This window comes from Anoplophora glabripennis, unplaced genomic scaffold, assembly GCF_000390285.2.
Source record: "Anoplophora glabripennis isolate ALB-LARVAE unplaced genomic scaffold, Agla_2.0 scaffold4, whole genome shotgun sequence".
Taxonomy (NCBI): domain Eukaryota; kingdom Metazoa; phylum Arthropoda; class Insecta; order Coleoptera; family Cerambycidae; genus Anoplophora; species Anoplophora glabripennis.
Window position 1 is genome coordinate 2,490,456 of NW_019416568.1, and position 144,179 is coordinate 2,634,634.

At 31.0% G+C, this 144,179-nt stretch overlaps 11 protein-coding genes across 12 annotated transcripts in view; 10 read left to right on the forward strand and 1 right to left on the reverse strand.

Annotated features, from left to right (window-relative positions):
* Positions 1 to 11,535: 11,535 nt before the first annotated feature.
* Positions 11,536 to 47,970, forward strand: LOC108917336. Its single transcript, XM_018723885.1, has 6 exons — positions 11,536 to 11,577; positions 24,282 to 24,495; positions 32,607 to 32,839; positions 45,193 to 45,365; positions 45,950 to 46,084; positions 46,207 to 47,970. The coding sequence occupies exons 1-6, from the start codon at positions 11,536 to 11,538 to the stop codon at positions 46,331 to 46,333; spliced, it is 924 nt and encodes a 307-aa protein (XP_018579401.1). The 3' UTR covers positions 46,334 to 47,970.
* Positions 47,971 to 53,548: 5,578 nt separating this feature from the next.
* On the forward strand, positions 53,549 to 57,675 carry LOC108917396 (venom acid phosphatase Acph-1-like). The gene is made up of 7 exons (XM_018723957.1): positions 53,549 to 53,728; positions 54,642 to 54,746; positions 55,094 to 55,333; positions 55,393 to 55,575; positions 55,629 to 55,752; positions 56,746 to 56,957; positions 57,209 to 57,675. Exons 1-7 carry the CDS (start codon positions 53,597 to 53,599, stop codon positions 57,344 to 57,346), a joined length of 1,134 nt encoding a protein of 377 aa, XP_018579473.1. The 5' UTR covers positions 53,549 to 53,596; the 3' UTR covers positions 57,347 to 57,675.
* Positions 57,676 to 59,771: 2,096 nt separating this feature from the next.
* Positions 59,772 to 68,573, forward strand: LOC108917337 (venom acid phosphatase Acph-1-like). The gene is made up of 8 exons (XM_023454967.1): positions 59,772 to 59,937; positions 61,069 to 61,176; positions 61,615 to 61,854; positions 62,307 to 62,489; positions 62,604 to 62,721; positions 64,061 to 64,266; positions 65,735 to 65,870; positions 68,271 to 68,573. The coding sequence occupies exons 1-8, from the start codon at positions 59,851 to 59,853 to the stop codon at positions 68,360 to 68,362; spliced, it is 1,170 nt and encodes a 389-aa protein (XP_023310735.1). The 5' UTR covers positions 59,772 to 59,850; the 3' UTR covers positions 68,363 to 68,573.
* Positions 68,574 to 72,571: 3,998 nt separating this feature from the next.
* On the forward strand, positions 72,572 to 79,102 carry LOC108917408 (venom acid phosphatase Acph-1-like). Its single transcript, XM_018723971.2, has 6 exons — positions 72,572 to 72,714; positions 72,807 to 72,911; positions 73,390 to 73,629; positions 75,221 to 75,527; positions 75,898 to 76,109; positions 78,868 to 79,102. The coding sequence occupies exons 1-6, from the start codon at positions 72,604 to 72,606 to the stop codon at positions 79,075 to 79,077; spliced, it is 1,185 nt and encodes a 394-aa protein (XP_018579487.1). The 5' UTR covers positions 72,572 to 72,603; the 3' UTR covers positions 79,078 to 79,102.
* A 2,606-nt stretch (positions 79,103 to 81,708) lies between these two features.
* LOC108917357 (venom acid phosphatase Acph-1) lies at positions 81,709 to 84,045 on the forward strand. Its single transcript, XM_018723908.1, has 4 exons — positions 81,709 to 81,878; positions 81,934 to 82,041; positions 82,471 to 82,710; positions 83,143 to 84,045. Exons 1-4 carry the CDS (start codon positions 81,735 to 81,737, stop codon positions 83,791 to 83,793), a joined length of 1,143 nt encoding a protein of 380 aa, XP_018579424.1. The 5' UTR covers positions 81,709 to 81,734; the 3' UTR covers positions 83,794 to 84,045.
* Positions 84,046 to 89,225: 5,180 nt separating this feature from the next.
* On the forward strand, positions 89,226 to 92,019 carry LOC108917466 (venom acid phosphatase Acph-1-like). 2 transcript variants are annotated; one of them, XM_018724083.1, is made up of 5 exons: positions 89,226 to 89,316; positions 89,374 to 89,444; positions 89,709 to 89,816; positions 90,355 to 90,594; positions 91,255 to 92,019. In XM_018724083.1, the coding sequence occupies exons 1-5, from the start codon at positions 89,247 to 89,249 to the stop codon at positions 91,903 to 91,905; spliced, it is 1,140 nt and encodes a 379-aa protein (XP_018579599.1). In that variant the 5' UTR covers positions 89,226 to 89,246; the 3' UTR covers positions 91,906 to 92,019. The 2 variants fall into 2 exon arrangements, with proteins under 2 accessions (XP_018579599.1, XP_018579598.1); XM_018724082.1 differs by having other exon boundaries at positions 89,230 to 89,444.
* A 594-nt stretch (positions 92,020 to 92,613) lies between these two features.
* LOC108917468 (lysophospholipase-like protein 1) lies at positions 92,614 to 93,842 on the forward strand. The gene is made up of 4 exons (XM_018724085.1): positions 92,614 to 92,845; positions 93,009 to 93,130; positions 93,190 to 93,334; positions 93,419 to 93,842. Exons 1-4 carry the CDS (start codon positions 92,767 to 92,769, stop codon positions 93,757 to 93,759), a joined length of 687 nt encoding a protein of 228 aa, XP_018579601.1. The 5' UTR covers positions 92,614 to 92,766; the 3' UTR covers positions 93,760 to 93,842.
* A 649-nt stretch (positions 93,843 to 94,491) lies between these two features.
* LOC108917467 (lysophospholipase-like protein 1) lies at positions 94,492 to 95,602 on the forward strand. Its single transcript, XM_018724084.1, has 4 exons — positions 94,492 to 94,641; positions 94,776 to 94,897; positions 94,957 to 95,101; positions 95,186 to 95,602. The coding sequence occupies exons 1-4, from the start codon at positions 94,563 to 94,565 to the stop codon at positions 95,524 to 95,526; spliced, it is 687 nt and encodes a 228-aa protein (XP_018579600.1). The 5' UTR covers positions 94,492 to 94,562; the 3' UTR covers positions 95,527 to 95,602.
* On the reverse strand, positions 95,597 to 96,459 carry LOC108917469 (proteasome maturation protein). The gene is made up of 3 exons (XM_018724086.1): positions 96,356 to 96,459; positions 96,093 to 96,251; positions 95,597 to 95,917 (listed from the first exon to the last, which is right to left on the reverse strand). The coding sequence occupies exons 1-3, from the start codon at positions 96,356 to 96,358 to the stop codon at positions 95,654 to 95,656; spliced, it is 426 nt and encodes a 141-aa protein (XP_018579602.1). The 5' UTR covers positions 96,359 to 96,459; the 3' UTR covers positions 95,597 to 95,653.
* A 3,899-nt stretch (positions 96,460 to 100,358) lies between these two features.
* On the forward strand, positions 100,359 to 105,909 carry LOC108917465 (transmembrane protein 165). The gene is made up of 6 exons (XM_018724081.1): positions 100,359 to 100,725; positions 100,780 to 100,984; positions 102,404 to 102,579; positions 102,651 to 102,824; positions 105,600 to 105,705; positions 105,759 to 105,909. Exons 1-6 carry the CDS (start codon positions 100,600 to 100,602, stop codon positions 105,830 to 105,832), a joined length of 861 nt encoding a protein of 286 aa, XP_018579597.1. The 5' UTR covers positions 100,359 to 100,599; the 3' UTR covers positions 105,833 to 105,909.
* An 18,256-nt stretch (positions 105,910 to 124,165) lies between these two features.
* The window catches only part of LOC108917496 (soluble guanylate cyclase 88E), an 83,873-nt gene continuing 63,859 nt past the window's right edge, over positions 124,166 to 144,179 (forward strand). Inside the window, exon 1 of the mRNA XM_018724127.2 lies at positions 124,166 to 124,394. The gene's annotated coding sequence lies outside the window, so the exon portion shown is untranslated. The remainder of the gene's footprint in view (positions 124,395 to 144,179) is intronic.

Here is a 144,179-nt window from a genome sequence, read left to right on the forward strand (position 1 = left end):
TGGTGGCATCAATTCTGAGAAAAACCCGTCAGGATGTACTTGGTGTTCATCCTGGGAAGCCTGGAAAATCCGGAAATGTCAAGAAATTTTATAAATCTCGAAAGGTTCATGGAATTAATGAAGTCAATACCTATTAGAACAAAAACAAATGAAGATAATGAATTGAAATATCCATAATGCATGAAAATAATATCACAATCTTATAATTATTTATAAATGCAGCTGTAATAAGCTAACTCAAATGATAACTTGCTAATAATGTTTCTTATTAGATAATTCATCCTTGAGATTTGTTATTACGCGGAATTTGTTATCATATTTGATGCGTGTTTGATTCAATTTACATTTGTTTAAATTGTTTTTTTTTTTCGAATATTTGTAAAGTTGATTCTATAAACAAGCATCTGATTCAACCATGTACTCCATGAAATAATTTTCATTTTATTCAAGGTAAAGCATTGTATGTTAAACTAAATGTCTTTCTTAATTACGTTTATTAATCTCAAGCAGATAAAATCTGATAAAACCACTAACGATTGTCAATAAATCAAGAACTTTTTAGTTAAAAACAAAACATATCCGTTTAAAAATTAATTTGCAAGATATTATAAACAATTATTTATGCCTAATATTCTAAATTTGAATTAATTGATTACCTACTTGACGAAACAATAGAATAATGGAACAAGTATTGTTATTTAAATATTATGTAAGATATGTTTTAATAAAAGTACGTTTTCAAAAATGTTTAATTTTTTCAAACAAAAAGTTATTCCAGCTTTTTCTTTTATACACTAAAAATATTTCACTCAAATTTCACTCAATTTTACTCAATAATGTATCAATTTGTGTCCACACCCGATTGAGTAAAATTTTCATTCTTATAATATGAATACATCTGAGTGAAACTATTGCATCAGAAATGAGTGAGTTTTACTCAAATCCGTGTTACTGCTAACTATTACCAATTGAGCGACTTTTAACTCTATTCTGAGTATAAAAAACCAATTTAGAGTTGACTTTATTCTAATATGATTTAAATTTAACTTTTATTGGGTCATTTTTTACTCAGCCTTAATTTTTAATTAACTAAATATTATGATTAAATGATTAATTAGGATATACACTGTTGAATTTAATTCACTTCGCGGGGCCTCCTCCTGTCCTGGCTGAGACCCGCCATATGAGACTCGTCACCGCTGACTAAGGCCTGTTCTCCTGACGATCACGCCGTTCTGTACCATCTAACGGGTCCCTATCAACTGTGGTCGAGATTACAGAAGCAATATGTAAGTGGTGCCATCTTCACGGCGCCATTCCAATTACTCGAAATTATTATTACATTTAAACTCACTCAGTAACGAGGGCATTTACTCTGATTTGGATACACGTGCACCAAATACGAGTTTATGTGAAGAATTTATTTAAGGAGTACCCATATTTGAGGGAAAGTACTCAGTTTTAGTTCAAATGTTATCACAAATGAGTAAAATGATCAAAATGCCCAATATTGAGTGAAAATATACTCAATAATTTCACTCAGTGGATTCACTCAATACCATAAGTTTCTCATAAAGATTGTAGCGTTTTTCATGTCATCGTACTTGCTACTGCCACTTAGTTTGACGTTGAAAATCATGTTTTGTTTGTAGCAGACGTTTCACTGAATATCTGCACAACTTTCTGTCAAAAGGAATTGTTGTTAGAGGCAGACATAACTTTTATGTAGACTGTGTTAGTCAATTAGTGAGCAACGTAAGACACATATTTTCTCTAGGTGAAGGTGGTTATTAGAGTTATTTCAGGGTTGTGTACTCGGTTTTATAGCCAATAAATTATTATCTGTCTTACGCAATTTCTAGCATGGACTTATGTTAATCCATTTTATCCGTGTTGCAAATAGTTTACTGCAATAACAGCTTCCTAAATCGGTTAAGCCAGGTTAGATAAATTTGCTTATGTGTAAAAATATCAAATAATTAGCTGTTTCGTCATTGTTAGTGGTTACTTGTATAAGTCGCAACAACCTTATTTTATGACTAATTGGGCGAAATAACAGTATTGAAATATTTTTCTGAAAGGCTTGCGCTGTGCTCTAACTAGATAGGTTTCAAATATTTGATAATAAGGGTTATACATTTAAGTCACGATATTATTAGAAAGTTGTTCACTTATTTGTATTATTTACAAATATATACTTCGTTGAAGGTTAAAAATAATGATTAAATCTGACAATATAATAACTGTTATTTATATGCTATTAACGGCCATACCCGTCTTAATCCAGGTCCGAATTGTAATAGAAAAATATGAATAAATGACTAATATATGTATTTCACAGGCAATATGAAATATTTGATGTTGCACATAATCCTTAATAGGACACAACGCTTTTTTGAGCTTAAGAAACACCGAATTAGTTTTCAAGTATATTGGGAGGCAACCAGCTAACCTATATCCTTATTTAAAAAACATATTCAGCTTCAAATTTTTTTATTAGTTTTTGATTTACTTTGATTGAAGAAAGGATGCCATAACTATTAACAAGTTAATAGGTATAAAATCGATTAGGGACAATAAATCTTCACTCGAAATTCAGAAAATAATATGCATTTTTTCATTCATTTAAATTTTGTCACCTAGGTTATCTAACGATGTACAACTTTGTGAAAAAAGATCAATTATTTTTAAATTAAGAGAGAAAAACTTCTGATTCTGGAATACAAACACACTATGTATATACAGTGGAATTCGTTTTTCCTAACCCTAATGAGCACGATATATCTGCTGGTGATGTCTGATTTCAACAAGATGGTGCACCTCCACATTTTCGCCTCGTTGTACGAAATTACCTTAATGAAGTTTATGAATGGCCAACACGCTCCCCTGACTTAACCCCACTATTTTTTTTTCTGTGGGGTTAACTAAAAAGCAAAGTGTATGTGAATAGACCAGGCACTATCGAATGATTGAAAAATCGTATCAGAGAAGATGTTCGAAACATAACACCAAATGTTATTCAAAATGTAATTGATAACTTTGAACACCGAATTGGGCATTGTGCAATGGTTAATGGGGGCCACTTTGAACATTTGAACAATAAAATAAGTGGTACTAAATTATTGTTTTCATTTAATTCCTCCAAAAGTAGGTATAACCTCGTCTTTAGAAGGACTATCTATTTATACTATAAAATAAAGAGCATCAAACATTGCTCAAAAAAATAGAAAATATTACAGAAAAGTGACAATTTCTATTTACTAATTGACCTGTTTCAGCGATTTTTTTAAATTTCAACTGAAAAAGATACGAATTTTGTTCCTTAATTTTGGGTCACACTGTATATTGAATATTAGATTAAATAATGATGACTAACTATATTTCAATAAGAAAACAGTTAGATATGACCATGACCTACTATATTTATATATGATAGTCAAATTAGCAGTATTATTCTCTTTCATCACTAGAGATAAATAAATAAAGCATCTATTATTAATGTATTAAAATTAATTTAAATTATGTTTATTTTGTCGTAGAATAAAATAGTGTTACTCGTAAGGGAGTAGCTTAAATATTGTTGCCAGTTATAAGAGAGTTGTCATCAAATATATACAAAATAGACGATCTCATTCAACAATATTTTAAACACGCCAAACTTTTCAGCTTGGTAATGTGTCAGTTGACAGAGGCCTTAGAAAACCCCATTAAGGAATAAATGAGCAGCGCTCTACTATCCGTACGGTCATAAGACAAGGAAAGTACCCCGGTATAAGTTAGTTACTTTCTAACTACTGAGATAAACAGTTACTAAACGTTTTTAATTTCCAGTCATTTTTAATATAGTGGTTTCTAAAAAACCTCATTAAGCCGCCTGGATAGAGTTATGTAAAACTATCAACGAGGAATCTAATAATTTGAATTTTCCAAAGATTTTATCTCATTTAAGTTCAATTCACTCTTAAGGTAGCCTTCCACAGCGCGCGATTCTACAAGTTTATGCGTTTGGAAGAGAAAACCCTGAAGTGAATAGCTGATAATAATAGAAGCCACTGTCATAATTGTGGAGCTTAATAAAATAAAAAAAACTCTAAGATCACGGAGATCTACAGTAGATTTATAATAGGTCGCAGTTAAAAAGGATGGTGTATTCATTCCATACATCTTCATTCTAAATCCCGTTTCCTCTTGTAGACTGCCAATTTATATTTGGCTTCCATATTAAATACAATTATTTGTCTATTGCAAATGATATACGTATAAGATAATCATAAATTCCGATATATTTTAGTATGTGGCCTAGTAACAGTTTAGTTGGTAGATCCAATCTTCTATTACCAATCTAAAAGCAGGAGTTTCTTTATCTACGCTAAAAATATCATTATAACGTACACTCGACACTCATTGCTCCTGCTGTCAACGTTTCTGTTCTTGTTTAGCTTACGCGCCGTAGAAAGCAGCCTTTAGTCTGGCCACGTGCATCTAACTCGATTCGATCAAAATAGACGATAAACGTGTTTCCTAATCAACGCAATTAAACACCTCATACAACAAATCGGATAGTGCGTCTCGCAGGACAATCTCGAACAAGGTACGCCGCGCGTTAAAGGCATTCCACTCGCTTTTATTAATTGGCTTTAATGTTTCCATAAGTGGATCACTAGTGGATGCAATATATCAAAAGTTACAGGCCTAACAGCGTGCACATGTCTCTAATAGATGAACCGGATTAGATTTTGAAACTGTGTCAGTCAGGTTACCAGCAAGGCATTATTAGCTATCAACAATGATTTGCAAAACAAAAAAAAATAGCTTTGAGATTTTCTTTGAGAATACAATTAGATATCCAGAAAATGCCTGAGATATAAATAAGTACAATCCAGTGCTCAATATTGAGGAAAGTATTATTATTACTTTGTGGATACGCCCCGTATTAAAACGAAAACATTTAATATTTAAATGGTCGAAATAATGAATTAAACAGATTTATAAATGCCGGCAAAAAGTTCTTTTGATCCTCTTTTCCCTCTTATATATTTCTGTAAACTATTGAAATAAATAAAACACCTAGACATTCTGTGCATTATACAGTGTGGCTCATTACAAACCAGGACTATCATTATCAATTTGCCACATAACATACTGATTGATGTAAAAAAATACTTTAGTTACTGAGTTGAACGTAGGCAAAGATTACAAGAAAAAAAGACACGAAATACTATTGGATATATTGAATATAAAATGTACGGCAAATATTAGAAGTCACACTTAGAAACACAGACATTTATGACTGGTATAAATAGTCGAAGGGTACTCCAGTTCATGCCATGTTTCATGCAGAGTATCAAATTTTCTTGATGCGCAACACATTAATATAAAAGTATCAAATGGTTGTTACAAGTATTCTGAGAAAATTCGTGTTAAGCGTTCTATTTATAACTAACTTTAAAGATATGTATTATACATGGAGGTATTTCCGCTTAGGAACTACCATGAAAGTAAAGACATTGTGAAAAATATACTTTTTTTAATACATTTATGAAGACGTCAATGATATCCTACGAGGAAGTCTTCAGTTTTCGTGATACAAAGCATTAAAGATGTTTTTTTATAATTAAATTGAATTTATATCTTTTCCAAGAAACAATATATGTTGAAATTTGATACAGGCTTGTTTTTAAGAATGTTAAATACGTTAGCAAATTTTAATCATATATTAGCTACGACTTTAGTGACAGTTTATGACAGCTTTTTTAGATTTGGTTTCATACGACGTACCTATGTCATATATTTTAATGTTGCAATGAAAATATAATTTTCAGATGAGAAAAGCGCAGTTTCTTTAAGAAAAGGAAGTTATGTTTGCAATCTTAGTTTCGAAAACATTTGGAGAACCAAAGCTAATATTCAAAGTTTTCTGTTATATTATAAATTTATTATAATTATAACAATGCTGTTTTTTACCACTGGTTATTTTTGCTTAAGATATGTAGCAATAAAGTTTGTGCCCTCTTTCTGTCCAAACACCTAAGGAGAATGTATGTAATATGGCAATTACCTAAAACTGCAAAAGAATGATAATATTTAAAATAGTACTTTTAATCGTCTAATCATACTGATAAAGAAATAAACAATTTAGGTTCAAGCAAAATCCTTACTTCATCAACTTTTAACTGAAATGATATTGCCATTACCATTTAAAAATTTGTTTCAATAGCATATACAAAATATCATTTAGCACACTTATTCTGAGAAATATATTCAGACAAATAATCAAAGTTTGTTTGCGCAAGGAAATATGTATTTGTTTTTATTAAGTCTCCTACTCGATATAAATCGTTACATTTAATTTAAATGGGTCTAGAGGTCACCATGCCGAGCATAGTAAATTTAATCGATAGGAAGTTATAAAGTAAATATCACGTAATGTAAATTGAAACAAATTAAATACTAATATAAATACAATGAAATGTGGAAATTAAACACGTTTAAATCAATTCATTTGTATTATTTAAGAGATTTATTTAATCGCCAAATTGTTCAAAATTTCCAACTATTTATTTGATATAACAAAAATCCGCATTTAGAAAAATCTGGAGCAATATTTAACAATAAGCAATAGTGTGGTTAAATTAATAAAGTTTTTGATTTTAAAAAATCGGAAATATCTGTACCAACTTCTCTCCACGTACCAACTAAATATACCAACAAGAATGTTGCCCATGATGTAGATCATTTGCTTTCAAATATTTTATGGAGACCTATCCACCTTAAGAACCAACTATTCAAGATTCTTTAAAAGCACCTTTAAAAGCGTCTTCTAATTAGATTATAAATCTGTCCTAAGCTACAACAGATTTTTCTCCACTTACAATTCCCTTTAAGGATTTTAATGCTGCACTTAGAGCAAAGATAACACCATTCCTTGGTTTCATTATGCATGGCGTGTTAATGAACTCAACTTTGTTGGTTTTTATGACATTCCGGCTTGTGTAATTACTATCTTTATTCAACGGTGACTGCTGACGGGCAAGTTGTAATGAAATTTTGCTAAATGAATATCTATTTGTCTAGACTGCGGCTGTTAATGTTGCAATTCGCGTGTTGTCCCGAACGCCTTTGGCCTTTAATAATTTCAATCTCTAGCCATCTTGGTGCTAGGAAAACGTATTAGACTGAAGTTATATGGTAATACCTACAGTGCAATAGTCTCGTGAGAATGTCTCACATAAAGCTTCATCAGGTGAGGAAGATGTAGTTTAATTTTGAATTTGATTGACGCTGATTAGAAAATGTTTGAAGGCGAAAAGTTAGGATACATATAACATGTACTTCTTCTCAAGGAGATAGCGCGAGATCTAAGCACATCAACCATTAGGTTTTAAATAATTGATTAATCTGTTGTAGGGTTGGAAGCACGTTAGGAAGAATAGCATACTTGAGAGATATGACCATCAAATTTGACATATATTTTGGGTCTTTAATTCCAGATTGCATTTAATAAGAATGGAAACTCATTATTTCTCTTGATAAAGACTATAGGATATTACCTTCATTGTCAATCATTTACCTAAAAATATATTTTGATTTTAAATTGGAATACATGCGAAGCTATTTTAATTAATTTTAATATACCTACTCATGTATATTAGAATATAACAGGAATGACTGAAGATAGACAAAGTTGATGATTCTATACAGAAAGTTTCGTATAACTCAAGATACTCAAAAATCAAGCCGCTAGATTACGGACAATCATCACGGAGTCGATGGAAATCACTCAAAATAAATCTGACTAACAGGACAGGGAAGTTTTGCGATCTCGAGAAAAATAAACAAGTTACTTAATGCTTCTGACCTGTCGCCTGAAAAAGTCTTGTATTATTCAATCTATAATCTTGAACTGACGACCTTTATTAATAGATTACCATAGTTTCTTAATTGACGTTTTATATAATGGTTGCAGTAAATATTTGCCTGTTTTAAAAGGAATCGAACAGGTTGATGTAAATAAAACTATTTTTGATGGCATTCTAACGCATTCTTCGTGTAAGTGCGTTGCCTTGTAGGAAGAGAACCGCACTAAGAATAGACGCCATTATTATAGTTATTTTTAAAAACGAAATTTAAATTCCTAAAATTTATACATCTAGGAGAATGGCAGGAACTAATCCCGAAGCTCAACCGTAGTCTTTGATGTGAAATTCATGGCTTTCGCTAAATAAATTAACATCATGTGTGTATAATTAAATCCTGGTGTCGTTTTCTTTGGGAGTCAGTAATGCCGAATTATGTCAGGTATTATGTGGATATTACCATAAATGAAATAGTAGAGTAAATTAATTAAGTTGTGGTCAATTAAAATAATTTTCATGGATTTTCACACTTGCATTTTGAGCACACTTACTGTAAAAATGTAGGCAAGATCCATATGAAGGGACGTAATAAGTAAACTGAAATAATACCAACGTATCACAAAGCATTTCTATATGATTTATGTTTAAATATCTACGATAGAGTTGTTTTAAGGAAGGCGATTATTTGCGCAATATTTTTTCCAGTATTTTAGAAAATCTAAACAAGTTCGAAACAATATTTCTTCACTGTATCGGTTATATAAGTTTCCTACATGGTATAAGACAACTGACAATACATTCAAAATTAGGAAAAAAAAACATACATTTTCTGAATTTTGTTCGCCTGTTGAACATACAGAAAATATCGTACGGTACCATAAACATAATCACACCCCGCTGATTGTATTTAGCAAACTATTAACACATGCATTAATCACAACTGTTGACTAGCTTTACAAATTTGCTGGACAAAACAGGAAAGGCACATTTTCTGATATTTACATATTCTCCGCGATCTTTCAATGCGAAAAATTAAAGGAACTTTCTCTAGTTTAGGATCTACATGTTCCATCATTGTCTTATTAAAAGTGCCACTTCTTGTTTATAAAACCAGCCAGCCAGCCAGTGAGAAAGCCCATTGGCTTGTTTTGTTTAATTGTTTAAATTAAAGTGAAAACTAAGTACATAACACCTTTTTATATTAATTAAAATTCATGATTTTCAATACAGATTATACACGATGAGGAAGAGAAAACTTGGTGTGTTATTAATCCATTTTTCGCTACTGTCTGAAATATAGAACACATATGATTTAAATTTGTCTCGGTTTTATTTGCTTTAAGAAAATCTACAGCTCTAGAAATCATTCCGTAAATATAGCACAGGCATGTTTTAAAAGGAAGCAAGGTTACACAATGGTCATCTATTTTACTATTTATTTGTTGAAACTAAAAGTATTATTAGTTATAGAGTCAAAACATGCCTAATAATAAATGTTATTGGGAACGTATATTTAACATTACTCGTAGTTACGAAATGGTGCATTATGTTAATTATAGGTTATAATAATGTTCCAAGCTGATGAAATCAATATAGGAACGTCTAGAGAGACGTTTTTATAAATAGTTCCTGGTTGCAACATTTATTAAAACAGGTTTTATTAAATTTTTCAAAATAGTTCGGTAAAGTATTGAACAATGATATTATTAACATGTCAGTTTTCAAGTCTATATTTTCAATAGTTCTTGAGGAATTGATCAAAAACGTTTTTGTTTAATTTAACGAAAAAAATCACTCTTGAAAGACTGACTGGTAAGCCTGCTGTTAATGTTCCAGTTTAGCACAAACCATTAATAAACTTGTCCAAATAATAATTTAATCCTTTACTAAATAAATTAATTGTGAGGATTTACTAGTGACCAATAAAGAAGCCGTTGGTTTTCATTCTTCATTATTCTTCGCGGATTAATTATTTCAGCGCATGATTTATTCCATCGACGGTGAAAGGAATGCTAAAAATAACGTTGCGTTTGACTTTGTTCTGTCTAACAATTCCGATTCGATTACATCATCCATATGACTAATTGGCTATCACTGCTATTAAATACGCTGCTACAAGACGGCGGGGCATTCTCGAAAGGACCAATTGAGGACTTTGGTGCAGTCACTGTGCCAGTCTGTGTTTTGGGCTAGTTGTTTAGCTGGCCGAAGGTACTTTTTCATCTAATTGATATAGTCCCCAGTACATCGCTCTTGCTTTCCATCCCAACTACCGGGTGTGTGAGTGATATAAGACCCCGTAGAACTTATAAGACACACTTCGAACAAACAACAACCATTAAGACCGGGAACACGTGGCACGCCTTGGGCTTTTCATAAACATAAACGAGTAAGGCATATTACTCACAAATTCACAATTCATTGAGCAAATGTATTCAAGCTAGCACACACATATAAAAATCAACCTTATTCGGGCGCTGGCCAGGCACCACTGTCACAAAGAACGCCGTCTCTTAGTTTCGGCATCCAGGGCTACATTTTGGTACTCATAAATTACATTATCTCAAGAGCAAATAAACACTTGGCTGGCGCATTTCGTGTGAACAGCTGAAGTTTGATTCAAAGCACGCTAGTTTTCATTACAAAAATTATATATTGATTCCTATTATGACAATACTTTTAAAATAGGCAAGTGTTACAATAAAACAATTAGCGCAGTTCTCCACACACGCGCGGTAACGCCACACCGGGTGATCACACGATTAATCTGATTGATTGAACCAAATAAACATACATATATTTATGTCCAAACAAAAGAAACTAAGCTAAGATTTTAATTAATTTATAGTTACTAAACAGTTTTTCCAGTATGGATTTCAGTTCTTGCACCAAACTCTGTAATTACAAAGTATCCGCCTGCAGTTGCATCGACCGCATATGATACGTTTCGGTCCTAGTGGCCCCATAATTCCGTTATTAATCGCCGATTGTAAACATAGCTTTTGAAAGTGGCAGTTTGGTATGAAATATTTAACGGCTAACCACTGGTTTGCTTACTTTGAATTGGTGTGCAGCTGTTTATTTGAAAACGATCTTCGTGATTGATGTCCCACGAAATGCAGGCAACATGTTCTGTTTTATTTCCACCACATTTGCGGAAATGTTCTTAGTAGATCAGTGAACATATGGTCCATGGATTGCAATTCAGAATTTACATTTATAATTTGATCTAGCGTTGAGAATTTATCCGCGAAGTAAATCAAACTTGTGCTTAAACTATAACAAAATTTTTAAGTACAAAGACTGAAATAACTTATGTTTAGCTGAGTATTGTCCTATTGTAGAAAAAGTATTAATGTTGTAAACATTTATTTGTATCTTAAATAAGTGAATAGCATATTGTTACTTGAAAGTGAAAAACATAATAGTTATTCATTGTATAAATGTTTTAAGTAGCATTTTATCGACGCAATATTCTTACGTGATAAAAGGCAATTAAAACATGAATGCAATACGATTTATCCATAATCACATCACAATCATATTTGTGGAGTCAGAATTATTGGAATTTAATAAAAAAATTACTTGATATTTCTTACTAGTAGGTACTCAATGAAACGTGGTAGGTTTTGTTATAGTTACTTATATTTAATAAACAGTTCTAACCGAATTTGGTAAAATGCAAGAAGGTAATTGTGTTTCTGTGGCTGTTTTTGAAGAAGTAAGTTCAAGAAACAATTTTCCATTTATTGTCAGCGATATCCAGGGAACATTAAGAATTTAACGGAGAGGGGGGGGGGGGGTGCGGAGAGTAATGATAATAAATGAAGAAGTCATGCTATCGTATTTTTTAAATTTGAAGAAAAAAATATGCAATTTCATATATGTGGTCGAAGTATTCGAAGTTGAAGGCTATTATAATGGTCTACAAATATATAGATATTGGAAAATATAACAAGCTTACTGTTTATTTGAAGAGGGAATCGAATCGAGAAGATACAAAGCTGTAGTATTGGAAAGAGCACATTCTGAAGAATTTTTGACTGCGGCTTCCAATAAAGAATATTTAATGATTAAGGACGTTCGGTAGAGATAAAACCCTTCAATGATTTTTTTTTGAAATTTTGACCAGAAGTTCTTATTGTTGTTACAATAAACCTATCAAAATTTCAAGAGGTTCATCTGTTTCGTTTTCGAGATATTGAATTTCAAAGTTCAGTCATTTTAACACGGTCGCTTATGGGAAAACTGATACAAACTCAGTTTTAAGAAAATTGGCCCAATGAATTTCGTCAACTTTTTTATATGTCACAGATAATGTTATTAATTTAATGTATATCAAGTTTCGCGATGATCATCTGATTCGTTTGTGAATAAAAAAATAAATAAGAGTTCGACAGAAACGCAACGGCATCATCGCAAGTTTCTCATTCTTCGTAGTTTGGAGGTTATACTGTTTGGCTTTGGGCATTTTTACGAATGAAATCTACGAATATAAATACAATTGTCACAGAGACACCTGTAACTTGTGCAAATTCTTCACAAACTTCGGCAGATGTTATGCGTTGCGAAAATGATGGCAACAATGCTACAAGGATTGTTATTAACGGAAAGGAAGTTAAATGTGATAAAACAAAAAAGGAAATGTCTCTTGCTATAAATGTAAATGTTAATGTTAATAAGTAAATAAATTAAATTTGATACTTTATTCCACTGGTGGATAAAGTATCACTTTAGACGGGTCCTATGTGTGGATAAAAGCAATGTAATAAAATTAAATTCTAGCTTGTATGGATCCTATACCCCTTCATCATTAACCGTTGTACCCTCATATCATGATTATTATATTGAACCAGCATTTAACAGTACTAGTCACACCGATATAAATGTAAATTATCAATTATAGACCCGACTTTAATTTACATAAATGTAAATAGATACATATGAGAATACATATTACTATACAAAGTCTTTATATGTTTAAGTATGACCTTTCTCTTGCACCTGAATTGAACATTTTTGTTTATTGCTGTTAATAACGGTAAGATATTACACAGGAAAATTATAGAATAAATTCATTATTTCCGAAACCGCGAAGTTTGATGTGCCCTTCAATTTTCGTCCTATTCTTTTTATGTATTTTACGTGTAAATTATTATTTGTGAAAAAATTTTCAGTTTTTAGGTTACCTACAGCATATACTTATATTTTTTAATGAGACGCATTATATATTTTTCGACGTTTAATGTTTGCGTAAAATTTCCTTTCAAATGATAACGATAATAATAGAGAAGATATAAAGTCAAAAATGTTTATAATTCGAACAGTTTTATTACAATTTACATATTTCTTTTGAAGCTTAATTTTCAAACACGTTTTTCCATCAGTAAACTCATACTGTACAAAAAATAATGTATGAAGCATTTGCGAATAAACATTTATTAAAATTGAATAAAGATATCTTTAAAATGGAAACATATGGTTTTTATATCGTGTTTTATTTTCTTCTGTAGATTGAGACACTACAAATTGCTTAACACTTTATACTGATTGCTTTCCAAAGCTGAATGTTATTATAAACACTTCCAACGTTACTTTTCCTTACAACTTTTACATTTACATTTCCTTGTCAACGATGGTGTTGATGAGAAGTAAAGGATGCGTGACTTTTCTCACATAATTGTGGTTCTCGAAAAGTCTATTAAGCTGCATCAACATTGTGCATTTATTTTAAGGTTAATACGTAATTTTTATAATGCTTCATAATAATATAATGCCCTTCTAAAAGATGTCTTAAAATATATTTTCTACTACAACCAAATACAGAAGTTAGGTTATAAATTTCAAAATTCAATTTTATTAAATTTTATTACAAGAGAAGTAATACATTTTTTGTTGTACTAAAATACTTTTAATACGTTATTATAATTGTGAAAGCTTTCTTGAATAAAATGGAGGACAACAGTAATATATAGGGTGTCCCAAAAAAACGCAGAATTTCATATGAAGACAAAAGATTTTATTGATTAAATAGTTGGCAAAGTTTTTTACACGTTTTTAAAGAGTAGACATTGTCAAATATCAATCATTCTACCCAAAATTGCGAGGACGCGCACAATGTCAGCTACACACTCTCTGTACTCGTAATGAATTTTCACAATATTTACTCGCTCATCAGTCATATAACGCTCCTTTTTGTCCAACTTTAAACATAAAATTAAGAATAAAAACCATTTTACTACTGTTGATGTTTCAATTTGTATTAAATAAAAACAAAACTAATGACCCAAGTAAATGATAAATCAGACGATTATTTTCTATGTAGACAATGAAAGTAAAAGGAAATAATTGCTACCAGTTATGGTAACTAGCGGCACCTTTCCTTTTCGGGTCACATCCAATAAAATTAATTACTTAATTCACTAAACAATTTCTTCTTTTTTCTAGTATAAGGTCTAGTCTCTGATAATATGTGTGCATATCCACACATGACTTATAACGCAATTGATTATGCAAATTGTGCAACGAGGCGTAGTTAAATTCATGTAATGGAGCTGGTCTCTGATTATAGGCAGAATTTCGAGAAAAAGAGATATGTACCTTGTCATATCATTAAATAACAGTACCTACCAAAAGGTGTTTCTTGGGTTCAGTGTAATTACCAGGCAAAAATTTCTGTAGGATCAGGACTATTATAAAAGGAGCATATACTGTTAGACCAGGGCAGATCTGTCGAAATATCGCACTTCTTGGATGTAAGAGGGGGCAAGCTAATTTTTGCTGAAATACCCTCAGTACAACTGACATAATAAAAGTGTAGATCTCTAGATCTGGGCAAGGTCCGGAACATTTTCAAAATTGCAAAAAATACCTATTTTTATAACATTTTTTGCAATTTTGAAAATGTTCCGGACCTCGCCCAGATCTAGGGATTACACTTTTATTAAGTGAGTTGTACTGAAGGTAATCCAGAAAAAATTTGCTTGACCCCTCTCACATCCACCTCAAAACAGAAAAACATTATTTTATTTTATTTTTAAACAATACTTATTTCTATAAATAAACTAATTTACAAACCAGTTTGATGAGAAACTAATTTATACACATATTATATTGAATTGAAATGAATAAAATTTAATAAAGAAGTTTAAATTTTGAAAACGTAATATTTCTTTAAAATTAATAATGGTGACAGATCATAGGAATGGTTTGATTCTTTAATACAGAATTTTTTGAAAATTAGGTTCTTACACATTCCTAGTTCTTAACAACCCTTATAAATATGCTACTAAGTAATGCATCCAAAATATAATTCTGCACAAGTTTGTTGAAAATTTTTGGTCCAAAATATTACCAATGTCACTGAATTATGAATATCACGATAAGAACAAGAACACTTTACATAGTTTGCACAGCTTGTCAGTCATACTTTTATATATTTATTTCCTCTTTTCTTTTTTTAATAAACGGTACATTGGCATCATTTTTATTAATTTATTTGATTTATTGCTGTATTATAAAGAAACCTTAGTCATGCTTACAACTATAAGGAAGTTAAATTTAAATTAATATATGGCAATGTACAGAAGTCAACTAACATTTTTCTATAAACACGTAATTCGTCCTACTTACCACGGCAATTCTACATATTCCATTAAATGCTACTAAAGTGCCTCATATGAACTTGGCTCTACAAATTAGTAATTATTTTAATTTTATGGCCAGCGCTATTTATAAAAATTTATGGGACGTTTATTTTTAAGTGAAAGTGACCCTAATAAGAGAAGCTTTGTTTTTCTCGACTATTCCTGTATAAATAAATAAAAATCCACTTAAAATAGCGACCGGTTAGTTATGCAGATGTTACTGCCATGGTACGATCGGTAGTCTAAACAACTTGCTGCAGGAGATAGTAATGGTAATGTTTATGTTCATTACAGACCCGTAGACTTCTGTAATCATTAAGTATATGTTACACCTGTTGTTCTACTTGCTACCGCATAAGTGTTTCAGGAATATTATTATGGGGTCTATCCACACGGAGAAAACTGCTGCTTTATTTTCAATAACAGCCCTATATATATTTGACAACTATTTCTTTAATCCAGCTATCTTTTAAGCTTTACTGGTACAAATGCACTCCCTTTGCATAATTTTTGCATAAATGCGAGTGAAAGCAAGTAGCAAGAAACGTATAATTTTCCTTCAACTATTTGATGCCATAGATTGCACACAGGTACCCATAACGAAACCGGATTTGGAAGAAGATGAATATGTTAAAAGAAAAACTGCAGTAGTGTCAGTGTACAAACAAGATACATCAAGGATTTTTACCAATTTCAGCTTTGTCTCTCGGTTGTAAATTAGTTCTCACCACTCAATATTCTAATTTTTTTATATATAGTTTGTGCTCTTTCACGTTTGATTGAACTATACTTACTACTTAAATTTATATTAATTACTTCAGTATAACTATATTTTCCCAAGATTGTGACTTGAAAATTGTCTCTTAGTTTTTAGTAGATACGCCACTGACTTCAAATGCATTTGAAGGAAAGGTATAGGACGAATAAATTAACGTTGCATTTTTTGCATTCTTCGGACTCGTCTGCAAGCGGTAATGGTTCACTGTTTGGATAATTGTTCGGGCGGTAGAGTTTGGAAATTCCTTCACCTCAAGAAAGGTGTCGATAGTCTCGGGAACGCAGAACACCCATCTAGTAAATGTTAATTATACAATATATTATTTGTATTGTGCAATTTCCTACGGATAGTAAACCGTGCTAGCATAAAAGGGCAGTTACATGCCTTGACGAAGTTGATAGAAAATCGAGACAGGTGTGTGATATATTAAGCTTCTAAGAAATTTTAGAAATTAATAATAAATGCTATATCTTACATAAATGTGAGCGACGACGAGTTCATAGGTCTTCAGTACTTTCATAAGGTATACATGTTATGTTGTATCTCTAAATTCTAAAATTATTGATGAGGCAGATAGGGGAAAGTCTATCAAAACGGCATAGTCAGATAAAACAGGACATTGTCTTTTTATTCGCAATAAGATGTACGATTGGTGAGCTGAAATCATGCCAATTTTAAGGACGGCCACTGATACAACCATTTTAGTCCCATTTTAAACATGGTGATCAGTGATGATAATATGCAAAAATAGGGTTTTAAAATATTATATTATGTAGGTATTTTCGTTTGTATTTATTCAGTTGGTTCTACTTTAACCATTAAGTAAATATATACAGGGTGATATCAGAACTTATCTAAAAAAAAAAAAAATTGAATGTACAGACAATGAGGACAATTACAAATACAATTTTGTAAAAAAATCAAAAAAGGCAGATGAGAGAAAATGATTAAAAAATACTTCTTCCTCTAATTTGAACTTAGACAACAATATTTAGAGAAAGACATTTTAAGAAGGACAGAAACGATACTACTGAAATCTAAATAAGATAAAATTGTTCTTTCCACACAAGTTATGTCTCATTTAACAGTAAGACCCTTGTTTTACTCATCTACTAAGTTTCTAGTTTCAGTTAAATGGAACTTAATTTGTCCTGACGTCGAGGAAAATTATTAATATTATTATTAGAAAAAGGGAGACGTGGAGTCACTTAAGACAATTTTTAGCCTTAAATATGTTCAATTTGCAGCTGCATATGTCGATGTTATTAGGAAAAATCTTCAGTGCACATAGTTTTTTTATGAAATCACAACCTTTGTCATGTTACCAGATGCTCTTGCTGATTTCGTACATATTCTTCTGCCGTCTGTAAAAGTAATTATTTTCTTTGATTTGGTTAATGGTAATATCCATGTAAATAATTCGTAACTTTTCAGGAGCCAAAGTTGATCAAAGGGTACTAAAAGTGACGCATTTCTTCCTTAAATTAGGATCTGAAATAATACTTTAATAAAGAAGTGAGCGTGGCATATTGGTTTTTTGATTTTGACTTACTCATAACTAAGTGATAATACTTTTTCTTATCTTTACAAAATGACCTCATAGTCATTGATCTGTTATGCATTTAAATGTAACTTTTACCAGTTGCTCGAATATAACACACCTATCAATATACATGTCTCCATCTAGAAGAAATCACAGTCGGTTCTAATATAAAGTGTTATTCATATCTACATTTTTTTCAATGCACTATAAGAAAATATTCATTTCATAATCCTCAACAGCTGATCGGTTGAAGTTATATTACATTTCTTGTGACTTATAATAACCTGCCACAGGGTACATTTTTTTATGGAACACTTGGTTAGACTATCCCACATATTCATGACTTTACATTGCAATCAAGTGCCACAATACTCTATTATTATTACTTTTAAAGGCTTGGTAAAGACTCATGTGCACTTTGGTCATGCTGAACTTCACATATTGAATTAAAATGTTACAGTACGTTGTTTCTAATTACTTAATGTTATCTTTGCCTTATATTAAAATTGCTAATACGGTTTATTGGCAATTTTTAGATATTGTTATTGTTTGTTGAGTGTAATTTCAGGTGTAAGATGAACCCTTAATAATATTTTTATCACACTCACAAATTTAAGTTAGGTCCGGTTTCATAAAGGTTTCCCTTAAATCATTAAATTTACGGTTTATTCTCTTCTCGGCAGCATCTGCGACCCATTTCCTACTAAAAAGGAAGTATTAAGGCAATAAAATAGCCCAAGCTCCCGCACCTTTTACTACAAGCTGACATTTCCTATAGTCGCATAGACGTAAAAAATAAAAATTCATTCTCTTATTAACTTTCATTTTTATTGTTATAAAAACTGTTACGGAAAGGAATACGATGGACAATAATGGAATTTTGTAGGAGTTCCTCAAATTCGTGACAGAAAGTTTTTTTACTGTTTAACTGTAATGGTAATTTATTTTTGCACTTCAAAGAGATTTAGATAAATGCAGATTGTGTGAAGGTGGTGTTTATTTTACTTTCTACTGCTATATACAAGCCCTGTAAAAGTGAATGAGATTTTCAGTGAAAACAGCCTTGATCCGAGGCCAGATTGTTTTTATTTAAAATGCAGAACGATAATAAGAAAAAAACGATCTCAGTGTTTATTTTTCTTTTCTTAAACTTCAGTAAATAATGTTTTTCAGGATTGTATATGGATATTCAGGTTTCGAGGCCACTTTCGTTACATTAGACATTTTGATAATGTTGAAATTGTATTAATTCTTTCCTTTATTGATTCAATCTAATATCAATTTTGACATCTGATAATTGACAACAGGTCTAATCTGCGAAACACGAAGAAAGTGGTAGAAAATTTACCTAATGAAAGCCTATCAGTATAATGCCCAGAAATTCTTAATAAAATGGTGTTCAAATACCAATTTCAGAATCAATCTAGATTATAAGAATAGTAGAAGGCCAGACTTGTGTCACTACTCGGCCACACAGTACCCCGACCATCACTGAAAAATTGGTCAGCAGAACCACCAGAGATATACCGATTCTGAATTTATTAGTTACGCCACAGGTGAGACAACAAAAAAAGTATGGATAAGAAATAATAAAGTGCTACATCTATGAATAGTTACTACTAGGTCGAAATCTGTATGTCTGGTGGTTCTGCTGACGAACGATCCTATCTGTTTAGTAGATATTGCTGGTATAAACCAATGCTGGTCGGGACATTAGACCGCAGAGTAGTTGTTTGTCACAATATCTTCGGTTAAAGACTGTTCTCCGCGTATACGATATTGTCATGAGATAATATCAGCCATTCATATGTTTAATTATTAAAAAGGAATGTTTACTTGATATTTATTATACAATCTAGTCAGATGTAGAACAACTAGGATTCTATTTCAGCATGATCAGTTAAGAACTTATCTGTAATACTGGACCTCACACAGTTTCTAGTAATTATACTAGACATGATTTTAATTATTACAATTAACAAAATTACGGAAAATTGTGCTCCGACATATCTATTTGATTCTATTTGAATATATGGGGCATTCTTCCGGGATTGTAAATGCCATTAATTGAAATTTACAGTCAGTTAAAATATGTTTTATGTTTTACACAATATAATTATCGCTATTGAAAAAAACGCAAATAAAATATATTGCTGGCACATTTAATCGCCAAGCCTTGATTTCCCAGAAAATACGGGACGTACTGCGCATTTAAATTTGTTTGTGTTTGTAATGGTTGTTACTAGTGTCCATACAATAAATAAATACATAAAAAGTATGCCATTTACATGCATTTATACTATACTGACATACATTTGTGAAAGAGTGTAGTATACGATTAATTATGCAAATGCGGTATAACTGATAAAAAAGGCTTTATAAGTGAATTGTATTTTTTCCGTTAGTATCAGTATTTAGGTTGATATAAGGTTGTCCATACTTATCTTTAACAGTTTTCCGGAAAAATCAGGTTCTTTTCTAAAGTCTGAACAGACATTAGATTTGCAGTCTTTCTTAATTAGGTGCAAGTCTTATTTAATTTTGAAATAACATTTTACAATTGAATTTAAAACTATATTCGAAATGATGACAAAACTTTGATGTTATCTATTTCATGTTGAGATAAATTTCATTTCGTTTCAGGTCATTAAAATATCCGTTGACACCAAACGAATTACAGTAATTAACAGTATTGTTATCCAAATGTATTTGCTAATGTCTAAAAATAGTTACACCATCTCTCAAAGATAAATAACGTTAATTTAGATATTTATTATTAGAACAGCGGACGTTGAAAAAAAATATATTTCTCAATATAATTAATGATGGGAAGTGCTTAATGTCGGAATTACATAAGCGTACGCAGGTTTTAAAACTTAATTACCCAGAAAAAACGCAGATTTTTTTATTTAAAATCGTATTGTGAATTGCCCGTTCAGTAGTGTCACAAAGAATTTTTAGTTCTGCTCATTTAGGTCACGCTATATTTAAATTTTGTCCTTGATTTTACTCCACTACTATTGTGTACGCGCCATGATTTTCCAAAGAGCTGTGGGTTAATAAATGAGTCTTTGTGATTATTTCTATATGGAATTAAGATGACGTGAACAAGGTTTGGAGTAATAATTTGCCACATTTCTAAACACTCTTTAAATGTATGTTAAGTGGTAAATGTCTACGAGAAAATCGTGGGCACAAACGCGTCTAAGACGGTATTATAGATATGTATAAAGAATCAGCGCTAAATTGGATTGCACGTTTTTGCCTGCGTTACAAAAAAAATAGACAGAACTTGAGAACAAAATCACATTTTTCGTATCAGAAATAAAGAAAACAAACTGCTACCTATTTTGTTACGCACCAAAATGTTCTTACTAACTTTTGTAGTCGTTTGATATTCTCTGGTTTTGAGAAATATGTTGTTCTTCAGTAACATCCTTAGGATTATTAAAGGTTTGAAAGTTCCATGTAAATTTTGCTTTAGAAATGTATCCTTACTTCTGTCACTCCCAAAACAATTTTAAAAAGAAATAAATTGCCTACTGAGAAGCTAAAATCAACGTCCTTAAAACTTTTGCTAACAGCTAACAGCTCTACACAGTTAAATGTGTCAAAAGCATTATATTGAAAACCATAAACAAATATTAGCCCATCGTGCAGCTCGTCACGACAATACCGGTTATATTAAATGTTTGTCTTAAGATCACCGGTCAATATTTAACCACAAGGAACAATTGTTCACCTTGTAGACACTACTGGTCAAGGTGCTACTCTGAGGATTATGCTAATACAGGTGATGCGCGTATTTCGCAAATCTGTGCGGAAAAATCCGGATGGGGCAGCCAGCTGCAATACACCGGTCAACGTTTCAGTTTTAATATCAATAATATCAGATACTTAACGACGCATTAAATTCAGTCATAAATTTTGTCCGAGGCTTGTAATGGGGTTTATTGTGTTTTTTAACACTTGGAGCGGGCTCTTGCAAATATATTATTTGATACCGAGCGGCAGAAAATAAAATAAGTCAGTATGAATAAATGTGACTTTACGAGGAATGGATTGTTTTATTAATATCTTCTGATGTTGTAAAGGTCTATTCAATCGTAAGTTCCCACGAGTTAAGAACTGCAAAACTAGTCTGTGTATGAAAATTTTAACATAAAAAAGTATATAGGTATAAATATTCGTAAATAAATGTATATTAATTCTTTAAGCATTTGAATTTTCGGGGACTGTTAGAGATTCTAGAGATTGGTGAGATATGCTTTAACAAACCAATGTAGATTTTCCTGTTCGTGTCAATCAGTATGTTAAATAATTTGTTGGACATAACTGACAAGACCAAAGAGCATTTCAGTTCAGCTAATATTTAAAATGAAGTTAAAATTATTGATGGAAAACACTGACATTGTGTGCCTATGAACGTTTATCGATATTGTATTGTCAATGCTTATTAATTTGTGTGGATACAGATTAATTAAAACCATACTAATAAACTATTAATATATTTCTTTCATGTAGATGCGATGCAGCGGTCACATAGCAGTGTATTTCTTAATAATTCACCCGCACCTGGTGCTTTTACAATCACGTTCGGGCGAGTAATGCCCGAATAACAAATTGAATAATTTCGTTAGCGTTCCATTGAATGAGATCAGAACCTCGATAAATATTCTATATGGTTTTACAGTTATCAACCTTTCTACGAAAGGAGCCGCCGTTTGAAACAATCAAACGATCACACACCTTCAGAATGATAATGTCTTTGTCATATTATCCCCAGAAATTATCGGGAGAGTATAAAGAGGATGATCATCATCCAAGGTTGTCAACTCTAGGGAAATTTCCCTGTTATGGAGAAATTTGCAAACGGTGTAAAATCTAGTAAACTTTGTTACCTTCTTAGAGTTTCAACGTTACTTTGAATAAATAAAATTCAGACAATGGCATGATGTCGCACTTAGTCATGAAAACAGATCTAGTGTAAAGTATTTGTTCTGCCACTTTGGTGCTGCTATTTACACTTTCAATTTCGTTGTAGACTACGAGACCTCGAAGGTATGTCAGAAAGCAGTAAGCTTGCACTGTAAACAACATGGTTAGTGAGAGAATGGAAACGAGATAAGCTTTACTAACATAAATAATGGATGCCGGGCAGAAAAAAGTGTATAAGATTAATATACTTTTTTACATGTATCTGATATTTTAATTTATTGTTATTCTTTTACTATTGACTCTGAACCTTGTATTGTGGCTATTTGATTTTGCTATTTACAATTACATATATAGAAAATAGGCGTAAAGACGAATTTTGAAGTTGTTTTGATATGACTTATAATTTTAGCATATAAAGCGTGGTAGTGATCTATAGGGTGTCTTAGGAATCAATAATCATACAGCAACCACAAAATCCTAAAAATATACGTTAAAACATTTTTTTAAATATTTCATGAACAAAAATGTACATATTCCAATATAACGATCTCTATGTTCTAGTTTTGTGTCTCGACAGTAAGATTCTATATAAAACTGAGTATAACAATAAACCTACTGCATAAATTTTACGGATCCATATTAAAAGTGCCCTCTTCCAAAGAAATAAATTTGTATGAACCACCAATATCCTATAAAATAGTTGACAAATGCATACTAATGTTTCCCACCACACCGACAGCACGTTTAGCTACTAACTTATGAAAATTTAGGAATGTCGACCGAGGTGTTATGGGGATTAAGTAGGTGGCTGTGGGGCTAAACAAATAATAGAAAAAACGGCTGGTTTATTTATTTTGGGATTTAAGTAGTTATGATGTAGGTAAATTATTCCTTTGGCGTCCGTAACAAAATTTAGTTTTAAGAATTCGTCCGGAAATAAAACGTTCTTCTATGAAGAAATATTAAATATCTTGTATGAGCCACCAAGATCCTGAAATAGTAGACAGATGCATGCTAATGCTTACCATTGCAGCATTAGCACATATTAACTGCTAATTTATGAAAATTTTGGATAGGTCGGCTGTGGTATTATAACGACTAAGTCGAAAGCAAAATGGGCTTAGGAAATCATTTAGTAGATATTTCATAAATTTTAGTTTTGGTGTGCGTATACACAAAACAACGAATTGTTCATCAATATACACAAATTAATAATTGTTTTATCTTGAGTGTGATCATTAAGAAACAGAATACTCTAAATTTTCTGGGATAAATTTATAATTTTCAATTTTTGAAAGAAGCGCCGAACCAAGTAATAGAAGCTATATAGAGGATTTTCATTTAATGATGTTATTTTCCATCACGAAAACGTACGCCCTATACCTATAGTTTTAATCTGGCCAATATTATATAGCTCTATAATTTCACAAAAGGTGTCTAAAATAACTTCATATTAGATATTCATTCTTTTCCAGTCATTCGTTAAACTATTAATTTCTAACTGTATGTATTTGCTTCAGGAAGATGAAGATGGGGATTATGACGACGATGACATGGAAGATCCATTTTTCGACGAATTAGGAGACATCCAAGCTGAAGAACCAACCGAAAGACCCACTGTTGCTCCAAAGCCAATGTCTAGTTTTACCGAGTACAAGTGGAAACATTTCGGCAGTCCCACTGGAGTGGCGGAGTCCCGAAGGAATCATCTCAATCCTGGTACAGATTCAGAATGTAAGTATTTATCTTCAAAAAATAACTAGCATATTGCAGACCTGTATGATTTTAGAGGTCCACATATAACTTTAACCTTCCAATTAGACTCTACGGTCTTAACAGTGGTTCATTTGCATAATCACTAGCTTTCAGTTATTTTACTTTACAGTAGATCTATCTCCTACCATCCTTATTGATCAGTGACTTCAATTAGGTCTGCGATCAACTCTTTTATAGCCCTTTTAAGAAATTCTCGCTTGGTCTTTGTCCAGGGGTTTTTATCGTCACTTTTAAACCTTTCAACAGTGTATGTCTTAATGTCACAATTAGCAATGGGGTAGGGCACTTCACGTTTTTTTAGGGGTGTAGATGAGCTTGGTCTGGCTAATACATCATTCTAGTTAGGGTCACATTGTTTTGACTTCCTTACCAGAGCATACAAACGCTTCATACCAGCCTGGATTTGTTCTTGTGTGACCTGATTGTTAACCTAACTAGCCTAACTGTTAAAGTAAAAAAACCATATCGTTGGTTTTTAAATCGGTTTTCAGTGGCTGTGCCTAGAAGACTGTGGCATGCATTCGTAGATTATTTCAATTTAACAATGACCAAGTCAAAGATGTTATAAAATTTACTTCTGGTGTATGTTTCTTTTTCATTTATTTTGCTTTACAGCATACACTTCACTTGTAGTTTGAGTATTTATGAAAACTATAATTTGTAAACATGTAAATACAAAAATTTGTAATGTAATTAATTGATACCAAATTTGACATTTTGTACTAGTAACAGTATCACTAAAAGGCTATTTTTTATGCAGAAGATGTTTGCGAAAGCGAAAACTGGAATATTGTAAAGCATAATTTTATAGCTGTAACTAAGTTTTGTTACCTACTATACTTTTATTGTCATTGAACAAAATTTGACTATTATACATTATTATTATTCAAATTTAGACAACGGTTTTTTTTGTAAGAAATACGGTAAAATTTGTAATACAAGCTGAAACGGTGACGAAGTTGGTAACAAATGAATAATACATGAATACATGAATATTAGGTACAATGATCAAATTATTTTAATTACTAGTTAGATACTATAGGATGTGGGATTACTGTGGAATACGATATCAAGGTAGATTAATAACTCATTTTGTACATTATACTGTCATAGAAAATAGTTTGAAGTTTATGTTTAGCATTAATTATAACAATTTATGATTGTGAGTCGCATCATTGCAATGCGATTGCATAATGACAGATTAAAGGCTTGGTTAAAATCCTTATGTGTTTACATAAAAGTTAAGTCCATTAGTTATAATTGTGTTTTTAAACAACTTTCCCTATGCTTAATATCAACAACTACTGATATGACTTGTACATCTGTGTAAGTTTAATTGTTGTAACTGTAAATATGTTCACAGCTTGAAAACTATAATTTTACATTGTGTAATTATACTAAACGTATGTTATGGAGACAAATAATTATCTGCATATAGCGGCGAAATAATTAACGTCATTCTTTGTGGAAAAATAAGAATGGCCTATGATGGAACGGAATCTCCTATGTCCCCTATATCCCTGAAAATTTTTGCCAGTTTTGGTGCCTTCTAGTGGGTAAACGACGTAACATCGGATGGACGTAAACTTAGTTAATCGTCTTACTTTGACCCCATCAAATGCTGTGACCTGCAGAATAGTTGTTTCCCATATCATCATTTCGCTTAAAGGGACACTAGTGATGCTAGTACATCTAGATTAGTAGATCTGTCAGCAGGTAAAATGCAATGATTTGCGTCAGTAGGTAGTGAGTGATTGACTGTAGGTTATAACTCACCCACACTCAAAACATAAATATATCCACTCTTGACCATTGCTATGTCATTATCGGTTTATTCTTTTTCATTGCCGTTAACCTTTTTAAAACAGTTCTTCTGATAAATTTCATATCACTTGGCAATTTAGACTTTTATATTGTGACGGCCTGTCCTGCCTTACCCACCGAGTGTTCTATTCAGTACCAAGGAGAGATTTGTTTATATTTCCAAACTGTCTTTTTTTCTCATACGTTATGACGTCATAACTCCATGACGAAAGCTAAAAAGGCCACGCGCTCTACCCCACGCCCCCTCCCTATGTGTCCTGAAGATGCTGGGGAAGCCCCAGAGACTCCTGAAAACAGCAGAGAGAGACAACAAAATTACTCTATCTCTATCGCACACTGTCTCTTTCGCACACAATCAGACAAATATGACAGAAATGTGCAAAAGCAAATTTATTTTGGATAACGAATCCTGTCAACGAACACTGTAAAAAATATTATTAGAAACTTTAGGTGGCCAGAAAACAGTCCCGATCAGTCCTTTAGACATATTTTTGTGGAGACACAACAAAATATATTATTAAAGACCCCAAAATTTACAAGTATTGAAAGAAAAAATACAGGACAAAATGTTTGATAATTAATTCTGAATTCGTTTTTAAAGCAAATATAAAATAATAAATTAAAATCGTTGTATATTATTTCTACAAGCAAGTATTTTAATTTTTTTTAATGATTTTGTTATTTTAAACATATATTTTACGCCAGCAAATTTTGATAATGTGAAAAGAAATAAAGGAAAATTCGTACATTTGTATTTAAAGTCTTTAATTATATTAAACCTATAAGTGGATGTTAAAATACAGAAAAAACCTACATTCCGCGACATACTAATAAATCCACCTTGTATATTAATTAAATTTATCATCATCATCATCAAATATTAAAAAAATTATATTACAAGCTGTTTAAAATATCATTAGGAATTTTGTTTATTTGGAAATACTTTTTCTGTAGTATTTCAATACCAAACAATGAAAATTAAATAACTTAACTGTGACACTGCTGCAGAATATTATATGAAACTACATAGGTATTCGTTGATTCTTTAAAACATTTTTATTAATACCGCCGTCATACATTTAAGTAAATATAGTAACGCAAAAACAGGTATTGATAAAAAAATCCGTAAGTACGCGTGACAACATTGCCAAACTGTTGTTTATATGTTGCTAGGGTACACGTAGGAATGCGGGCCGGTGCACTGAATCTCCCTAAAATTCTGCTGTTGGTGTAATCTATCCGTAATTCGGAAATTTAAAACTGCTGTCTTATTTCAGTAGCGGTCTGGAGCGAAGCTATATTGTCTGTAATATTGCTATAACGTCGGTATATTTAGCTGACTATATTTACTCAAATTATTAACCAGTCTGGAAGTCGACCACATGTTACGTTCATATTTCGATCGTATCAGGAGATTAGGCAGTTATGAGTAGGGAAATTGTTGTCTCTGTGGGGTCTACTCTATACGAACTTAATTCAGGATAACCGCCGACTGAGATTCGAAGATCACGGCCGACTTGATAGCCGGCAGATATCTAATTATTATGTCTTTCTTCCTTTCAGCTTCCTGCACCTGCTCTATAATTTAGTGTTCTGCTGCGTTACGCTGGACGGAAAATAAATAGTGTGACTGGTATTCCATTGTTTTAGCTAGCTTACTTTGTGGCGTCTGGGGTGTGTGGGGTACTGTTTACTAATTAGGTTTAGTTGACAGAGAAATGATGGGAGTAATGAGCGTGAAAAGAATTTAAAATGTGTGTTTTATTCTAGATCTTGAAGATCTAACGAAACAAATCTGTCAACTGAAAATATTTCTATTAGAACGTTAAACCTATACATGTACTTACATTATTTTTTATCGTTCTTGCAATAACAGCGTAGACTATTTGGTTTTCGCTAGGAATTTTGCATAAATACAGTAAAGAGTCTAGAGATCTGACAATTCGGAGAAGAACCTGAAGAACTCTTGTCTTTTTTCCATTTTTTCCACAGAAAAAAAATAGAAAGATGAAGAAATTGAAGGGATTTGAATTCAAATCACAAAATTTATATATTCGGGATCGGGATGCCTTGAAATATCGTATTAGAGGAACTCAAGAACAAATTAGCAAAAGGCAAATATCATATGTTTTTTAAAACTGTAAAAATAACCAAATATTAATTTTTTATAAGTGAACAACGAATATAAACCAAACATTTGTTCTATATAACTAAAAAACATTTACGGTGTTCAACCAAATTTCAACATAAAAACAGACATGCCCTGAGTCTTCTGAGCATACACATCTGATACTTCTGAATCTTCCGATTCTAAAGCAACATGCGTTTGGTCTTTATTAGCTATCTTTTTCTATGAAAGTCCTTTTAGCAATAGTAAACAAATTCAGTCAAGTTTTGAGTATAAATTATTTAAGTTTATAAACCACTAAAAATAGCAACAGATAACTTCACTGAAGTCAGAAGTATATTTAAACATTAACTTTATTTAGACTACCTATATAACACTGTATGAAAATAATTCTTCAATAAATTTGTTTATCTACTTGATCTAAAATAATAACTACTGAAGAAAACCAGAGCACTTCTAGTATATACTAAAATTGGAAACGTAATAATCACCCATGCCTATACAAACTGGTGTAAAAAATGCATGAAGATGTAGACTTGATGATTCTGAGACCTATTATTAAATATAATAGCAGTGTTGTAGTAGACACAGTGTTTATCCACATGTAATAACTATGATGATCGTAGACATATTTTTTATCTCCTATGAGGTAGGAAAATGTACAAAAATTATCTGTGTAATAATAATGATAGTAACAACTTAATATACGTGAGAGAGTTAGAAATTATATCACGTTAGGTTTTCATTTTGCCATACACATGTTTTTTAACTTTTGTACATCAAATTCGAGATCTTGATCATTTTTTTCTCTGAAATGGTTGAGTTTAGAATCCATGTCATATAAGGTATTTTTGTTTATTTTAATATATTCTATCGTCTGTTAAAATTAAGGCAGTCAAACTTCTAACCCCTGTATAAAAGAGGTGCATAAAGCTGATATTCTCGACATGAAAGCGATAAATTTACTTAAAGTTCAGCATTAACAGGCCACTATGCACGTTTACCTATTCCTTGGCGGATTTTAGTTTCAATAAACATTATTTTAATTATTTTAATCCAACCTGGTTTCTTCCCAGGTCAAATAAATATTTCACTTACCTGAACTGATCAACCTGACAAGATTATATTAAGATCTGTAATTATTTACAGAAACTAATGCAACTCATACAAAGAATAGATATTTTACCTTGCATGTGAAATAAATTTAGAAGATTGAAGTAGGCGGATTGTAACACTAAAAAGCATTTCAAATATTTCTTTTATGCTTCCTTCTTCCGGCACAATTTCGAGGATGTGATTTTAATAAAATCCACGTACTTATACCAAACACGTCCATTCTAGGACGACTAGTTGTACTCGTAGTATCAAAATTGTACATACTTTTCTAATATTATAATTGCAACATTTTAAAGTAAAGGAGATACTTGGACAAACACATTTGCTAGTTAGCTACATTAGGTTTCACACATTTGTGGAATATTTTAGTTGTTTTTTCTGCTTATTTGGATATTTTTTGTATTTTCCGTGCAAAGTAACAATTTTCCTAAAATTACTTATAAGGTTTGAAGCTATTAGACAGAGTCCGTCTTTAAGGTGACTCTATAGGAAATCATAGATATTCAAATCGGGTGGTCGAGGTGGTACCCAGAACAAACTTTTTTTTGAAGTTATTCTTTCATTTTATTTAATTTGTATGTTACAGCCATACATAACTTCGTTTATATAAGTATGAACGTATCCAAAATTATAAACGATATTGAATTTCACCTGTTGGGATATTCTATGAAAAAGACTCAAGAGACATTATCACATTCAAAAGACACAAGGTTTTTGTTTGAAAACGGTCTATCCCCACGTCAGTAAAATGATAACTTTTTTTCACAGTTGGATTTCTCAAACCCCTTCTAATTTGGAGGTCATTATTTGTTCAAATGTTACATGTAGCTGTTACAACAAAATTGCAAGTTTGAAATATATGTTTTCAATAGTTTTCGTGTAATGGATTAAATCCCCCTTTAATTTTTTAAACGTCGTAGAATGTTTTAGGAAAAAATGTTATTTTTATTTGTTTTGTTTATTTTAACACGAATAAGTCATATATTATTGTAACATCGTTATTGTTACGCCCTGTATGGCCAATGTATTTTTTTGATAGCAATAACAATATTTAACCCCTTTAACTAATAGGCCAACCCTCAAAGGCAACTTTCTTGGATGAAAATAAATCTATTTAGATCAAGTTATCAATAAATAGGAACTAACTAATACTGTCTTTCTGTTGGGTAGCGAAAAAAAACAGTATTGCACAAAATATAAATCACACCGAGACACATTACGTCAATTAAGTAAACAATCCCGATGCTCTACAGTCGTGCATTTAGGTATTTGCGAAGGATCTCCACCTCTTCAATCAAATATAGATTGGTCGGTTCATTATGCCACGCCGTTGCCTCAAGTGTCTATGCCTTCGTGACTTTACATCACAAAAACGTGAACAATGAAACAGGGAAGTAAGTAATGAATGGTCAATTTCGAGTCTGAAACCTGAAATAGCTGAAGTATGGTTCAAGTTTATTGCAGTACCGCATGGACATCTACAATCTCATTAGACTATGGGGTTCCATAAAATATGTCGCGTTGTAACTTCTCGAAGTACATAACTGTTACATTATTTCAGACAATAACAATAATGGTTATTAAGCTAAAAATAAATTAATGTCATGTGTGCAGCTGTAGACAATAAAAAGTTTCTAGACTGCAGTGCATAAGGCCTTTTATAAAAAATACGAGTTCCGTTCTTTGAACCCCTTTTAAATATTTGGGAAAATAATCGATTAGAAAGTAAATCGTTATTATTCTTTGGTTGTTTTATAAATTTTTGCCACAACTTCAAATTTTATTACCATCACAAAGATGTAGTAGAGTAGAGTATTCATGTGTCCAAAATTATTGAAAAACTAGTCCATATAAATAGTATGATACGTAGATCTGTTTGTTAAAACTGTATCATTTCGTGTTTTAGACGAACCACTGAACTGCTTCTTGGATTTATGACTCTTCCTCATGAAAGATGTCTTAATTTACAATCCCTTGATGGGAATTTGCCTGGTGATCTTATAATGACATTCAGGGCTCTCGAACTACTTATTTCATTCATACTTTTATTATACTCTTTCAAATCTAGATTTAATTTAATCAACATGTAAAACACGTACAGATTATCAAACTGCTTTTGATGATGAGGTGATCCACAATACCACCTCAATTGCATGGAGACAATCATGTGTAGCTAACCTCACCATAATGCGAAAGACAGTGAAATGGCCGACATGTTGGCCAAATAAGGTTCAAATAGTCAATTTATGGGTCTAGAATCAATAACTACCTCAATTTTATTTAACAAGATTCATTGGTAAATATATGTAAGAGCTATCAACAGTAGAATAGTTGAGTGAATTTGGTTTGCGATAGGCAAGAATGTTATGGGCTGACGCCAATAGAACCATCGGTATGCCACGCAGAAACAACATTAGGACTGTCATAGGAATTTTAACAAGTGATGGATATTTTGACAAGCATCTCCGTAGAGCTGGGCTAACACATTATAATAAATATTAGCTCTCAGTCTAATCCTACGAAGGTTACGCGGACACAAATATGGGGTTCCATACATATCATCTGTTTTATTTAATGGTGATACTATATAAATATCTTGAACAGCAACACTCCTGTCAGCTCAGGGTATCAGAGAGTTGTTATCAGCAGACATTCATATGTAGGAAAAGTCTGTTCTAAACTCTCACTTGCGGCATGCATAATAGGTCATATCAAACAAAGATATATTGGAATATAATTATATATTAAATAATTTCGTTGATATATTAAGACCTTTAGTAGTACAATAATGTTCTTTTTGAAGTTACGAAGTTGCACTTTTAATAAAAGTAAAGATTTTATGGAATTAAATATAATTCATTATTTTCACTATTTGAAGTAAGCCATCGAGAACCATTTTTCCAGATTATTTTAACTTTCAGAAAATATTACGTTGGGATAAAACTAATGTCCATGCAACTACGTTAAGTATTAAAATAATTACAGCACGTCTTCTTTTCAGATGGAGGCAAAGTCAAAGCAGTTCTGGAACATAATCAGCGGGTAAACCAGCAAGGCAGGTGTAGAAGTCCTTCGCCAAAAGTGATTCCTGTACAGAAGGAACATCCTGATCCAACGAAAACCTACACTCCTCACTGCACGGTATTGCATCGATGTGGTGAAGACACAGGATGTTGCAAGTACGACAATATATGCCAATACAAAAAGAGGGTTCTGGTGCAACTTTATTTCTATGTAAGTAATGTTAATCTGAAGATTTGGTAATGATGTTGTGGAATCATGTAAATTATTAGGATCAGTGTTTTTTCTGTCAGTGCTCAGTGATCATTAAGCTTTTCTTTATGTTTCATCAATCATTGAACGAAGTTCAACACAGATTTATTGAAAAGCTAAATTTTGTCCGACAAAATTCTGCAACTGAATTTGAAACATTTATGAAGTATATAATTATATCAAACCCGTTGCAGATCAGTAGTAGTCCCCCTTTTACATTCTTTATCCATAAATAAATGCGCGAAGAGATATATTTGCTGCACCAATTCGAGATTAAACAGTGCATACAAATTAAAATGTGCATTTGGTTCGTTAAATCTTGATTATTGTGGCTAAATTTAGAGTTTCGAGCAATTATTCAGGTCCATCTGGTGTTTAATTTTGTGGAATTTTGGTCAGTGCAAGAGTAAATCCTGCAACGAAAATAACAATGATTTCAGTACCTAATTACAGTTTCAGTATGCTTTAATATACCTACTATCTTTAAACATCTAAATATAGGCGTTAAAATATTTTGGAAGTCGGAATAAATTTCAGCGAGGATGGAATATGTCTAGTTCCTGTAAGCAACAGCAGTAACGAATAAAGGTTTACTGATTCTGATTTGGTTAAGACGTAATATTAAATCTCAACTTACCATTACCGGAAAAGAGTGCAGTCCACTTTATAAGGATATTTATACATCAAAAATCGATCGTATACAGAATGTTTCAGTTTATAACTATAGTAATATAGATTTAACATAGTAAGTAAACAAACTAAGATCAAATACAAATTTTTGTTAAATAGATCTACTAAGAATATGTTTGGAAATTACAACGTCTTCAAAAGAAAAGTTTGAGAGTTACAATATTGGAAGAAAGTTGTAAATTCCAAGTATACACATTCTGAGTGCACATTTAAGAAAAAATAATTATTTGTACTTTATTCCCTTTACTAACTGTTAATGACATGTACACCGCGATTCTGGTACGCTTTTATGGTCCTTCGAACCGGACTAAACTTAAAATTCATACAGAACCACAATTATATCATTTTGGCTCTTATTCGTTTGCAACAGGAATCAGTAGTAGTCATTAATTTTAATATAATTTTGCTAATGAATTTAAAAAAAAGAATACGTAAAAATGTCAATGCCCTTCGAGAACATAACCCAAGTTTAATAAAAGAATAATAAATTGAAGGATATTATTCCGGAATGAATAATATTTTAACAAATTTTATCGCAACAAAGTAAAACGATTTATTATTCCAAACGCCTAAAGGGAGCCGCTTGTTAAAGTGAACAAGGAAGCCAAATATAAACATTGCCTAAGCCTTCCACATTGTTTTCAAAACTGAGTAACAAATACCAAATATAACAACAAGGTTACACACAAACAAACGTTATTCTTAGAAAGCGACAATAGATTTTTAAGCAACAGTTTACGAGCCGTAAAGCTGCAGCGAAAGACTTTTTATTGCCCCTCATTTTTTACCAATTACAAGAGGAAGAGCACGCTTCCGATGTTTACAAATGTTTCGGAGCTGATCCATTTTACGACCATGACTCATTCCAATACCTTGGCTCGTCGATACAATGAAATATTTTCTGGTACGACCTGGGCGTTTCACGATTTATTCTTCCACATGCAAATCTGGGTCCAGCGCGTAGCTTATCCGTGAATGGACAGTGACGTCCTTCAGGCATAAAGGGTTTTCCAGTAAGTGTGTAAGTGAGGCACAATAATAACTGCAAATTATAATACCATAATGCTTATATTATTTTGAAATCGATGGCATACAGCATACAGGTATTCTAAAAATGATATCGTTTAAATCTATCCTCCTCGACTTCATTCTGAAAATCTAATTTTCGACAACTTGCTTACACATTCCACGTGGCATATTTTCAATTGTGCGTTGAGTATTCAGTTTAAGTTCAGGAATTGTTTGTTATACATAGCTTATTTCTGTAAACCAAAGATTTCATAAACCCATAAGAAAAAATCCAAAGAGGTGGCCATTTGACATTAGTATTTCTTGAAATTATCCATCCAAGAAACTGTTGTTGCAATAAATCGATTGTCTGGCGAGATGTGTGACAAGTCGCATCATCTCAACAACATGGTGTCAACATTTATCAATATAGATCGAAGATATTCTTTTAGTATATCCCTGTAACGCTCTCAATTATCTCAATTTTCTTGTTTCAACTGATATTTTTATCCGAATGCTTATTAGATTTTTATACCATCAGACCAAAGCTAAGGCTAAGGAAATGAAATGTAATTCTGTAACCTGAAACGGGATAACAATCCGCAAAATCATCGTCCTACATAGAATAAAAATTATCTTTGTTTTTTACTTGGAGCAGAAACTACAGTGCGTCATCGTATTACTAATAAAAGCGCGGCAAGAATGAACTGATTTAATAACGATCTCGTTCTAGAATGATTCTAATTAAAAATTCACACATGAATCAAGATAAGTAATTCTAAGTATTTAAAACGTTGTTAAACAATTCGAACAATCAAATTCATTAACTGATGATCTGTGACTCTGTGAATAGATTTGCATAACAATAAATTAATATACACCAATGTCATTGTAGGGTTTGTTTGTTAATCTAATTAATAATGTTTTTCAATTCATGTTTTTACATGTTTAATTATACTTATTATCTAGGCGCTAATATTTATTTATATTCTATATTTGCAAAGTCAACTAATATCAAAATTTATTTAAATTTTTATTTTAGCACAATTTAGTTATTAGGATCAGCAAACATGGATCTATTAAACGAATTTAACTTAATTAATTTGAAAAAATATTTGAGTTTCTCAAGTATCTCTGTAGTAGTTAATAAATATGATAGGTGGAACTAATGTTGAATACGGTTTCGGAGGTATCTGGAAAAAGCTTCCAATATCCATAATTTATTTGAATTATCTTTTGAACCAACAAAATTTGTTTTTTGCTTAGAATAAAGTTAAATATTTGTTTAAGTCTATTGTCCACTTGGAGATACAAATATCAAACTTTAAATACATAATATAACAGCTCCTTCTATAAAATTCTTTATGTTGCCAATAAATTAAAAACAATTATATTATTATAATTATAATCTATATAGATTCAAGTGCTTGCTGCCCACATTTGATTCTATTCGATTGCTGTAGCCTCACTATATTTAAATTATATAATATCATGTGGGTGTTGTTTACAAATTGACTGGGACAAATATTGACAAGAATTTATTTTAGATTGATTAAAAGCCTCATGAATCAAAAGCCACTAGATTTAACTTGCAGTTCTCATGCTAAATAATTCCCTTGACATATGATTTGGCAATTGGTGCGCATGCATAAAAGATATGTGAACAGTGGTTTTCAAAATGATTAATGATGGTTACATTAAAAAAATGGAAAGCGAAAATGAAAATGAAAATGGCTCACTGAACTCCACTTTCGGTTTTAGACTACAAAAACAATAGAACTATGATTGCTCATATCGATAAATCCAATAACGACTTGTTTTCCGTGATTACATTGTATTTAAAATCGTATTTTCTGTAGAAAACTCGTACTTTCTTAACTTCAAACAGTTTTAAGTAATACAACAATAGTTAAAATTAATTATGATGACGAAATACCTACAGTAAGACGTAAATGTACCAACTATATTCTGACAAGTTATACTTTTAAAATAGGTGACTAGATTCACATAATTATGTCAGAAATAAGTAAGGTACACTATGGACTGGTGACTTGGTGAGAACTCGTAGTGTTACACTCCATTAGTGTCCCCCTTGGTATTGTCTATGTGGGTACATTGCCAATTACATACTGGCTGTCGCTAAAACAGTCCTCATTAGGGGCGTGTCGATTGTCAGGATATTCGTTGCGGCAATCTAAAATCGAAGGGTCAGAGGTCGTGGAATTTATAACTGCATCTAAAATTGCATGGCGATATTAAGTGTCACACTGTTTATTTTATAACGCCAATAATGTTGCGTATTTATTAGTTAGCTGCAATTTGTGACTGACTAACGTGTGAAATAAAGTGAATGTGTGGAATGCATAAAATATTTTATAAAAAAATTATGTACAATATCATGTTTCAAACTGAATGTGAAAATATTGCCATCTCTTAAGCTGTCGTAAATAGAAACAGATTAGGTTAGAAAAATTTGTAAATTTTTATTTTATTGAGTCCCTAGTATTTAAAACGAATGTTTACCAAACCAGGAAACACATTTTCAAGACCTTTTGATAGAACTTAATTTTTTTAAATAGTCACTTATCAATATTTTGCCCTAATAGGGCTCTCATTTTCTTCTGATGTAGTTCCTTATACTTTCCCTCTTAGCTTGTTTGTCTCAAGAATACCTAATTTTTTGACATTTTTTTTTTGTTATTGCAATTTTTTTAATTTTTTTTTTAATGATGAACTGACTTTCGTCATTTATTAGGGTGCTCCTGACGTATATTTTATAAAGTTATAAAAAAATCTTTCTGCAGTCTTTCAGTATATGTATAGAAACATCCCTTCAGTCATCGGCAACAAATGCACAGATAAGATATATCGAACCTAATTTATCAAAGTACCATTTCCCCATGCTTATATTACCTTATTTTGTCATTCAATACCCAATTAAAGTTTCTTTATGTTTATTTACGTTCATACCATCTAACCCGGAATGATCACTACTGTATTTTTTATTGACTTAAGTTTGAAAAGGATTAATTATAGACAAACGAAAATCAAAGAATAATTAATTGCAGGTGTTAGATATTTCATCTGTGGATATTCCATTCAAGTGTGGATTAAGTTTATAATGTAACTGTATTTCCCCCATTAGTTTAGTTTAGTATTTTTTTAGCATCATTTTATTTATTTATATGTATAAGAACTGTGATGTTATCCATGATGGGGTGCACATACTGATTTTTTATAAACATTACATCAGAGCTTTAGCGCTATTCAGGGAATTTGAATAAATTTTAAAAGTTGTTAGTTTAACAATTTTAAATTGTCGAATTGAAAACTTTATTACTTATTCGTATATTTAACAATAAACAACAACAGAGAAACAACAACACATAAACAACAATTTGTTCATAATTTAGGCAACTAACAAAACACCAGTATGCTAAAAATACTGCATATTCTTACTACCTTTGGAACAAACAGCATAATCTTTGAACTATTAACATTTTACCTTTTACCTATTGCGAATTAAAAAATCTTGTGTAGTTTAACTTAATCGAACGAACAAGTTTGTAATTTCTTTAATATCTATCTGCTAGATCTTTAATATCCTCTAATTCCAAATTCAATAGTCCACTCACAAGCATCAGCAACTGATGATGATTAAGTTTCTTTTCTCTAAAATACTCCAAATTTCTGTGAGATATTTTGTGGCCTTCTCATGTTCGTTTCAACAATGCCTTGTCAAATTTTGATTATTGCAATTATTGTTGAGATAAATGCAAAATATGGGATTATAACAATTTGCGAAATATTTTTAAAAAGTAGTCAAAAAATTATATTGAAGTCAGCAGGAAAATAGATTGAGTCCCAGAAGGCCTTGCCTGGTTTCCTAGCCTCATCGCAATGGGTTAACAAAAGTCACGGTAGCCATTCATAGGCCAACGCTGTCTGACATTTGACAATTAGTGACAATAGTGTCATAATGTTATTCTATAATTTGCCTATGCATAGTGTTTATTTGTGCCATAGGTTTAGTTTATTCTTTACTTGGGTATTTTGCCACCTGTAAAGAAAAAAAACAAATGAATGAAATAAATTTTTGCACCAAAAGGCTCAGGCAAGGGTTATCTTTATAAAAATAGATTTACCTAAACAAAAATCACACACTGAAAATAATTGTTTAATTAATTGTAATTTATCTGGTAGGTTTCAAAATAAAAAACCATTTTTTTCAAAAACTTACATTTCTTTTCCTGAATTACAATTTGATTATGTCTTCAAAACCATTTTTTTATACCTGAAGCAAAATAAAATAGTGTTGCATACATCCCAAAGTCAATATTAGTATTAGTAGTTTGGAAGAAAAAAGTTAGTAATTAAATTTCTTTTTATGCCTCCGCATTTTTTCAATCAACCTCTTAACTTGTGATAATATTTGGGAACGTTAGCCGATTAACAAATCACAAACGTCGGCATGGTCAATTAGTCACAAGGGGCGTTATAATTGTTATAATTCATCTTGATCAGGAGTTAAAGCCATTAGATATGCCTCGTCAACCGCGGGATTAAATTCCTTTGTGTGGCGTCTTGTAGTGGCATTAAGCAGATTATTTTGGTAAGTTGAGACAAATTAGTCCACCGCTGTGAGTTACCATCATTTTTGGATTACTGTCTTGTCTACTAATTTTATGAAATGTCCTGGTTAACTGATCCATTAGGAAAGAATTTAACATTTCAGTTGGTTTTTATCTTGTATCTGATTTAATAACAAAAATCGTATTTTTGGGACTACATTTTGAACAATTCAGGATTTAAAAAGTACAATTTCGAGACGATAAATATATCTATACGAGCTTAAAATAAATATTTGTTTTTAGAGATAGAGAGGGGGGGAAGAGAGAGAGAGAAATTGATTAAAAATACAGTTTTGTTACTTTTTTTTAATTATTTCTTGGTTTTGGAAAATAAACCAAATAAACCATTATGTCGTGTATTAAGTTTTTTTTTAATCGAATCGAATATCCATCAAATTATACTCTGACTGAAGCCTTACCAAGTCGTTAATAAATTTAAGTTTATAATTAGTGAATACCGCGTAATTTGATAAGTACCTACCAACTTTCACCGTAACAGGTAACAAGGAAATACCGGTTAGGAAATACCACATAGGCACCAATTTGAAATAATGGGCTGAACATAGATCTATATTATTTTGTGACATTACAGTAATTTTTGTTCGACAAAATTGTTGCGTTCTTACATAACTTCCTTTAATTCGTATCCGATGGAGAAAAGCACAACCTAATAGAAATTACGATTAATATGTGCATTGGGTACTTTTGATAACATTACCTTGCAGCCTAGAAATAATAAATTTCATATCAATCGCAAGTGTTTTAAAATGTGAAACATTCCGAACAATTTCTATAAAAATATTTAGTTGGTATCGCTTGAATAAATTAAAAAGTTTTCAAAAATAATATATTTCTATTTTTAAATATTTCCGTTCATATTTTGTCGCTTTGTTTTCTTCACTTCATTCATATACAGGCTGTCCCAGTGTCAGTGAACAAAAATTTACCAGAGGGTAGACCAGACCAAAATTTTTATAAAATATTTTTCTGCGATGCATTTTCACTGAGTTACAGGGTGTTATTTAGAAAAATAAATAATAACAACTTTCCGCAATAACTCAAAAACCTTTTCACCCTTATTTCGATCTGACGCCAGGAGCTGACTAGGCCAACTTGTCATCAAGGTTATATCTTCATAACTTTTACATATCCTAGTTTTATGTAACTTGATTACGTTTTCCAGAATCTGCAATCGATTCTGAACAAAAAAGCTCAAAAATGAACCGTTTTTGAGTAAATTAGGTCTAAAATATCGATTGCATTAGTTCGTAGAAAAATGCATGTAAAGATTTTATTTCGTTATTTTCGATATTTTCTAGCAACCATCTGCAAAATTGTATCCTTTCTTCGGAATCACCAGGATGCAAAGTTTGTACTTTATGTAGGTGGTATGGGTGCAGTTCTTCTCGATTTAAAATTCTCCAGACGCTGCTTCGTGGAACACCTACTTGCGTTGATATTCTTCGGACACTGGTGGAAGGATCATCAACAACAGCAGCTATTACATTTTCTTCTAAAATGCTTGCATCTTCCAAATTACCTCTTATTCTGATATTTCCAATGTTAACACTCTCGGTCTCACGGACTCTTTGGAAAACTCATTGGAATACGTTTTGTGAAGGTTGCCTTCTGTTTGGAAACCTGCGTAGATACTCTTGTAAGCCCACCAACGAATTTTCATGACAGAAACCGTAAACAAATTATCATATCGGCATATTCGTTTTTGGAAAATTTGATAATACTTATTATCTTGTTGTTTTGTAAACTTAATTTCTTGTAACTTCGAGTACCGTAATTGATTTTGGTTTGTTGACGCCTGTAAACAACTTTGTTATTTATAATGGCAGGTACCTACCTACTAGAAAACAAGAAATACAATTTTTACATGCATTTTTCTACGAATTAATGCAGGCGATACTTTAGACCCAATTTACTCGAAAACGCTTCATTTTTGAGGTATGAAACAAGAACCCATTTTTTGTTCAGAATCGATTGCAAATTCACGAAACCTTAATCAAATTACATAAAACTAGGATATGCAAAAGTTATGAAGACATAACCTTGAGGACACGTTGGCCTAGGCCGCCCCTGGCGTCAGATCGAAATAAGCACCATGTAGTTTTAATGACCTTTAATAGATGTACACAAAAATTACTTAAATCCCTGAAAGGGTTTTTGAGTTATTGCGGAAAGCTGTTATTATTTTTTCTAAACAACACCCTGTAACTCAGTGAAAGTGCATCGCAGAAAAATATTTTATAAGAATTTTGATCTTATTTTGGGCTGGTCTACCCTCTGGAAAATTTTTGTACGCTGACACTGGGACACCCTGTATATGTAAGCTAACAAATACAAAAATCTTACCTCCGTATTAACAACTTGCCGCCAAATAATGAAACATGGCTACATTATTTATTTATTTGTGCTGATGGCTCACATTTCATATCATATACAGAGCCTTCAGAAATGATTACAAGCCACGTGACCGCTGATCTTAGGCAACCAACATTGCATGGCTGGTACTGTCAACTAAAAATCCCTGAATCTTAGCGTCGCTAATATTAATGATTCGTTTATAATGAACAGTGACAAACCGTTCCAACAATGCACGAGATAATGCGATCGCTAATTAGTTGAATAGAATCACTTGAAAATTGCTATCAATCACAAGCCCATGAAACAGAATGTTGTGTTTGTGAGCAACTTTCGAATTGTATAAAAAAAATAGAGAAAAATACATTTCCGAATTTCATACCAACATAACTACTGATTTGAGATGCTTACTCTCAACTTCGTGACATACTTGTATACACTGTGAAAGATATTTGTTCTTTTGGTGGTGAGAAAACTTGGTGAGTAATAGTTCCATCAAGCATATTTCTCAATTTACCAAGTCAATTTAAATATGTCATCTAGGCGTTACAGAATAACCCCTTAATTATTCTAATAAATATATTAACCATTGAATTATAATGTGTCATTGAGCCTAACGAGCACAATGACCGAAAAACAAAGGAAACACCAATCGTAGAAAACAAGAAATGCATACGTCAGAGTTTGTCTACAATAAATCAATGTGAAACAATCCTTCGAGGAAAACAGTTTTAGCGCGAGTGGAATTTCTTAGCGGATGGGACGATTGTATAAATCGCTCGGTGATTTACGAGATGAGTGCCGCAAAGGTGATTGAATGTGTTAAATATATATTTCCCTTTCCTCTGTTGATAAATCCTACTGTTTTTTTTTTAAAACCGCGGAATTTCATCGTTGTTGGTGGTCTTTTCGGTTGTGATATCAAGTCAACTCATTAATTGTGGTTCCGAACAATGGTAATTTTTAATTCATTCTTCCTGATTGCTCATTTTACATTCAAACTAATTTATCCCAATGTCCTATTACTCTTTACAAAGTAGAAAAAGTAGAAATGCAACAAGCTTTAGTCGAGTTTTCATTATGAAACTTGAACTGCAATGGTAGATGATGATTCTGAATAAAGTAAATTAAAATTGTACTTGTATGATACTCTACAGAGCAAAAAAATTGTAATTTTTCAATTACAATGTGATGCAACTTTCTTACCTATTAAATTAACTGGAAACGCCTAAAAAACCGTGAAAAGTTTGATATTCTATACGTCATATTGTACATAATGTTAGCTCTGACCTGTTTTTTGGGAAAGCTTGAAACTGCTCGTACTTCATCAAAACGAACGATCTACAACAACTACAAATATTTATTCTTAAGGGTTAAGTTTTTAAAGATTGCAAGAGAAACTCAGTTTTTGATCAATCATTACTCAAGAACCATTGAAGATTCATCCTTCTTTGGTGTGCAGTTCTCTCATAGTAGTTAGTCATATATGTTAATAACATACTTAACTTTGTTCTGTTCTTTGGATTTGTAACATGAATGCACACATTCCATGCAAAACTCTAGAGACATAATTATATCAAGTTTCAGATCTGTACCTTCAATAAGTTTTATGTAATTCTCCAAAAATTGATTTATGATCAATATCTGAAGAATCGCAAACTGGGTTTTTGTTTATTGTGAGAATTTATAGCAACGTTGCTATTAAAATTCCAGTTTTTAAAACGTACTAGAATATGGAGAAATACACATTTTGTTTTATTGACCCAGGTTTAATGTGTTATGGTTTTAAATTAACTCAATATGGAACTGTCTTAGTAAATGACTGATCGCTTTTACTTATGAAAATATTTGCATTCCAATAGTAGCCCAACGTGATCCTTTCCGTCGAAATCGCGATATATTCGAGCACCACTAAATTTTACGCTAAATTTTATTATCCATCGTTCAACGAGCAACTATAATTCAATTATTTGCACGTAAATATTTCTACGGGCACATAAATCAACACAAGCAGTGGTTCGGGATAGGTCATATGCAGTATTAATAGATTCCAGGAAACGCGTCCAGTTGACTAAACTAAGATCATTGCTCTAAAAATGAAACCACACCAGTTGGCTCATCACAAATGTCTTCATTTATGTCTGTTGGATTGTTTCTGTTGAAGAATAGGGCTGTGATTAATAATTTCTGCCCACCCGGTGGAACGATATTTTGAAATGGAATATTTCTGGATTAGAAAATCCAATTATGCGGTTTACTTTCTTTATTCCATATTGAAAAGTTTTACAATATTTTAAAACAAATTTGACTAACACAGAGCTGAACAATTTATAGTTGATCCAATAGTGGTATAATCTAATATATTCATTTTATTCATTTTTACAACATCGAATAAACCCAAAATTTTGGAACTTTTGTACGTGACTAAATGAGTGAACTCGTATAAACCGCCTTTATTTTTGCATTCAATAAGAACAAATTATCTTCTCGACAATTTTTACATTGTAAGCCTACTGAGATGCTACTGATGAAACTATAGATCATCTCCACGAAATCAGATATGCGCTTCAGTTTATTAACTCTTTTCAGTGTTAACAGGCGACAGTAATAATTGTTCAAGTAGTATGCGTAAAAACATTCATTAAAGAAACCGCGATCTTTGACAAGTCAATATATACAAGAATGATAGATCATACTGGCTAGAAGATAGCATCTCGTTTACACACACACACCGTGGACAGGTGTTTATATTCTGCCTTGGAGTATAATAAGATAAGAAAAAGGAACAGGACGATAATATTACAAGCGGTAATATATTATATGCAATCCTGCTGCACTGAAAGAAGATATGTATCGTATCTCTTCATTCGACGTTCAAGTAGAAGCGTTAAGTGCGCGGTTGCTAAAACATAAAAAAAACATTTTTACATCCTTTTTCACTGCATGATTATCTTAATGCACCTACTCGCAAATGTTCTTTATATGTTAATATAAATCATACGTAATTGTAGTTTCATGCATTAACTTATCTGAAATTCCTGACTTCATTGCAGCATTGTTCAAACAATCAAACCGAAGTTGCAATTCATTGAAAATTGATGCCGAATACACCAATGAGTTGATCCTACAAGTTGAAATTTGGTGGATTCAGATCCGAAGATCTGTTCTATCCAAGCTTGAAACAAATTTTGATTATTTGGCTTAATCGTCACATGATTTAAAAAATACAGGGTGTTAATGAACTTATGTCAAATATTTTTGCCACATGTCTGTTATGTCAAAATGAGGTAAATACACGGATCAGTGATGAGTAAAATGACTTACCTCAACATTGCAAGGAGCCACCTTTTGAGAACTGCTGATTTTCATAGAAGATGTTCGACGTACCCGCCATTTGCTTGAACACAAGCTCCAGCACGACGTATCCAATTCGCTCGCACGCGTTGCAACATCGCCACGTCCTCTCGAATCGTATTACAAGCTTCAGCTATACGATGTCGCAGTTGGTCGAGGCTTTTTCACCCCTTTAAATATTTGACAGAAGTTCATTAACAACCTGTACAGAGTTAAGTCTAAAATATTGTTATAGAATATATTATTTTTTAATTTCAGTCGACTACTTTGGACTCAACAAGGACGAAAGTAGAGAAACTCAGCTTCTACAATCATACTGAATGTGAGTGCAGAGAGAAGACCAACGAAACATCCACAGAACAGCCAGAAGATAATTCTTCAGTGCTATCGTTCAAGTCGGCTGATACGTACAGTTCTGCTGAAGTATTGCAGTAAGTATCGATCTTACATAGAATAAATAGCCAAGATTTTTTCTTCTTAAAATGATTGTTTAAATAAATGTTGCCATTTTTCTTTCCCGTTATTGTGTATTCCAGATAAAGAAATGTTCTGACTAATACTCGGTATATTTTTCCCCTCTATATTTTGAAAATCTTATTTCCAAAGATATATTTCTTTAATTAATACTATATTTGACTTATTTAATATTCAAATAGGTACATATTCTATTCAAGTTGACTTAAAATTCTACAACCTGTTTCCTGTAGATGTATAGGTGTACGAACTTTTCTTGAATTCAGTATATTTACCACAAGCGATAGTCAAAAAGGAAACCGCAAAATTCTTAATTAAAAATTTCAACGGCTATATAACCACCACTTGGCGGATACAGTGGTACTTTGATAAAATTCAGGAAAAAACTACTCCAACTAATTTAAGATACTGAAACGTCTTTTAAAATGCAATAGCCAGTAACGTAGGAATCATTTCGCTATGAGGGGGAGTTAAAGCTATTAATATTATCCTTGTTTTCCCAAAATAAAACCACTTGTATAGATATATATTATTTTTTTAGGTGTAAATGTCCAAAGCATTTTAAATTAACGCCCGTAGATCAGTATAATTCATGCCATTGCGACTGTGAAGAAGAAAATGTAGACTGCATCCAACTGAAGATGGGTAACGAGCATTTCAGCATGACTGATAGGATGTATGTAACTTTTGTACATTTTCCGTTATTTCTTTATTTTTTTTCCATTTTTTCTGTTTTTTCATTTGTATTTGACATTTATTTGTATTTTTCACCTTTTCTAAATGTTATATTTTTTACAGATGTATACTAAATAACGATTGCACCATCCCAGCATGTGAGTACGGAACCTATTCAAGAAAAGAAGGGAAGTGCCCAAGTATAAAACAAAAAATGATGGACTATAAAGGAATAAGAATAAATTATTAAATTATTGCGCTTAATTATAGGACTTTAGATAATTTATAGTGATATATTAGTGTTTTTCGAAACAGTACTCTAGTGAAAGACAAGAATATGTGCTCTGCTAATAAGTTTGTAATGTATTGTAAAATATTTTTTTATTTTAGAAAACGATTTTTTTACCCAGGACCTAGTCTTTAAGTCTAATTAGATGCTGTACGTAGTTTGCTTACACAATGAGATGTATTAACCCCTAATTCAAGACATAATTTTTGTTTTGTTTAGTTAATTTGGTAACATAGCGTAATATGATATGAATATCAAAAATGCAAAAGTTAACCAGTTTAAACTAGCAAATAATATAAATGTTAGCTGCTAGAAAATATATAGAAAAGTTATGCATCTAGGAAGTCTAGATCTCGCTCATAGGTTTAAAATATATACTTTTTTAAATAGTGCAGCTCTTTAAATTTCGATCCACGTTACATGTAGAGCTTAGCTCCGCTTTCGGTCTGGTAAAACATGAATAGAACAGAGCCAATACTGATAGTGTGAATGAGTTTCCACTTCAGCCAACATTGTACCAGAATCTACTCTAAAATATTTTATAAATATTTCTGCATCTAATTCGTTGTTTCTTGTCACTTTGACTTGTGATTTCTGTGTTTTTTCCATTGAAATATTCTTTTAATAAATAAGTGCGATATTCCACTAATGATTTTAGATTTAAGTCGCACAGCAGTGTAGATAAGGAAAGGTTTCACTGGACTGAGAACGGACCTTGAGCGATAGTGTGGATTGATCTTAATATATCATCATGACAAAACAAATATCTATATTCTGTAATTTTTTTTACTCTTGACTATTTCTATCCATTTCTAAGTTTTTATTATAAGAATAAATTTGTTGAAAAAAGTTAATTTTATAAAATCCCAGTAATAATACGTAGGTACCTACTATAAAGTAATTTTTTCCACAAAATAATGCAATTTTGACAGTTCTATCAATTCCAAATTTATTTTCTCATCTAATTTATTTAGTACAAACAAAAGATGTTAATTATTATAAAACTAGTGATTTATACAGGGCATATCAGAAAGGTTGAGATTCCGTTTGACCACAAGCTCCTTGGATCCAAATTTAGATGTACATGTAAAAGTTAACGCCTATTGAGATATATCCCACCGAATACGAAGCAACATTTTTTAATATTACTTTAATAATGCTTTAGCTAAAAACTTGACCTACGCCTTTCTTTATTTACTTGGGTAACTCCGATTTTTATAATACAAAATTACTAGATTTGTTTTATGTAGTATTAAATTGATTAAATGATTGCACCATCATTGGTCTTACATGAACTGTAATACAAGATACTGAGACATTTCATTTCCATATATAGAGAAACGTTCCTACGCCTAAAAATAAGAAAAACACACAATTAGGAGAGCTATGTTTATATAACTTAATTTCTTATTTTTATGCGGAGAATTTTTCGTCCAAATATAAAAATAAAATTGTAGAATATGTTTAGTACTTTTGAGAATGACAACTTTTACTCTTTTTTACTCCAAATGTGATTGACAAATGGTGACCAACAATGAAACCTCGTATTCTTTGGTGAATTTTAAGGAGAGTCTTTCCTATAAAGTTTTTATCTAGGACGTTTCGTTAAAAAGATATTCCTTCTTCTAACTGCTCAGCATGTCAAAGTTGCTATCGCAGCCCACTATGTAATTTTAAAAAGCATTATATTCGAATATCGAATGGTGTTCTCAGTAAATTTTTTAAATTTTACTCGAAAATCAGGCTTTTTTCGAAAAACATAAGAGAGTAGTAATTTGTAGAAAATCGAAAGATAAACACGAAAATACCATGGTTTTTACCGTAAAGCAGTGGCGTACTAATTTATTTAGAAAAATATGTCACTGATACCCTGTATCTTGCCACCGAACCATGTAAATTTTAGATTTTGGACAATGTTTACATAAGAACATGTGTCCAATTTCAAATTATTTCACTTGCTAGTTTTTAAATCATTTAAAAAAATTAAAAATATTTTTTGAAGTTTAACATCTTGTATCCTTTTAACGAAGATAACAAACTTCATAGAAGATAAAAAATTTATAGGAAAGACCCTTTAAAATTCACCAAAGAATATGAGTTATCATTTTTAGTCACCATTTGTGAATCACACTGTTATAGAACATATCAAGATTCCGCAAGAAAAAAAAATGGTAAAATTAAATTTGCATCACAAAATGTAAATTAGACGGCTAAAGTTGCACGTAGAAAAAAGTTGTGGGGCACTCAAAGGGGTGGAACCGTTAAAAAATAACACCCTGTATGTAATTTCCTTACATATACAAGAAATATGTTACAATTGTTACAATCAAATACATTGAATCGTTTATCAAACAGAAAGTTAGAAAACAGTTTTAACGTTATATGAAAAAATATTTTTCATAGTATTGCATTCACTTGTATCTCAGTAGGTGTTGAATTTTGGATATAGATGAGTTGGTGTGAGTAAACTTTTCATGATCCCAGAATCCTGTAAAATGGTGTCTCAATATTTCTGGGTACGCTTTATACAGGGCTGGAAAATCCACATGGTCCATCTGCCTTTAGATGAGAGCGACAAAGTAAAGTAAAGAAATCCGTGCGATAGATAAGGATGGCTACAATGAAGACGTTTCATAATCTGAATAGTCACCGGCCGTTTCGGGTTAGAAGTGGGACTGACTATTCAGATTATGAAACGTCTTCAATCCTTGTGTATCGCACGGATTTATACGACTTACTTTATCGCTCTCACGTAACGGCCGATGTACCATGGGGACTTTCCGAACCTGTATACATTTGTGAAATAAAATATTACTAATATTCTCTAAAATGTATGCAAGAAATTCAACTTATGATATGTTTTAACCAGTGTTTATATGTTAACTTTTACCGGTGTTTATTTCCTTACTTGTTCACAATAAATACTTGTAGCAATTGTATACCTGGCAACTGATATTATTTTTTAGCTTTAAATGTGTATATTTTTTATATTTCTCGAAATTTCATAGGAGTTAAAATTACATTAGAATCACTCTATAACGACATCGTTGTAACTCGTGACTCCTTAACAAAATAAAATTTAAAAAAGATTACTGTGTTTTCTTTTCCACACACATAGAAATTCGAACTGAGAGCAACATAAATATACACCACCACACCGAACAACAGTGCATATACCAGCACAAGTCACGCAGATTCCAAAGGTCGGTAAAATCCTGAGAGGTAAAAAGACCAAACCTAAGACGTGTATGAACGTCGACTCTTATACCTTGAAGTTCAGTAACCAGGACAGAAACTTGGCCAGTACGACGCGACGCTAAGCTTTCAAGCATTTTGCATTGTATAAAACCGTTTGCATATTTTAAACTTAAAGTTGTATTTGCACTTGGATGGCGACCTTGCAGCTTCATTCTCTGAATATTTGTTTATTCAGGGAATGAAGCTGCAGCACCTTGTGGTGAGAATGCGTTTTCCTAGGCAGCACTAGAAACTATCAACACCTCTGCACGTTCGACATTCAACAATAGTAATGTTATTGTTTTTCTTCATTGTCGATATATGTGTGCAAATGGTAAGGAACAGCACAGTTTAAAGTAAGCAACATATTTTAATGTAATCGGCAATTGATTGTTCTTTTTGTATCACTTTATGTAAATACACTAGCACAATAGTGGGTAATAATTATTTTAATCTGTAAATACCAATGTAAACACAACCACAATGGAAATACAGTTACAAATAACCTCGCACTTCGTGACTTTTTAAAACCTCACTCTTTACATTAACGAGGGGTGTTAAGTTTTCATTGGAACGCACTATCTATAATTTCAGATAATTTTTAATGAGTCATGTGTCATTGAAAATAACGTTTAACGGGCTATAAACACATTGTTTTATACTTTAATTGGTAATCAATTAACCATAACTAATTGAATCAGTTCTTAATTAAATAAATTTCAACAACAGATATAATATTTTATAATAGGAAGGGAAACATATATGTGTGCTATAAAGCTAATTTTAAAAATTAAGAAAATGTAAATATAAATTGTTTCACACTTCTTTATTCTGATTCATATTTGGTTGTTTACAAACAACAATACTGGCGTGTAGCCATTGGTACCACCTTTTTTGCACTGGTGTGTAAATATTATATAATATTTCATACTGAATGATGTCAATGACTTCATCCATAAACTCATTAAATTAAGATAACGGTACAGTATGGACCGGAAATGAAATATGTTATATAGCTGGATAGCGGTACCCACCATTTTATATTTTTGTACAGAGCAAAAAAAATATCCCTTGAAATATATACAGTTCTTATCACTACTAGATTACAATCCAGAGGGTGTTAAATGAAGGAAATCTGTAGCGATGCCACATTGATTACACAGACGCACAAAAAAAAGTCCAAACCCAAGAGAGCCACATACAATTACCGAAGGAATTCGATGCGCTGAAGCCGACCCTGTAGTCAAAATTGAAAGTGAAATTTTTGGGTGAAAACGCCCAAATATGGGTCAATACTGATATTTTCCACAGTTTTCTTCAAATATATCATTTTTGTAGTGTTTTGAAGCGCGATGCCATTAGTAAAATTTACTCATGACCTCGATATTTCTCAGAAAATTCACTACTTTGGTGGCTTATTTTAATTATGGGTAAAAATTTTCCAAAATTTTGTCCAAATATATGATTTTCATAGTATTTTAGTATTTTGAGGAACTGAACACTGTAAAACCCATGACCTTTATATTGCTCAGAATACGCAAATATGAAAGTAATAATCCACTTATATAAGATATATACTCACTTTATGTAATGATATTGGTGTCCCCCAAGGTTCTGTTCTGGGGCCTATATTATTGATTATATTTTATATTTATTATTTTTATATCAATGCATTACCAAAAATAATTCCTGGCGCATCTGTTTCACAATATACTGACGATACCTCGCTCCTCTTTTCAGATAGGTGTGAAATATCTCTTCAAAATAACAAAAACGCAGGTAACAAAAACCGATTTATGTAGATGGTTTAGTGAAAATTCTTTATTCTTTAATAGTGCTAAAACAAACTATGTAATGTTTCATACACCTCAAAGTCGGACATAATCCTCCCTAAATATAAAGTTTAATAATATAATATTGAGAAATGTAGTACTGTTTCGTTTTTAGGCATTATTTTAGATGAAACTTTGACTTTTGGGAGTCACTGTGATAAACTTACCAATATATTAAATTCAAAGTGTTATCAAACAAGAATTTTGAAGGACGTTTTAGAAATACCTCAGTTAAGTTCGTTTTATTTTGCACACTTCGATATTCGAATATAATGCTTTTTAAAACTGCATAGTGGGCTGCGATATCAACTTTGACATTCTGAGCAGTTAGAAGAAAAAATAAATAGGTAAAGCTTTTCATCAGATTCAAGCAACAATTTCGAACAAATTATATTTTCGTTATCGAAAAGGTGTCGGACCTGTGTTCGTGGAAATGGAGTGATTTTTAAGCATTTTCTCAAATAAAATCATTAAAATGATGACTAATGTTATTAATTTCTTTATTATAACCGAATACTGCTTGTAATGTCATTTAAGTAAAAATGTTGGTTTTTTAAGTATTATTCGAAAATCAGGCTTTTTTCGAAAAACATAAGAGAGTAATAATTTGTAGAAAATTGCAAGACGAATCCGAAAATATCATGGTTGTTACCGTCAAACAGTGGCGTACTATTTTATTTAGAAAAATATGCCACCAATACACTGTATTTGCGCCACTGGAGCATGTAAATTTTAGGAAAAACCCTCAGATTTTGGACTATGTTTACATAAATATATGTGACCAATTTGAAATTATTTCACTTATTACTTTTTAAATTATTTAAAAAAATTTAAAATATTTTTTGAAGTTTTTAATCTTTTTAACGAAGCATCCTAGGTAAATACTTTAAAGGGGAGACTCTCCTTAAAATTCACCAAAAAATACGAGCTTTCATATTTAGTCACCATTTGTGAATCACTTTGTATATAAATAGATACGCGAAATTCTTGGTTTAGGATCATTCTAATATTTAACAAAAAGATAAAACAAAAGAAGTTCTAAAAATATGACTAGTGGTCCATTAAAATAGAAATGCGCTTTTTTTTCGTACATCGAAATATACGTTTAAATTTCTGTGGTACCGTGTAATTCATGTCAGGGTTGCTATCTGCAACATATTGAAGATTGCCTCATCAGTTCTCTCAATTTCTACAGAATATTGAGATTTACGATTCATAAACGCATTTATTTTATGGACAGGGCGAGTTATTTTTTTGTGTGGAAAGAAGTTACGACAGGTAAATTTTTGATTTCATTAAAACAAATTACCATTAAATCTTCAATTTCATAAAATAAGAATGAATGGGAAATGACATATTTAAAACGATTTAAGTAAAAGGAAAGGTAAAAGGGATAAGGAGGGGGTAGAACGTTATTTGAATGACGCTGTGACACTGTAGGTGCATTTCATGTATTTCGTTTTATTTTATTTCATTGTTTCTTTTATTTTAATTTTTTAATTTTTTTATTTTTTATTTTATTTTGAAACACAAATTAGTGTCACACTTTAAATTGTACGATTTTTAAGTATGATGGCTGATGACGATGCTCATAATATTACTGTTTTTCACTTTTGCTACTCACTGTGTCTATTACGAAAAAAGTTCAAGAAATTCAGCGGTTATTGTTGGAAATAGTCTATGTAAATCTTTTAATCTGTATACGATTTTGACCTACGACATCCGCTATTTAGAACACACCTAGCAATAAGTTTAATACCAACGAAAAGTCAATCTACAACTTAAAATGTTAAGCCAAACAAATGTTCCACCGACAAGCTTGCAACTGTATGTTGATTCCGTTCTGATCTATCCACTTCACTTTTTTTATAGTTTAATTAAAAAAATATTATAGATCTTGTGCAGAAATAGAACAATAAATAAATACAAAGCAACAATCGTACAACGAACAGATGGGTAACAATCAATGTTTGCTTACCTTTCGTACTCAAGGCTAAGCAAGGAAAATTAATGAACCATTCCTTCATTTAAATGAAATTAAAAAACCGCAATATCAATCTTACTAAATTGTAGAAGTAGTTATCACCAGCCTCCTAACCGAGATATGGCTAACCGTTCCTGACAGATAAAACTGGTAGCGTTTAATTTGAATAATATGAAGTTTTGCTGCTTACTCGTTAATCCCATTTCGACCATGGTGGGTTTGTTTTGTGCCGTGCTTCTCCGGTTATTCGCGTTCTGTTCGAATAGTGGAACCAACGAGGAGACTCTTGTATTAGTGCATGTGGTAAGAGTTTTCATCTTAATAAAATAATTTAAAATAAACTAAAAAGGTATTATTGAAATGCAAATTAAAAAAAAATTGAACTCCGGAAAATTTTAGATCAAAACTTGTAAAATCGGTGCAATTTTTTGCAGCACTTGTTATAATAAGATCTCTTGTTAAAAAAAGAACAGAATATACAGAGTATCTGGAAGTTAGGACAAAAAAAATTAATTAATCATAAAAATTATTTTACAAATTCATCTGACTCAATATTATTAATAGTTACGTAACTATTAGTAACTACAATGTTATATTATAGTTGTTTTTTAATTAATATTTTGTGGTTAATGGTAACAGCAGAACATTTTTGTATTATAATTCGTATTAAGTTGTTTAATTTTTGAAAAACTGTTTTGAGGTTCAGAATGTTTATGTTTTTTTTCCTTTTTTTAGACAGATGTAATAATTTTTACAATAACAAGATTCAAAAAAGAACATACAAATATTCCAATATCTTGTTTCTTGTACGTAAATAGTTCTACCCTTTATATCTACTCCTGTCTCGCTATAAAAAATGACTTACCCTGTATAATAGTTTTGTTATAAAATATTTTTGATCTACAAATGGAGTGTTTTAATTATATACTATATTTATTATTAATTAAATACACAGGTTTCGATCGCATTTTGTTTAAATATTTCTAGAAGTTATATGTGCAGTATAAATTAACATATTTTTACCTTCGTATATCTGCCGTATGCGCCAATTAAAATAAATTGTATACATTATTCGTGATGTTTATATTTATAAAACAATTTTAACCCAATCATTAAATATTGTTTTGAAACTTGAACGTATTCAGATTAAAAGTAAAAAAATACCATGATATTTTGTGCTGTATTAAAATGTTTGAAGGATCATTTATATTTTCAGTTATTTCGACATGGCGAAAGGACCGTGGACCCATCAACGTTATATCCAACTGATCCTTACAAAGATGAAAAATATTATCCTTATGGAGTAGGACAATTGACTAACGTAAGTTATAGATAGATATATTGCGTGTTATTTCGAAAAGAGGGGAATACAAAATGATCACATTGTATTCTATTAACTGAAATATGTTCAGTGATTATTAAAAAATAAATATAAAACTATGATTTTTCCAAAAACAAAGTTAATTTTCTTTGCTTTAATAATATTTATATAACTCTTAGTGTATTGTCGAATGTAGTAAAAAGAGCAATATGATTAATAAAGCTACTGAAACATAATTGTACGATGGTCATAAAATTGTCTGCTTTTTGGAACCATTACATTTTTGTTTTAGCACTACAAATATATCTACATTTACAATTACATATATTAAAACATCATTTTTTTAGGCAGGAAAAATTACAGAATACAAAATCGGCAAAGCTCTACGGAAGCGTTACGACAACTTTCTCGGCAGAGTATACGAACCAGACCTACTAGATGCCCAAAGTACTGATGTCAACAGGACAAAAATGTCCTTGGAGCTTGTCCTGGCAGGTCTATTTCCACCTATTGGAGACCAAATTTTCGAAACAGGATTGTATTGGCAACCTATTCCGTATAATTTTATCCCAAAAGGTCAAGATAATGTAGGTATGTGCAGAACTTACACATATGGAAAAATGTACGTATGTCCTTCTGCTTTCAGATTCTCTTAGGTATTCTCTGTCCTAACTATGAGAAATACTATAACAGATTAATGAAATCAAAGAAGTGGCAACGAGAATTCTTCGAACGCAGAGAACTTTTCAATTATCTCTCTTTTCACAGTGGATGGAACATAAGCAATTATGGAGATATATTTTACTTGTATTTTGGTTTAAGATCCGAAGTAAGTGAAATTGAAATAATGGATTGCAAAAATCTATTAACATATCCTTTTAGAAAGAATGGGGGTTTGAGTTGCCGGAGTGGACCAAGCTTGTTTATCCACAGCCGTTGGAGGACATGGTGATAAAGGAATATTTTGTGGCTACCAGCACAACGAATTTGAGGAGACTTGCTACAGGTAAAGAACCATTACATAAGCATACATATTTGGTTTATAAATATAAGTATAGGCATAATAATAGCCTTCACATGTCTAGAAGATCTCCAAACAAATCTTGTGAAAGTATTGTTAATAGGAAAATATTCGTAGTATACGTAAGAAATAACCTTGATAATCAATGAATGCAGTGCGTTTTGGATTGGATGAGATAACACTGCCATTTCAGAGATAAAGAAAGGTAAAAACGAATATTAATTTCTTGGAGTGTGTTTTCGTTTAGATACTGTTTGAAATAATCTTCGATTTTTGATAGGATTATTTGAATAATTACACGAAAAAATAAAATTAGTTTTCGTTCATCCATACAAATGTCTTAATAACTCTCATCAACTAATAATTTTAATGCAGGCCTGAATATTCATTTGAGTATAGTGATGCATAAAATGTGTTTCACACTGAAATAAATCCTCTTCAAATAACATTACATTTTTTGCAGAAATGCTGTTTCTTAAATTTTTTTTATTTTACGATCTAAAATTTTCATAAATTAAAAATATAAATAACTAGCTGTTTTTGATATTTATATTTGGATATTCTGAAATTATAAATTAATTATAAATCAGACAATAGCTTAAGTAATGATAATTACAAAATTTAGAAGAAATACCTACATATCAAACTTTGTTTATACAGGGTGTTAATGAACTTATGTCAAATATTTTTGCCACATGTCCGTTATGTCAAAATGAGGTAAATACCTCAACCTCACCGCGATAAAATACATGTATTTCAGCAGTTCCAAAACAGTTTTAAACACATTTTTAATTAGCTTTCTTTTCTATGACTTTAAACTTCCGATACAAGTTTGTGACATCAGTTAACTCAGTTTTTGCTCCTTCTTCACCCCTTTAAATTTTTGACCTAAGTTCATTAACACCCTGTATGTTCATTTATGAAATTAAATTTGCAATTAATTTTAAAATGATAATTCTAATTGATTAATAATTACAGGTTATCACCTAAGAAAAATCTTAGACGATACAAAAGCAAAAATTGAAGGCACTCTAAAACCTCCCAGTAGAAAAATATTTTTGTACTCAGCACACGAGTCAAACGTCGCCAACTTTTTAACAACCTTGGACATATTTGAGCCGCAAATACCGCCTTATGGTTGTTACATATTGGTAGAAGTCCACCAAATAAATGGCATTTACGGAATAAAGGCAAGTACTTGAATATCATTAATATTGAGTATATTATTATAACTTCTCTTTTAATTTTCTTTGCAACATTTTAGAAGGATACTCAGGTTTTATCTTGCTTATTCTAGTATCAATATGAGCTCTATGAGTCCTAAGATTGCCTGTGTTTAACTTGTTTAGCGAACATAGCACATATAGCTCTATGTGACACTAAAAATGTTTATATTATTTTATCGTTCATTTAAAAGTAATAATTTATAATTGTTTTGTAGATATTTTACCAGGACTATATTGGAGATGGCCCGAAGTTGCTCAAGTTAGCAGCTTGTGAAGAATTCTGCCCTCTAAATAAATTTGAATCTTTAGTGGAAGAATATTTACCAGCAGACGATTTTTGTGGAAGGGAGTAGTTAATAAGTTTATTAAGTGAATCTTTCGGATACAAATATTACATCTTATTGTTTTTTCTTTTCTATATTATATAAGTAGTCTAAATTAATAATGGGTGGTTGATTCATTTTGGACAGATTTTATTATTGAAACATGAGGTACTTCTAAAACCATAATAATATATTATTTTGTCAGGTTTTATAACATTTTTTTAACAGTGCCTCAAGAACGGGAAATGATAATTCAGTAGAAAATGAAAACGCATTATTTGGCGAAATGCACCGAATTTTTTATTTACCTATTCAATTGTGCATTTTATTCCTATTAAAAGATAAAAAAATGAAAAGAAGAAATTAAGAATATTTTTTACAAATACTTGTAGTGTTAACTAATTCATTTCATTAATTAAAAGAATATGAATATATGAAAATTTATATTAAATTTTACATGTTATTTGCAATGATTTACACACGTAATACATTGTAAGAAAATGTACTCACATAATTTGTGAAAAAAATGAGTATTTGAGTTGTAAATATATTTCCAATTTTAAGTAATTTTGCTTCTTAGAATGTATTATTACTTTTTATACTGTAATATTACATTTTATGCATTATTCACAATCTCTTATCAGTTTGTATAATTTCTAATGTAAATATACATACATATACATTTTCATTGTGCCATTTGTTATTTGTCAAACAAATAATATGTTTTAAATTATTTAGTTTAGGTACATTAAACTGATTTACAGAAAAAGTACAAAATTATACTAATATGCTCAATATAATTTTATACATGTTAGGTAATTTTAGCTGCGGTTAAAAATAATCATTGTTATATTGTGTAATTATAAAAGATTTTTATAGGTATATCGCATATTAGACATTAGTCAAATTACTGAGGTTTTAACAAGTAATTCCTCCAACACTGTTTTTAAAAATTTTGTAACGTGAAATAAATAATAAACATTCGAAGAAAGAAAAAAACTTAATTTATGGAGCTATAATAAAATTTTTAAGCTTGAAAGGAGAGCTCGAGGACATTTTTATTATTCGTTCAAAGCTTTTTCAAATTAAAGTTATATCGAGTAATTCGTGAATGTAAATGGTACTGCTTTTCGATGTATTTATTTATTTAAATATGACGAACATATTAATTGGAATTAATTCGTTTGTTTAACGAGAACATGGTCAACAACACCACCGAACCAATTTATTCATATAAAACCGGTCATTGGTAGATCTGACCTCGTAGCTTTTCTTATAAGGGAAATTAACAATTACAGAGAACAAGCATAAATACAAATTAAAAAAATAGACGTCTTAATAAAGTAATTAGTATAACAACCTAAAATGCTTAATCTAAAGAAAAAAGAGACTAAACCTATGAAAATGGGACAATATTTACATATCACAAATATTATATATTTTATTTGCCGGTACAGATACATTGCGATGTAGTATTTTAGTACTTTAAAGACTATAATGAAATTTATTACGGTACTAGTACAATAAAGGAAAACATGTATTCCTATATTAAATGAAATTTAATTAGAACAAAATCATTTACTATGTATGTAGTCTCTAACTAAACTATTAACTTCAGAATGATGCAAATTTGGTGATTGATAACACATGCGTATAGCTTATTTTGATGTTGTGAAACCTCATTATGCCAAAAACGCCAGGGTCGGACTATGCTCAATGGTTAACAACCAAAAATTTTTGCATAGATGACGATCGCAATCTGCCTTTATCAAATATAAGTTCCGTGAAAAATTTGCCGACGATAATATCTTCTAGGTTCAACTCGGTAAAATTAACAGTTTAGGAAATATTTGTGTTTTTATGTCACAGTGCACATCGAGCGGCGCCTCCTCCATTTTTGTTTTTAATTTTTAATTGGACATAATTACTGTGTTAGAATCGTACATATTTTTTAAATAAGAGCCTAGAAAATCTTACTGTCAGCTAATGTAATTTCCACTAACAAACACACTTTACACAAAACACAAAATAGAAAAAAAACAAGAATAAGATAAAAACTAACTTAGCTTTCGTTATATATTTCTATATATCATGCAAAAAATCGCAATTGTGTACCTGGCAGTTCAATGTATATTTCCTCCTATATACAATATATCAGTTGTGAAGGTTGCTTTTTTTGTGTAATAATTTCAAAGTACATTATATGTTTCAAACACAACTAATGTTGAAATAAATTGCAATATTCAATGCTTTTCTACTGATGATTTTTGCGTATAAGATTTTTCTATGGACTTAAATTTAACTTTAAAATTCAAATAAAATATGTGAAATGTACGAAAATGTGTAAATTCTATCACAAATAAGGATTTTTAGTTAATGTAAACACTACCTAGGCGACACAACACATCACTCTGTATTCAATTTTGATAAGCCATTATTAGAATGAACGCATTTATCTGAATGAGCACTTATGACGAGATCATAATATGTGAAACCTAGATTTAGTGTGCCCAAGTACAAGTCCATGAAGCAGAATGAAGGTGCTAAAAGCACTAGTGTTTTCATGTTTTTTGGTAATAGTTCGCAGTCAAGCAGAGGAAACCCTGCTTTTAGTACATACTGTAAGTACTTTTTTATTTACTTGTATTTAATATTTCATTTAACTTATCTTATCACTACGATGTTATTTTGATTACTGAATGCAAAAATATAAGCGAATGATAATGACTATTTTCCAGATATAAATCGTTTACATTTTAAAACCATACCAACTGTAGAACCATATGAACATTTTTTTTTGTTCCTGGTACATATTTTTAATAATATGTACTCTTATTTACTGTGACTTTATTTTGTTTTGTATTAATTATAAGAAACTAAAAAAAGATCTAGCTGAAATTTTACAGTGATGATTTTACTCAAAAAAGTAAAATAATAATAATAATAATAAACAAATAAATAAATAAAATGGATAACTCAATTGTTGGATAATATACGAGTAATAATAGTAATAATGTAATATGCTCAGTATTAAGACAAGTTCGTTATGAAATAAAACATTGATTCTGAGTTTTAATACATCTATCCACACAGATTAGAGGTAGGTAATGTGTGTGTAATTAAACTATGATTACGTGCTTTATTATTGCTTATTTTACAAAATCGTATTCCCATTTTTTGACAAAATTATGTATACCTATCCAGAAATACTCTTTTTTGATATTACTGTACATCCAATTTATTTCTGCGTGACCAGTTGATAGTATATGATAATCATTTAAGATGATTTATTTTGTCTCAAAGTTATCTTCCGTTTGTCTCTTATAACTGATATTTGTGTACCAGTAGCATCTCTTAATATATACAGGGTCGGAAAGTCCACATGGTTCATTGATCCACTTCTTATGCCCAGGCTTAGGAGGATATGGGTTCGTTAAGAAATACTGACTCTTAATACATCTATTCATACTAATGTCTATTATCCTTATCATTCATTTGGTTTCTTGCAAATATGGTTACGTACTTACTATTGCCTATTCTACAAACTAATTCCTACGTCTATTCATATGACTAAGCTAACCTAATTGCGTTGCATTACAATAATAATCATAATTTATTTACCATAAAAGTATAATCACAATCTACAGTAATTGTTTAATGTGGGATATTATAATTTACCTGTACTGATTCACAAAGAAATGTATCCGAACGAAATCGTAAGCTAATTAGTCAATAAGATATTAATTTTTCAGATATTTCGCCATGGTGATCGAAATCCAGATACTTTGAATCTTTACCCAAACAGCCCTTACTACAATGAAAGCTATTATGCGCCGTATGGATATGGACAACTTACCAATGCAAGTATTTTCATTTGTTTACAACTTATTTGTTGATTGATTAAAAACTCTGCATTTAGCAGTATATTCCAAGTTGAAAAGATTGTACTAATAATGACATTATTTGACCGACAAAATCAAACAATAAAATAAAGGATAGCATTAATGATAGTATCTTCACTTAAAACACTTTTAATATGTTAAAAACAAAAAGAAGTTGACTATAATACCAAATTTATTCCCCATAAATCATCACCATAAAGAAAGATAATATGCTTAGAACGAGGTTTCCCTCAATCCATACCATAATTTGGATTTTTTAACGTTTCTGGGGGTAAGAGAGAATAAAGCTGCCAACTCCGATTTAATAGTTGTGACTGCAAAATAAAGACACCTGTACCAACAAATTCTTATACTAATCATTATTTTGGCTGATTTCATTAATGTTAATTTTTGCAGGCTGGAAAACTGAAAGCATACAGAATTGGTATGACGTTACGAGAACGATATAATGGATTCTTGGATGAAACCTACAATATTGATCTGATAGAACCCAGAAGCAGTGACTTTAATAGGACTAAGGCATCCCTTCAAGCCATGTTGGCTGGTTTATTTCCTCCTACCAAAGATTTGGTCTGGTTGGAGGGACTCAATTGGCAACCAATATCGTTCAACTACTTGGAAAGAAAGTATGATAAGGTAGAGTTGGTTGCAATGATGTCGAAGTGATTTTAATATAGGCTTGAATCTTTGTATTCAGTTGAATCCTTCTTAGAACATGGAATATACTACTTTCTCTGATTTCCTACTCAAAACCCTAATCAAAAGAATCAAAATATTTATTTATGTGACAGTTTCTTGAGATTATAAAATGTTTATAGTTTTTAACTAGTTGTATAAGAAAGTCAACAGCTCTGCGAACAACGTGCCTCGTCCAGGATTGAATTAAATCTTCAATGAGAAATAACCTACAATTGGTACATAAAAAAGTACAAGAACAAAAATAGTCGGTCATCATCAGTTGAATGTAAACCGCAGTTTACATTCAACTTTTGGCATCACAACTTTCAATTATCTGACAGATCGCAAAATAGTTTATAGTTTAAATACATTTTGTTTTAGTGTAGTAGTAATTAATAAATTATCCTTAGGAATTATTTTGTTATGGTTGCCCCAACTGGGACAAAACAGCCAACGAATATCTGCATTCTGAGAAAGGTCGTGCACTGACTGAAAAGTACCAGGATACTTTCAAGTATATCTCTGACAAAACTGGAGAAAATATTACCGATTTGTTACAAGTATATTATATGTATTTTGGATTTCTAATTCAAGTGAGTATATTTTCAGAACAAATCACAAATTACAATTTTAATATCAAAAATCGCACGTTTACCATTTTATACTGTTAATAAATAGCAGTTTTATTTAATACAATTTTTCATTAGGAGGAACTGAATTTTACTTTGCCAGATTGGACGGGAAAGGTATATCCCTACCCGATGAAAAACATTACTACAGGATACTACGATATTATGTTTACTGGGAAATTACAAAAAATGTCAGGTAATCTTTTAATGTATACACCTTTTTAACATACATAGAAAGAGGGAATCTATTTAATTTGAATACATATACAAGGTGTCCCGGTACTTGATACAAAAAAGTCGAGTACAAATAGGTGAGTTCAAAATAATATCAGTTCTTCATATAAATTTTTTCTAACGAGCCTTCGTTAACAAGTTACGGGCCATCAAAGGTGAAAATTAAAAAGTTATTTTTATTTACAGTCTTTGAACTATTAACTTCAGCATGATGCAAATTTGGTGATCGATAACACATGCGTAAAGCTTGTTTTCGATGTTGTTAGTGAAATTTCATTATGTCCAGAACGCCAGGGACGGACTATGCCCAATGGTTAACAATCCAGAATTTTTGCATAGATGGCGATCCCAATCTGCTTGTATCAAAAATAAGTTCCCTGAAGGATTTGCCAACGATAATACCCTCTTGGTTCAACTCGGTAAAACTAACAATTTAGGAAATATCGAGCGGCGCCTCCACCATTTTTTTGTCTAATTTTTATTGGAGATAATTACTATGTTAGAACCGTACATATTTTTAAAATAAGAGTCTAGAAAATTTTACTGTTTGCTAATGTAATTTTCATTAACAAAGTTTGACAAACGCTCTACACATAACACAAAATAGAAAAACGAAACAAGAATAAGTTAAAGGAAGTTAAAGTTAATAATTTAAAAGAAAGAAAACTCTCAAAATACATTTCCAATATGGGCACCTTCCACTCCCACACACTTCCTAAGTCTACGAATATTATTTGTTTGTACACAAAAAAGCATTTGCATAAAAAAGAAATATGTTAATTTTACCGAGTTGAACCAAGAGGGTATTATCATTGGCAAATTCTTCAGGGAACATGCTATATGCATGTGTTATCGATCATCAAATTAACATCACGCTGAAATTAATAGTTCAGAGACTGTAAATAAAAATAACTTTATAATTTTTACCTTTGAGGGCCCGTAACTTGTTAACGAAGGCTCGTATGGAAAAAATAAGAACTGATACAATTTTGACCTCATCTATTTGCATCCGACTTTTTTGTATCAAGTACCGGGACACCCTGTATATATAAAATTTAGGATAAATAATAGCTAAAAAAAAGTAACTGTCTAGAATAATTTTACACCTCCTTTACAGTTTACCATTTTCAAAAGTTAGTTAATTTATAACGGCATTGTGGGCTATATCATTTTTTTAAATAGTTTTATTGGCTGTGTGAAAATATATTGAATATTTAGAAAGAGTATTTACAGAAATAAATTGGAAGTTCAAATATTTTATACATTTTCAGAATTGTGCCTTATTTTTTTTCAAATTACAGAATACTTGTTGAAAAAGATACTCATCGACACGAGCAACAAAATCGAAGGAAAACTCCCGAAAAAGAAAATGTTTATTTATAGTGGGCATGAGAATAATATAGCCTCTATATTAAAAGTTGTAGAGTGGGGCACTGAGGAGATTCCGCCATATGGCAGCTACATTCTAATGGAATTACACAAAATTAACGGCACCTATGGGATTAAGGTAATGATATACAAAGTGCTACATGATTGTGCATACTGTAATTGTAGAGTGGGATAATCTAGGCGCATGCAAACTACAAAAATCCTAGCACAAAGTTTGTAAATATGTTGAGGAGCTTTTAATTTTCTCTAAAGCATAATTTTGTTGTAGCTTTGAACCACGAATTTCCATAAATTCATTTATTTTTACCAAACGGTCAATAGCCGCACGGTTTAAGGCGTCAGTACTTAAATCGATGTGTCGAACTGCCCGGGTTTCGAATCCCGCGGCCGGTAGACCGTAGATTAGCTATGCTTGTACGGAGGATTGGCACCCTCTGTGCAGATATGGTAGGGTGGAAGAATGTTGGCTTGGGTTAATGTGAGAGATTGACACCGGTGGGCATTTGACCACCCCCCTAATTAATGAGGTTTTCCAGGTTTCCATCATTCCTGCACTGAATGGTGGTTAGGGCCTACCAACATAAGTCGTTCCTGGGCGCAAATGCGGCCTGCGTAATAATAATATGCCGCCTCCTCTCCCGCACAAGTCTCCGACTTCTGGGCTAATTCTCGTAGTTAGAATGAGGAGTAGAGATATTATTATTATATTTATCATATTTAAGAGCCAAAATATAGGGAGATATATGGGTATAATCTTTGGACAGACCACTTCTCTTTTTTTGTGGGCATTCATTTTTACTTTTGGANGTCAGACCGGCAACATTATTATTATTATTATTATTTTATTATTATTATTAAACAAACTGCTGAAGGCAGAATTCCAAAATTTCAGTACCATATTCCTATTCCTTTCACCCAGAAGCATTTGAGATATTGAGATATAACTAGGACTATCCCTGATCAGGATTAAAGTTAGTGAAATTATTGACGAACGATATTCTGGCATGCCAGTTTAATACTAGGATTAATACTTTAAAATAAATAGACGTGTTACTAATATACGCGAGTATGTTTATAATTTATTTAAATGAGAAAATTATTGACGTGACCATGACGGAACACTTATTCTTGTATAAGTCATAGCATATGAAAGCAATAACTACCACTGTTGCGTATGTTAGACATCTTAAACATGCAGGACATAAAAGTTAAAAATTCAAGAAACCATCACACAAGTGTACTGAGCAAGTCTATCAAGATTTCGTATACCTACTTGCTTGTTCTGTCGCAGTACTATCAATTTGTCAAAAAGGGAAGAAAAGAAGATATCATATAGTTACACAAAAATATCTCAGTACTTGTGAAAAACAGATATTACTTTTATAATATTATTAACTATTTATATTTCAAAAATGTATCCGAAGTATGTGAAGCTTTAAATGAGTTTTTATATTGTTTACTATAAGCACGACTTTTTTATTTATTTATTTTATTAAGGCTTAAGTATGCTTTATTTTGTCAACTGCAATCAGAGGCCATAATTGTCTAATTTAAATGTGGTAAAATAGTGCGTTTTTATTTTTTAGTTGCTTTATCAAGATTATTCAACTGATGATCCTGTACTAATGAAATTGCCGTCATGCGAAGAATTTTGTCAATTCGAAAGATTTGTTTCTCTAACCAGTAAATTCATTCCGGAGGATGATAGTATTTGTGGAACTGGTAAGCATAATGGTTTTTGTAAAATGTAATAGGTAATATTTCCAGAATCTTAACAAGTACAGGTAAAAAAAATCCATTTGAGCAATGAGGGTAGGATTTTTAGTGGCAAAATAATAATAATGCTTTATTGCCAAACAGATTACCAATTTATAAATAATACAACTAAATAAACATAAACAAAGAAAAAAGAGAAAAAATGAAAAAAAATTTCAAGAAACGTAAGCAGACATATACCTGTAGAAGTGTGTTTGCATTACACTACTACATATTTAATCCAGAAAAGGGAATACGGAACATAGTATTCATTGCCTTATGACGTTCAATAAAGTATGTAATGGACAAAAAATATATCACAAGAGTTACACAATCGGTTAAAATTGTTAAATTGGCATATCCTGGCGACTTATATTAAAATGTTTAAATTTAAAAATTTGGCGTTGCAAGTCGTTAATAGAAGCAAGCAGATCGGCACAGTGAATGGTGTTCGTGAACGCCAAATCTATTTATTAAAATGGCGTAGTTTACACCCATTTCAGGATAAATCCCATCAACTTTGTAAGCCAAATAATTTAAAAACTTTTTTTGAATTCTTTCAATTTGCCACTCTTGAGTATTGTAATAAGAATACTATACCAGCGCACGATATTCAAGTCTAGAGCGAACATAAGCAAAATATAATGTTTTAATAGCTCCAATATCTGAAAATTGCTCAAGGGGCCCAAGTATGGAACCCTGAGGAACACCTGAGGTAGCAATATAATGAGTTGACTCAAACCCATTACAATAAACAAATTGCATTCTCTTATTCAAATAAGATTTAAAAAATTGAGTCATATCATAACTGAAGTCAAAGTTTGCCAATTTACGGAGAAGCGTCTTATGGCGAACCTTGTCAAGGGCCTTTGAGAAATCCGCATGAATCACATCCACTTGTCCCCTATTATCTAATATACCTGTAATGTACTGTGATATTACAGCCAAGTTTGTGGTAGTTGATCTACCCTTTACGAAACCATGCTGATATAGAAATTAAATTACAGACCGACGGATATATACGGTTATACCTATAAGACTATCTCAAAGACTTTGGAGAAGTTTGATATTATAGATATGGGCCTATATTCTTGACCTGTGATTTATCTCCGTCCTCAAAAACTGGACAAATTCTAGCTTCCTTTCAACGACTAGGGAAATGTTTTGTTCTTATAGCCAAATTAAACAATGTACAAAGCGGAGTTGCTAGAACAGCACAATCCTTTATTATGAAAGAGAGGATGTTATCAGAGTCAGAAATCATTTTATATTTCAATTTTTTCATTGCATTAAGAACTTCACTCTCAGTAATCTCTCTCAAAAAGATATCATTGTTATAACAGCAAGGCAAAACTAACTCAGAGACATCCTCTGGCTCGGACTGCAAAAAGACACTACAAAAAAATTCAGAATGCATTTACAACATCGGATTTTTATATATTTGATCGTTATATCAAACTTCCCCAGGAATCCTAGAAGTTCCCATTTTCCTTTGAACAAACGACCAAAAACATTAAGAATTTGTAGAAATTGCAGATTCAACATCTCTAATATAGTTAGAATATAAATCGAAGTGATTTTTAATTATCCTACGTAGCTCTTTAAATTCTTGATAAAACCAATTATTTTTTTCTTTTATATTTATCAAAAAACCTAGCCTTCGACTTAATGTTTTTAATAACACTGGAATCAAAGCATGGTGCATATCTTTGCTTAAAGTTTTTGCACATGAGCGTCGCAAATTGTATATAAAAATTTTCAACAGCTAAATGTACATTATTAAATTCTAACAAGAAATGTGAAATATAACGTAGGTACTTACTTAATATTTTCAAAATTACATTTCAATTTACTAAATCAAGTCTCCCATACATTTTGAATTATGTACTGTTATAAAAATCACTACCTCTATTTTAGTTTATTTCATAATTATAGAATACATTAGATAAAAACATTAAACAACTAGAAGTCTCTGACTATTTTGAATATATTTGTCATGAATTTTAAATGAGATATTTCATAAAAGCATTGCAAGCTTACAATAATTATGTGTATGAAATTGTTTTTAGCACAAAATATTTTATTAAGAATGCATATATGACTTTAATTGACGAGAATTAATAAAAACTCAACAGCTAAAAATTTCTGTGCGTTATTATAATTGTACTGTATTATTGTGACGAAAATCTTTTAATACTATCATTGAAAATTAAGTGATATTACAATGATAGGTCAAATATTTTATCGACCTGTCAATTTAGAAGTAGACTCAATTTATTTAATATAGTTACAATCTATTTTTTTAGTTATTAATTATAATTATCTCAGGAATGTAAATGACTTACAATTTTTGTATTTTTCTTACAGCATCAACTGGCGTCAGACCGGCAACACATTCTCATATTCTATTATTCCTCATATTTATTAAGATGTTTTATGTATTTTTATTTAAAAAATAATTTTTGTTTAAATGAGAGCAAATAAAAAATGATAACATTTATAGATAAATACTTATTTTTTTTCTAAATTGCATATTTTTGTACATATGTGTAAAAATAAAGTGTAAAATTAGTATAGATAAAGTGTAAAATTAGTATAGATATTCCTGTTTTTTACTGTTCAGGAACATAGGATATTGTCTTGCAATAAACGCTTCAATAACTGTTTGCAGATAACTGTTTTCCTTTAACTCTTGAATCTTACTAATACAGGTTTTATTTTACTTAAGGGCCCCATATTCTTTAAATAGTGTTTTCCGCAAAGACAAATAATTTCAAACATTTAATAACTGAATATTCTAAAGCTTATCAAATAATAGGAATGTTATGTCATGCCACCTGAGTATTTTCAAAGACGCCGCAGTAAAACGAATAAACAGGTGCAAAAAACGATCAAATCAATAAGGTTTTAGGTACTGAAATCTACGAAAATACTATCTTTTTTATATATAATTCCACATGTAAATATTCTTATAACATTTACTTGCTTAGTCCTACATATAAAATTGTTTACTTTTATTTATAAGTACGTGAAAATAATTCTTAAAATGTGGGGTTAGGATAACATCAAACGCATGTTTTACAAACGCTTTTTTTAGTTATTATTTTATTTGGGTAAATTTAAATGGTAACAATGAATAAACAAAACATCAAGGATTTTATTTTTGTGTTTACTTTTGTTCTACACGTTTTACTTTTAAAGATTTCAGTACCTAAACACGCCAGAAATTTCAGTATTTCTCGGCCAAGAATATGGCCACCTTATGCTTTATTTTAGCACGCATTTTTAATAAGCCAACTCTGTGTTTTCGCTTTCATTTTCAAGGGTAGCGACACCTGTGACAAAGTATACAAACTAATTATAGCTACAAATTCTTGTTTGAGATAGAAAATCACTACAATTCTGGTTTAAGTATAGAATAAACATGGAGTCCTGTATAAAATGTTGTCATCTTACTTGAGGACACAAATTNTATTATCAATGTGAGTTTATGTATCTCAGATCGTTTTCTATTTTATATTAGACTGCTACTTCCTGTATTAAGGTAGTTTTGTGATAATATTTATTACTTTTTGCAAGGTGTCGTAAACCTAGTTCTTAACCATTTAACTTCTACTTTTAACTGGGTCATAAATTACAATAAGGCTGGTCTTTTTTACCTTCCGTTTCATAAAAAAATATGGGTAAGAAAAATTCTTTGCCGAAATTCATCCTCAGTTTCCACAGCAGCATCGCAAACTCATTGTTTTAATTCAACCCAGAAGAAAAAATCTAGTTAATTTAAATATCGGTTAGGACACAGGTCCTGGCCGATCTATCCATTATTTATCACCTATTTAAGAGCTCTCTGATAGTCTAAAATAATACATATTCATTCGTATTTGCAATGAAAGTTTTTCTAATAGATTGGTTAATTGTCGGACATTGGCTTAAGTGGTAATTCAAATAAAATGGTTTTACTAAATAACATCCAATTACTCCGGTCTATAAAATAACTCGAATTTGTACTTAATAGATAAAAAAATTCCAAAATGAAATAGAATTGTGGGGTCACTATCAAGAATAAGGCAAAAAATCTATTTACAGCCAACCAAGATTAGAGCATATGAAACAATGTAAACCCATCAGTCATAAATACAAGTAAAATCTAGATAGTGACAAGAAAGAAAAGAAGAAGATCTGGAGAAAACATTCTGAGAAAAATATATAGGGATGTCAAAACAGCAAACAGTACGTACATAGAGAGGACACACATAAGAAATTATGAAAAATATAAACAAAAGTATCATACATTGTTCAAAGAGATCATTTAAAAACGATAGGGAAAGAAGGAAAGGGCGTCCAAGGAAAAAGTATCTCCAAGAGGCTACAAGGGACAGACGGAACAAGAATAAAACTGATCGGCAGAGAGTAACAAAGCCGAGAAGGCAATAATAGGAAAAATTGAAGCCAAGAGCCTTTGCGGTATGTGGCTCTTAGATATACATTGTTTCTAAAGAATGTTATCGGAAGACAGCAAATAACCTGAATTACGTTCGAAATAAATCCTTACCTGTCAAATTATTTATAATTCAAAGCCCATCGGTATGACATGCCAATAGTATGTGACAATGAAAGGATTATAGCGGTAAACAAAACTAAAGGACACATTCCTTTTTGAATGATAGTTCCTTTTTTATCTACCATATTTATCAGATTCCATACATTGTTGCTATAAATAAAAACAAATTATCTTAATTTTTTAATGAACATTAACAAAATCAGTAACATTTTTCAATAAAACAGTTAACCAACTTATGGTGTGTGAATATTTCCATAAAAGTTTATATCACAGTAATGATTTAAACTTTTGCTTAGCTTCCTTGTCTTTTTTTAGATTTCTATTGTGTTAATGTAATTTAAAGTCTTCACGAAGTTATGAATTGAAAAAATTTTTAAAGTTTTAACCAAGAAAAACGTGATATATAAAAGGATATCTTTTTAACAACGCATCATTGGAATTAGCACTAAATCAACCCTGACATTCAATGACTGCTCACGGAATTACTTCTTTTTAATTGACACGTAAAAATTAGGAAAAATTCCGTTGAGTTGAATGAATTACTTTAACCCCAGCTGAATGTTAGGACTTTTTAAAATGGCGTCCAAAATTCGCAAAAAAAAACAGTTTTCTTTCATTAATAAAAAAAATTAAACATTTTAGAAAGAAATGTTTTAGACAAAAGTTGTAGAACTTTTTATAACAAGCCTAGCCCGATATCAATTAATAAACAAATGTAGATATTTGTTATTCCAAAAAAAGAACGACTAAAATTCGCATTTTTTTTAAACGTCGGCAAGCTGTGTCAAATTCGCTTCTCACTACAGGGATCTCGGAAACGGTAAGAGATACGAAGTAGCTTAAATGGGGGCAAAGTTGCATAATCAGAGAACCAACATTAAGCTTAAAAAATCAGGGCTAACATGATTAGTTTTCGAAATATTTGGAAAAAACCGAGATTTTTTGTCCTCTGTCGAATGGCATAATCAATTTTTATATGTAACGTTTCGCCTCTCCAGGACCATCATCAACTTAATTTTTTTTAAAACTGAAATTTTAACATCCTGTATATCTTTAAAACGAAAAAAGATTTTTTTACGAAACTTTCAATGTAGTAGTTGGTAAGTAGAATAAGTACATTTTTGTAAAATTGGAAAATATTTGATAGTTTTTGCAAAAATTGAGATTTCGGAAAAAAGACATTTTTTTCAAGTTTCAATAAATCATACAGTAATGCACTTAGGTGGCCCATCTTGGGCTTAAAATTAAGAGTTGTACTTTTCTGTGCAAATTATGCGCGTATTACAAAATACATAATTGGAAATATGCGAAAAATCTCCTTAAACGTCAAATTATTTTAACTTTACAAGTACATAGCTACAAGGAGTGGAGTGATTTCAAGGAAAAATTTATAAATATTGTAGGTACTTTATCGTCGTAAACGAATGTGATATTATGACAATGTTTGCATGGATAGAACACTAAACACTAAAAAATGGAAGATCTTGTGTCTATTTCTCATGTTTGGTTCAATTTGATCCTGTCCGACTTCCAAAAAGATCCACTCCGACTTGCATTTAAGAAATGTTTTTAAGAACATGTATTTGAAACAAATATCTTAATTAGTTACTTTTTAAGAAAATTATGTCCAGACAAGGCGACAACTTATTTATAACAATGTTGTCTTTAAAGTAAAATTTAAAAAGAAATGTAACGCATTTCATACTTTTTACCATTAACTTGCAGTTAAAAACTAAAAAATGTCACTAGACAATCATTATTATACCACAAAAATGTAGTCCAGCATAAATTATGACATTTTCGAATTTAAATTTTAATGTCCTGTTGATATGGTTATGAGTTCCATGAAATGGTTTCAGAATTACTTGAAACTTCTAACCGTACGTACGAACAATTCAAAATATTGCTAAAAATGTATAACGGGGAATAGTTATCAGTAAAATATTCATTTGGTTAGCGGCTTCAAAATTATATAAGCATTCTAAGCATGTCCACGAGTTATTCAAATTGTTACTAAAAATGCGTAAACGCAGTTATCGGTAAAAGAACCATTAATTTGAAATATATAAATATGTGATAGCTTTTTATTCACGAATGTAGTGTAAATTTGATATAGTACACGTTAGCCATTGACTGAATATGATAGGCGGTATTATTTGGATCTACATTGTAACCCATGTAGTAGTCAGCTCAAGAAATTTACTGTTTAAGGAACAGTCGCCCCCTTCAACTTTGATTTTGACACACGTGGTGAGTATTCAATAAAAAACAGTAAAGTTTGCTTATGAAAAGTGGCGATATTTAAACATACATGATATTGGAGTCTAAATTACTGGTTTTAGGTATTCAGACATGGTAACAGAACTCCAGAAGTTACAGAACTATATCCAAAAGATCCTTACAGGAATTATACTTACTATCCTTTTGGAAGAGGTCAATTAACAAACGTAAGTGCAATTAGTTAACAGGATTTTAACAAGATGCGCTTTTATTTTGAAAAAAATCACCTACACATAAAGAGTGAGTCAGTTTTAACATCGAACCAAATAGTACCTATTTTTAAAAATAAATATTCTTCTTATATAAAATATAAAGTAACAATTTACCGTTGCATTTTAGTTTTTTTTAAAGGAATATGTACGTTTGGATTCCCTTCTTTTTTATGATTGCAATGATATACTCTGGCATTTACTTTTTTATAGTTTTGCACAATGTTATGATTTATTTACTAATTCTGCATGAAGTCAAGATTGCCATGGAACCATTGTGTATTTTCTCAACAAATTTTAATCTTGTTTTGAAAAAATATCTTATAATTATTATATGTACATCTGCTGCATATGACTAATTCATACGATACTTGCAATACTTTGTGATATTGTATTGAAACATCATTTAGGTAATATAACTGTATGGTCTCTTAAGGCAGGTAAGCGAAGGGAATATTCGGTCGGAAAAGAACTGCGAGATAGGTATGGGGACTTCTTGGGTCCCGATTACTACCCTGAAATTGTGGACGCTGTTAGTACAAACTACAACAGAACGAAGATGTCACTGCTGCTTGTGCTTGCGGGATTGTTTCCACCGAAAGGTGTGGAGGTTTGGAATAACTTCTTGAACTGGCAACCTGTTCCGTACAATTACTTGCCCCAGTATAAGGATAAGGTAGTTTAATTTAGAGTGGACGAACAATAATTAACAAACTGATTAATTAATTTTGTATAAACATATGTAATTGTATTCTTTACTGCATAGCCAAAGTGAGTTGATTACAAATCTTCAGCATATGCTTAAAGATATACATTCAATATAAAGGCGGGCCTAAAAGAAACGCAGGATTTAATATGAGAAAAATATATTTTATTAATTAAAAAGTTGGAAAAGTTTTTAAATGTCTTTAAAGGGTAGAGATTTTGCAATTATACAGGTTATATTTGAGATCAATGGCCAACTTTATGAGTAATTATAAAAAACCGGAAAAGTACCAAAAATTTAGGGCAACTTTTTTAGAGATAGAGAAAACTTATTTTAATAAAATTTCATGGCAAAATTGATATCCTTCACCTGGTGTAAACAAATTTTTGAAGTATCGTATGTAATTTGCTGAGCCCTCTACGAGGACAAAAAAAAATTGCCATGGAAGCATACAAAAAATTTCTTGTTTTTTTCTCTTTCATGCGATGTACTGCATGACGCCTTTATCTTTTATATTTATTACATTTTTTATAATTTTGGTATCAAAAATGTAGATAAAGGTCCTACGATTTTGGTATCAAGATTTCTAACCCAAACGTTTACTGAAAACCCATGCCCATGCAAAATAACCATTAGTCCATTTGAAGTAAATGTTTCTATTAGAAAGTCCAATGTTACAAAAATTAGGCACATCTGACCAGAAAATTCTTCTGCATATAAAAGAATCTTCCTACTTTCTTTCTTCTTGGTTTATTTTCCCCCCTCATGCACTTTTTTCACCTTATAACATTTGAAACTATTTTTTCGTAATATCATTTTTGCACTATCCTTCTCTAAGGTTTTTTATATTCCGCATGTGCTTGAATAGAATCGAAATTGCATTGATAGTACAATACAAACATATTACACTTCTCAATATGTGAAAATATTAGTATTATTCAAAATTATAGTTTTCCAAATCACAGTGAACTGTAACAATTTTCAAACCAACGGTTATGCATAAAATATATCACTAAACAATTTGTTAAATGATGATATTACTGGAATAACACATTGTTTTCATAGCGTGCTACATTTAGCATAAGCTGCTTTGTCTGTGCAGTAACAATGTTCAAAGCTTAGTTTTGTCTAAAGTAAAAAACCCATATTGTAATAATGTGAAAAGAAAATCTGTATTTTGATTAAAAGAAGTACATTATATTTATTAAATTTTTGTAGTTGACGTATCTACAACAATTTCTACGTTAACAAGAAAATGTTTACATATTTTATACCAAAATTGTAAAAAATGTAATAAATATAAAAGATAAAGACAACGTGTAGTATATCGCATGAAAGAGGAAAAAACAAGCAATTCTTTGTAGCCACAGCCTGCTTCGATGACAATTCTTTTTTGCCCGCGTAGAGGGCGCAGCAAATTACATATGACACTTTAAAAATCTATTTACACTAGGTGAAAGATATCAATTTTGTTATGAAATTGACGGACTAATCATGCATAATTCAAATCCTACGTTACTTTTAGCAGACGTAATTACTGTATATTATATATATTTTCCAGGTTTTGCTAGGTACACTTTGTAAGAACTACGAAATCAAATACAATGAAGTTGTAGCTTCGCCAAAGATGCAAGCCGAATATAACAAAAACAAAGACGTTTTCAACTACATTTCCAAAAATTCTGGTTTGAATGTTACCACATTCTTGGAAACATATAAATTATTCTTCGGTTTATCCACTGAAGAGGAGTGGGGCTTCAGATTGCCGCTCTGGACGAGAAAAGTTTGGCCAGAGAATATAACGAATTTTTCTGTTAAGGAATATTACGTGTCCACTGCAACTACAGATTTGAAGAAAATGGCTAGTGGTTAGTTTGATAATATAAATAACGTTTTTCCCTAGAACTTGTTCTACCTATATTTAGTAATTTTTAGCTCGGTAGATTCGCGCCATTATTCCATGGCTAGAAATTGGCCTCAATAATTTGCTCGGTAGATTGATAGCTGTATTAGTACGGTAATACAAAAATTGTGCTAAATTTCCTAATTTCACTTTCATTTGAGCATTTCTATTCACTCCAGAATGTCTTGAACATTTGTTTTCCAAAAAAAATGTCTTTAATCTGCTCAGAATTACAAAAACATTGTTAGAATTAAATATTTTATTCCAAAATCGGTCACTTACACAAAAAATCTAATTAACATTTCTTTTATTATGCCGAATTTACTTATTTTTAGGTTACCACGTAAAGAAGATTATAAACGACACAGAGAAGAAAATCAAGAATGAAAATGAGGTAAACGGCACAAAAATATACTTGTATTCTGCTCATGAAAATAATCTTGCGCAGCTACTAATACTGTTGGACATTCAAGTGGACCATGTGCCTACCTATGGATCCTATATCGTTTTCGAGATACACAGGATCAATAAAATATATGGAGTCAAGGTAAAATATATTATGAAATAATTAATCTGTACTTATATAGATTGGATTTATCCTGCGTCTGACGTTAAAGCTCGTATTTAACTGGATTTCTCGAGTATAGTATTTTTTTACTATCTACGTGTTTTCTCTATTTTTACGACAGTTTACGCAATATTAATTCGCTTTTTAATAAGCGGGATATTGATAATTATAATAAAGTGATTTGTCTGATATACAGAGTATTCAAAATAAATTACAAGGTGTTCCTTGTGGAAAATTGGAAACGCGATACGAGAGCTTCTTGAATAATTATTTTAACAGAAGATAAAGTAAAATTGAATTCACGTAGAACTATCCTCTTATACTTAATTATACTTTAAAGACTTGATAGATTACCTGTGATAATAGAGTTGAATTCAATTCAACTTCCAATCTTGCAGTTATCTTAAAAGATATTGCAAAAATAACAATGTTTTCATAACAAATTTTTCCACAAAGAATTCAATTTCTTTTTCAAACTAACAATTTTAATAAATTAATAAAACAAAACCACATCCGTAAGCATCTGTAGTTGCCAACTGCGTGCACTAAACAAACTCCATTAAAACATTGAACAAAATGAAATAAAACTTACCATTTCTAGAGAAAATGTTGAAATTGATTCCCGTTGGTGCGGATACAGGCATGGCACCGACGCACCCAATTTTGGCGAATATTTTCCCAAATTCCAGGTATGCCCCTAATTGTGTCAACAGCTTCAAGCATACGGTTTCGCAATTCTTCCAGCGTAGCAATAATTGGAACCAATTACTTCAAGTGACTCCAAAGATAAAAGTCCATTGGAGTTAGATCGGGTGTCCAAGGTGGACAAGGCACAGGACCAAAGCGTCCAGTCGTTTGGTGTGTCCACAATTCTTTTTACTTTGTCGTTGCTTCTCGTGTTGTGTGTGTGGGTGTCCTCTTTTGGATATAACATGTGTGTGCTCGCTTTTGCTGTGCCATCTTCTCCTATTTTTGGGGCCCGGTTTTTTCCAAAGTGTGCGTATGTTTTTTTTTTTTTTGTTGTTTTTCAGAGATATGGAGCCCCACGTGTATCTCGTTTTCTGCCAGCTCTACCGTGTCCGGTGTTGCGATTTTGTTTCCCTAATCGCGTGAGGATTTTCATCGGCCCATATGTGCATATTATGGAAATTCACTTCATCACGGGTAAATGTTGCCTCATCTGTTACACAAACATAAGTAGGAAAGTCTACTTGATTGGCACGTTGCCGTAAAAACGATCTGCAAAAACGCATTCGTTGATCACAATCCGGAGTTAAAATCTGTTGAACTGGTTGCAGATGATAGGAATGCAACACCTGGCGCCTTACGATGCGATGTACGGTACGAGATGAGGTTCTTACTTGCTGTGCGAGTCGTCGAGTACTAATTGTGGGGTCTTTGTCAAGATTTTCCAACACTGGGCATCTTCAACATTAAGGTTCACTTGCTGACCACGCCCTTCTCCTCGAGGAATAACACTTCCCGTATCTCGCAGCCGCTGAACACACTGTAGGATTGAATTTGCACATGGGGGCTGACGTTGTGGCCATCGTTCCCGGTACAACCTAGTCGCCGCGAGCGCATTTTCTCCGGCTGCACCATACACTAACACCATATCGACACGTTCGGAAATAGTAAATGTATTGTTTTCTCAGTTCATTGTAAAACTAGTTTGTGCTCAAACTAAAAAATTAAGCGAAGTAAGAAATGATAATCTTGTTTTTAATGTAATCGGCACGCTATTCTTATTTTTTAATTCTTTATAAAAATTACACTGTCACTATAGTGGAATTACAAAATAAAAAGTTTTGTCTGGAATCTTTCACTTTTTAACACTGATGGGTCGATGGATGATGCTTAATATTTAATAATTAAGTGAATTCAGTGCAAATACAAAATCAGTTGACTGCACAAATGTTTTGACAATGTAACCTAACCTTCTTTTAGTATTAATAGTATTAGATTATGCCGACTTAAATTATCAGACTGCATCTCGGGTCGCATAAAAACATTTCCAAAGTTTTTAATAAATAACACAGGGTCGGCCTTCATGTTCGTTGAGTAAATGAACTTTAATTTACAAAAAAAAAAAACGCGAAGATAGAACTTTTTCGTATAAGACTTTTCTATTACAAATATCATCAGTTTAATTTTTATTGGTTATACACGCCACCCTCTCTATAATACCAACAGCGTTTATGATAAAAATCATTAAAAATGACTTAAATTGGTTTAGATCATCTTGGAATTATTTGTTACTTAAATTTAAGTTGCCTTTTTCTACTCGGTGTAACCAAGGCCTTGACCACTAATGCTGTTTTGCCAACAGAGCGTTCTCTAATAGGGAAGTAGTCGCTATAAATGTTATAAAGCGACATACACTGTTTCAAGTTCGTTTTCTTATCATTTTCAACCTTATTCGTCTCGTAAAACAAGTAGAAGATACAGTAATGTAGTCTCAAAAAAGGACGGTTAAAAAACATTTTCAGGTACATCTGTTTTGCAATTTTTTTTAAGAAAACATTGGATATAAGCAATTGAACAGTCATGAAAACTTTGTTAGATTTTTTCCCGATGCAATTACACTGTTAACAAGATCAAAGTGCATATTCAGGTATTAATGTATCCAATGTATTTCCCAACAGCAATTGCGTGTTATTAATGAGGTATTAACATATGCAACTACGTAAAATTCATTATTGTAATTGCAACAACAATTAAATGCCTTTATTTTTAGATTTATTATCAGAATCATCTTTCCAAAAACATCAAGCTTTTGAAATTGCCCGCCTGCGAAGAATTATGCCCTTGGGACAAGTTTCAGTCGCTGGTTGCCGAGTACATTCCATCTGAGGAGTTATGTGATGGCCAGGGAAGTGAGCCACAAGAAACTAAAAATAGCATTTTTCCTTTGAATTTAATACCTAATATTTTTCCTAAAAAATGATTATTATAATAAAAAGAGTAGAAAATGTGAGGATTAAACTGAAAATTTTCCTCATTTTGTTGTTTAATATTATTTTTAAAACATTAGCCATATACAGGGTGTTCTACAAGCTCTATGACAAACTATGACAAATGGTAGATGGGTTAATGTCAAACAGTTTTTTCTTATATGAATTTAGGTCCGATTCGTTTTTGTTTAGAAGTTACAAGCATTTAAAAAAATATAATTTCATATTTCAATCAAAGTAGACTGATAAATAAAAATGATGGTTTCTAAAACAATAATTATTATTTGTGTTTAAAGTGTAAACATTAGTTAACCTTTAATAACCACATGGATGAGATTTGGATCATTTCTTATCTGGTTAGCTACATTCTAAATCCCTGTCTGTTCAGAAAATAGAACCTTTCTTCTATGGTCCCTGACTGACGATGTTGATAGTTTTTGAATTTTTAATTATTAACTACTAAAAGTAAAAAAGTTCAAGCCGTGCCATGTTGCTGCTAAAAAGTTCTAAAAACTGTTTAAAACGCAACAATTTTTTGGTAAAGTGATAAGACGTCAGTAATTTTAAAAAAGTTAATATCTTAACATACTATCCGTGTAATATTTCAGACTCCAGTTTTTTATCTGTTTACTGGTGTAGTAGTTAATCTATGATTAAAAATTTTCGGACGTCTCAAAATACACAGAAGCCTATTGCGCATCATATTCTTGTTTTTGCACTCACTGCCCTAGTGATTTGATAACATCAGGCTGAACAATCAATTGTATGCGCAAATTTGATATGTCATTAACAGAACGCGATGATTTAAGCCTAATCTGTAAGATTTTCTTCGATCGATTTTTTCATTTGATTAAGCTACATGATGGCTGTAATTTATAAAATTGCATTATCAAGATGTCAAGATAATGCCAATATATAAAAAATTTTGTATGATCTGTGAGTAGGTATTATGAAGTTATTTAAACTATACAAAACGTGTTTGAGCAGGACTTAACTTGACAAATTTTTAGTGTATCAGTAATTGCATTAAATCGTATGTTAAACAATCTAGATTATTATCAATATTTAATCAAATAAATTCTTATAAATACAAAAAATGTACCGGATGTCTATAAGTAATGTTACATTGCTTCTTTTAATAATAATCCTTTGACGCTTCTAGATTATTGTTTTGAAATAAACAACAAATAAATATGTTTATAGATAAGACTTCAGGAATCTGCAAACTGATTTAGTTATATATAAAACATTCCACAAATTCCATACCCAGGAAAAATTTACATCTACGCACTATAGATAACTAGATATAAATAAATATTTTGAACTCTATTTTATTTTTTTAAGTAGAGACATATTCTTATATATATTATTATTTACTTACGGTAAATTTTACTTTTCGTTCTGTTTCACTTGATATACAGTGTGTCCAAAATTATGGAACAAAATTCATATTATTATTCCAATTGAAATTTTTAAAAAAACTCTGAAACAGGTCAGTTAGTAAATTTGTCACTTTTTGCAATATTTTCTATTTTTTTAATCGCCACGGTAGCGCAGTCGGTCGAGAGTGCGGTGGCAAGCATTTCTCGGCTAGGCTTCCTACTCTGGTCCGGGTTCGATCCCCGGTGTCGGCACTGGCAATGTCGATGGATAATGGGTGTTTGTCCGCGTCTTTTCAAGTGTAGCCCCCTTCCGCACAAGCCTTTGGCTTTTGGATTTGGGGGTTGTCTCATTTCTGTGGTGTGTTTTATGTTTTTTATGTTTTAGCCATGTTTGACATACTTATAACAATACTGACAATTTATTTGAATAGGACGCTTTATATTTTATAGTATAAAAGATGAATTTAGCGATAAAAGGTTATACCTATTTTTTTGTCACAGTTGTCAAAAAATGTAGGAATTAAATGAAAACAATAATTTAGTAGTTTTTATTTTATTACAGCAAATGTTCAAGGTGGCCCCCATTAACCATTGCACAATGCCCAGTTCAGTGTTCAATATTATCAATTATATTTTGAATAACATTTGGTGTTATGTTTCGAACTCCTTCTCTAATAGATTTTTCAATCCTTCGATAGTGTCTGGTCTGTTCACATACTGCTTTTTAGATAACTCCACAAAAAAAATCCAGTGGAGCTTAAATCAGGGGAGCGTGGTGGCCATTAAAATGAATTATGATTTTTTTTAATGATGCGAAAAAGACAAGAGATATCTGTGATCTTATAGACCTGTGTGCATTCATTCAATTTATTATGTTTGGAATTTGTTTACTAATAAACTTATAGTAAGTAGATGATATTTTAAAAATTAAATATACTAAAGGAGAGGGAAATATTCATTCAGTACTCTACATTTAAAAACTTCTACGGAAAATTAGGAAAATATCATCTCATTTCTGTATATAATCAGACAAAGTTGTCTCCTTCTAAAGGATTATCGAACTCATAGTTATTTATAAACGATTTTAATTCTTAATATCGAGTTTAATCCAAAATTGGAATGTAAAAATCCTTTTCAACGTTATCTTCGCAATTGATTGATATCTTGGCTAAAGTTAATCCCGACTTTCGCGTATATATAAAGGATTCCAAAGATGCAGTCTTCACTTTAGTTGAAAAATTGTTTCAGTACCTACTTAGGTGGAAACAATGTTCAGTTTCAGTCGTTGGTTAGTCTTCCTTGCACTTGTAGCCGCTTGCTACTCAAGAAGACTCAATTCGCTGCCAAGGAAAAATCATATTATGGGTCCTGAAGTATCAGTCAACGAAGAAACCTTAATTTTGACCCATGTGGTAAGTTGTTTCTTCTGATATAATTTTGGTATGTTAATTTCGTGATTTCCTATAGATATTCAGACATGGAAATAGAACAGTTGACAACAAAGCTGAACTATATCCAAAGGATCCCTATCTGGAGGAGACTTACCAACCTTACGGCAAAGGACAGCTAACTAACGTAAGGTTCAATTTTTTTTTTTGATAAAGTTTGTATGGAATGGACTTTTTTTTAAATAGCAGCCCTAGTTTTTGGGCTTTTTCCTTTGCAAACTTTGTAAAGGTGTCACCACTAAAATTTAACCTTATAGAAATATTCTTTTGCCATTCTTGTAATTTTTAAATATGCATCATTCAATTATTTTGGATTTAAATTGATTCTTCGGAAGGAATGTTGTTAAAATAACACTTATAAGGACGGGTAAAAGGGTAATCTTTAATTTGCTATGTCTTGAGAACGACTAGAAATAAATATTTGACATTTGATAATGCTTGATATGTCTTCAAAGGCAATTTAGAACTGATTCATACATACATTCATGTACTTTTCGTACGTGTTATGATACATTCATCAAAAACTAATTAAACTAACGAAATATTTTTTATTTAGGCAGGGAAACGGAAAGAATTCTCTATAGGTACCGCATTACGAAGCAGGTACGACTATTTTTTGGGGGACCAGTACTATCCTAATATAATTGAAGCAGTAAGTACTGACTACAACAGAACCAAGATGTCCCTTCAGTTGGTATTAGCTGGATTGTTCCCACCTCAAGAAGACTCGATGTGGAAAGATGGGCTCTACTGGCAACCAGTTCCTTACAATTATCACCAAAGACATCAAGATAAAGTAAGTTGCAACATCGTATATGTCATTTTTTAATGAATTTTTGGTATTTGAAATTTCCTTTGAATAGCTTCAATACCATTGGTATATATGTCGTAGTGCGGACTGCACTACACCTGCATATTTGAGTTTAGCGTCAAAAGTTACTCCCAGATCTTTAAACTTATCTGTGCGATTTAAACTATGTCCATTGATGTAAATAATTTCAATATTATTAATTTTTTATGTAAAAAACATGCAGGTCGTGCACAATATCGTTAATGAACGAAATAAATAGCGAAGGTCCCAGTATTGGACCTTGAGGGACACCCGACAAAAAAATTGATTTATATCTTAGGTATTGAACAGACTGACTTCTACCACACAAGTACAATTGAAAAAATCAACAAATTGAACAAATGAACAGCTTTCCAATATAAATGTATTTATTTGCAGGTGTTACTGGGTACCCTTTGCCCTAAGTATCTGGAACTCTACGACGAGGTCAGCAATTCTGCCGAGATGCTGGAAGAATTCGCCAAGTTTAAAGAAACATTCGACTATATTTCGGAACATACCGGTCTGAAAGTGACGAGATTTTATGACGTGTACAACTTGTACTTCGGGATTTCAACGGAAGAAGAATGGGGATTCCAGCTACCGGAATGGACGGAAACTGTTTGGCCTGAAACAATCACCACCCTGGCTATCAAGGACTACTTCGTTGCTATGGCGAGAACTGAAATGAGAAAAATGGCCACTGGTTACTTCCTGAATAAGGTTCTCGAGGATACCAAGGCTAAAATTTTCAGCAGCCTGCAACCCGGAAGAAAGATGCATCTGTATTCTGCCCATGAAAATAACATCGCTGAGCTTCTGATATCTCTGGGGGTTTTTGAACCACATGTGCCAAACTATGGGGCTTATGTCATTCTTGAGATACACCGCGTTGATAACGTGTACGGCGTGATGATATTTTATGAAAATTACGATGGAGACGGGCCTCGAAGACTTAAAATGCCTGAATGTGAAGTTTTCTGTCCGTTGGATAAGTTCATGACCTTAGTTCAAGACTATATACCTCCAGATGACCTCTGTGGGCGGTAGTATTTTAGCCAAAATTAGAATAATAAATTTGAAGAAGAAAATGCCAAACATGTGAAAGAATCTCCAATTTTTATATGTATACGACTTTTTGAAAGTCTGAGTAAAGTTTTTTTGGTCCTAATTAGATGGTTTGAAATAATGTAATGTATTGGAATTTCAAAGAAATACTGATATCACGATTAGAAATCTACTTGTATATTTAGTAAAAAAAAAACTTTAAACAATGTAATTATATAATATTTGTCACTGGAATTCGTGTTTCAATACACCCTTCAGCTTTTGTTTATCAAAAATATATTATCAGATGGAAATAAAACAAAATTTTTATTTATATTTCTGAAATTCAACAATTTCTTTAAATATTTCTTTTGGGTTGCAAGAAAATTTCCTAAAACTTTTGTCTGTTCAATTTGTTCCTAAATAGAAAGACAAAAAAGATAAGGGAATTATTATGTTATGTGTACATAGTATAAAATAAAATACCTACGTAAATATAATAAGATAATGATTCAGTACGTATAAGCAGTAGCAATACAGCAAGTAGCCGTTATCGTCATTTATTTGGTTTTGTGGTTTTCCACAAAATTAATTCTTTGATCAGATATTTTCTGTACTAATTTTAAAATTTCTCAGAGAATAAATGTTTCCTGTATTATACCACAAAGCCAATTTGTAGATGATTAAATTAACAGCTTTACACCTATTGTTGTCGCTCTGTATCTTAATGAATGGAAATTTGACTTATTCTTCAGACAAGAAACATTTTGTAATAATTATAGATACATATTAGGTTATATAAACCACTATTAAACATTGTTACTTTAAGAAGAAACCGTTTCTAGTTTTGAAAACGAAAACAGATTGTCGAAACGTTAACCAACTGGACTAAGACTTTCAGATAGTTGACTAGGCAAATATAGTTTCATAAAATAACACTTGTCTGATTTTTTTGTTTAGTCGCGTCTTACGTTTATTTTACCCCACCGTTATCAGAAATAATATTATTCATACAACGTCATAATGATGAAGTTATTTCCTGTCAGATTTTGCAAGTGAGCACGTGCCAAATGGATCAAACCAAAGTACAAGGAATTTGTTTATGGTAAATTTTCGCTGCTACTGGAAAAAACTAATGTTATCTTCTACTTCCTCTTAAGATGTATGGCGCCTATTTATTTTAAGTTTCAAAATATGTTATTTTATGGTTTCCTGGTTGTTTCCTCACGTAATAATGACGATTCGTATAATATGATTCAGCCTCTTTCCAGTTCTCCCGAAGTTTAAGGATTGCAAAGGTTTACTTAGTCTCTGAATATCCAAAATTGAGTCCTACAAATACGATTCATTTTCAGGACTGTGCCAAGGGAAAACCTACAAGATGCAGAGTCTTATTGTGTAATTATTGTCATGGTCATGGGTTTTTCGGATTGAATGATGAATGATATATTTTTTATAGTGAAAATGCACAAAAACACAAATATTCTTATTGGAATCCCCTCAGACCTCTCTTAATCCCGACGCCACTGGTTAATATTTGTTCAAATCGTTGAAAGATCGTAATAATGTTTTAGGAAAAATTATTTTTGACGAAAAAATGTGCCCTTAAGAAAAAATCTTATATACATAAAATTGTTAGTTTATAAAAATTCTGAAGTTAATAAAATTATTATACTCAGATTCTGCAGTTTGTATAATTTCCTTGTGTCTTTGTCAAGATAAAAATATTGAATTTAGGGATATAAGTGTATTAAAAAAAAGGTAATTAAAATTTTGCAAATTATAAATAATTATTATTTATCGTTCATTTTGTAATAATAGCAAGTTGATATTTGAATCTCCTTCAATAGTTAGATATTTACTGAAATATGTTAAAAATAGTAATTCAAATAAATTTTCATAAAAAATGCAATTTCTGTCGGAAATCAAATCACTTTTTAAGAAGAAATGGTTGCATGTCACTGACTTAATACATTTAAGTGGAATCCTTTGCGATAAAAGATGTTCACACGTCATCATAGAAATATTTTTTTTACAAAACATTGGTACGCTACTAATGCTAAACATTCTCTTTATTTTTTCGACAGTCCAAAATTGAACTTCCTGTTACACCTCACAACATTTATCCGGATCATTTGCGATAATACTCTAATTCAATGAACTGATTAATCACCAATTGACTGTGTTACCGTCACTTATTTTTTTCTTACAGAGACTTCCCCATGATTCTTATTTCGTTGACATTGCCTGCTGCGATGCGGTTTAAAATTGCTCCTGGTTACACAATGGACAATAATTATTATGGGAAAACTGGAAGGTACTTTTATTAGAGTGAACGGAACGGAAATGACGACGCAACAATTAATGTCGATGCCAGTTCCACTGGAGCACAAAACTTTCTTGTAATTTGATGCAAAATTTTCGATGACATAGTAATCGTCCTTCATAACGTTGTCTTTAGTAGTAATAGCTGTTGTTCTTTAATATCTGAAAGTAATGGAGTGGTGAAATGAGGTGGGCTCAAATTTCCGAACTACGAAACGTCAGCCATCATAGAGGGAAAATATATACGTCGGCATTTAGAATATACAGGGATTCATTGTGAAACAAAAGAAAATTTTGGCAAAAACAAAACGTAGAAATTATAGAGTGATTTTTCCCATATAAGTTTTTTTATAATAAAGTACATATGGATCTTATTTCAGAAAACACTGTTTTAATTGAAGGCAACTGACAACAATAATTATAACAAATGCTCAAATTAACATCATTCATTCACAAGAACGATATGTATTTCTCTAAACACAAATTTGATTTGGATTAACGACTTTCCAAATTACTAGGTATCTACCCACTGATTACTAACGTAATTTGAAAAACAAAATTCCAAATTACTGATGAGATATTCATATTTACTTATGTAAGTTCCGTATATTAATGAAGATATAGATATATCTTTTAATAGAGTAAAAGCTTTTCGTTTTACATTTTAATCTCTGCTCATCAGATCTTATTCAGAGTGCTCCACAAGAAAGACATTTGGAGAACATATCTAAGATTAAAGAGACTTTTTCTCATCTAAATTTAATAATGCCTTCTGTATGTACCTATTATAATATAATACAGTTTGTTAAAGTTTTAAAAAATAACGTTATTCCTCTAAATATTTTCTGAACAAATGACCCTTTTGCAGTAACAATATCTGAATAAAAGGTTATTCAACGTAAAGAATCTAAATTTCAGTTCAAATCAGTGGCACTACTTTTACTTTTTTCAAAAATTATGATACCCCATTGAACGAAACAGGTTATATTCTCTGAAAAGTATATTCGTGTTGGCTTAATCAAATCTAACAGATTTGTTTCTTGTCCTATAAAATATATCTACAATAAAAATACATGTTGAAAATAATCACCATTTTTAATTACAAGTAATCATTTAAAAAACTGTCCTTATTTGAAGATCATTGAATTAGATGCGAACCTACCGAGATAAACAAAATGAGAAAAATCAGATGTGAATACAAGTCATTCCTCTAAGGAATTTTATGTTACTAGTACCATTGGTTTTATAGAGTTGCCAATATGCCAAATCTTATTAAATCGGACAAAAAGTTTTAGATTTATGTGGACCAGCTTAGTATAGAGGTAAGTTGCTCTATAACACCATATTTTAGAGCCCTCTATATGCACTTGGTCTGTATTTTTCACTTACGAATAACTCTGTATATAAGTAATAATACATATATTAATTTAGAAATTACAATATCCAATGGGACAAAATCCCAATTATAAGATAATGTAAAACAGAAAAATACATTAAATATAAAAATATAAAGTACTACACAAAATAGAGCAATCAAAATATGAAATATAAAGAATATTGTTTTCCAATATTTGTCCATATACTGATAAAGCTGACTAATTTCTGACTAATGAACAAATATTTTAATTTCTATGTTTCAGGGATAATGTAAAATAATTGATTAATTAGGTATCTAATTAAATGTGGGAAATATAGCAATAAACTGCAATATTGCCCCTAGTTATTTATTTATGGCGTAATGTTAATATTTTTCTGTTTATTTAAGTATTTAATTAAATCAAACTTTGTACCGAGTGAATCAGTCGAGGGTTGTTATTATGAAATTATTTTTATTTAATCAAAAACTCACATTGTAAAAAAGAAAATAGGTACATAATAAAATTCAAAATACTATATATCTATATACACTATATATCTTCATATTAATATTTTTTTATATTTCGAAAATGAATCTATTTTCATTCTTAAAGCTGGACACAAAGGTTAACTGATTAATTTTTTAATTTTTCGTCAAGCCGCAAATTATGAAAATAAGTATACAGAGAAAGAACTACAGTTTTTGAAAAGGATTGTCTTTTATTTCAAAAGGAATAGAAAACACATGCCAACACTTTTAAATTCGGTCTTTTTGATTTTTAGGTTTATCAGAAAATATAGCACAGTATTTCAAATCCCAAAAGATTCAACTTACTCTTTATCTTCTAAAAGTATACCAATACATAGAAAGTGTATACAAACTTGGAAAGGATATTTGAAGAGAAAATAAATCAAAGAATAAGTAGAATACACTTTTTAATACTTGCCACATTGATACCATGAAAATATTTTTGATACCGCTGACTGCACCAGCCTCTGTTTACAACAACTGTTGAAAAAATCTATTTGGAAAATATTTGTTCGCTAGTAACTCTTACCATAAAAAACACACTTCCATAATAAAAACTAAACTAGATAATTAAAAACAAATATTTTTGATGGAAAATTTTTTTTAGATAATTTCTAATGTACAGTTTTTTTAAAAAAATGTGTACTATATTTTAAAATTTGAAAGAATACTTTGTTAAAAATGGCTTTTGACTATGTGACACAATCCATATCTGAAATTAATTAGGTATTAGAATTTTTCATAACTTTCAAGGTAATTTCACTGTTACCAGAGAAATTAGAATTAAAATAATATACGTAGATTGTTTCGAGTAAAAGAATTACGTAGAATTTTCGCTGAAATGGAAATTAATTCACAATACTCTTGAAATATATTATACCAGTACACATTATAAAATTTCTCATTTGTTACTAAATTTAAGGAAGGTCGGCCACTTTGCAAATCTCGACGAAAGAAAAACCACAGACTATATACTGACTCACTAGCAATTTTAATTCATCAATTCTTGAAAGCGTGTGATCCAGTTTTACTATACCTACTCGTATATTTACTATGGAAACCGCAAACCAATCACGTAACTTTTAGATAATCTAAAAATCATTTATGGTTTTATTATAGCAGAAAATCCTAATTCCTCCATGTTTCGTTAAAACCACTTGCGTAAACGAAAATTAATATATAAATGGGGATTTAATTGTACATTAGCATCATTTCAACTAGACCACTTCTGTGCTAAACAGTAAAAATGAAGTCTCTTGTCAGTTACTTGATGCATCTTAGTGCGCTACTGGTTGTTGTACGGTGTGAATTCTCTAGTAAGGATTACGTCGAAAATCATTTGTATGATAGTGCTGAAAACGATTACTTTTCAGATGAGGACGACAGTATAGTCTTTCCATCTGATCCAGAGGATAATCAGAATACTTTGGTGCTGTTGAATGTGGTAAGTGAGTGTTTTATTACTTTGAAATACATATCTAATACTTTTTTGCATTTTTTTAAATTATTAATGAGAACTTTCCATTATAACATAATAAACAAACGGGAAAAAAAACAAAATCGAAAAGCAGATTTTTTTCTTATTTTGGCGATTTAGAAATTCTATCTTTTATTCATTTCATTATTCCACACAATTTTTATTAAAAATCTTCTGGAATATATGATCATATTATAAGCAACAAATTCTAATAGATTCCGGTTTTTTTAGCTCTTTAGGCATGGTAATAGAACTGCTGATAGCCAAGCCGAGCTTTATCCTAATGATCCTTACTTGAATGAAACATATTTTCCCTATGGCCTTGGACAACTAACAAATGTAAGTACAAGTAGAAAGAGGTTTGGAGAACGACACTGATAAAACAATGTTTTATAAAAGACAATAAACAGTTTACGTTGGACACTTTTTATAGTCCACAGCTGTACAGTCAATATCTCGAAAGCTGGTTAAGGCTAGTTATTGAATTAAATTAAATCAAGCAATTATATTGTAATTAAATGTATGAAATATACAAGTATTTGCTTAGTATAATTATATCTTGTTCGATAATCAAATCTTAACAAGTATATACTCTAAATTCTATTCATAAACCTATTAAAATAATCGACGTTGAGTTATTAATGAATATTAAAAAGGATTCTTTATCCTTATTCTTCATATTCGGTTTAAGATTAACCACATAATTTTATTATACATCTTTTTATTTATTTATTTTATCTTTTGAGCAAAACTTTCTATTTTTGTCAAATAGATAATATCTAACATTTTTATATAAGAAAAGAAAAATTAGTGTTTCATTTAACCTAAAGGTACATTTCAGTCGACAATAAAATTTTTAATTCTGTTTTTTTTTTAGGCCGGAAAAAAGAGGGAATTTTCTATTGGTACTGCTCTCCGGAAGAGATACAACAACTTCTTGGGCGAATATTATTACCCTCAAGTAGTAGAAGCACTAAGCACAGATTATAACAGAACTAAGATGTCCCTACAACTAGTTTTGGCTGGGCTCTTTCCGCCAAGAAAGGAAGATATGTTGCAACCCAACATTTACTGGCAACCTGTCCCATACAACTATGTCCCGCGATCACAAGACAAAGTAAGTTAAAAGCACATGCGATTTCAATCGAAATACAAGAATCTACTAAGGTGAATCAATGAAATTTGAATATGAACATTACTATTTGGAAATTTATTTTAATCATAGTATAAAACTGGAAGGATAAATATTGATCCAACATTTTTATAGACAATTTTATTTGAGTTTTGTAATGAAAAGGTACAACATTTTGATAGATTTTCAAAAATAATTGTTTTTAACATGGTGTAACAGAGAAAATAGTAGAATCGACGCTTACAGGTTTTCCCAAACGTAACCACAAGCTTGTAAATCCTATGGGCCCATCCATTACTATCCAGAGTAACTAAATTCGACCGTAGTAAACTTCCCTTTTTCGAAATAAAGTCTCTATTCAAATTTTTGAAAAACTGCATTATTCTGATAAAATAGTCCAAATACAAAAGAGTTACAGTAAAATGAAGTCATAATTTCCCCAGTTTAAAACCTTATTGGATCGAATTTAGTATCTATTTTTGTACTATTTTACATTAATTATTTAAATCCACTCAAATTTTAATATTTTTTCCCAGTCCGAAATTTTTTTCACTTATTTTTATCGTATATTCCGCTGGTAAAATATTACACACTAATTGTACTGTACATAATGAAATTCTAATAGATATTATTTTCTACTTGTAGCTTCTGATCGGCGTACAATGTCCACGTTACACGCAAATTTACGAAAAATACAGCTCTTCACCGAAGATGCAGGCCACATTCAAAAAATTTAAGAAGCAATTCGACTACATCTCGAGGAACAGTGGTCTAAACGTCACTAGTTTCCTTGATGTGTACCAGCTATACTTCGGACTTTCTACGGAAAGTGAATACGGGTTTATTCTTCCAGCCTGGACGAATGCAGTATGGCCAGATACCATCGTAAATTTGGCCATCAAGGAATACTACGTCTCCATGGCCACTACGGATATGAGAAGAATGGCAGCTGGATATTTGCTCAAGAAAATAGTAGAAGACGCCAAGAGAAAGATTGTTGATGGCAACCGCCTGGGAAGAAAGATTCACTTGTACTCAGCTCATGAGAACAACGTGGCCGAACTCCTTATATCTCTGGGTGTTTTCAAACCTCATGTTCCAAATTACGGAGCATACGCCGTCATCGAACTCCATAAGATTAGTAATCAGTATAAAATTAAAATTGTTTATGAAAATTATGATGGCTACGGGCCGGAAGTGCTCAAAATGCCTGGCTGTGATACTCTGTGTCCTCTGGATCGGTTTGTGTCGTTGATAAAGGAGTATTTTCCTTCTGACAGTTTGTGTGGAAATTGATTCATTTGTGATATACTTAGACATGTACAATAACTGTAGATAGTCAATTGCTTTTATTTATTAATTTATTTATTTTTATTTATTTCCAGCAGGTAGTCTGTAGTTAGGATTTTTATAAAGAAAATTTAATAAATTTTGTATTTTGATAAAACAAACTCTTTTATTATTTTCACAAAATCATGTTCCTATTTTATAAATACCTACTGCATCAATTTATAGTTTACACTTTACAACAAATAGAGAAAAAGATTAATAGCAGAGCATTAGTAACGGATAATTACAAACACAATTTCAGGTAATAATCTCTGTTTCAAAAATTATTATACTTAGAAACGTTGAGTGAGGAAATATTAACTACTTCTTCACTCAACGATAGAAAGGAGAAATGCATACCCTCAAAATTAACGAATTAATAATATCTTACCAAAGCTAAAGAAAGTTTAAAAAATGTATAAAGTGAGATGATTATAAATACAAGGTGTCGCATTTGGAAAGCTAGAGAAAATTTATAAATAATTGGTATCGTAAAATGCAATTCTAAATACATTTACTTAATTTTTGATGAATACGAATTAACAGTGATTAACGAATTTCAGAAATCGTTGTATATAGACAACCAGCAATACAATACCAAATAATTGCAAATTGTCTGAACTTCTATGCAAATAGTGTAAATATTACAAATAATAAACACACATCACACATAAATTAATATGTAATGTCTACCTAATCTATGTAATATGTGTGTACATAATATTCGTGTAATCGTGTACATTATGTATTATATCTTGCATTTTTATTTTTTTTTTCAAAATTTAACAGGTTAGATAAGCATATAATTTCGAATTTTGTTTATAAGAAATGTCATTAGCAGCTCTAAGCATAGTTAAGCAAAGCAATAAGGTTAGCTCTGCTTCTGTAATTTTCTTACATGGATCAGGTAAATAAAATATATTATATATTTGTAATTTAATATGTGTAAGTCATTTTATTGAGGTTAGGGATCATATCCTTGAGAGGTATTTCTATAAAAATTGGAAACAAATTTTTTAGTAGTCTAATATGTACAATGATATACAATTTGCAATTGCAATTCTTTTTAGGATTAACTGGACGTTATATATTACATTGGATAAAACATCTTATGGGAGACTTTTCCTTGCCTCACATCAATTTTTATTTTCCAACAGCCCCATTACGGCCATATACTCCACTACAAGGAAAAGTAAACAAAGGGGAAAAATAATAGTAGTAAACTTAAAACTAAACAATACTGATTTTTAGTTAAGCAATGTGTGGTTTGATAGATACGATATTACACCAGATGTTCCAGAACACAAGGAAACTTTTGAGTCTATTGGTGGTGAAATGAAAATATTTATTAATAAAGTTGTCGAGTCTGGTGTACCTCTTAACAGAATAATAATAGGCAGGTACTTTAGTTTCATAAAAATTGCTCTGTTGCCTTTTTGTCTTATTAAATGTAAGTCTTAGTAAAAACGAACATTTTCAGGGGGATTTTCTATGGGAGGAGCTTTAGCTTTACATACGGCTTATCGTTTTAACCCTGGACTAGCAGGTGTTTTTACACTCTCATCATTCCTAAACAATAAATCTGCAGTTTTTAATGAACCTAAAGCATTAGAAACACCTCTATACATGTGTCATGGCGATAGAGATACATTAGTACCTATATCTTGGGGCCAAAAAACTTATAAAGAACTAACGAAAATTGGAATAAGTGGCAAATTTATTCCAATAGAGAATACAATGCACGAACTAAATAAAAATGAGATCGAAGGTCTTCTTCAGTGGATCCAAAAGATATTACCACCACTGGAGTCGGACAAATAATTATTGGCTCCCATTTTAAACCAAAAATGAAAATTATTTTGTGATAGTTCTTATACTCGTAAATATAAAATATGATAATTGAATTATAATTTTATTCATAAAACCATAATAATACAAAATTTCCATTAATAATAATATAATTATCTACAATAAACCTACAGAACGTTCCAGCATAGCATAAGGTTGGCCGGATACTTCCAAAAATTCTGGAATGTTAAATATACCTTGGTCCAATTTCCAAGTCTCTAGTATCAGTCAATACATCATGCATTACATTAGATGACAATTTTTTGGGTAGATTCTAGCTCCATAGCAATTCTTAACCCTGCGTGTAGTCCTTGAGTGTTATGGTCATATTTATTTTATCTAAATTATTTAAAATTTGTATGATTGTATATACAAGGCGTCATATTTGAAAAGCTAGAGAAAATTTACAAATAGTAAAATAGTAAGTATACCTATGGAATTTTTGAATAGACTTAAAGTATAAGCAAAAATTGATACGATAGTTTTTTTTGTGGGATTCAAGGTTATGGTAAAATGCAATTCTAAAATATCCTTTCTTAATTTTTGTTGAATACAAATTTGAACAAAACAAATGACGATTTTCAGAAATCGTTGTATGTAGGCAACCAACAATACAACTCCAAGTAATTGCAAATTGTCTAACTTCTATGCAAATATATAAACAGCAACACATATCACACATGTGTATTATATCTTGCATTTTTATTTTTGTGCTCAAAGTCAAAATTTAACAGGTTAGATAAGCATAAAATTACCAAAAATTTTGTTTATAAGAAATGTCATTGGGAACTCTACGTATAGTTAAGCAAAGCAATAAGGTTAGCTCTGCTTCTGTAATTTTCTTACATGGATCAGGTAAATATACTACTTGCAATGTAATATGTGTAGGTCATTTTATTGAGGTTAGGGATGAGATTATAAAATATCTATTCACTATTTTTAATCATACCCTTGTGAGGTATTTCTAGCAATGCAATTTTTCTTTTTAGGAGACACTGGCCAAGGTATATTGAATTGGATAAAATTTCTTACGGGAGACTTTTCCTTGCCTCACATCAATTTTTATTTTCCAACAGCCCCATTACGGCCATATACTCCACTACAAGGAGAAGTAAACAATGGGGAAAAATAATAATAGTAAATTTAAAACTAAACAAAGTTGATTTTTAGTTAAGCAATGTGTGGTTTGATAGATACGATATTACACCAGATGTCCCAGAACACAAGGAAACTTTAGAGTCTATTGGTGGTGAAATAAAAATGTTTATTAATAAAGTTGTCGAGTCTGGTGTTCCTCTTAACAGAATAATAATAGGCAGGTACTTTATTTTTATAAAAATTTACCCTGTTGCTTTTTCTCTTATTAAATGTAAGTCTTAGTAAAAACGAACATTTTCAGGGGGATTTTCTATGGGAGGAGCTTTAGCTTTACATACGGCTTATCGTTTTAACCCTGGACTAGCAGGTGTTTTTACACTCTCATCATTCCTAAACAACAAATCTGCCGTTTTTAACGAACCCAAAGCATTAGAAACACCTCTATACATGTGTCACGGTGATAGAGATACGTTAGTACCAATATCTTGGGGCCAGAAAACTCATAAAGATCTGACAAACATTGGAATAAATGGCGAATTTATTCCTTTACAGAATACAATGCACGAACTGAAGAAAAATGAGATGGAAGGTCTTCTTCAGTGGATCCAAAAGATATTACCACCACTGGAGTCGGACAAATAATTATTGTCTCATTTTAAACCAAAAATGAAAATTATTTTGTGATAGTTTTTATAAATATAAAAAATGATAATCTAAATTATAATTTTATTTGTAAAACCATAATACTACATTTTTTCTAATAATATATCTACAATAAACCTAAAGACCGTTCCACCATAGCATGAGGTTGGCCGGATATTTCCAAAAATTCTGGAGTGTTAAATATGTCTTCTGGTCCAATTTCCAAGTCTCTACCAGTCAATACATCATACATTACATTAGATGACTGCAAGAATGGTAAACGGCCAATTTTCTGGGCAGATTTTAACTCCATAGTAATTCTTAACGGTGCGTGTAGTCCTTGAGTGTTACGGAGGACTGTCATATTCATTTTATCTACATTTTTTCTATACTGAAAATACATATAGAAATATAGTCTTTTAATCTCAGATACAAAAAGTCTTGGTCATTATAAAATCTGTTAGAAGACTGAACATTGCACCAGCAGTGTGAGAGTAAATTTAATTTTAAATTCATAAAGTAGGTGTGTCTCATCAAAATTCTCCCATCACTAATATTATACTTACATTTAATTCGGATAGAGCCACAGGGTGGGACGCATCTACGCTGCATCTTGCAGAAGCCAATCCATTTGTCATTAAATCCGGCACACCTAAAGACCCTTCATGTATGTCAAAGCTCTCAGGTAAGCTGGGTTTTGGTTTTACTGAAGGAAGTGCAAAACTCTGAAAAAGTGATTGTATTTAGTTTTCAATTAAAGTAATATGTAAAACTAAGGCAAAGCAATTTAAAATGATTAAAGTTTATATTAAATATAATATATACAAACCATTTTTTATAAATTTTCAATTAATTGCTTATTTTTCACAATTATTGTTTAGCACTGCTGCACTCGCTATGATTCGGCAATCTTATTTAGCTTGGAATGTCAAATGTGAAATACTAAATGTCAAATGCAATGTCAAATGTCATTGTCTGATGTCTGTCATCTGAAAAAAAAAGCTGGGATTGGAAGTGTCCAAAGCATCGACTACAACTTACACTGCATAACTCTAGAGTAAAAAATTGGTGTAAGTTTCAAATCACTTCTGCTGCTTTGAAAATTTGGTGTTGTCGCTTAAATAAATATAAATTTGAGTTAAAGGGAACAGGTAAGTGAAATGTAAACACGTGTCAAGTTATCAAAACTGTATGTGATAAAAATATAACAAAATGTTTTGTAAATAATCAAAACAGAAAGGAATTTTATTCATATTTTTAATGATACATTTTCTGTATTTATCATATTATATTTTTGGGTCACATATTTATAAAAACTTTTTTACTTATTTTTTTTTTTTAAACTAATTATCCACTTTTTTTGGTAATATTCATGATTATTAATTTTTAATATAAAATTTTCAATAAAAATACAATATACGCCCAAAAAAACTAAGTATATTAATTTTATCTGAAGAAAATATTGTCTGATTCGTTGGTTTCTTCAGCGTGTACAGGCTGTGGTGTGTTACTAAACAACGCTTTAATAAAATATTTATCATTGTTTTTGCTTTTCAAATAGTTTCGTTCACTAGGTAATTCTTTGATATTAAAATTAGGTAATGCTACTAAAACACCAGATATTAAGTTTTTGCCATCAACGTCAGCTGTATCTGATTCTTCATTAGCCTCCTTATTATTTTTGATCGCTGACATTTGAAATTTACTCAATGTTGAGGGAAGCTGGAGATAGATTTTCGGATTGCTCTCATTTGAAGTATTTTTGGTCCTTTCAATATAGTGGGCATGTTGCACATCATAATTTTTAGCCTCATTATGGGTATAAGGGATAGTGTTTTCCTGCTTTGTAGAATATTCTCTGAGGTACTTGAATACATTTTGTGATGGACGAATCTTGTAGTAAGTAGAAGGCAATTTTTCATTAATGTTATTTTCATATTTCTGATACTGAGTGGGGTACTGTGACCTTATTTCCTCATTGTCGTCATGTGGGTGATTTTGACTAGCTTCATTTTTATAAATATCGTAGAAGCTGGGAGCAATTCCGAAAAATCTTCGAATGTCTCTACCATTGATAAAAAACGCTTGGGCGACTATTAACGTATTTGAAATATAAAATAACAATATCTGGAAAAAAAATGTTCAATTTTAAATTCATATTAGAAACTAAATACATGTACATGCAAACACTCATCGACTTAAAATTCGATACATTTGTTGAGTAAAAGTTTAAATGTTAAGAAAGAATGAGTCATTGTTAACAAATAAAATTAACACAGAATCATGCAGTCAGAGCGTCTTGAAGTTGAGAAAAAAAATTAGAATATATTTTTTCACCTGTACATTGCACGTTGCAAATCTTTTAACAAGGCTCAAAACATGGACTTAAAAATTGATAATATTATTCACAAGTTATAAAGAAATAATCAGATTAAGATGAGACGATAAAAATTATTATTCTTTAAACTTATGTCGGTGAGTGTATATTACTTACAATTTTAGTCATAATTTTGTCAATTCGACTTGTTACTGACATTGCTACTGAAAGTAAGAATAATAGTTTTCTATTTATATAAAATATGGAGAACTATACAGTTACTTACATTTTGGGGTATTGAATAATAGGTATATGCATAATAGGTACCTACATAATACATAATAATTATAGTCATGCATATGTTAGGTACTTTCCAAAATGTAACTTTTTATATGGACGTACCTATACCTTATATTTAATTTTGGTAAAAGGAAACATCTCATATTCTAATTATATACGTAAAAAGCACTTCGCTTCTAATTGTAAATCTAAAATTTTTGTAGTAGGTATCTATATAATTTTGTATTTTCCAGAAGAACTCATTAAAGCTTCCTTATTTAAGTGCTCTGATTAAGAAAATAGTAGGAGCAGGGTGCTACAATAAGAAATTATAAGTGATTTTTCCAAAAACCTCTTTATTTCTATCAATAAAGCAAGACTTCAAATTCCAGAAAAATATAATTTTAATTGAATGGGATTAAACTAAAATTCGTTTGCTGTTTCCCAGTTCTAGACAATAATGACATTATGACATTGCGTTTATAAATAAGTTTTTCTTATAAGGAGTGATGAGTTTTATGATCCCCCAGGAGGTCCAATTTCAATTGACCTCCATACAGGTACTTAGTTCTTTCCATGAAGGACTGAATGTGGAAGATGAAATCAACCAAAGGAGATAATAATATTCAAGGAAGTTAGTACTATGGATATAATTAAAAATTATGTTAGTCAAAAATAATAAAATACCCTCTATTTTGAGAAAAAATTACATGATTGAAACTGAAATAACCTTATCTGATTTTAAGTACCTATACAGTTTAAACTAATAAATAGGTATCTAAATACGTGCACGATAAATCAATCAATTGATTGTGTGTGTAGATTTGATATATCTTAAGTACTGAGAACATTATTGTTAGATTCATCTTAGTGAAATTAATTAAGACACCAAAATAAGAATTACATTTGCCTATTTTTAAGACTTTTGTAGCACGTGTACGTCAGTCATTTCATTACACATAAGCTGTTTTAAAATACGATGAAACATCGACAGACTTTTTTTTAATTTTTTATTTTTCCTGTCGAGGATTTTATATAAGTCTTTCAGATCTCAACTGAAGAACCAAGAAGTTGGCAGTATGTACCAGGTTCGGTAGCAGCTGACGCAGTAACTCGGCATTGAAATATTTGAAAAACTTGTTCCCATATTTATTTAGCCATACCCATATACAGGTCTGGTCGCCCAGTTGAAGAATGAGAGCGCGGGTAAACGCGGCACAAACACAGCCGCACTGGGCGACCTGGCCATAAGTTCAGTTGTCAACAAATGGCCTAGCAGTGCAGTACAGCAATGCCGAATTTGGTGTGATTCAGATAATTTTAATTTACTTCCTTCTATTAATCATTCATATTACAATTGAGAAAGGGAGAAATAAGAGAGATTTTTTTGTTTACTAATATTATTACAACATGGCATTTTGGAGACCTTTTGAAGCGGAATAAAATGAAATTTTACCATCAATATAATAAAATTGTTTGAGGACGTAAATAATTAAAATATGCTGTTGGTTAAATGAACATATAATAGAAATTTTCTACACATTATATCTACAAATTATTATAAGTTTTTACCTTTAGCAGAAAACTTTTTTAGGGATGCCTATGAAACTCATTAAATTTTATTGCTAGGCGTTTTTATACATGTTTAACTGACTTCGGAAAGACTTTAATTGAACTGATCTAAGGCGTGTTTTGGTTCCGACAAAGAAAGGTTCTGGGACGGTTCAAATTTGTTGATAACATATCTAAAGTCAAGACAAACTAACAATACAGTTGGGTAACTATTCTAAACTGTTCTATGTCTGTCCGCTTATAGAAACAAAACAAGCCTAATAACTAGACATTGAATCAAAATCCACATTGTAATTTTGTGTGTTTTGAGATTCTGAGTTTCCAAATTCGTAGCTGTCGGATAAGAACTCAAGTAAAAGTCCTTTCTTGGATGGAGATATTCAATATTCCTTCCTATCTTAAATAAACTGAGACCTTTAAGAGAAATCCATCTCTGCGCAGATCGAATTTTTTAAATTGTACAATCCGTAGCAAAATAGAGCACGCAGGAAAAATAATGAATGAGCTATACGTTATCCACTCATGATTTAATCTACCAATCATCTACAAGGGTACTAAGATAAGAAAGAGTACTAAGGATTTATATAAATAAACGCTACGTTACTTCAAACACTTCCCACTGAAATTTGACATGCGAATGTGAACTTCAGTGTTGGCTATTCGCTGTCAAAATATATCGTAAAAGTGTTGCGTACAGGAAACTTAAACTTCAATTTCCAATATGAGCTATTAATAGTATTATTAAAGATTGATTGTTTAAATTAGTGTTATTTTAATTGTGGATTAAATATATAAAAACCACTTAATAATGACCAAAACGTGCTGATATATTAATCACCGGTTTATTAAATATTTTGTATAATAATATTTGTAAGTGAAAGTATTAACAAAAATAGTCAACAATAATGAAAAGCAAGTGGAGTACCTTTTTAAATTTAGTTTTAAAATGCAGCATTGTGCTTCTAACATATTTTACACTAACAGCAGCAGAAGTAGAACCGAAAGAAGTCGAAGAAGTCAAACCTACTGTTGTAAGGTAACATTTTTCAATGTAGAAGCATATTTAAGTTTTTTTTTAATTGTAGGCAAATCCTGGGTCTACTGGACTCCCAGCCAAATTGGAAAATGTGGGTTTCCTCCATGCTTTTGTGGCCAGTATTAGTGTCATACTTGTCTCCGAAATTGGAGACAAAACCTTTTTCATAGCTGCTATTATGGCTATGAGGCATCCCCGGCTTACAGTGTTCTTAGGAGCGATATCGGCTTTGGTGCTGATGACTGTTTTATCAGGTAAAAACATTTTGGATTACTTATGTGAATTACATTCACACAGTCAAAGAACTTAGTTTGTTGATTCAATTTTTATCAGTGTGGTGTTAAAAATCTCAGAAAAGATAACCCAGATAATAAAGTTTATTTTCATGTTACACCCTTATTGCTTAATACAATGTTTTTGAAAGGTTTGGTTTAGTAATAACGACAATAAGTTTAAAATAAAAATACAGACACAAAGAATTGTTATCAATCTAGTATCAGCTGGAAAGTCATTAACTGATATATTTAATACAGTATGTATAAATTTGTAACTATTTGGAACGATATAGTTTATGATTTCCATGATTCTTTGTTTTTTTCACCTGATGGTGAATAAAGTAATTGTTTCATTTGAATATTACTCTGAATTTGTTAAAAACTTTGTACTGTTAATTGGAAGGTCTATTTAAAAGGTATTTTTTTAATTTCAAACATTAAAAAATATACAGGGTGTCTCGTAAATGTTATTGATAAATAAAAACAAGCTCAACAATAGGAATTAATTAGTGCTAGTATTTAATATTTATGCTAGCAATAAATTTTAAGATAGTGAACATTCCATAAAACATTTGGATACATAACTTAAGTGTATCTTTAATTCATAGGCAGCTCGTTACCATTATTTTAATGGATGCAAAATATCACAAAAATGTGAGTTTAAAAAAAAATTGTTAAAAATGACTTTAATGAGTTAAATACTTAGTTAAAATATTGGCATTTATTTCTGGGACATCATATATAGGTGGAGATAATGATTAATATCTCATTAGAAAATGTTAACTAATCAATTCATTTAATAACAGATAATAAAAGTGTTTAAGAGGATATCGCCTACTTTCGTCACTTTACGAACAATTAGTGGATACAAATTTTAGATAGCATAGTTTTACAATTATTTATACTTAAAAAAATCTCCTAATTTATTTTTTACTGGCTAAAAATGATACTTTGGATATGTTTATTTGTTTCTAGGTATAACAATAATTAAATTACATAAATCTTAAAAGCATGTAAGTAATAAATTTAATATAAATCTGATGATCAAAATATATATAGTACCTATATTGTAAAATACAGACAATATTTGAAATCAAACTTGACGTGTTTAAGCTTAAATATCGGAGCCAATTTCTAAAATAAGTTATAAATGGTTATAGTAGATTTATTATGAATGCATGCATGTTTAAAACTTATAATTGCTGCTCGCTTTTATCTGTAATGGTAAACTTAGTATATAATATTTATTATTTATTGGGAAGTAAATATTTTAACTTATATTTTTATTATTTACCAAGCCTCATCTTAGTTTGTGTTCAAAATTTAATAGAATTGAAAAAAGATTAATAACAAGGAATATGCATCAAATAGTTGGAGTTAACCATTTTATTGTTACAGCGCTATTTGGATGGCTCGTAAATGTGATACCAAGGGCGTACACATACTATATTAGTACTGCGTTGTTTGCTCTTTTCGGCTTGAAAATGTTAAAGGAAGGTTGCCAGATGTCTCCTAATGAGGGTCAAGAGGAACTGGAAGAAGTCCAGATGGAGTTGAGGCAGCGAGATGAAGAGGTGGGTATTTCAGTGCTTTTTTTAATCGTTAATAATGGTTTGTGAAACTATAGGATGTTTTATGTTGATAGAGGGATAGAGAACGCAATCCGGACGTGGAAACTGGCAGTAACAGTAGTAGCGCCAAGAAGAAGTCAGCGTGGTACGAAGTGTTCAGGATAGTTTTGCAAGCGTTCACCCTAACCTTTTTAGCGGAATGGGGTGATAGGTCACAGCTAACGACGATTATTTTGGGAGCACGTGAGGTAATAAATTCAATCTAACATTCTTATCGAAACAGTGTGGCCCCTTCTCCTACCATAGTCTTACCTTCTCACCTGGCTTTAAGTATTGTGTTGCAAGTTACGATTTTCCAAAATATTTTTCACACATTAGGAATTGTTCATTTAAATTTCTATACTTACTGCATCAGGAGATAATAGTCTTTCATAAAATTTTAGAGAATTTTCTATTTCATAGGAAAATAATAATCGAACATATTTTGTACAGGGTGTTCAAAATGTTATGCTGAATATTAAATATTTTTTAAAATTATTTTTAGCCAAAACGTCCTGTATTTTATGAGGTGTAATAATAAAGCCTTCAATTTTCTTTATTTTGACAACAAAAAGTAAACGTTTACCTTTCATGGTTCTTGAGTTTGAATAATTCAATGAAATTATTTAATTAATATTTAATTCAATAAAAAAAGTATTAAAAATCAATTATTAAAATAAAACAACGGACCAGAGGTTTTAAGAACCCATTAATCTGAGGATATTTGAAATACAAAAAGAAATCCAGAATAACTGTTAGATGTATGTGATTACTTGTCTTCTATTTTTTTTAATCATAGATCAGTGAGATATTTAAAAATTAGGAATATTTTTTTTCTAAATATTTAAATTTTTCTAAATAGGTATACCTGTGAGGACTCTTAAATGGATCTGTATATATACTTGTTAATAACGTTTTATTAAATCCTTGTGTGGTTCGGATAAATGTCGTAAATATTGTTTATACCTGTTAATTAGGTTGTATTGTATTGAAGTTAATATTAGATCCATTTAAGGTAGATTTATCTTAGTAAATTTAACTACGATTTAACTAAACCAAGTCTGGTCGCTAAAGTATGAGACATCATCATTTATCTTTTGATAAACGGACCCTTGTTTGTACGACAAATCCAGTTTACTTATTACTTTCCGTAAAATGTGCCTGTATACAAAATTTTAATAGTTTAACAGTACAATTCATCTGTTATGATAAAATTTAATTCCCAAATTATACACTTTTTATTAGCTTTTATACTTACATTTTACTAAGCTAATCTAAGTTTATTCTGAATATAGCAGATTTTGATTATTATTATGACATCATTCATAAAGATTTATTTTCAGTTTGTTTATTGTATTATCTGTTTAATAAGAGGAAATTTCACTGTCATTTGTGTGTTGTTACAACCAAACTCCACTGTATTTTCCTAAAATTGTGTTCGTTGATACCTAATATAGAGGGCTATCCAAAAGTCCAGGTACGGCAGAAAAACTTTCGAACAATGCATTTTGGGAAAAAATGTTCCAGACAAATTTGTAAGGATTTTTCCCTGGCTATCTGATGGTGACCTTGGATTTGACCTTGACTTTGACCTTCAAGGTCAAGTTAAGTTTTTTAAATGGGAACCCCTATTTTTTATTGCGGATTTGGAAAGAGCAGGAAATTTTACATCCAAACATGGTCTTGACCATAACTTTGACAATGACTTTCAAGGTCAAAGTTGTTTTATCATTGGTAACCCCTATTTTTTTATTACGGATTTGGAAAAAGCTGAAATTTAACCTTCAAGTACGACTTCGACTACGACTTTAACAATGACTTTCAAGATCATGTCAAAGTCAGGTTAATTTATTTACATTAACTATTATTTTTTTATATGTTACAAAGAATATGACCATAATCAAGCTCTTGGCCTTGAACCAGTATTTGAGGGTCATTTTAAAAAGATTTTTTCAAAAATTTAAAAAAATTTCAGTCACTGTAGGGTAGCTAGCGATCCCAGTCAGTTAAGGCAAGAAGATAGCCCGGCCAGTTAAGACAAGGCTTACAACCTGTGGTCAAAATGTTATCTATCAACATTTTGGCAGATTCCTAGACGGACATAAGAATTTTCAGTTGCACTCCTTATCATATCAGGTGTATTTTCAGCACAAACATCGACTATTTTTTGTTTTAGATCTTCTAAATCTCGTGGTTTAGGAGCGTACACTTTATTTTTTATGTAGCCCCAAAAAAAAAAGTCAAGTGGACACAGATTAGGGGACCTAACTGGCCCCTCAATAGTTCTTCTCTGACCTATCCAACGATTATTAAATACTACATCTAGGTAGTTTCTTTTAATCGCTCGAAAATGAGCAGGTGCACCATCTTGATGGTACCAAAACTCATTTTAAAAATGTTGTCTGCCATCTTAGATTACGAATTTTCAAAAACTGATTTTAGATTTGTGATCAGTGACCTCAAAAACCCCCGTATACCAAATTTGGCATAAATTGGTTGATTTTTTTTTAAATATTGCCAGCCACCTGTACACGGGTGTTTCTGTCCTCTAAGTTAATGCCTTTTGAGGATACTCGAAAAACAGTTACTTTCGCTGCATTAGCACCTCTGGTCGGGAGTACTGACGTCAGGACTTTTGGAACTCGACCCACATTTGACCTTCAAGGTCATGGTCAAGGAATTGGTCAAGGTCATAGTTAAACGTAAAATTTCTTGCTCTTTCCAAATCCGCAATAAAAAATAGAGGTTTCCGTTTAAAAAACTTAACATGACCTTCAAATGACCTTGAAGGTCAAATCCAAGGTCACCATCAGATAGCCAGGTAAAAATTCCTACACATTTGTCTGGAACATTTTTCCCAAAATGGATAGCCCTGTATAAAAAGGCACTCGAAATTTCAAGTGTTTTTAATTGGTGATGCGAGATTGACATTTTATTTGCGTTGTAGATAAAATTATCATTAAAGAAAGAATTTTCATTTATAGAATGTTTATGGGGTGATAGTAGGAGGCATTTTGGGGCACTCCATATGCACTGGTGTTGCAGTATTAGGTGGTAGAATGATAGCCCAGAAGATATCAGTAAGGACAGGTAATTTTGAATGTATATTTTTTTGTGTAAAACTTACGAAACCTTTCTTTCAGTTACTATTATTGGTGGAGTAGTATTCTTAGTCTTTGCAGTTTCGGCTTTATTCTTCGATCCAAACGCCGAATAAGTAAATTAGTTTTTTTTTTATGTAAATTATCGATATTATTTTGTTATCGACATTATGGAAAATTATTTTAGTGTACTTAATTTAAAGATTTTACGTGGATACCCAACTTTTTTTATATCTACAGAGCCCTCCAGCAAAACTATATTTTTGTACAGAATATCCTTGAATTGTTTTAAATATACTATATGAATAATGTATAATGTAGAAAAAATTGCAGGTGCGCTGCATGTGCTTCGTTGTTAATGTTAAGCTAAACTATATCAAAGTTATTTATATTTTTTTAACGCTAGACTATTTTGTTTTATAGAGACCAGTTGCGCAGATTATTGTAATTGTATTATGGGTAATTGTTGTATAAATGTATATTTGTTGCCATTTATCGAGTGTAAAATAGTTTTCATTTGTGATATGCCAGTGGTGATACAAGCATGGAAAAGTAGGTATAGCTGATTCGGAATAGACTAGAAAAGTGATTCAAATTTAGCATCTTTTTACAAAATATATCATTTAAGAGAAATGATTGCGTTGAATATACCCTGAATTAAGTTTTTAAATGATTTGGTGGTAATATAAATTTATAAGTAATCTTCGTTTATTTTTTCAAGTTGTTGTAGAAGACACATCTCATTTTTTTTAGCGGCATTTTGTTCTTTTCGAAGTAGTATCAAATATATCGATATACGGTAGAACCTCGATTATCCGACCTATTATGGACCGGCACTTCGGATAATGGAAAAAATCGGATAATCCGGGTTCATTTATTTTTATTATTTTTTTAAGAAATAAAACAGCAGAAATCGGGTATAGGTCATCGGACGTCGGATAATACAGATGAACGTCGGTTAACATGGAATCGCCGTTTGGCCACGATGTCGGTAAATCGGGAGGACGGATAAAGCGAGGTCGGATAACCGAGGTTCTACTGTATTCACAAATTCCCAACATAATTATTTCTAAATTATTTTCAATTTTAAATTGTAATATTAAAAACTGTGATATCCACGAGTTCTATACAGGGAGTTCAGAAAATGGTGAGCAATCTATTGGATTTTGGTAGGTATTTCAAATATAACGCCACATGTTTATATAATTTTTTTAATTTAGAATTTGAGAGTTTTAAATCGATTTTTTTTATAACTTTTGGTTTAATTAAATTTGAATAATTTTTGGGTAAAGGTTATTTCATTTGAAGCTGTTTCAACTAATGTATTCAATTCATTAATGACTAATCTGGGGATCCAGAGCACCTTCGGCAGTCTTGGTCAGCAAAAAAAAAATATTTGCAGGTCTACTCCTTTTTGATAGACATTTTTAAGAATTTTGTGTTTTTCCGTCAGTGAAGGTGCTATCGGCACAACGGTCTGTTTTCGAGATAAACATATTTAATGATAATGCTACTATTTCGATATTTCTTAATAACTATTGTAAAATCTCATTAATCCGGCACGATTAAAAACCTAAGAGTGACGGAGTACTGGAAAATTCAAATTAATGGAATATGTAAACAGTATTAAATTAGAAAACATTACTTTTAATTGTTTATTAACAGATTGGTACATATATGTATACATACATACTACATTTGTGTATGCATATATATGTATAAAGCCTAGTCCAGACCTACATACACTGCCCACAAGCCAATGTTTGGAAACATTTGCCTGCAAACAAAACATTTATGTACAGTTGTGTATTGTGTGTTGTTTTCTTAAACATTTGTTTAAACGAGGTAGCAATTGAGTCCAGACTAAAGACAAAAACATGTCTTTAGTGAAAAAACATGTTGGTGAATAGTGAGGCAGTGTGGATATATAATATATTTCAAATTTTATATAGCCCTATATCTATAAACACAATAAATAATGAACCACGAAATTTAGCTCTACCATTGATACAATAATTGCTTACAACACACTAAACAAACATTTGCTTAAACATTTGTTTAAATGTTTTTAAACAAATGCATGCAAACACATTTTAAACAACTTTTATACAGTTTTTATACAAATGTTTAACTGTAGGCGAGCAAATGTATGTAGGTCTGGACTAGGCTTAATGTTTTTATTTTTCTGTAAAATAATCTTTCATAGACATTAGCTTCTTCTCACTCAGTCCTTGTTTAAACACCTGTCGCAAATTCCGTAGCACCATGATTTCCTCAGAAGATACGCCATTTTCTTCAGCCCAAGTTATACAGGTATTGAAACAATGTAGAGCTATATGTGCTTTTATTTTAGAATTTGTGAAAAAATAACGCCGAATTACTGGACGTACCGGTGTAATGAAGTGCCGGATTATATTATAGATTATAGAGATTCTACTGTACAAGAAAGCAAAAATTAAAATTTCTGCACCAAAATAAGTATATAAATCAAATGCCAAGTGACATTATGCATTTATTTTGCTACATAAAGAAGATTAATTTAGTCAGAATAGTATGTTATCTTTATCGTTAAACGTGTTTTTCTCAAAAAAGTTCGTTGCGTCTATAACGTACAAGTACACCTTTTTCACTTAATGTAAGAAAGTCTTAGAAATGGTGATAATAATTAGTAGGCGTGCAACTTTTTTTGGGGTCCAATACTGCTGAGGGTGCTTTGTCTCCGGACTCCCAAAGTAGCCAACAGTAAATGAAATACATTAGCAGGGATAGCTTCAAATAATACCTTCAGCTTTCACCGAAAAATTATCCAAATTTAATGAGAAACTAAAATTACAATGAAAAATCAATTTTCGGCTCTAAACTTCAAGAACTAATAACTACAGGGTGGAGAAAAATATATAAACTTCTGATGCTATTTCAAGCCTAACCCAATTCGAGAGATGGCTCATTATTTCCTAGATATGCTGTATATCCCATGCAACATTGTAGAAATGGAAATGTTTTAATGTCTCCAACGTAGAGTTTCGTTTTCATGTAAATTAGAAAACAATGTTATACCCACTGCATTTGAATAGTTGCCACTGGGTATATTTTTATTATTAAGTTGTTTACCTCTTATTACTGATTCAATTATTTTTGTAAATTATAATCATTAATAGTACATATACAGGGTGTCCCAGAATAACGTGTACAACGGAAAACCACATATTCGTGGACTCAAAGCAGGCAGATTTATGCTATTTCACCTACATCCGAAATCGCTTCGTTTGGCTCAAATTTCGTGAAAATGTTTTGAATTTTGTAAATAACTCGAATACGTATTATTTGATTTTGATTATTTTTGGGGTGTGGACTTTTGCTTTTAATCTACACATTTTGGTGTTATACAGTCTTTTTTAAAACCTACAACTCGTACAAAATTGATGTTTGGTGATAATATCCGTTCATAACTTTTTCCTCTTTCGGGCAATAATGACACCTATCTGTTTATTTGATAGGTGATACCATTTGGAAGTTTTTGGGCCTCTTGTAGAATTTGGATCGAATAAAAATAGTTGTCGTTGTTGCCCGAAAGATGAAAAAGTTATGAACGGACATTATCACCATACATCAATTTTTCAGGAGTAGTAAGTTTTAAAGAACACTCTATATAATACCAAAATTTGTAGATTGAAAGTAAATGTCCACACCCCAAAAATAATCAAAATCAATTAATATGTATTCGAGTTATTTATAAAATTCAAATAAATTTCACGAACTTTGAGGCCATGTTATTCTGGGACACCCTGTATATTTATTTTTTAAATCTGGTAAAAATTGAGAATAAATTTAAATGTATCAATTATTTTTATTAGAGCCACTTTATATTAGGCAATGCAATGCTGAAGATTTAGAACATGAACATTTTCATAGATACCTGCTAACCCTGAGTAATTAAAATATTTTATATGAATTAAAAAATGTTTTTTAATTCCGAGTGCTGGATGGATGTGTGTTTTACTCCATTAGACTTAGTAAGTTTTAACCCGTTAAATTGCTCAAGAAATTGACCAAGTTNATGCTATTTCAAGCCTAACCCAATTCGAGAGATGGCTCATTATTTCCTAGATATGCTGTATATCCCATGCAACATTGTAGAAATGGAAATGTTTTAATGTCTCCAACGTAGAGTTTCGTTTTCATGTAAATTAGAAAACAATGTTATACCCACTGCATTTGAATAGTTGCCACTGGGTATATTTTTATTATTAAGTTGTTTACCTCTTATTACTGATTCAATTATTTTTGTAAATTATAATCATCAATAGTACATATACAGGGTGTCCCAGAATAATGTTTACAACAGAAGACCACATGTTTATTTGATAGGTGATACCATTTGGAAGTTTTTGGGCCTCTTGTAGAATTTGGATCGAATAAAAAATAGTTGTCACTATTGCCCGAAAAATAAAAATGTTATGAACGGACATTATCACCATACATCAATTTTGCAGGAGTTGTAAGTTTTAAAAAATACTCTGTATACACCAAAATTTGTAGATTGAAAGTAAAAGTCCATACCCCAAAAATAATCAAAATCAATTAATACGTATTCGATTTATTTATAAAATTCAAATAAATTTCACGAACTTTGAGCTGAGCTTTGAACTTTGCCATGTTATTCTGGGACACCCTGTATATTTATTTTTAAAATCTGCTAAAAATTGAGAATAAATTTAAATGTATCAATTATCTTTATTAGAGCCACTTTATATTAGGCAATGCAATGCTGAAGATTTAGAACATGAACATTTTCGTAGATACCTGCTAACCCTGAGTAATTAAAATGTTTTATATGAATTAAAAAATGTTTTTTAATTCCGAGTGCTGGATGTATGTGTGTTTTACTCCATTAACTTTTAAAACAAGTATTAGATTTAGTAATTTTTAACCCATTAAATTGCTCAAGAAATTGACCAAGTTATATTGGTTCATTAATTAACACGAGAATTGTAGATTTTGTAGCTTTATTAAATTAGCAAAGAAATTGGAAACAATAGAACTAGTTTAAATTTAATAGCTAATTTTGGAGATTGGTATTGCCTTTTAATATTATTTCAATAACACCAATTGTAGTTGCACTGTACTGTGTTTTTGCATTGGTTTTTATTTAATTATTTTTAATTACAGTGCATAGAACAGTGTGTAACAAACAAGAGCTATTTTAACAATCGTTAGACAAAAAAGGAAATATTTGGTGCATTGCGAGTAGTTTTCGTTCCTTGGGAAATTCGGTAACTCCCTTCTTATCAACATGTAATTAATTTTCAATTTTTTTTCTTTCATTATAGCAGGCTTTGTAATTGAACCGTATTCAACCTGCTATACAACCTGGTTGCAGCTGTATTAGTCTTATTTTACGTCTGTTACTTATTACGGTTTGTGGTTTTAATATTATTATGGTTTTTATTCTAAAAGTTGGTAATTTTAAATGCAAGCAACAATTAAAAGTACCACAAAATAGGGAACTGATTTCTAATCCATTTAACGGGCCTGTCGCCGCAATGGTGCCGCACTTATTCGCTTGCATCGCTTGACAGGCAATAACAATTATTGATAAACTAATTTGTACGTAGTTTTCTTTAGCAATTAGGGTAGGAAAGACATCAATAAAAGTTAATAAATCCCTCCTTAAACGCAGAATATTGATTTAAGCACTTTTATGAATAATTTATTTTGCAAGCATCAAATTGCCTAATGTAAATGAGATTATTCTTGCCTTTTAGATGTGGTTATAAATTGTTTTATTCCCACTGAATTGTAATACTGGTTTTGTATATAAGATTATTTTAGTAGACTAGTTATTAAGGAAAACTTTAGTAGTTCAGCGTTTTAAGAGGTAATTGATTTTTAGTTTTTAAATGTGTTTAAAAAGGAAAGAACACATGTAAACTAAAATATTTCAGATTATCATGTATAAAAATGATTTTTTTTATTATCTATATTTAAAAATAGAAGAGAAAGAATATAAAATAAAATAAAGTATTTCACACTATTTCTTTGTTTTTTTTAAGGAAAATATGATTTCTAAAATATTTAGAGTTTAGTTAAATAATTCTCAATGAATTTAGGAATGCCTTTGTGGTTCTTTGTTATTCACATACTGCCACTGTACTAGTTTGCGATGATTTAGTAGATTTTTTACTTCAAAGCCGTTACAACTTTATCAAAAATTATTTGTTTTTTGGTCAACCTGTAACAAATATGATAAACACTTTGCTAAAGTCACCAAATATAAAAATAATTTTATGTTTATGATATGAAACAATTTTAAACAAATAAATAATTGGAAACTATTTTTTACCTGTTTTCGACCGACTGCTGCTTGACTGACTATAAATATTTCCATTTTTGATTATTCCTTATACTGATAATTTTAATTGAAAACGGTCATTCTTGTCTAAATTAAAGGTTGAACTGAGCATCACAAAACTGACAACAAAGTAAAAAAAGGTTTTTTTTTTGGAGAATATCTTCAAAATACAGGAATGATTGCAATTTTAGATTTTTCAAAAGGCATTCAAGATAAAAGAACATTTGAAACAAATTGAAAACCTATATAAAATCTGCTAGTTGAAAAAGGATCATTTTTTCCACAACCTGGTGAAACTATAAAAACAAATCAAAGAATTCGAATAAAGTGGTCAAAAAGTGAGACAGAAAATATCTGACAATTTGTAAATTAAATAAAAAGAGAGAGACGAAAATTTGGGGCTCGTTTCCAACTGGTCGAAATTCGACCACCTACATTTTTTAATAACTACCGATTTTCTGGTATCACTCGATTTTAAGAAAAAAAATATCAATATCTATGTATCAAAATTGCATTTCCATTTGCTATAAAAACCCAAAAATAATTAATATGAAATAATTAAATCGTGGAAATAATTCTCTCAAATGTGATAGTTTACGAAATATTATTTTTGGCGGGAGAGTATATATTTTCTTAATTAAATTAAAGTAAAACTAAACTATCAATAATGCTACGTTGTGTTTCGAAATTAAACTGCAGCCTTTAAAGATATTTTCCTTCATCAAATGAATCCAACATTTTATATGAAGAGACCGGAAATAACATGATGAAAACAAAAAAAAACGGAATATTAGTACGGTCTTACTGGAACATGTTTATAACCGCCTTGGTTATGGTAGACACGTGGAAGAATTCTTTTTTGAGCTAACACCGACATTCGATTGCTTAAGTTTGGTTTTATTGAAAATAAATTGTTTAATTTGGATCTTTGTGTATTGTTGGAATAACTAATGACTTTTCTAAAAGACAATTCAATGTCAGTAAAAGTTGGAAATGTGACATCGGATTGCCTTAAAACAAACACTGGAGTACCTACCTCAGGGATCTGTCCTGAGACCACTAATATTCTTATTATTTATCAATGACTTACCTCTATATATAACCACTGCAGACAGCATGTTTTTGTTGGTCCGAGGACATACCTGAGGGGAATAGTTTGTTGCTAGGTCGCCTTTATGCCTTTATATTATTAAAAATCTATTCGACAAAAAATGATTGTACATGTTTTGTGAAACAAGTAATTTCGGCGATATTTTAACTCTAAAATAAGCTATTTTCAATCAGAAAAAATATCCTTTTTCTAATTTCAATCAGTAAATTTTTATTATCATAATTTCATAGTAAATGCGCTTATTTTAGATATTCTAACTATTTTCATCTATAATTTTCGTAATTTATTTCACCGGTATATTCGAGAGGGGAATTAAGAGCCACACGTGTAGTTGAATTTCTAACCGGACCGAAATACCCATTCCACTTCTGCTGTTTACTTTGCGTATATATATTTAAATCCCATAGGTTCAAAGGCAAAAAGTTTATCAAAAATGAAATTTTAGTTTACTGAATAAATATTGCCTTGTTTGCCGTTCTAAACGAGTTGACAGAAAAACGTGCTAGCTCTTTTGATGTTGATCTTTGATATTTTGGGAACACACCATTCCGTATTTTATATTTCATTCGATATATCAATTAGTATAAAACTACCCGGCAGTATTGTGTCCAGGAGGTATTTTGACCTGACGCTATTTTTATGTTGTAGTAAGACTATTTTTATTCGTTGTGGTGGTATCCTAGTTTTATTTTGGCGTTTGAGTTTAATTTTGTTTGAATTTTTGGAAAGAAAACAATTTAGGGCAGTATACTGTTGATACGAATATTTTATATTGGGAATATCACAACCTTTCATCAGGGAACAACTGTTCTTATTGACATCTGGAGATGTATTTCCAAGAGTTAACAATTTTGATAGGTACCAATTATGTTGCAATAAAAAATAATTCAGAAAACTTCAAAACTTTTACATGTTGCATTCGTTAAGCATGTTATCTACACATACAACAACTTATGAAAATCTCTCATATCTTTTAGATGTATCCTAGATATGACACACTTGACAATTTTCAGTTTTTATTATTATATAAGTAGGGACGAGTTTTTAAAACTCGAGTCAAAGTTAGATTGAAGTCTGGCATTTGTGTTTTGTGCCTATCTTTCTTTGAAATTGGAATTTGGAAGTTTAATATTTTTCTTTACAACAGAAAGCAACTTTGAAATCTTGGAATAAGTAGATTATACATATATAGAGACACAATACTTGCTCAACTAAAAATTTAAAATTTAATCACGGCTTTTTTACTGTACGGAATGATCAAATAATTTTAGGACATCAGTTTAAAAAGAAATTATTTAATACTAGCTAAGAAATTTTTAATATTATTATTGTTGATATGTGAATTACCTACATTGGAAATATAGTAAGATGAAACAGGTATTTATTATATAAATAACAATTTTTTATAGGATGTATTTCATATACAAGCTATTAAAAAACAATCGTAGTAAAATACTCCAAATATTCTATACAAACTGTACATACTATAATAACAAAATAGAGTAGTCTAGGTCAGTTTAGAATGAGCACTATTAACAATTATAGGCCAAAATTTTTGAATATACAGAGTGATTTCAATTATCACCAAAATTTGGCTTTCACATTTGAGCTATTTTGCAAAAATTAATTTATTTTTCGTATGCACCATACATCAGTAAAAGCCAATAGCCTCCTCCTATGTCAGAATTTTAAAATTTTAAGGCTGTGATTAAAAGTTCACTATATATGTTTTTTATATTTCGGGTAGCATATTGAAAGTACATGAATCGGCAAAATAAACAAGCATTTGATGTTTTATCGCATTTTACTTAACTTTTGAATTAACATATTTCGGTAACACACTTTTTTAACCAGGTTTTCAATATTAATTTAGCAATAAGAACAGAATTCAGTCAGTAATATAGTTCTTCCGTTTTTGTTAACGATAACGATACACAATTCAGAATTAAAATTCTCAGGTTTTCAGGAACATTTTTTTTGTCACATTGAAAAAGTTGCCCCTGTATAGTTTAGGATTTGTCCTGTAATATCACTTCTCGTTGCCTAGGAAATAAGCGAAATCTGTATTAGATATAATAAAAAATATTTAAAATTATTTTTGTTTTACTTTAATCGATATTGAAAAACTTTTCCGATTGGCAACTGCATAAAAATGTTTCTGTTAGGACCTGTAAAATCCGTAAAAATACAGTAGAGTCGTCTTTATTATTGAACTGAGGTACGAAAATATTGGTTTGAATTGTTTTCTTTGCTGCGATAATACTGAAAAGCTGATTGAAAAAGTGTGTTCCCAGAATTTTATTGTTAATTTGAGAGTAAAGTGTGACAAATAAATCAAATATATGTTTTTTCGCAAGTTCATATACTTTTTTGCACGATCAAGCTGTTTTAGTTCACTTACCATGTTTGTTTCTACGACAGTAGGATGCGCTTACTGGTTGCTAAGGCTAACAAAACGGTAAGTAATTCATTTACAGTTCTAGAACGGTAAGTGAATAACTGTCAAAATAGACATTTTCAACATCGCATTGATTTGGAATGAGTTTTCTAGAATTCAGTTTTAAATGTGGGTAATTGATATAAAAGAAAGATGCACTTTAAATCTATTTATTAATGTTGAAATTAAATGTACAGTTTGTACAATTGCTTACAGAAATTGGAGCAGTACATGTTTTTTCTATTTCTATTCTATTCTAGAACTGTCAATTTCGTCAATTAAGAAAGCCGTGACAACAATAAACATCAGTAGATTTCAAAAAACCTGCTTCGCAAATTTATTCAGAAACGTCATTTTTGACGTTACATAAAAAATTAAATACGTATATATAATTTCGTTTTCATTTATTGCGATCGTGCAAAAAATAGTATAAGCATCACGAACGTTAAGAGTTATACCGTTCTCAGACAAAATTGGAGGCTTCGCTTCGCTCAGCCTCCAAACATTGTCTTCGAACGGTAAATTACCCTTACCGTTCTTAATGCTTAATATACTATAGTATGATATACAGGCTGTTACAAATTCGCTTCTCACTACAGGGATCTCGAAAACGGTAAGAGATACGAAGTAGCTTAAATGGGGGCAAAGTTACGTAATCAGGGAACCAACATTATGCCTCTAAAAAATCAAGGCTAACATTATTAGTTTTCGAAATATGATAAAAACCGAAATTTTGGAAATCTGTTTTTGTTTCATTTCAACCTTATTTGAGGTGATATTGAAAAAAGAAGAACACTTTCTCATGGCAACTTTTTGTCCTCTATCGAATGGCATAATCAATTTTTATATGTAACGTTTCGTCTCTCCAGGACCATCATCAACTTCATTTTTTTAAATACGACCCTGGAAATTTTATTACAGTTTTTGAAAGGCTTCATACCCCTAATACTGTACTGCCTCAGATCGTGCCAGATTCAGACGTTTTGCCTCGAAAAATTCATCTTCAATGTATTTGTTCCAAATGTTTCTAAATTTTTTATTTATATTTCTATATTTTATTGAATTATCGTACACTCTAAGTGTCGTTAAACCCTGTGAAATCCACCTAGCTTAAAACATTTAAATTTATTTAAAATTAAAACATTAGTACAATTTTAATTTCTTATGATAAATTAATTCTTAAAATGCATATGAACAACCAAAACTCCAAATGAATATTATTATACTTTAAAAAAGTACACTAAATGTTCAAAAACGTTTCCGTTTTGGCAAATGTTGAAAATGAAGATAAGCATAATATGAGTGGAATTTATTATAATTATAACCGCAACTGTGAAATAGCATGTCAGATGTATTTGTGTGAATATCCTGAAAAAAGTTAGATCGAAATTTGTTTGAATTTTGAGCATTCGAGAAACCTAGAAATAACTATGAGCATACATAGTACTAAAACGGACAATGTTTTATTTAACGTGCGATGGTAATAGTTTAAATAACTAGGTGAATTTCAGGGCGTCTAACGACACTTAGAGTGTACAATATTCAAGAAACATAGAAATCTATAGAAAAAAATAGAGAAATTTAGAAAGAATACAATGAAGATGAATTTTTCGAGACAAAACGTCTGAATCTGGTTCGGGCTCAGGCAGTACAGTATTGGGGGCCATGAAGGCTTGCAAAAAATGTAATAAAATTTCCAGGGTCCTATTAAAAAAAATTTATTTAATGATGGTCCTGGAGAGACGAAACGTTACATATAAAAATTGATTATACTATTCGTTAGAGGGTAAAAAGTTGCTTTACGAAAGTGTTCTTCTTTTTTCAATATCACCTTAAACAAGGCTGAAATGAAACAAAACCGGATTTTCAAAATTTCGTTTTTTTTAGTATTTCGAAAAGTAATCATGTTAGCCTTGATTTTTTAGAGGCATAATGTTGGTCACCTGATTTTGCAACTTTGTCCCATTTAAGCTACTTCATATATCTTACTGTTTCCGAGATCCCTGTAGTGAGAAGCCTGTATGTAACAGCAAAAAATATACGGAGAAAACTCTTTGGAAGGACCATAGAAGAATAGCAATTGTCTCAGTACGCTCCGGAATTTTGGAATTCTGACTTCATAAGATTGTCGTTCAATTGTTCACAGGGGAAAATTTTCTGTAGAATCCTGTATATCCCAAATTTAGACTCAGTTTTTCTTTAAAGGACCATTCTGTATTATTATCAATACCACTTAAGCTTCACTCAGTGGTATTCGGAGAATATAAGTAGGTAATATGAAACTAATTCAATCTTTTGAATGTTAAGAATCATTCATTTATTTTTAACAATTTCTAAGAAAAAAAATGTGTTGTAAACTGGAAAATATATATTTATAGCGAAACACATGTCTCTCATTAGGTTCTAATAATGGCAACGTCAGCAGCGGTTTGTTGATGAAATACATTTGCGCGACTTATTTAGGGACACATGCTTGTTTACTTCTTTGCATTATTCGATAAATTCATCTAGAGTTCAGTGCCTCCAAAAATCATTCAAATCTTGCCTAATATCGATCGTTTGAATTATTTGCTTCTTGTCAAGTGACATGGTTGTGGATTGTAGTGTTTTAATTTATGTTCACACTACATTTCCTTTTAAAATATTTTTTAGTTTGATTTGCGTACAGACGTAAAAACCACAGTTGCTGATGCTACGATGCAATGATATGAAATTCTTGTGACAAATTATCGTAACGGGATGTACTATAGTAGGATCACGTGGTATAATCCATCATTCCATACATTGTTTCTGTTATGGAGCACCCACAGTCGCACAGATATAGACACGTACTACTTTTAAATTCAACTGCCGAAGAGAATCCGATGTTCCCTGTTCGAAGCATAAGCGGATTTCATTTTTTTCACATGTCACATTTGGTAAGGAAATGCGAAAACATGAAAAATGAATTCCAAAACACGTTTGCAGTAATACCAGCTCTGGGTTGTGTCGCTGACTATTATTAAATATAGAGCATGGGGGAAACATGGATGAAATAAAACATCTGAGTGATTTTACACTTATATGTATATTTAAAAAATAATTCATTAAATATGGTCACCTTTAAGTGTCACTTTAATAAAAAAAACATGTCAAGAATGGTGTTCGGAAAACCATACTTCAAAGGTATCGTCTTTGGGTGACAATAAACAATTTAAATCAAAGGAAGTTAATCCAAATAACTTTTTAAGGTAGCAAAATGATATTAAGTAATTTGACCTAAATCGATTTGTTTTTAATCAAGAAAGCCACCCTTGAAATATGTCGTATTAGCTTCCAGACACCCCGGAAGTTAATTCTATGATTGTAATTTTCCGTCGTAATGTAAATAAGTGCTGATTTTAATCCCAAATCACTGTATTCAAATGCCTATTTTATTAATTTATGAGTGGGGGCAAAATTTATTTTTTTTTTTACTATGGAATATTTCTATGAACAATCTGACAAGTTTTTCTTGGCAATAAAATCGAGTCTACTTTTATTGTCCTTGGATGATAATATGTAATTAATAGATGAGATCATAAAACCCAATTAACATCGTTTTATGATGAAAGCAAAAGGGAATTATGTTTGTCCTTCAAAATAAAATTTATTACATTGTCCTTGTAACGATATTCAAGAAACGTTTGCCTCCTGACTTGGTCCAAATAAATTAATTTTTTTTCCTTGAATTCTATGATAAACTGACACGTCAAGAGTTAGTTCTAATGGACTAATTGTTATAGGGACGTTACATGAAAGTCTAAACTCAATTACTCAAAAGCTTCGTGTATTTATTGTTTAATGAATTAATAGAGTCACGCGAATCCTATAATGTAATCCACTAATTGTCTCTTGGGCATCTTCAGAAATATGATTCTAATGAATGTCCGTTTTACCAAACGGTCTATTGTTTATGAGCACCAAAATCACCATTATTAGTAAGTACTTACTAGCGGTCAGGCAATGGTTACATCTGTTTTATTTAGTTGAACGACCGATCTCAAAATGCATTGCCTTAAGGAATAGGAATAATTACATTAAACAGCGACAGCAGTAGTTACCGACGTAATAAACATGAATGGGTACAACCGGTGTTTTTACAGAGAAAAATTGTTTTGCGATTTCATAACAAATCAAAACTTTGGCAAAATGTAGGTTCATACTTCAAAATAGATCAAGTTTTTCTCTATTTCTTTTTTTGCTTAATTGCTTTTCTCATACCATTGCCCAATTATCTGAAGTGGGGTAGATAAGGACACGTAGATAGATAATAATAATAAAAGAATTCCAAAAATTGAGGTGAATGTGAATTAATACTACGAATATTAAGAAATGACTATTTCCTACTAAGAAATGGACTAAAACAAATTAGATATAACCTGAAATGTTATCCACGAGTTTTGTGCAATCTAAATATTTGAACAGAAAGCAAGCAATATCATAGAAATCGCTTCGAGATAGACAAATGAGGAAATGAATTGATGTAATGGCTTGAGCTACTTTCTTGTGATTAAGAACACGATTATTTTTAAACTTTATCATCTGCCCCGGAAACAAAATATTTTGGGACACGTTATGACAGATTCCACAGATAAAGTTTGGTTAAGTATTTTTAGTTATCTCTGTATATTATATCAAGGAACATCGAGTAAGTGTTGACTTTTCTATAAACTCACTAAACCACACCCAAAAATAAAATTTTCCCTGAAATGATGATAAAAGAATTCACATAATGATCCAAAACAAGAATAAATGCGATTTTAGTCAACAAACATATTTTCTAGATTTTTAACACTTGACATACTTCTTCTTCGTCATTTCTGCGTTTTTGTGCAGTTCGTGTTGTAGAAAATCTTTCTCAGGATTACAGTGTTTCAAAGTTTGATAGACCATGAGACTATTATGTTAGGAAGAAATTATTATTCTTTACCATGAAAAAATATATTTCTCCAAAGCCAGCTCCAGACGAAGCCATCAATCTACAAACATTCATCAAGCACAAAAAAATGTGTTTATTCGGGTATTAATTATCCGTAAGTCAACCACTTGTGTACCTTGTCCATTGTGTGGAAATGAACCCTGTTGTATTAGTATGGCTTTGGCGAGTATTTGGCAAGTGAAAATATGGTTTCGGATGTATCCACATTCATAATAAGGCATTTGTTTGCGTTTGACAAAAACCGTAAAATCTCAACACATAACCATTATGTCACACAAATAGATCAATTACTGCAATCCTGAGGCAGGGAATAGTAAAAATACTCATTATTTTAAATCAAATCCCAGCTTGCAAAAATAAAAAAGGAGACGGACCTAAAATCCGTAAAGTGTATAAATTTTGCATTTTTATTACACTCATCAGTATTCTTTAAACGATCTGTTTCCGTTATTACTTTAAAACGTTTAAAGCTTCTGTTATCGACGCGCATTGGAACAAACGACTGCTGAATATAAAATATCACGGGGATGACGACAAACAGTGAAATTAAAAAAAGGTTTTAATAACGGCTCATACTGAAGTATAAACAATATCGCACGTTTGCTTTTCTGCTTTTCCAGAAACCTGTCCGACAATAATCCATACATTTATGTACATCCATGATAAAAAAAAATGTTTAAATGTATTTAATGAACGAGGCTCATAAATACGAGGTTTGCTCAGAAAATAATCGAACTTTTTGTGTTACGCACTAATGGAAACATGTAAAATTTTGCATGAAATTTGGGAAAATTTTCACGGAAAGATATAGTAAATAGTTTTACTAACTTTATAGAAAATTATTTGCCATTGATAAACATGACCTATTATTTTATTAGATGTGTATTTTATTAGATGTGTATTAAATATCAAAAATCATCGTCAGTGTCATTTATTTTTCAAAGACGTTGATCTTACATATTTTTTTATGTACCTACAACTTTCTATTTTGAAAGTTTTCATAAACAAGAAATTAATAATAAAATTGTAATGGGGGTAATAATTTACAATAGGATACACGTCAGATTTTAATCCTGTAATACTAAGCATGTACCTACAAAATTAAAGCTGTTTTAGTGAGAATATATTATAGAGATAATGAGCTTTTGCGTTAAAGAGAAATTACGGATTAATACTGGCGAATTCGCCAATTTTTTAAATAATTTATTTCAGTTCTTTAAGCAGCGATATGGAATAATATGTGTAATTTCCAAGAAATTTTTGGTATTAAAGTAGAAGCTAAAACAGCAATATTTCTTGATGAATTATAATAAGTATCTTTATTTAATAATAACGAAAACAGAACAAACAGTTAATTCCACTGTAAATGTAGAGAAGTAATAAGATAAATTATAATTTGGTAGGTATATAAAAACAACATCAACGGAATACATTATTATTAAAAGGCACAATTGTTCAAAGCAATAAGCCCATTGTTCTTCTATTATTTCTTCATCTTATACATTAAGTAAACCAATGAAATGTTAATATTTATTACTCTTGTGTATGTATCTTTTCTATAGCGTATCATTAGAGTAAAATATATTTACGTCAATTTTAAACCCAATAATTATTTAATCACTTAATGTCACGTTTCTTTTGTCTTTAATTTTTCATGTGTAATCTCTCATTCTATTACATCGCATCCAATCTAGCAGCGTCATATTTGTTTACAAATATCTTCTATCCCACTGACAAGAAATAAATACCAAACAAATTTTTAATGTTTTGGTTTCGCAAAGAAAAAATAAAAGTAATTTGTTTAGATCATCAATAGTAAAACAAGTGAAACGATAAATTTATATAAATAGTTGGAAAACTATGTGAATAAAGTGAAATATTGCTTTAAATTACTTATCTGTGGCATAATTTTAGTTTTGCTTTGTTTATTTCGGTGGTTTTCTGATGTGCCTATAATGAGACTAATAAAACACTGAATTTTATTTTAGTAAAACACTAGAATCATAGAAGTTATGTGACGCTAATGGTCATAAGCTTCAGGCGGAAAATAAAAAAAAAATATTTAACATTGACATTAATGGAAACAGCATTATTTTCTTTATTTTCTTCTCTCGATACAAGAATATCAACTGCAAATCGAAGCTGAACTTATGCGTATTTCAAACTGTTCGAATTTCACTTTCTTTTTTATAGCGAAGGCTTAGTGCTTTCTTTTGTCATTTTCAGAAATTCTCGTTACTTTGACACTTTGTTGATGTTGTATGATTATTTCTTTGTATTTCTATCTATTTATGTATTGACAATTGTCAGCTGCGCCAAATGTTAATCAAAACTACAAATAAATACACAAAACTTGATTAACTATTAATTAGAAAAAGGCAAGTATTACTTACCTTCTCCATTAAGTATTTTCCATGAAAACCTATTGCAAAAATTGTTTGATGTGTTATTTTCTTTTTAGAACTTTACCTTTGAGGTTTGTGGATCGGAGTCTCAATATTATCTGACTTGTCCATTAAAATAGCATGATGCGACGTACTACTAGCACCTGGAGTTGGATCCTGTTGGCCATTTCATTTTTGTTACTTAAACTGTCAGCAACATAACTTTCTGCAATTGTGGCTGATTTCCACCCACCATGTCTCTTGATTGCTAATACATCAACTCCTGTATTAGCCAGTAACGTTGCCGATGTTCTTCAGAATTAATGTCCTGTATATGTTTCAGGATGTTTTAGTTTCAAAAACTGTGCAATCTTATTAGGAATCATAGGAAGGGTATTCTTGCCGACTGGTTGGTTGTAACATCTACCTGTTTGATAGCGCATAAAAAAGCGTGAAATTTCAGTTTTAATTTCCAATCTAATCTGAGAAACAGAACCCAGAAGAGAAGTAATTATAAACGTACGTGACATACTGGTAAATAATACTTATCTCCTTTATGGTATAAATAACTATTATTGCACAGATTCTGATAATAACTAATTTATTACACTGGAAGATATATAAAACAAACTGTCAAAATATGTACGATCGTAGATATAGCAATTAAAAAAAAAACAAAATAAAGCTGGAACTTTTAAAAAAGCTAGCATCTATCTAACATTTTTTTGGTCTCCCGCACAATCCTCAGAACTCAACAAGCCCTGTGTTTAAACCGCCATAATCTCACTTGAATGGTTCTATCCCAGAAGTGTCCGAGTGTTCTCGAGAATAATTGGGTAATCCGGAAATTCTTCAACAGGTTACATTCGAGACCCAGGATAACTCAAATGTGAAACAGTCCGTAATGGTACAATCTACTATCTCCTCAGTCCGAAAAAGGACACCTAGGTGAATCCTTGTACATTTACTGCTTTAATATACAAACATTGTCTTGTAATACATCAGTGTACGCCTGTATTCGCACATCTGAGAAAAAAATCACCTCTGGAAGCATCGCCCCCTCATCCCATCCATGTCCCAATCCTTTTCTTTTGTTTCATGCAACAGCTATCTGTTGCTGAAAGACGCTTGCGCGACGCTGTGTTCAAAGCACTGCATACGCTTGCTGCGAATTGGGATTTTACAGTTCGCGGATGATTCCTGTCGGGCCAGGACGCTATTTCAGGAAGATGTCTGTCGCATACCACGCGGTCTTCTCTCGAGCCACATCTACCTGTCAACCAGAATAAAACATTCGCCGAGTGAAGTAACTGTTTGTCGGTATTTCGATTGTTGTTCGTTGGTGGTAGTTTTATTTATTTGTCTTTGGGTGGTTGTGGTTTCTATTCAATTTAAGAACTTTTAGGATTGTTATTCGAGATCTCTGCATAACCAGTGAGTAAGAAATTATATTAAATCCACAGATAATATATATGTTATTGCAAACTGGTATGAGTATCCATATTTTCTCTCAAGTTAAAGTCATCTTATGAAATTAAATTACTTGAAATGAAATATTTATTTATTTATTTATTTTGACACATCATTCAACAGAAAATATCCAATTACTGAATGGGTGGGAACACAATATGTAATATATAAAAAAAGAAAAATGACAGTAACAATTGATAAAACATTTCGAAGGCAAAAAAACAAAAATAAACTTAAAAGTAATAAAACTTAATAAACTATTTTACATTAAATAAAATAACAGTAGTGTAAAACAGTCATATGCTTTAGTAAAACACAATACATTATACATATACACAAGCTAAAATGAAAAATGCCCATAAAGACACAACATAAAATGAATAACACAACTTAAAGACACAACACAAATATAAAAAATAAACAAATTCTTCCCTAGTACACAAAATCTAAACTTTATCTAGTATCTCTAATTAAGAGATTTACTTGATTTAATAGCTCTGTTGTAATAATTTTTGATACACTTAGATAAAGTCAACCTTAAATGGGATAGGAATTATCATATTATATCATTCTGTAAACAATTAATCTAAATATGTTTTTTTTATCGTAAAATCCTATAATATAGGAATATTCGACTATATTAATCATTTGTTTATGTTTGTTACACGAGAATTTTGTGTATTTTAAGAACTAGTACGAAATGAATATACCTACGTGCGCTATACAATTTCACATTATTTTAAAGATAAATAGTTACAAATCAAAACAAGAGGGATAAACAGAAAAATATTTTGTAATCTGTATTGAATTTGACAACAATTAACATAGTAAGTATACTTGAAGTAAGTAATTTTACCGACTTGTATACAGTTTAAGTTTTTGGCAAGTTTGTATAAAAGCAATTATTCTTATTGACTGAAAATGTATTTTAATACATCGTTTGTTTTTAAAACGAAGTATATGTACCTCTGTGTTTAGCTTCTTTAGATTTTCACTTATAATTTAAAAAAAAACATGAATTTCATGACACATATGCAACAGAACAATTATAGTTACATATTATTTAAACATCGTATTAGTAAATTAATATAGGTACTTGCATAATACACTAACTTTGGGTTAGTAGCAGCCAAAGAATTGTTGCAAAACAGAATTCTGTATCTTACAGGTGCGTGATCTTCATTTGCTCATAATTTTCACGGCAAGTACATTAAGTTTTAACTCTTTATTAAGATGTTGAGCTGATTCAAACAAATCCTATCAAATTTTTAAAATTAATTTTTGTTTTTTTTCAACGTTCGCAAATGTCTTAGATTTTTAAATTAGATTTAATTCGATATACCTACCGCGTATAAGTAAAAAATTTTAGGACCTCTAAACAAGTAATAAATTAATGTCATAATTTGTCAACGACCGTGAAGGTTCCCAATTGACCGATAAGGTGTAACTGACCAATTAATTATGTTATAAGGCTTTAAGTAGGTACAATTTGTATGATAATGTTACGATGCCTCTCCCAAATGGACCTCCCTAAAATTAATTATATCACGACAGCTTCACAACAAAGGCGAGATTGAAATTACTGGCTGGAATGGTCTTGGAAATGTTGGTGGTCAGTGTCAAGCTGTCAGTTCAAAAAGTAAAACACAAGTTCGCAAAATGTAATTTCATTTCATGGTTTGTTATTCATTCCACTTTTATTAAAATATATCTCCATTTGTATTCTGTAGGATTAAGATCTGGAGAAACTGTTGAAAGTGAAATCAATTCAATTTGCTGTTCTTGAAGCCCACTTGATCTGCGTATATGGCTATGTCTTCTTGCAATGAAGAAGTGTTTCTAAATAACCTTATATTGCATCAGTAAGTTAGTTTTATGACAAATACCATACTGAAGTTCTGCTAACCACCCTTCCTGAGTAAAATGGGCAATAGTTTTCTTGATACGCCTTGATTTAATGGAACACAAATTTTGTATTAGCTAAAAAAGTAAAATGACACTTGTAGTGTTTAAAATAAAGGCTACTAAAAACGTACTTTGAATATTTGATTAAAGAATGTGACCCCTATTTTAAGCTTAAAACTAATAATAACTCAACATCGTTATATAATTAAAGACCAACGCTGTAAATAGTTGCCACTGTATTACTAGATTCACTCTGTCCTCTTCCACACATTGGGTTAATTAGGCAATTTATAATGAAGTGTGTGTCGTAAAAATATTCATACCTACGTTATTGTATATTACTAATAGTAAAATGACTCTTATCTACCTTATAAGTGTGACAGTTTTAGAATGGTAAACAAATTATTAGGAATGCATTACTCGTAAGATGTTTTTGTTAATTAGTTCCAATTATTAGACCTACATGTAAACAAAGATTAGTGAAAATCGACGTCATCCTAAAAGATAATTAATTAATTTCTGTGATTAAAATTAGAAAAGAAACAGTTAACAAAATGAAGAAATTAAAATCGTTTAATCTATAGAGATCTTTGTATAAAATAGAAACATTAATTACTCTTTACTTTTTTATCAGAAGGAAACTTTCTTGAAATGTGATTAATTTTAAATTATGATATTAATATAATCAATTTTAATTTTAATGATCTAGAAACAAAATTGTTTTAAAATAAAGAGACAGGAAGATAAGTATTAAACAGTATCGGAAATGTCAATTCCTTCACAGATAATTGCATGAAAAGGAAGTGAATAATTATTATGTCCCTTAAAAGGACCTAAGTACTATCAACATTTTTAATGGATCCCTTTTAAGCAAGTACTTAACATTTTTGTAGTCACTCTATTTTACACAACATGAAAAATTTTTTTCTCACAGGAAAAGAAATTTAGCAGTGCTATTATTTAAATTAAAATTGTGACTGCGTAAATGTATGGCACAAACATAGCATATACTGATTTGATAACAATTATGCTGAAACATATCCTTCCTGCAATAAATAATAAAATAGAAAATTATGGAATAAATTTAATAGAGTTCTATGACATGTCGTAAATAAAACTGTTGAAAAATTACATAATTTAACATATTAGCTAAATTTTTAATATACGGGGTGTAACCTAAGTACGTTAAAATATTTAAGTGAGGTATTCCTGAGTTAATTCTAACAAAAAAGTTTATATAAACCTTTGTCCGGAAGTGCTTCGTTTCTGAGACACATTAAAATTAAACAAATCATTATTAGATACAACAGCTGCTGAGAGTGACTACCCCCGACATTAATACAAGCTTATTCCCTTCTCACCAAAGAGTCCCATACCCGGAAAATACCAGGAATATTTCTTATCGTTTAACGTTTAAGGGACTCAGCAAATTCCATATTTGCAGAAATTTCTCGAGAACGGTGGTTTCTAGCGTAAAGTGTACCTTTTTAACTTAAAAAGGGTATAGGAATATGGTTTATTCATAAAAAATAATAAAAGTCTTCTGACAAAAAAGTTATAGCAAATTAAAATTAATAATGATAGCGTACGTAGCGCCCTTTAAGTGCTGCACAAAAATTGATTCCTAATTTAAGATTTCTCACCTCAAAACACCCACGGTTACCAAATTTTGTGCGAAAAATTTGTCTTCGTAAAAGTTATTTAAGAAAATTGAAAATAAAATTTTAATTTCAACACCCTGTATGTTAGAAACGAAGCATTTTCGGACAAAGGTTTATATAAACTTTTTTTCTTAGAATCAACTCAGGAATACACCCCACTAAAGTACTTAGGTGACACCCTGTATTTTGAAGTAATATTTAATTCAAAAGTTGAGGACGAAAAAGGAATTTTTTGTAACTTCAGTCTCTCTAGATTTTGTCAGACTCCTTCGACAGCTGTTGATTTCTTTTTTCCAATTAAATACTGAGACCAAATGGAAACTTCTTTGTGCAACATATCGAATACAGGCCAGAAGGAACTTTGCCATTGTTATCTTTTATATCATCTCTGATTTCTCATGTGAATGCAGTTACATCAATCACCCTCAAATTGATCCCCACTCTGACGATTCTAATATTTCTGGAAATAATTGTTATTAATTAGGAGTGGTAGTTATATTTTGATTTTGAAAACTATGTTCGTAGATATTATATTAAAACATCTTTGTTGATTTTTTCATTTTTTGTTTCTGTTTTGACCAATTGCTGGTTGTTTACTAGGTATTAGTATAATTCATTGCTATAAATTCCAAAAATTTTATTTCAATGAATTTAATAATTTTTTTATATTTTTTTTACGGATTCACAGTCATACAGATGCGAGTTTTCAACTATTTTTCGAACATTTTAACCCCTCGAAAAGGGTTGAAATAACCACCCCTTAAGCCATTTTTTGCCATAACTTTTATATTTCGTAAAAACTCGATATCCAAAAATACGCATTAGATAAACTGGTTCTTTTAGAAACTTTTACCTCTCTAGCAATTTTCCTTTAAAACTTTTCGTTTATTAATAAAAAAATAAAATGTATTACCTCACCTCACACCGTATACGATTGCAATTAATCAAAGAAAAACTAAGTGTGCTGCTGTCATCCCAGTTGTCACAATTAACTTTTCTGTAAGTTGTCACTGTTATCAGCTAAATACTTTTTGGGTGTAAATTAACAAGAATTATGCCAAATTTTACTAATGATGAATATGTGGACATGCTACCAATCCTAAGTGTGTACCAATCCTAAGTCTGAATACGCTTAAATATTTCCGAGGGTAGAAGTTTCCTTGAGGCATATTTTACCCAAGTCCCATCGAATTAGAATCCCAGGAGTTTGCTGTATAAGACAAACATTAGTAGTTCTAAGAATACCTCTGCGATTTCTGATTTATGCAAATTAATATTAGAATGCACGAATACAAAATTAGGCTCCACTTCATCTCCTGTTTACAAACAGAATTATATCAAGGAATTGAATTTAGGTACTGCATAAAAATATGTAGATTGTATTAATTAAAAAGATGGCAAACCTTTTACTTGTTTTTAAAAGGTAGACATTGCCATTAAATATGAAAGAGGAATTTCGTTGAAAACTCTCCGAATTTCTGCTTTTAATTCAGGAACACACTTTGGACTTTACGAATCTCCCCAGGAAAAAGTCGCATGGTGTAAGATCGCATGATCTTGATGACCAAGTCACTTCACTATTACTTGAGGTGAGTCGCCTATTAAATTTATGTCGTAACAAGTGAATAGTTTCACGTGCCGTATGGCAGGTGCACCACATGTCATCTAAATCCATACCATCCAAATACGAGGTCACGAAAAGTTCAATAGTATATCTCGATATCGTTTTCCAGTGAGCGTCACTACGTTTCCAGCCTCATTTTCAAAAAAGAGAATGTCACTCTTTGGGTATACAGAAGTCATTCTTGAATGACCAGAGGATTGTCTCTGTTCCAAATTAGACAGTTTTGCTTGTTCGGCGCAGTAAATGACCGTCTGGTTTCAATTCCTGAGTTAACTGAATCTTGAATGCAGATAAAGATCTTTTCTTAAAATCCGCTGCACTGTGCTTTTTAATTGCAGTTACCGATGGCACACTAAGGTGATGGGAGCCTGTTTCTTAAAATTTGGCAATTAATTTTTTCATTGTTGTTTCTTTCGGGAAGTTCCTTCTAACGAAAATTCGACATAATTTGTGCACAGTCTCAGTTACACACTCTCCGTACTTGTACTGAATTTTCACCAGCCCATCCGTCGTATAACGTTCCATTTTGTTTTAGCACAATTTGTTTGCCACATGTGACCCAACACAATGCTGCCAACTCTTGGGAATGAAAAATAGCGCAAAATTCAAGTCCTGCGTTGTTTTTGGGACAACCTTTATTTATGAGTCGATCAACTACATTTGGTCACTATGATGCGCACACTACATATAAAAAGTTAGAAATAAAACAAGTTAAATTGTTCCTATATTAAAATTAATTATTATTTAGGTACTATTATAACCAAATGACACTGCACTTTTATAGGAAAAGAGTTAAACCATTCGGAATAGAAATCAGTTTTTGTATGTTATACTGATATATGTGTACACCAAAGAAATGTGTGCATGGTTTTTTGACAACCAACAATGAGGTAACTTCTAGGTAACAAAGGTGTAAAAAAATCCTTAGATTTAATACCCGGATATTAAAGTTTCGTAAAAAACTTAGTATAGTTAGTTATTTAGATAAAGTAATTTGTTTTAAAACATAATTTTGGAGTAGATTCTATTTAGGGGCTTACGTCTCAGTAAATCTTGACATTTCAATAGAGGTAAGTTAGTCTAAATCACAGCATATGTAAACCAGCAATTTCACTCCGCTGTCTGCACTTTGATCTCTATTCGGACGTTTTCGGGACCTTTGGCTGGAGAAATGGCGATCAGGGCCGTAATGAGGACTTTTTACTTTTGCAGGAAAATGTATTAAATTAGATAACGATCGTGATAAATATATAATTTAAAAATACTAAAATGATTAATTTGAAGAATCAGTTATAGGTTCATAATTAATACTTCGCAATATTTTTCCAAAATTATTGTAAATAATTTCAGGACCTCTTTATGGTAATATGTTATTTGTATGATGCATTTGTTATTGTTATGTAATATTAGATTCTCAAATAAAGGCTTCTAAATCTTTCAAATAAATCCTAGAAAATTATTCATCATTTTTTTCAGCACGTTATTTACTAAATTAAAAAAGATTAATAGCAACAGGGTAATCTACACGGAGCCTTCATAAATGTTTATAAGTCACGTGGCCGCTGAACTTAGGCAACCCAACATTACTCGATTGGTACTGGCAACGAACATTCCCTAAATCTTTTACAATGAACAATGACTAACTGTTACGAATAGGCTCGAGATAATGCGGCGGCTGATTGGGTGAATAGAATCTCGTGAAAAATTACATCAATCACAGACTATGGAACAGAATGTTGTGGATTATAATCATTTATGAAGACTGTATAATTCGAAGATGAATTATACAGGAAATACGGTCGGAAATATTGGAATATAAATTAATATTGTATGAATCTCATTTCATCGCTTTCACTCATTCTGAATTTTGTCGAACTTGATTTTTGAACTACAAAATTTTTAAATACGACTCTGTCTTTTATACACTATAAAATTTGTTGGTTAGTACCGGGTCAATAACTTAGCAAATGTGAAAATTACTACATTTAAATTTTCATGATTGCCTAACCTACACACAGACATCATTTAAAACGTTGTAAGCTATTTTCGGAAGATAATATAAATTGGTCCAGACTGGGCACATTGTCTAGAATGCGTAATAATTCTTCCCATAAGGCAGCTTAAATATTCAATTTACTTTCACGGTGGTAAAAAGAAAGTAATTACCAAAGGCACAAACGGGATTACTTAAAAATGTAAATAAAATTTGATTTATCTTTCGAAGTAGTAAATAGTAAATGTTTGCTTTACTGGAAGTTTATTTTGGTACTCTTGTTTTATTTTGACTCTAGTAGCTTCCGAACGGTTTCCTTTAAATAACTGTTACGTAATATTTTCTCTGTTTATTTTTATATTGGCACAAATATTTAAAGAAAACACGGATGAAGAAAATTATAAATTAATCAAAATCTTGATCTATCATATTAGTGGGCAATGCTTTAAGTCATCTACACTTAAACATTGAATTCGAAAATAGTTTGTATTCGAATCGAACGCTTTTTGCATGCCTGTGACACAATCTATACCTGTACATACACGAGCTCTAGCTCAAAGTTTTAATGATGTTTGGAAAGTTTAACCCGATCAAGCATTAAGTGGTGTTTAATTATGTGATATTGCATTTGATATATTGGATGTTGCGGGAAAAAGGCTAAATCCAATTTTTTACATAGACATTGTAAAAAAGATTATTATTTGTGGCACTGTTGATTATAATTTATATAAAAAATAGTATCATCTACAATTTCTGTCACGTTACCAAAAATTGTGTATAAAATGTATTTAATTTTTCTGCATTTTTATTAAACATATCCACTTCCTATTTTGGTGTAGGTTTACATTCTGTTAAATAAATCCGAAAAAACCCTAAAACCTCATGGATTTTCTACGAAAATGCCTACATATAGCATTTGTTTTCACATTACAATTTTTAAAATGTTTATAAATATTCAAGAAATTGTGATACTGAAAAATTATAGCGTAATACAAATAAAAATGATTTTAAATAATGATTACATTAATTACAGTTACAAAAAAAACATAAAAATATATCAAGAAAAGCGTACAATCTTGAAGCAAAATACAAACAGTACTTAAGTGTAGCCAACGAATGAATTTGAAAATACTGGTAAAACTGATTACAACTTCTTTTGTTTCTATTTATGCCTTTACATGTCACCAATATTTTGGAGCCTTATTTGAAGTGCCAATAAATAAGACATTTTGACCTCTTTCTTTCAGTTTTTCAAGCAAATCTATTTATTGTAATTTGTTTTGTGCAATTATTCATAACCAGGATGATTATCAAGAACAACAATTAACACGTCTGCAATCTGCATATGTGATCGAACTATAAGTTTTTTCGTAAGGTCATCTAAAAGAATAAATTTATTCAACACCAGTAAATACTAAAAAAGAAATTTTGCTGAGAATAAGACAGAATCGTAATCAGATTCATTACAATCCAGAAATGTTGTTTTTCTCATTTTTTATTATCTCGTAAATGTTTATTTCTCGTCTTTGACCAACCTTTTCAGAGCTTTTGGACTTGTGAAAATTAAATAAACTAAATACACGAAACAACGGGCAAAAAAAAACATTAGTTGTTGCCGTCCGATTGAAAAACCGCTTTATATCGAAAATCGATCTCGAATTTTTTTAAAATTGGTGCCAATCCGATTCTGGATAATTTTGTAATCATGGAGGACTGGTTTTACGCCAAATCATGGACCCTTATCTGTAATAAAATTGTTGGAAAATATACAAGGTAGTTTCAGAGTTATAATCCAAAATGTAAATCTCTAAATACCCATTTAGAGCCCGATATCTCGGATAGGAAGAACATTTGGACAAAAAGTTACAGGAAATCCTAATGCATTTTTGACTTTCCCTATATAGTCCTGAGAGATTAGGAGGTATAGTCTTTCCGATCTCAATTGAAGAACCAAGAGGTTGGCAGTATGTACCAGATTCGCTCGCTGACGCAATAACTCGGCATTGAAATATTTGAAAAACTTGTTCCCATATTTATTTAGTCATACCCGTATACAAGTCTGGTCGAACTAAACGTGGAGGTGGTAGAAGTGTATACGTCTAGTTGAAGAATGCACAGGCGGGCAAATGGCGTATAACACAGCTGCACTGGGCGACTGGGCAATAAATCTCAGTTGTTGACAAGTGGTTGACAAATTGCCTAGCAGTGCAGTGCAGCAATGCGGAATTTGATGTGATTCAGGTAATTTTAATTTATAATATAGAATAGAATATGTTTATTACTCATTCATATTACAGTTGCGAAAGGGAGAAATAAGAGGGATATTTTGTTTACTAATATTACAACATGACATTTTGGAGACCTTTTGAAATGAAACAAAACGAAATTTACCATCAATATAATAGAATTGTTTGAGGACATAAATAATTAAAATATGTTGTTGGCCAAATGAACATATAATAGAAATTTTCTATACATTATATACAAATTATTATAATTTTTTAACTTTAGCAAAAAACCTTTTTAGATACGCCTAAGAAACTCATTAAATTTTATTGCTAGGGTTTTTTATACATGTTCAACTGACTTCGGAAAGACTATACTTACGGACAGCCTGTAATGACTTCTTGTCATGACAATTTAAAATTGCACAAAAATAAGTTTTATACTTACATTTTGAATGCTTTATAGTTAATTTATAGTGTGCTAATATACCCAGAAAATAAAATCTACATTTGACTGAATTAAAGTATGGTTTCATCACCATTTCACTATAATTATTGCTGTCAGGACAACTTACATACCTGCTTGTTATCCATTATGATAATACGTTCAGTCTTGGAGTTAAATTAGTTAAGGTAACCTGAACTTAATGACTTTGTTCAACCTGTGGAAGTAAATTTTCGACGCGTGGTAAACCAGATATTTAACTGACAGAAAAGTACTCAATTAAATTAGAATACTTTGGATATTTTTAGCATTAATAGGATTACAACTAATACACATGGGATTTGGGAATAATAAAGGCTTTACATTGATTTTTTGTTGGATATTCATTTCTGTATTTTCTTAATATTTAGCGTATTACAATGAAAGCATTTCTTAAGTCATTTCGCTTAATTTTTTTTTTAGGAGATCGCTAACAAGGAATACTGTATTCTTCAACTCATTTCAAATTTGCGATGATGAACAGAAAAGAGAAAGGATAAATGAAAATTAAAGTACATAGATATAATAGAAAGACAAACGTTCGAAATCATAATCTTGAATAAACGAAATATCTATTATATAAATAATTATTTGTGGAAGAAGAATTAAGTTAATTCAAGGTTATTATACAGGGTATCCCAACGAAAATTTGACCCCCCTATAATTGGAAAACCGAATAATATTTCAAAATTCGCCGAGACCCGTCGATTTTTGTTCTTGGGGGAAGCTTTTTTGACAGTCAAGCCAACTCGATATGTTCATCACCCTAATGCCTAGCAACCCCAACTTAAAAAATTCAAATGCAACTACCCCACTTGTGGCACATCATTTTAAAGCCCTTTTCATTGCGAATACAGTGACGTACCGTTTTTAGAAATCGGTTGAGATTTGACAGAATTATTGGTTACAAACGAAAAGATGACAAACCAACTTACGCGTAGTAATTTCTACACAAATGCCCACCACTAATAAGTTTTTCATCTACTACACATGACCGCATTACCTAATTGTTATTGATGTGTCTATCAGTTTACAAAAAAGTCAGAAATGAAATAAAAAAGCTGAAGCAAATAATAAATCAGATTTATTTGATGAATTGCTCAAAATGACCCCCGTTAACTTCCAAACAATAATACAGTCTGTTTTCAAATTCTGTTCGAACATTATTAAAGACATCCGCAGTTATTAATCGGCATTCTTCTACAATTCTCTGACGTAGCACTTGCAATGTTTCCGGCTGAGTGGCGTACACTCGTGATTTTAAATGACCCCACAGAAAAAAGTCCAAAGGGGACAGATCCGGAGATCTTGGTGGCCATTCGACGGGACCTCTTCTGCCAATCCAATGCCCCGGGAAATGGTCATCCAAAAATTGTCGCACAGCAGCAGCATAGTGCGGGGGCGCACCATCTTGTTGGAAGGTTATTTCATTTTCTAGTAAATTGTCGTCACTTTCTAAAATCTCTGTTATCCTAGGATCAATTGTACTTTCCAATAATTCTAGATAGGTGTTTCCATCGAGATTACCTTGGATGAAAAATGGTCCAACAAGATGGTCGCCCAAAATGCCTGCCCAAACATTCAATTTTTGAGGTGTCTGAGTATGAAATTCCCTGATTAAATGCGGATTAGTATCACTCCAATAACGACAATTGTGTCTATTCACTTCGCCATTCAACATAAATGTGCATTCGTCGGAGAAACATGTATTGTAGAGAAGATTTGGATTCAGTAGAAGTTGTTCACTAAAGTATTCGCAAAATTGGTTACGGCGATCAAAGTCATCTTCATGTAACTCTTGAACCAGCGTCATCTTAAATGGATGAAACTTGTGTTTTTTCAAAATTCGATGAACACTGGAACGGGATACGCCAGAAGCTTGAGACACAGTTGTAATCGATTGCTTATTATCCATCTGTACATGACCCAAAACTGCCACTTCAACTGCTTCATTTCGAACTGGCCCAATTACTTCACGTTTCTTGTTTAAAAGCGAACCTGTTGCAACAAATTTGTCAATCAGGTGTTTAACGTACTGGTGGTTTACATTTTTTTCAGGATGATTGGCATTAAAAATTCGTGCTGTAGCTTTAGCGCAATCGTGATTTCGATAATAAATTGCAACAATTTCTACTCTTTCCGCGATAGAATAAACCATTTCGAACACACGTTAATACTTTCAATAACGGCTGAAACTAACGATTTCTTGGTCACAAGCAAAAAACACCGACTTTTTTTGTAGTACTGATTTTTTGTTATTTTGAAAAGGTCTGAATTCCTATAAACTTAAGTATCTTCTACTAATAACTATTTTAGTATCTAGTTTTATTTGCTTCAGCTTTTTTATTTCATTTCTGACTTTTTTGTAAACTGATAGACACATCAATAACAATTAGGTAATGCGGTCATGTGTAGTAGATGAAAAACTTATTAGTGGTGGGCATTTGTGTAGAAATTACTACGCGTAAGTTGGTTTGTCATCTTTTCGTTTGTAACCAATAATTCTGTCAAATCTCAACCGATTTCTAAAAACGGTACGTCACTGTATTCGCAATGAAAAGGGCTTTAAAATGATGTGCCACAAGTGGGGTAGTTGCATTTGAAATTTTTAAGTTGGGGTTGCTAGGCATTAGGGGGATGAACATATCGAGTTGGCTTGACTGTCAAAAAAGCTCCCCCCAAGAACAAAAATCGACGGGTCTCGGCGAATTTTGAAATATTATTCGGTTTTCCAATTATAGGGGGGGTCAAATTTTCGTTGGGATACCCTGTATAGTTGGTATGCTAATAATACAGATAAATTAATTTTCTTGAATCAACGATAGCGATTTTTTTTCTCATCGTTTTCAAACACAACCTTATATCTATCTTTTTGTTTATATTTCCTTCTGTTTCAGGGCAGTATCACATTTTAAAAATATGTTATTAGGGCGGAGATTGCTTCTATTCAATTTTGTCTGCGGTACCTAAAGAGGGGAATGTACTTTTTTACAGAATTTAATCTCTTTCAGCAGTTTACGAGTAAAACGTGCTTTTTTAAACGGAATATTTGTAAAAATTATTACATTCTATAATTGTAAGTACTTATTTCGTTTTGCCGCATACATCAAAGAGAAAATTTAAAAAAATATTGGTGAAATTTTAATCTAAATTTGTGCCATGTATTGCTCAAAAAATTGACCTTCACATAAAAACGTAAGGTCCAAATTTAACCTTGTACTTACCACGTCAAATAGAAATACCTACTTTAATTGATAAATTGTGGCACTAATTTGTAGTTGGAAATATAATTTTCAGTAGTGTAAATGAAAATCGAATTAATTTCAATTCTTTATTGACTTTAATGCTTGTTTGATGAAATGACAAATAAGAAAATCTCATTTACTCCGAAATACAATGCGTGTTGTTTGTTTCATTAAATTGTCGTTCCCCAAGTAAACAATTTCGATCTCTTAGGGCCCAAACAAAATTATTCTATAGACTATAAGTCACAGCTTTCTAATATCCGCTTTACGAGATCTTCAAAACACAGATGCGTATATAATGGTTATATACTGTGAGTAGGTAACGGTGTAAGGGATATTAATCCAAAATAGAATTTAGGAAGGAACAATAAGCGTATAACGCGTTTCAAATATTCAACACCTCGGGAATTTGAGCATTTTCAGGTACAGAGTTCTCCAATACAATTTAAAAATCTTTTGTTTCCAGCGAAACAAAGAAAGTCGTTTAATATTAAGCCACCCAAATTTTGATGTAGCTATATATACCCTAAAAGCACACTGGAACTCGAATATTAAAAGAGAATCTCGAAAGGAAGTTAATTCTGGAAGTGGTCCAATAGTGAGTAAAATGGAGTTTTTATAATATGCAGATAGAAGCAAATGCAATTTGTACACCTCAATACTAATTTATATTAAAAAAAATTCTATTTATCATAACCACAGAACACAGAGCAGATGTTTCCTATTTATATATTACCTTATCATACTTTAGTGATGTTAACACAGAGATATAAATCATCAGAAATTTAGGGCTTAGCGACTACACGTTATATCGTTTCTAATTTATATCAACTAAAATTTGATTCAGAAGTTTACCCTCACGCAGCAGGTACCTAAATATAGGGTGTAACATCAGCGTTGCAAAAAGCTTTAAGAATTTCTTTCGTCAAAATAAACAAGAAACAAGAGTAACAGTTGTTCTAAAACGCTTCTAATAGCTCTACATACAATGAAAGATAAAAGCAGTCTACTGAAGTTACAAATTTCACTGTAAAAAAATCGATGTGAGTGAAGGCAATAAAGGTTCGGAGTGAATCTATTGAGTGAAATTATTGAGTACATTTTCACTGAATATTGGGCATTTTGATCATTTTACTCATTTGTGATTATATTTAAACTAAAACTGAGTACTTTTCCTCAAATATAGGTACTCCTTAAATAAATTCTTCACGCAAACTCGTATTTGATGCACTTTTTTAATAATAATAATAATAATAATGATTTATTTAACTAATCTAACAAAAAAAAAAATAAAAAAACTTCTGTTTACAAAAACATTTATCGAGCAAATATAGCTTTAACTTTCGTTTAAAAATAATTACAGACAAACAATATTTAACATCGTTTGGCAAACGATTAAAACATTTTGGACCCAAGCAGCAAGAAGCATTCAGGGCTAGTTTTAGTTTGGCAAACTTCACTCAAAGATCACCAGCATGTCTCGTGGCATAATTGTACTTATCTTTGTAACGTACAGTATAGGTTATGGTAATGTATTTATCCGATCAGTGAACTAATTGAGACCTAAATTATTATCTCTAAAACAAATCTGTTTTGAAACCATCATGACTGTTTAACAGTTTGTGACAATGATATTTTAATTAAAATTTCAAGAAAATATAAAGTGGTAAAAAATCACTCCAAACGTTAATAATTTGGAAGCATTTATTAAGTAAATTGTACACATTAGTAGATTTAATTTCAAGTAACATGGCTTTTACCCAAAAATTATACAAATTTAATAAATTACAAAAAAGTTATTACAAAATACCGATTTTCATCTCTTAACTTCAAGGGTTAATATATACTATAAAAAAATTTATATTTGAGACATTATTTTTACAACATCTCTCCAAATTTGAAAGTTCATCATTTGCAGAACAAGCTGTATAGCGTCTAATTAATTTCAACACTGTATATGCTAATTAATCATTTATAAGTGATTTATTTTTACACTCAATACTTAATTAATTAAAAAACAAGTCTGAGTAAAGAATGACTCAATAATAGTTAAATTTAAATCATATTTGAGAAAAATCAACACTAAATTGGTTTTATATACTCACTCAATTGATAGTTATAGGTAAATAATTCGGATCTGAGTAAAACTAACTCACTTCTCATGGCATAGTTTCACTCAGTTATACTCATACTAATAGAGTGAAAATTTAACTAAAATGGGAATCAAATTTTGGACTGCAGCAGAGACTACACCATTGAATTGCATAGGTATGCAGTATCTAGTAATAAACTGCCAAAATCATTCTTCCGACAAAACCAGTTTCGAGCTTATTAGTTTCCATCAGTATGCTGTATTATAGTATAGTATCTTCAATTTTTCTATATAATGAGCCATATGAATATGATAAAATCTACTTACATAATATATCGAAAATTTGCTGCTGGTACTTGCTATAAAAAAAAACGGAAGGATATCGAGAAAAATTTATTCGCAAATTTCGGGTGTTTCATAATTACAGGTATACCTACCTAATTATATTTCGCCCCATACTTTTAGGGTTTGAATTCTGCAAAAAGGAAAACTTAAATTGTCCTTTTAAATACAAGACATAATGAGCTTATTCAATTTGTAAGTCATTCTTATTAGAACCTTCAAAAGATTTAAATATTCTTTTATATTTCGGTGAAATAAATCAAAGCGTTGAGGAAATGTTTATTCAAAAAATATTTGGATTGACGTACTCGTGAAAGGATCATTTTAAATAATAATACATTGTACGTGTTGCGAATATATTGACAGCATACGCTTTTTTTTCTATTAATAATATCACGTTGAAAAGTGAAGAGCTGCACCATATCTTTGATTTTATAACACTGGTATTGATTTTTACCTAATTTCTCACATTTAAAAAATGTATTCTTTTCCTCAAAGATAATCATAAATGCAGCAAAACAATGTTTTTAATAGTCGTCAAATAGATAAACATTTTCTGTAGGAGGAGAATGATATAATTCAATAACATTTAATCGATGGACATTGCACAATATACAATTCTATTACCTAAACTTACTGATATGGTTAGAAAATTGCGAGGCCTTTCACAAGAGCCATGGCATGACCCGTATTTGTATTTAAAAAATATCGATGACGTCATCACTATCACACAGACGACATCATACGTAAAACAAATGCACTTTTGAAATGAAAACTTGACCTGTATCAGGTTTTTATCTAAAGTCACAGATTTACGAAATAATTTATTTACTCCGTTTTTGTAATATATGAAAGGGACATATGTTTCTTGTTTGTTCAAATTTCTCTTAGAGCACAAATTTGGTCTATTACCGATCTGCCTTTCCTATATCCATTTTGATATTCTCCTATTTTTGTTTCAGTTTCCTTAATCAATTTATTTTTTATATCTATGGGTAGAATTTTATATACCACGTTCATTGAAGCTTTACATACCCCTATAATTTTTACATTCTGTTTTATCACTGTTTTTATAGATCGGCAGTAATATTATTTCTTTCCAAACAATGGGTTGTTTTTCTTGGATCCATATTTTTTTTAGTAAACAGTGCATACACCTAGACAATGTTTCTCCTCCATGCTTATATAGCTCAGATGTCGTTTCGTCAATACCAGGACCTACTATTTTCTAGATATTTATAATTTTGACTTCTCTCAAGGTCTGTTGTTCTACAAGTTGACTTGTTGGACCTTGATCTTCATCGTTCTCTGTTATTCTATTTAGTAACAAAGACTTTCCTACAGTTGCAAAATTTCCTTGTCTTCACTGTTAATATGTCCTCTCTTTTGTATAATTATTACTGACAGCTAATAATGATACGATTAATATAATATAAAATTGAAAATAAACTTGAAATTCAACAGAATCTAAAAGTACAATTTGCCGCCACCACAGTAAGGGGTGGATATTTTAACTTAATTTGACCTTTACACATTACAAAACAATAGGTATCTCTTAGCGGAAAGTCCAAAGCTGAAAAGTAATTGGAGGTCGTATAGAAAGTGACATAAATAATAATAACAGGAGAAAACATGTGGCATTATTCGCCAGACACGACTTCATTTCGAATGAAATTCATACTTTCCCTGCCCTTATTACTCTTTGTTTTAAATTTCTTTGATGCGTTTCGACTTACAGAAGTTCGAGGGTATGTTTGAGCTTAATAATTAATGAATTATTTTGTTAAAAGTGGCGACATATTTTTTTAGACAATTCCAGTGAAAAAAAATTGGCTTTTATAAAAGTCTGTTTTCAGTTATGTAACAATCTACTTTACATCTAACCCGATGTAAGATTTTGCACAATAGATTACTTCTGACCATAGATTAGTATACTATATTAGATCTACGCTCTGCCATACTTCTTTTTTAACATAACTCTTCCTGCGTATACTACTGTAAATTGAGCAATCCAAGATATCCAGCATTTTGCCAAAGATATTAATTTCTATAGGTTAAACACTTTCCTTCATGGTAGCTAACAAATAAACAAACACTCGTGTGTGGCCTAAGAGTGGCGCATTTTCTATAAATTTGAGCCATATTTCTCAAGTCTCTCGTTTCGCTGCCAATAATAAGAGTTCGAGGTTTATTGGTATTTGACGTTGGAACTTTCGTTGTCAACATATTACCCGTATCTTTCACATAGCCAACGCTCATTTTATGAAGCTCCTCTGTCTTGCATGCACAGGCAATACCAGAAACTGATATAATCTAAAATTATAAAATATTTACTATTTTAAAATGCATTTACATAATTATAATTACTATAAACTTTTATGAACAATGTCAACTTCAATTACAATAGTTTATTTACAATATTAATGGTAGAGGTTAGGTTTAGTACATTTTGTTCGTATTATAATTTTTAAGTTTGTATAAAATTGTGTGTTTTTCTTATATTTAATTTAAAAAAATATATATTCACAGAAAATATTTAGTTTGTGCCATATTGTTACCTATATTAAATTTGACTTTATATAAAACGAACATTCTCTTAAATATTTCATAACAGGTGTGTTTAGCCTTTAATCTCTTTTTAGAAATTTGATTTCTAAATGATGCGATATATGCTCAATTAACTAACACGCACTCTTAAAGTGAAAAATTATGTATACGAATTAAACTGGAAATAAAGAGAAAAATATAACGTCTCCGTTAATTAAACCTATTTAACTTTCATTAAATTATATGGGAAAAAATGAGTTTAGGGACTGTCAAATAGCAGTTAGCAGTTTTTGTTAATTAAGGGCTATTAAACCCGCTAAAGTTTAGTGCTTCCGTTAGCTTTTGTATTTCATAGAATGAGAGAGTTTGTATTGAATAGATGTTGAATTCATTTGACTTTGATCACGATTCCATTAACAGAAATACATTAATCCACAATATTTTTATGAAGTATGTAACTCGGCGACGATTCCAGAAGTTCTCAATAAGTTTTAACGACCACTACCCTGATAGTAACTGTTCATATTCTTGTTAACTCAAAAAACATAAAGTCTTTGTATTTATTAGATTTTTTTATATTAATATAGGCACGGGTTGATCTAAATATGCTAACACAATTTCACAGGAGGTATCCTGTAGTAGGTACAATGACCATAAACGAAAATAGAAGACAATGGGTTCGGGCACTCGAATTGTGCCTATTAAGTGAATATGAAGACAACGGACACGTAGAATGAATTAATTGCCAAACTGTTACTTCCTAACATCTCATTACATGCTACAATTATTGTACGTAGCAGATATTAATTCTACCCTAGGGAAAACTCGATTTTCACCAGCAAATGGATGCCAAAGGAACATGATATATTACAGTTTGAATACTAGTATATGGTCTATTATATGGCGATAGAGTGAAATGAATGGTCAACACAGCAGGTGTATACTAAAAGTAAAAACAATACTTATGAAAAAAATTTATAGACGTCTGGCATTTCCGGTTATTCCAAAAGTCGACAACAAGTGTATTTTTAAATCATTTTCAAACTGTCCTTTTTGATTGTTTATTTATAAAATTGTATTTGTATTTGTAAGTTGTGAATCGCCCTGTATAGTAAATTATCCGGAATGTTCAAATAAGTATGTATTAAATTTGTAATTCAAATAATGAGTAAAATTTAAAAAATATTGCATTGTATTAATGCAGTAAGATTAAAATCAAAAAGGGCAGTTCGAAAATGATTTAAAAATACACTTCTGTACGTCACTGGAAACTGGTCCACTGTAAAACCTGACTTCGCACAATGCGACCGGCATGGCGGCAAAGTGTGATAAAAACGGACAAAATCTTGAACGAATTTCGCAAGGAAAGAAATAAATAGAATTTTATAGCATCTATTTTACATCAGCAAATTCAACTGTTTTTGCCGCTATTTTTATTATTAATTAATACAATTAATTTTTGGTTTTAAATAATAAAATAATTTGACATACCTGATCTTACAACAACCGTTCAAAATTTTGTCGACTGACGTGTAGACACAAATGTTGTCGTGCTTCACCATAAATTAAAACGATATCCATCAACGCCGAGTTACTACACGTTACTACACGCAACCTAACTACTAAACTAT

What these genes read in the sequence shown, in the direction of transcription:
- LOC108917467 (XM_018724084.1), top strand. Translation starts at nt 94,563, where the DNA reads ATGTCATTGGGAACTCTACGTATAGTTAAGCAAAGCAATAAGGTTAGC. An exon ending in AATTTTCTTACATGGATCAG is followed by an intron (nt 94,642 to 94,775) that starts GTAAATATACTA and finishes TTTTCTTTTTAG; the next exon opens with GAGACACTGGCCAAGGTATA. An exon ending in TCTTAACAGAATAATAATAG is followed by an intron (nt 95,102 to 95,185) that starts GCAGGTACTTTA and finishes GAACATTTTCAG; the next exon opens with GGGGATTTTCTATGGGAGGA.
- LOC108917337 (XM_023454967.1), top strand. Translation starts at nt 59,851, where the DNA reads ATGAAGGTGCTAAAAGCACTAGTGTTTTCATGTTTTTTGGTAATAGTT. An exon ending in TGGAAAGAAAGTATGATAAG is followed by an intron (nt 61,855 to 62,306) that starts GTAGAGTTGGTT and finishes AATTATCCTTAG; the next exon opens with GAATTATTTTGTTATGGTTG. An exon ending in GAAATTACAAAAAATGTCAG is followed by an intron (nt 62,722 to 64,060) that starts GTAATCTTTTAA and finishes TTCAAATTACAG; the next exon opens with AATACTTGTTGAAAAAGATA.
- LOC108917469 (XM_018724086.1), bottom strand. An exon ending in TGGCTCTATCCGAATTAAAT is followed by an intron (nt 95,918 to 96,092) that starts GTAAGTATAATA and finishes ATGTATTTTCAG; the next exon opens with TATAGAAAAAATGTAGATAA.
- LOC108917466 (XM_018724082.1), top strand. Translation starts at nt 89,247, where the DNA reads ATGAAGTCTCTTGTCAGTTACTTGATGCATCTTAGTGCGCTACTGGTT. An exon ending in CTTTGGTGCTGTTGAATGTG is followed by an intron (nt 89,445 to 89,708) that starts GTAAGTGAGTGT and finishes CGGTTTTTTTAG; the next exon opens with CTCTTTAGGCATGGTAATAG. An exon ending in TCCCGCGATCACAAGACAAA is followed by an intron (nt 90,595 to 91,254) that starts GTAAGTTAAAAG and finishes TTCTACTTGTAG; the next exon opens with CTTCTGATCGGCGTACAATG.
- LOC108917468 (XM_018724085.1), top strand. Translation starts at nt 92,767, where the DNA reads ATGTCATTAGCAGCTCTAAGCATAGTTAAGCAAAGCAATAAGGTTAGC. An exon ending in AATTTTCTTACATGGATCAG is followed by an intron (nt 92,846 to 93,008) that starts GTAAATAAAATA and finishes AATTCTTTTTAG; the next exon opens with GATTAACTGGACGTTATATA. An exon ending in TCTTAACAGAATAATAATAG is followed by an intron (nt 93,335 to 93,418) that starts GCAGGTACTTTA and finishes GAACATTTTCAG; the next exon opens with GGGGATTTTCTATGGGAGGA.
- LOC108917465 (XM_018724081.1), top strand. Translation starts at nt 100,600, where the DNA reads ATGAAAAGCAAGTGGAGTACCTTTTTAAATTTAGTTTTAAAATGCAGC. An exon ending in GCTGATGACTGTTTTATCAG is followed by an intron (nt 100,985 to 102,403) that starts GTAAAAACATTT and finishes TTATTGTTACAG; the next exon opens with CGCTATTTGGATGGCTCGTA. An exon ending in TTATTTTGGGAGCACGTGAG is followed by an intron (nt 102,825 to 105,599) that starts GTAATAAATTCA and finishes TTTCATTTATAG; the next exon opens with AATGTTTATGGGGTGATAGT.
- LOC108917408 (XM_018723971.2), top strand. Translation starts at nt 72,604, where the DNA reads ATGATAGGCGGTATTATTTGGATCTACATTGTAACCCATGTAGTAGTC. An exon ending in TTTGAAGAAAATGGCTAGTG is followed by an intron (nt 75,528 to 75,897) that starts GTTAGTTTGATA and finishes ACTTATTTTTAG; the next exon opens with GTTACCACGTAAAGAAGATT. An exon ending in ATAAAATATATGGAGTCAAG is followed by an intron (nt 76,110 to 78,867) that starts GTAAAATATATT and finishes CTTTATTTTTAG; the next exon opens with ATTTATTATCAGAATCATCT.
- LOC108917396 (XM_018723957.1), top strand. Translation starts at nt 53,597, where the DNA reads ATGAAGTTTTGCTGCTTACTCGTTAATCCCATTTCGACCATGGTGGGT. An exon ending in CTCTTGTATTAGTGCATGTG is followed by an intron (nt 53,729 to 54,641) that starts GTAAGAGTTTTC and finishes TTATATTTTCAG; the next exon opens with TTATTTCGACATGGCGAAAG. An exon ending in TTTGAGGAGACTTGCTACAG is followed by an intron (nt 55,753 to 56,745) that starts GTAAAGAACCAT and finishes TAATAATTACAG; the next exon opens with GTTATCACCTAAGAAAAATC.
- LOC108917336 (XM_018723885.1), top strand. Translation starts at nt 11,536, where the DNA reads ATGCAAGAAGGTAATTGTGTTTCTGTGGCTGTTTTTGAAGAA. An exon ending in AGTTCTGCTGAAGTATTGCA is followed by an intron (nt 45,366 to 45,949) that starts GTAAGTATCGAT and finishes TTATTTTTTTAG; the next exon opens with GTGTAAATGTCCAAAGCATT. An exon ending in TTCAGCATGACTGATAGGAT is followed by an intron (nt 46,085 to 46,206) that starts GTATGTAACTTT and finishes TATTTTTTACAG; the next exon opens with ATGTATACTAAATAACGATT.
- LOC108917357 (XM_018723908.1), top strand. Translation starts at nt 81,735, where the DNA reads ATGTTCAGTTTCAGTCGTTGGTTAGTCTTCCTTGCACTTGTAGCCGCT. An exon ending in CCTTAATTTTGACCCATGTG is followed by an intron (nt 81,879 to 81,933) that starts GTAAGTTGTTTC and finishes GATTTCCTATAG; the next exon opens with ATATTCAGACATGGAAATAG. An exon ending in ACCAAAGACATCAAGATAAA is followed by an intron (nt 82,711 to 83,142) that starts GTAAGTTGCAAC and finishes ATTTATTTGCAG; the next exon opens with GTGTTACTGGGTACCCTTTG.